General features: G+C 29.4%; 1 protein-coding gene, 46 non-coding genes and 1 pseudogene across 47 annotated transcripts; 1 reads left to right on the top strand and 47 right to left on the bottom strand.

The window, feature by feature from the left end:
* The first annotated feature begins 42124 nt into the window (after positions 1–42124).
* LOC107436930 (uncharacterized) lies at positions 42125–56914 on the top strand. The gene is made up of 2 exons (XM_016048762.4): positions 42125–42251; positions 54174–56914. Exon 2 carries the CDS (start codon positions 54185–54187, stop codon positions 54722–54724), a length of 540 nt encoding a protein of 179 aa, XP_015904248.1. The 5' UTR covers positions 42125–42251; positions 54174–54184; the 3' UTR covers positions 54725–56914.
* Positions 56915–64516: 7602 nt separating this feature from the next.
* On the bottom strand, positions 64517–64814 carry LOC147815231 (signal recognition particle RNA). The gene has a single exon (XR_015432202.1).
* Positions 64815–65305: 491 nt separating this feature from the next.
* On the bottom strand, positions 65306–65603 carry LOC147815230 (signal recognition particle RNA). Its single transcript, XR_015432203.1, has one exon.
* Positions 65604–66094: 491 nt separating this feature from the next.
* Positions 66095–66392, bottom strand: LOC147815229 (signal recognition particle RNA). Its single transcript, XR_015432186.1, has one exon.
* Positions 66393–66877: 485 nt separating this feature from the next.
* On the bottom strand, positions 66878–67175 carry LOC147815228 (signal recognition particle RNA). Its single transcript, XR_015432172.1, has one exon.
* A 491-nt stretch (positions 67176–67666) lies between these two features.
* Positions 67667–67964, bottom strand: LOC147815227 (signal recognition particle RNA). The gene has a single exon (XR_015432210.1).
* Positions 67965–68455: 491 nt separating this feature from the next.
* LOC147815226 (signal recognition particle RNA) lies at positions 68456–68747 on the bottom strand. The gene has a single exon (XR_015432213.1).
* Positions 68748–69232: 485 nt separating this feature from the next.
* On the bottom strand, positions 69233–69530 carry LOC147815225 (signal recognition particle RNA). Its single transcript, XR_015432184.1, has one exon.
* A 485-nt stretch (positions 69531–70015) lies between these two features.
* LOC147815224 (signal recognition particle RNA) lies at positions 70016–70313 on the bottom strand. Its single transcript, XR_015432188.1, has one exon.
* Positions 70314–70804: 491 nt separating this feature from the next.
* On the bottom strand, positions 70805–71102 carry LOC147815223 (signal recognition particle RNA). The gene has a single exon (XR_015432181.1).
* Positions 71103–71593: 491 nt separating this feature from the next.
* On the bottom strand, positions 71594–71885 carry LOC147815222 (signal recognition particle RNA). The gene has a single exon (XR_015432212.1).
* Positions 71886–72370: 485 nt separating this feature from the next.
* On the bottom strand, positions 72371–72668 carry LOC147815221 (signal recognition particle RNA). The gene has a single exon (XR_015432195.1).
* A 491-nt stretch (positions 72669–73159) lies between these two features.
* Positions 73160–73456, bottom strand: LOC147815220 (signal recognition particle RNA). The gene has a single exon (XR_015432208.1).
* Positions 73457–73947: 491 nt separating this feature from the next.
* On the bottom strand, positions 73948–74245 carry LOC147815219 (signal recognition particle RNA). Its single transcript, XR_015432182.1, has one exon.
* A 491-nt stretch (positions 74246–74736) lies between these two features.
* Positions 74737–75034, bottom strand: LOC147815218 (signal recognition particle RNA). Its single transcript, XR_015432197.1, has one exon.
* Positions 75035–75519: 485 nt separating this feature from the next.
* Positions 75520–75814, bottom strand: LOC147815217 (signal recognition particle RNA). The gene has a single exon (XR_015432211.1).
* A 493-nt stretch (positions 75815–76307) lies between these two features.
* On the bottom strand, positions 76308–76605 carry LOC147815216 (signal recognition particle RNA). Its single transcript, XR_015432179.1, has one exon.
* A 491-nt stretch (positions 76606–77096) lies between these two features.
* LOC147815215 (signal recognition particle RNA) lies at positions 77097–77394 on the bottom strand. Its single transcript, XR_015432194.1, has one exon.
* Positions 77395–77885: 491 nt separating this feature from the next.
* LOC147815214 (signal recognition particle RNA) lies at positions 77886–78183 on the bottom strand. Its single transcript, XR_015432178.1, has one exon.
* A 491-nt stretch (positions 78184–78674) lies between these two features.
* On the bottom strand, positions 78675–78972 carry LOC147815213 (signal recognition particle RNA). Its single transcript, XR_015432193.1, has one exon.
* A 485-nt stretch (positions 78973–79457) lies between these two features.
* LOC147815212 (signal recognition particle RNA) lies at positions 79458–79752 on the bottom strand. The gene has a single exon (XR_015432218.1).
* Positions 79753–80245: 493 nt separating this feature from the next.
* LOC147815211 (signal recognition particle RNA) lies at positions 80246–80541 on the bottom strand. The gene has a single exon (XR_015432207.1).
* Positions 80542–81034: 493 nt separating this feature from the next.
* Positions 81035–81332, bottom strand: LOC147815210 (signal recognition particle RNA). The gene has a single exon (XR_015432177.1).
* A 491-nt stretch (positions 81333–81823) lies between these two features.
* On the bottom strand, positions 81824–82121 carry LOC147815209 (signal recognition particle RNA). Its single transcript, XR_015432192.1, has one exon.
* A 485-nt stretch (positions 82122–82606) lies between these two features.
* Positions 82607–82901, bottom strand: LOC147815208 (signal recognition particle RNA). The gene has a single exon (XR_015432221.1).
* A 493-nt stretch (positions 82902–83394) lies between these two features.
* On the bottom strand, positions 83395–83689 carry LOC147815207 (signal recognition particle RNA). The gene has a single exon (XR_015432219.1).
* Positions 83690–84182: 493 nt separating this feature from the next.
* LOC147815206 (signal recognition particle RNA) lies at positions 84183–84478 on the bottom strand. The gene has a single exon (XR_015432206.1).
* A 493-nt stretch (positions 84479–84971) lies between these two features.
* On the bottom strand, positions 84972–85269 carry LOC147815205 (signal recognition particle RNA). Its single transcript, XR_015432175.1, has one exon.
* Positions 85270–85760: 491 nt separating this feature from the next.
* On the bottom strand, positions 85761–86058 carry LOC147815204 (signal recognition particle RNA). The gene has a single exon (XR_015432183.1).
* A 485-nt stretch (positions 86059–86543) lies between these two features.
* LOC147815203 (signal recognition particle RNA) lies at positions 86544–86838 on the bottom strand. Its single transcript, XR_015432217.1, has one exon.
* A 493-nt stretch (positions 86839–87331) lies between these two features.
* Positions 87332–87627, bottom strand: LOC147815202 (signal recognition particle RNA). The gene has a single exon (XR_015432205.1).
* Positions 87628–88120: 493 nt separating this feature from the next.
* LOC147815201 (signal recognition particle RNA) lies at positions 88121–88418 on the bottom strand. The gene has a single exon (XR_015432174.1).
* Positions 88419–88909: 491 nt separating this feature from the next.
* Positions 88910–89207, bottom strand: LOC147815200 (signal recognition particle RNA). Its single transcript, XR_015432191.1, has one exon.
* Positions 89208–89692: 485 nt separating this feature from the next.
* On the bottom strand, positions 89693–89987 carry LOC147815199 (signal recognition particle RNA). Its single transcript, XR_015432216.1, has one exon.
* Positions 89988–90480: 493 nt separating this feature from the next.
* Positions 90481–90776, bottom strand: LOC147815198 (signal recognition particle RNA). Its single transcript, XR_015432201.1, has one exon.
* A 493-nt stretch (positions 90777–91269) lies between these two features.
* Positions 91270–91567, bottom strand: LOC147815197 (signal recognition particle RNA). The gene has a single exon (XR_015432173.1).
* Positions 91568–92058: 491 nt separating this feature from the next.
* On the bottom strand, positions 92059–92356 carry LOC147815196 (signal recognition particle RNA). The gene has a single exon (XR_015432190.1).
* A 485-nt stretch (positions 92357–92841) lies between these two features.
* Positions 92842–93136, bottom strand: LOC147815195 (signal recognition particle RNA). Its single transcript, XR_015432215.1, has one exon.
* A 493-nt stretch (positions 93137–93629) lies between these two features.
* On the bottom strand, positions 93630–93925 carry LOC147815194 (signal recognition particle RNA). Its single transcript, XR_015432200.1, has one exon.
* Positions 93926–94418: 493 nt separating this feature from the next.
* Positions 94419–94716, bottom strand: LOC147815193 (signal recognition particle RNA). Its single transcript, XR_015432196.1, has one exon.
* Positions 94717–95207: 491 nt separating this feature from the next.
* On the bottom strand, positions 95208–95505 carry LOC147815192 (signal recognition particle RNA). Its single transcript, XR_015432189.1, has one exon.
* Positions 95506–95990: 485 nt separating this feature from the next.
* LOC147815191 (signal recognition particle RNA) lies at positions 95991–96285 on the bottom strand. Its single transcript, XR_015432214.1, has one exon.
* A 493-nt stretch (positions 96286–96778) lies between these two features.
* Positions 96779–97074, bottom strand: LOC147815190 (signal recognition particle RNA). The gene has a single exon (XR_015432199.1).
* Positions 97075–97567: 493 nt separating this feature from the next.
* Positions 97568–97865, bottom strand: LOC147815189 (signal recognition particle RNA). The gene has a single exon (XR_015432204.1).
* Positions 97866–98356: 491 nt separating this feature from the next.
* On the bottom strand, positions 98357–98654 carry LOC147815188 (signal recognition particle RNA). The gene has a single exon (XR_015432171.1).
* A 491-nt stretch (positions 98655–99145) lies between these two features.
* Positions 99146–99443, bottom strand: LOC147815187 (signal recognition particle RNA). Its single transcript, XR_015432180.1, has one exon.
* A 490-nt stretch (positions 99444–99933) lies between these two features.
* LOC147815186 (signal recognition particle RNA) lies at positions 99934–100231 on the bottom strand. Its single transcript, XR_015432185.1, has one exon.
* A 398-nt stretch (positions 100232–100629) lies between these two features.
* LOC147815185 (signal recognition particle RNA) lies at positions 100630–100910 on the bottom strand (annotated as a pseudogene).
* Between the last annotated feature and the right edge of the window lie 31894 nt (positions 100911–132804).

Raw genomic sequence — 132804 nt, 5'->3', positions numbered from 1 at the left:
TAACTTGAAATCTAGTTTTTATGTTAATTTCATACCTTTCTTACACCACTGTGATTGTTCCCCCCCCCCCCAAAAAAAGGACTGTTTAAGATATATAAATGAAATTCAGTGAATTAATTTTTCTAATTGACTTTGATAACATACAAATTACTTATTAAGTTTAAGTGAGTTTTCTTTTTATTTATTTATTTATTTCTTAATATTTTAAACAAATGTCGTATATATGTCGCATATATAAATGCCGTATATATAAATGTCGCAAATTACATATAAAGTTTGAGTTGATTAAATTTTTAAATATTTTTAACGTATGTTTGTCTAATTAATGAACATTAGCTTCTTTAGATGAATGCTATGAGAACTAACTTTGTTATTTTAAGTGAATCAAATGAAAATTAAAGAATTTGAGTACTCGCAGTCTTAAAAAAATAATTGAAAAAAAACTGCATCATTACCCTTAACTAATTTTTCTTTTCTTCCTTCTTGTTTTTTTATTTAGAGTTTGTTTTTCGAATCAAATATATGGCACCTTAATAAAAGAAAATCAGTATTTAACTCTGTAATATAAAAATACTCAAGATAACTCAGGTTTTTAATCACTGTGCGTCGAACAGATTCATTAAAACAGTTATATTATAAATAAGTTCTTCGCAAATATATTTAATCAGGGTTAACAGCGAAATTTTAAAAATTTCGGGTCAATTTTTAGGATATTCGACAATGATTTAGAACATTTATTAATTATTAATCTACACTAAATAAGACTACCAACATATTTCAACCAAAAAATTAAATAAAAAAAAAAGGAGAAATAGGCCCCTATTTGTAGAAAGAAAAAGAGACTTAATGAAGATAATTTATATGTATATATGGGTGATCAAATGAAAGGGTACGAAACGACACGGTGGGTACAAATGTAGACTTTATTCAAAATATACACCATATGCCAGAGCACAACGATCCCACTGACGAACAAGCCGCAGGATTCCTTGTTCCCAGAATTCCTGTGGCCGTGACGAGATCCAGTCCTTCACAGCGTCCTTGAGTACGTCGTCCGAGTTGAAGCGCTTCCCTTTCAGGTGTTTCTTCAGTGGACCAAACTCATGGAAATCGCAGGGCGACATGTCCGGACTGTAGGACGGATGGTCCAACGTTAATAACCCCAACTAATAATCTCCCACTTGAACTTGACCAGTTCCATGTGTGTGACTCTGGAGAAGTGTGGATGCGCGTTATCATGGAGCAGAACCACACCCTGCGTGAGCAGCCCCGATCTTTTGTTCTTGGTGGACCTGCGTAAGCGTTGGAGTGTCTCACAGTACGCATCGGAGTTAATGGTTTTTCTGTACTCGAGGAATTCCACAAGTAGCGGACCTTGAACGTCGAAAATACGGTGAGCAACACCTTGCACGGCTTTGAACTTTTTAGGGGGAGGTGACGACGCCTGCTTCCACTGCATGTTGTCCCGCTTTGTCTCTGGCTCGTAGTGATGGCACCAGGTCTCATCACCTGTGACGATCCGCTCCAAGAAAGCGGGGTCTTCCAGATACCGAAACAGATGTTGCAGTACGCAGTTCCTTTTGCTGGCCGGTGAGCTGCTTCTGGACCCAAGCGGCACACACCTTCCGATTTCGCAACCTGTCGTGAACAATTGTCCACACGGTTTCATAGCTGACATCCACCTTCACCGATAACATTCCCAATGTGACACGTCGATCACTTCTCACTAGGTCGTCTACCATGTCGATGAGATCGCTCGTGATGACAGTGTTCGCCTGGCCTGGTCTCGGGTCATCACCCACACTCTCACGGCCTGCACGAAAACGGGCACTCCATTTTCTGACAGACTTGTCAGAGACTCATTTCTCCCCGTAAACTGTCACCATCCGGCGATGAACAGCTGCCGGTTTCCCACCTTCCGCTGTCAGAAATCGGATAACACCTCGCTGCTCCTCAATCATCGAATTTTGCAACGCGAACATCATCCTGTCCTCATACGGACTGCCGCATCATTTGGACGCCACTTTTGATAAGAGCCTCTGCTCTCTTCTGCGCATGCTCCAATTCCAGTCAGACTTCAATCGCATCGCTCCCCGAGATGTCTCGCTACGTTCTCCCATGGCGGAATATGCAAATATTTAACTGTTATGTTTTCACGTCGTTTAAACGACGTGAATATGTTATATAATGTTATGTGCTACTTGGGTTCGTACCTTTTCATTTGATCACTCCTTGTATATTATATATATATATATATATATATATATATATATATATATATATATATATATATATATATATATATATATATATATATATATATATATATATATATATATATATATATATATATATATATATATATATATATATATATATATATATATATATATATATATATATATATATATATACTATATATGTATGGTACTTTTCCATTATACCGGCGAAGGTGATAAAGCCGCCAATAATGATGCAACCAAAGCCGGAACATCGCTTCTGGTAACCTTTTGCCTGCACATTTTCAAAGCAAGTCACTGCCATCTTTTCCTCATCAGTCACATCTTTTTCTTAATACGAAAAATTTAAGCAAAAAGAATGAAAATTTGGCATTTGCCCAAAACAGAAAAATAAGCTGTCAGATTCTTTCAAGAGAAAGGTGTTTTGGCTTAAATCGCAAATTCTGATAAGAGTCATGAAATAAAATTGTATATAGATCAATGGCGTTGTAACAAACGTTGTAACGTTGTATGATCATTGGCGATATAAATCAATGGCGTTGCAACCTTTCATCTTGTCCACTGTAAAAGAAGTATCCGTAAAGACACATGGTTTCAGTCATCGAAATTGAGCATTTTGAAGAGTTTATTTATTGTTGGAGGGAAGAATTAACCTCAGTTAAATGGTGTGAAAAGCAGTTGGAAATCAGACTCGGAACAGTTTCAGACTAGAAAAACTTCATGCATGTGAATTCTTTGCTTAAACGTGAACAACGGAAAATAAGAGGACCTGGCATGATCGTCGAAGTGAACGAAAGCTTGTTAACAAAAACGAAGGCGAAAGAACAATGCGGGTCGTATTCTACCACAACAATGAATATTCGGTGGAGTTTGCCTGGCAAACGAATTTTTCCTTGTGGAGGTGCCAAACTGATTCACGAACACTTAATTGACGGCAATTAAGGAAAATATCGAAAAAGAACTATAATATATTCCGATTCATGGAAATTATACTGACTAGTAAGCTGGAAGATGAAAGTTTCGAACATTTCAAAGTGAACCATAAGTACAACTTAGTCGATCTTGGAAACTGGAACACACAGGCAAAAAATAGAGTGACTGTGGGGCAGCGTGTCTTAAATGGCGAAAAAAGAAACTAAGAGGAACGGCACGCCATCATCTCGAAAGTTACCTTGCGAAATTTATGTGGAGAAGGCAAACGGAGGAATCTTTTGACAATTCTGAGACATAGGACAAAACTTAATTGACCTTAATCTTTTAAATAAGAGCATTCAAAACTGTTTTTAAGCTATTTAATGTAACCACAAATTCACAATGGATTTGTACTATTCATTGAAATGTAAAGTTCTTGCTGAAAGAAATTATAATCGATTAGTATTTGTCCTTAAAAATGAGTCAAACTAATATTGATGCCAATAATGCTTAATTAATTGATGCAACAGGTATTGCTAGTATTGTGGACGATGAATACTGGTACTGTAATAGGTAATCCAATATATTTTGGTACCGTTATAGGTGCCGCGATAATAGGCATCTAATTTTTCGATTTCGAGTATATAATAAAGAATTGTGCTAACTAAATTTTTGTTTAAAATAATATTCACTTTTGTTAAGAAATTACAAAAATGTTGCAAAATATTTTTTAATGTCAAGATTTTTCATCTCACTCTATTGATCTATTTATATATACTGAAAATAATACCTATTTACCATGTTTAAATGATCTAATATGGGTACAATTTTTTTCAGATAGGAATATACGACTTAAATAATTTGGACAAATAAAAAAATTTTCTTTCATAATATGGAGATAATTTTATCGTTAAACTTAACTTACCCGAGTCTTTTAAATGTGGGAACTCAAAAGTATTATTTAGGTACATTTAATCTAATCACAAATTCATAATAGATTTGTGCTATTCATTGTAATGTAAAGGTCTTGCTGAAAGAAATAAAATTCGATTGGCATTTATCTGTAAAAAACAATTAATTATTGTTGAAGCTTGTGTTGCTTAAATAATTGTGTTAATAGGTACTACTCATATTTTGGTAGATAAATACCGATACTGTAACAACTGTAGTGCTGTAACAGTAGTACTATGTACAGTGGTGTATTTTTAAGTACTGTAACATATATTGATATTGTAATAGGTACCACTGGCATCAAATGCTTTTTTTAAAATTAAAATTTGATTATTTTGATCACAAAAAACTCCAAAATTTGGCTTCAAAATTGGATTATTATGTTTCGTTATTTGTTTTGCGCAGTCTGTCTGAAGTAAAGTCAATAATTTTTCGATTTCCATCATGTAAATCAAAATAGTGTTAATTAGTTTCATTACTTTAAAAATGATTATTTTTGATCACATAGGAAACTTTTAGCGATTGGATACTCCTTCCTCTTTTTGAAACGTAGTTGAACTTCAAATGTCTCAAGATTTAAAATTGCATTTACCAAAATCCAGCCAATTTATAAATGCTGGTTATTCTGCAATCCGTGACAGTGGTTTAATTCTTACGTACACCATATTTGCCTTTACAGTTGTTAGGTGTTTAATGACAGTTTTTAATTAGATTTGGCAAAGATTCGTAGTGAATTCGTTAATAAATGGTTTAGTTGATCAGTACTACACAACCTAACACTTTCAAAGTTTCTAAATAGCTAAATGGAGCTTTTTAAGGATACCAATGAAGATTAGCAATTTTGATGAAGTCGAACTATTTAAATTAAAACTGCAGCTCTATTGCAGTTTAATTTGTTGCAAACCAACATTTGTTTTAACGATTTTTAATTTTATTTACACAAACTATATATTTTTGATAAGGTGGAAAAAAAATTTTACATGAATTTTTTAAGCCCAGAAGAATGCATTTATCTAAAAAAATATTATAATATATTTCAAATTATTACTAAAATATAAATAAATAAAAAATAATTTAGCTTAATTGTTTCCTTGAAAAAAACTTCCTTGAAAATTATACATCATAATCAAGCATTACACTACGTTTCAAGCATTTACGTTCAAAAAAGTTCTTTCTTTTTACTTGACGCGTTTAATTAGGTTTCAAATAGATTTCTGCTTGCAGATAATTTTTATATTATTTTTTAACACCAGATGGAAGGAATTTATTATCGCAAAAATTTCCTATGAAGTTTTTTATTTCAGATGAGTGACCTAAATCCGATTTGCACCGATTTCCTCGCTAATTAGCATGATTTTTTTAAAAACTTTACAATAGTTGTACCCAAGGATTTATAAATACTTTTAAAATCTCGTTATTTATAAAGCGTAACAATTACAATTCGCGATATGAATACACGGTGGTGCGAAGATAAGGAAAAATAATATTTCTATCATAAAGTATTAAAAATATCGGCGACACCAATGGCAACCATGAATATATATATGAATAAAATTTATTTTTGAAAATATGGCAAGAGTTTTTTTTTTCTTTTAGACTTATGAGTCAGGCAAACAAGAGATGAGTAGAAATGAAGCTTTATAAAAAATTTTGCACCAATTGGGCCTCAGACAAACTTTCAAAACTACACTCTATAACAAGAAAATCGACACACCAAGAAGGATTTGTCCGATTAAAACGAAAATTGGTGGATAGGAAGACAATGTTCAGAATAGTAAATGATTAAAATCTCAGAACAATTGAATAATTTATTGCAGAGTTACAGTAACAAGTTCAATAAGGTGTTGACCCGCCTCTAGCCTGGATACAAGCTGCCACACGACGTGGCATAAACCAATAAAGCTCCCGGATGGTCTCTTGCTGTATTTCCTGCCAAATTCGATCCAATGGGTCGAACGAGGTCATCAACATTCCGTGCCAGATGCCATCGCCTTCCCATCATATCCCAGACATGCTCGATGGGATAGAGATCTGGTGATCTGGCAGGCCAAGGAAGAGTTTGACAAGCTTGCAGACAGTTCATAGCAACACGTGTCGTATGTGGTCTGGCATTGTCCTGCTGAAAAACCAGCCCAGAGCTCTGCAAAAGGAACGGTAGCAAAACAGGTGCAAGGATGTCGTCGACGTACCGCTGTGCAGAAAGTGTACCTCTAATGACGACCAAAGGCGTCCGGCTGTCAAAGGAAATGGCACCCCAGACCATAATGCATTGTTGAGGGCCGGTGTGGCGTGCAATAGTGAAGGCAGGATCCCCCCTCTGCCCTGTGCGTCTCCAAACACGTCTTCGATATGATCGTCAGGACACAGTTGAAAGCGGGATTCGTCGCTAAAGACTACATCCCCAGTCGGCATCATTCCAGTCTGATCGAGCGTCGATTTTGCGCGTCTTAGTGCGTTCTTGGTGCGTCGATTTTTTTGTTATAGAGTGTACTTTGAAGAAATTAATGTAACTTGCGCAAGTGATTTATAAGAATAAAAATTTTCAGTGCTTTGTAGCTTAAAACTAAATAATTTTTAAACGACAAACTGTGTTAAATTTATTCGCTTTTTGAGCTAACTTCCTTTTCTAGGTCTCATCTGTCGAATCGGTATTTAAAAGAAAATATTTTGCAAATCAGTCTCGTCTTGAATGTTACACTTTCCACTAGAACATCCAAATAAATGGATTTCAATTTTTAAAGACTTTTTTAATTTATTTTTCACAAACCAATTTTTTTATTTCCCTTCAATCAGTAATAGAAATATTATGCAAACTTTAAAGAAAGCTGTATTTTGAAAAGTTATTTCAAATGTATCTTAATGAAATCTTAAGAAACGTAGAATTTTAAGAAAGTTTATTAAATGCTAAATTGTTGGATTCGATATCTAATGATAGGATGGAAATGTAGATTTAAAGTCATTTCCTATTAAATGCCTCTGAGGCAACATCGTCGAAATATATTATCGAAGAAGCTGGTGGTACCACCATTGATTAGCATTTTTTTTTCCAGCTATGGCATAGCCAGACAATCATTTTATACCAATATTTTGAGAAAAGTTATTTATTAACTTTATTCATTGATAATAATAAGAAATTTTGATAGAGGATTTTGATAAAAGGTTTCTGTAACTGTTGTTTATGGCTCGAATCAAAAGCAATTACTCCCAACTTGAAGAAAGTAGCACATTTATTGCGCGCTCTAGGCACTCTGATGACAAGCGTTCACAGTGTCGCGAATAATGAATTATTCAAAGGCCATCTTCAGCGACAATATGACGAGGAATGTAATCTTTTTGATTGATTCTAGAATATTTTCCTTCTTGGAAACTTCTGTAGAGTTTAAAAATAAAACTGTTTGAAACGGACGAATCGTGGGAATTTTTTTGTTCAATTAGAGAAGAAAATCTACACTTGAAAGGGAAAAAAATAAAAGTGACAGTTACTGCTCATTTATATTTATTTTTCCAAAAATAAAAATAAAAAGTTAATTGTCATCTTACCATTTCTGAGATTTTCATTGGACAGGAAATTTATTTAATGGTATTTACCAACAATATTTACGTATCACCCCTTCTTGATATGATTTTTTGTTAGTATAAATTTTTTGTTTAGATGATTATTCAAAATTTCTGGTTTAAAACTAAATGTGTACACTGGCAAAAATTCCGGATCAAATTCCAGTAAAAATTACCGGTACTCAGTGAGTTAGTGCTTTTTACTGTAAAATCCACTTTAACCGTAAATTCTTAAGGGACAAAAGTCTGATTACCAATGTAATTAATATTGGAACGTTTCCTTAACTGGAAATTGGGGTTACCCAATCCAATATTTGTCTACTCTTTTCTGTAAATTTTTATTTGTGAAAGTAATATTTTCATTTTTAAATAACAAAATAATATAAGAATACATAGTAATAAGAATTTGCTTCAGCTTAAAATTAAAATTATTTTTTATTTTGTCTTCTTTAAAACATTAGTGGTACTTACTCTATAGCAATAATTTTTAATTTTATTTGCTTCCATAATATGAAGATATTTTTATGTAGGGTGTGCCGTAGTAACTGCTCTTAATATATGTTTTTATAAAAGATGGTCATTGTGCAACTATTTGCAAAGAAATGCTTTAGAAAAAGTATACAAACAGATCCGCAAATTAATATTTAAGTGCAGAAAAGACTAAAATGCTATCGAAGTCAAGCGAATTATTCGTAATGAAGAGAGCTGAAAAACTTAAGAGCAGTTTGTTTGCCTGATGAGATGATTCTAATAATCACTTTTAAGAAATTCTTTTTGTTTCGCTTAGGTATCAAAAATATATTTATATTTGTTTCACTTTCCTCAATAATTATTTGATAGATTTCAATGGAGTTTTCGCTTTATTTTTTTCGTTTTACTTATTTATGACCTCTAATAAGTATACTTTTTTCACCTTTCCCAAGTATTCCAGACTTTAAAAAGTGTTTTATGAGCTACTTTAAGATCCTCTGCCCACTTATTTTTTCTCAATACGTTCTTTTTATATTTAGGCTATTTTTTTAGCATTTATTGGCGAACGAAGAGAGAGGAAATAATTTCGAAATGAAACTTAGAAACAGAGGTTTGATTATTTTTTAATCATTTATAGTTAATTTTTATTTCAGATCTATTTAGTGAAATGTTTGTAAAAGTATTTTTTTTTATACTTTAAGCAGCAGAATAAGCTAAAAGGTAATTGTTCCGTATCAGCTTAAAGACTTTTTTTACACAAGATGGTTAAATTTGTGTCAAGCACGTTTTCTAGCCATAGAATTAAGATAAAAGTTCAACAAAATATTGCCAGCCTCTAGACTCTAGAGACTGGCAATTGTGTGACTGGTAAAGAGTAATATTGGATTGTGATAAATTTGACATTTCTGAGATTGCTGCTCGGGATTTAGCAACAAAAACTGGCATTTGATTGTGAATCTTAACTAATCTTTGCATACTGTTAGCATAATAATCTTTGCATACTGTTAGTTTTACTATTAATCTCCTTATGATGCATATTTACAGCATTAGTATTGATTAGGTCAATTGATTAACTGAATTATAGTATAATCATATTCAAAAACCCAAAAATTATACCTTATTGTACTTATATATATTTTTCGGTTTGATCATTGATGGGGCAACAATTATGGATGCGAAAGCGAAAGCAAACTGATGAGGATAATATTTATTTTAACGTCACAATACCAGTGGAAGATTTTGAAATAATCGAAACAGCCAGAGCCGATGATTAAACCCCAGAAATAATAATAAGTGTTATGATGTTGCTCAGCATTTTATCAATCTGTAATCTAGAAAGATACTTAAAGATGTCTTAGAAAAAGGAGAGATTTGTTGATGCTGCATTATTACAAAGGAATTTAAAAAAATTATAAAATACGCTCTTCTAAACTAATTTTGTAATAACTTTTTCAATGCCGATTTTGATATTCTATTTTAAATTACATAATATTGCTAATAATAATAATTGAATTAATAAGAATAAAATGGGTTAAAATTAATATAATTACATATAGTTTTAGTATTAGAGTATTATTTAAATTTATATATATATATATTTTTTTTTTGCTCCTTGCTAGGAAAGTAAACGAAGCAGAAAATATTTTAGAAATTTTCTGAAATATTTTAAAAACTGAGCGTGCATACTCAATTAAAAGAAGGTTATCTATGAGTTAGAATAAAATTGCATACGATTTTAGAGGGAAATTATAGGTTGCACGAACACAGAGACACTCATACTTGGTGGTGACTTTGTATTACAAAAAACAATATTTTTAAAATTCATTTACCACTCAGAATGAAGTTTTACAAAAGAGTTGGGTAAATATTTCTGGAACTCCACGCAGTAATTTGAAAGGATTATTACAAATCGCGAAGTCATTACGTTTTCCGGTAAATTAAAATGTCAAAACATATCAAAATGTTTAACATTTTGTGATTAAGTTACCAACATTAAAAAAAAACACCATTTTTTAAAACTATAACTATGTGAAAAATCAAAAAAATTTTAAGAATCTAAAAAAATCATAAACAAAAAAAGAAAATGAAAAAAAAAATTTGTTTTTCAATCTCTCTCTCACAGACAAACAAACAAAAAATTTCACTCTTATATACATTTCTTGATATTCAATATTTTTTAACAGCAATTAATTTATTGATACGTCGTTTTTTCTTCGACACAATTTTTCTTTTTTTGAATATCAATACGCAAGATTAGTTAAAACAGAACAATTTATGAGAACAACTAGAGTGTTTTTACATTTATTTTAATTTTGACTTGAGCGAAATATTGTAAAATAATATAAGTTTTATTCATATTTCATCCTAATGGTTTTCTTTAGGTTCATGAACTTAAAAAAAAAACTCATTAGTTAAACCGTGTCAACCATTCTAATATTAATTTTTCATTCAATGCTGTGGATATTTTCCAACAATTTTCTATAGGCCAATCATATCAGCATAGTAGAAAATGTATTTTTCTTTTCAAATTATTCTTTTTGTATTACAATTTATTTGACTTTGTTATGATTGACCTAAACAAGATCATTTGAAAATTTTTACACTATCGATAACCAACGTGTTTTTAACGTACGCGTATCGTACGCAGCGTACACTCAACTTCATAAAACACAAAGATATGTTTCGTAAAAAAAATTTTAAAAAAAATCCCGTTTTGTAGTTCAAAAACGAATCACGTGGAATGATAATTGGCATAATCTGAGCAGTGGCGTCTCAGGGGATGGAGAGCTCTTTTCTCAATAAGGTGACTCGGGTTCGAATCCCAGTGATAGCTGTTCGATACGAAGTTCGTACCAGGCTAGCACCGACCGTAGTACTGATGTAAAATATCCTCAGTAGTAGATGGATCATGGGTTAGAGTCTCATTGCCCTCAGGCTAACCGGTGGAGATTTTTCTCTCCATGTAACGCAAATGTGGGTAACGCAAATCCAACAAAAAGTCCTCTACGAAGGTTAGTTTGTCCCGATGCTTGATCCAGGAGTTTCCTTGTCTTCCGGGTTGAGTTTGAAATTACAAATCTACGAAGTTGAAAATCGCCAGTCGTAAACTGAGAATTAGGTCGGTTATTCATTGCCGGTTTTAACATAAAATAAAATTTAACTAAACTAAATGAACTCCTTAATATGTTGATATGAATAGTTTTTAAAAAGTTTAAATCAGACCAATAATTGAAAAGTTATTCGAATTCATTTCTGTTGACTATACTATTGTTTTCTTTTATACGATTTAAGTAAACTATATAACAAAGTATTGCATTAAAAGCCAGGAAAAAACTGAAGAAAGAAAACAAAAAACAAAACGTACTTTCGACATAGCATTCGGTTTTAAAAGAAAATAGTTTTAATTTCGAGACTTAAGTATATTTTTATTACACTTGAAGCTAATTGTCCAAAAAGCTTTTAAAAACTCTTATGAACAAAAAAGTCACTAGAAAGACGAAAAAGTAAGACAATCCACCTTGTGAAAATTCGTTTTATTCATGTCACAACCCTAACTCGATTTTTGTTCAGCTTCATGAACTTTCACAGGCAGAAGAAAAAAAGCCTCACTAATGAGACATTGTCAACCATTCGAAAGCGGATATTTTCACCCCATGCTGCGAATATCTTTAACGAATCTTCTTTGGGCCTAACTGAGAAAGAACCATATCGTAAAAAAAGGTATTTTAATTCGTGCTAGTCAGAAAAGCACCCCATAATTGTGAGATTTTTTCCCTTTGCGGATCATAAAATTTTACGGTCCACTATGTTAACGCCGCCTGTTTTACTAGTTGCGAACAGCATTAACTGTAAATTGCGCTGAAGGTGTACTTAAAGGCCATACGAAAATAAAGACAATAAGCTGAGGAATGTTTAAATACCTAATCTGTTCAAGGTTTGTTTTCGTTTGCGAATGATATTGTTAATTCCCTTTTATTTTCTTCTTTCATTTAGGTTCTCTTAAAAAATTTTATTATGATCACTTATTATAGATAAGTATGTTTTCGTTTTGATTGCTTCTATTTAAAGTTCAAGATTAAATTTGTGTTAAAGTTTTAATTTCTTTTTCCTTAAATTGATGGAGGCCATTTAAATAATTTGCGAGAAGATTCCCTAGTTGATTACAAAGGTTACTTGTTGATTTTAAGGTTCATAGAAAAAATATTCATATTTATTAGCTGAAAAAGGGTCAAGCCAACAAAGAAAGAAAATTTTTAATAAACCTTTAAAAAAATTCCCTCATGCTATTCACTCAGAATCCCTTCTTATTCCATTTGTGGCACGCGTGAAGCATGGTGGCTACTCCTGCGGGTTCTAAAGGTTTCTTAAATTTAAGTTTGGAGATTTGGGAGGCCAAGCAGATAAAAAGCTTACAGCGTTTTGGTCACTATTGGAACTAAAAGTTTTTTGGTTCGATAAAATCCTTATCATCTATTTGTAACACTATCCAGTTTTCATGCTGTGTAGTTTTTGATGTAAACCGCTCAAAAGTGCTCCAAATTAAGTACTCTATATCATAAAGTCCTATGTTAAATTTTTCCATCTTATGACAATTTGCTTTTGCACAATAGTAATACGATATCCCCTTAACTAGCTTTCAGTTTATTGATCTTAAACATAATAATTTGCCGTGATTTAAAGATTTTTTCTAGCATATTTGTCAATGTGACATTTTGATTCCAACGTACGTTTTAGCTAGGCTAACAGTTCATGTTAAATAGTTTCATAAAATATTAGTCATAGAATGCGTTAAATATTTTAATGAAATGTTTGTCAGAACCATTTATGGTCAAACATTTACACTAGATGCTAGACATGATCATAAGTTACCTTTGAACAAAATAAAAAACAAAGTTGTACGTGGGCTAAGATTACATTATTTGTAACTACAGAAAATACTTGCCGTGTTGTCATGGAACTATATTTTATATCAGTCTCTGAACAGTCGGCTCAAATTTGAGTTTTCGACTATCAATGTTCAACTCAGTAGACTTGTAATTTTGAACCTGGTCCACAGGACAATGGAACTCCTAGATTAAGTTTTAGGAGAAATATGTCTTCGTAAAGGACCTTTTGATTGAGCTAACCCGCATTTGCGTTACATGGAAGGGAAAACTACGTCAAATCCTGGTTTAAATCCCAACTATCGCTGGGTTTTGAATCGGGATACTTCATTGGAAGGCGGGTGTTCTATCCTCTGAGCCACCACGGCTCAACATGAAGTTATTTATAACCATCCTTGAATAGCCGGCCCAATTTTGAGCTTACGACTGCCAATGTTCAACTCCGTCGCTTTGTAATTTTTGAACCTTATCCAGAAGAAAAGGGAACTCCTGAATCAAATAATAAGAGAAATTAGTATTCGTGGAAGACTTTTTGATGAAACTAACCCGCAATTTGCATTGAATGGAGAGGAAAACCACGAAACCCTTCTCATGGTTAGTCTGACGGTAAGGGGACTCTAACCAGTGATCCGTGCGGATATTTTACGTCAGCACTATGGTTGGTGCGAGCCGGATGCGGAACTCGTATCAACTAGCCATTGCTGGAATTTGAACCCGGTCACCTCATACCCTGAGGAGGTACGTGCTCTAAACCCTGAGCCACTACTGCTCTTCAGGGAGCTATCTTGATGATCATTTGTCCCTATCATCATTAATGTATATAATTGCATTTGTGGCATGAAGAACCATGCTGACTCAATGGTTAATGATGCTGAGTTGTCATTGTGAAGGACTGGGATTCGATCCTCAATGGCGGCTTGAATTTCGTCTAGTTACAAACTGAAAATATCCAGCCTGTTTAAGAGGCAGAGGTGACCAAATCGTGATGTCACATGTGAAAGATATAAAAACCGGATGAAAAATATCGAGGAAACAAAATGTTTTAACTAATTACTATCATCCAAAAATATGTGTAAATTAAATATGCTCGGCACAACTGGACAATAAAATTCTTAAAATTGACGTGTTGTTGTTAATTTACGTCGCACTAGAGCTGCACAATGGGCTATTGGCGACGGTCTGGGAAACATCCCGGAGGATGATCCGAAGACATGCCATCACAATTTTGATCCTCTACGGAGGGGATTGCACCCCCGCTTCGGTAGCCTGACGACCTGCGCGTGAAGTCGAGCACTTTACGGTAGCTGAGTTTAACGAAGACTAATACCGCACACCCTCGGTCCCTACGTAGACTGATCCAAGTGGTCACCCACCCGCACACTGACCGTAGCCAGTGATGCTTGACTTCGGTGATCTGCTGGGAACCGTGTCTTAACGATCAGTCCACTCTAAAATTGTCGTGAATTTCAAGTTAAATTTACAATCAAGTTAAAATTTACGACAACCTCACAAAATATTTGTCTTTTCTTTTTAAATTTTCCAGTTTGTGGCCACCCTGGAAACTGTCACAAATATGCTTTTGGTCAAGAATTTGTCGAACTTTAATGAGCCACCGTGCCCATTTTTGTCCACAAAGGGCTATTGCGGAAATGCTTTATGTCATCTAAGAAAATCAGCTCTTTATTGCCATAAATTTTAAAAAAATTCAGTTACAATTCATGTTAAACTATTTTCAGCGTGCTTTCAATAAAATTGTCATTATGAAATATTTAACGTCATTTTACGTTAAAGATACATTTCAATACCTATTTTTTTCTTGGAATCAATTTAATAGTTTAGAAATATTACCTTAGGAATGCTTACTAGAATCATGTAAAACACCCATTGAAAGAATATTAAATCAATCCATTGATTTTTATTACCTTTAAATTATAAGTATTTAGCATTATAAGTATTCTAGTAGTGTTAAGATGAGGCAAGTAATACCAACAAGAATGAAAATATCTGTCAGTTTACTTTGTTTAACAAAGCGTATCAGCGCTGGCGGAAACCACTTGTTGTAGCTCTTAATGCAGAACGATATCAATTTCCTTAAAATTCTACTATTTATGGAAATAAATTTGTATTCCGTTCTATATCTGAAAAATAATGTGCATTCAAATTTTTAAAATATGATAAAACTTTTTCCTTTTCAGGCTTGGTAAGGCTAAAGTTAAATGTTTTATCTATTTAAGTACTTTGTTATCTTAAATATGCTCTTATCGACAAGATATTTCTGCTGCATAGTTTGTTATTGCTGGATTGATCAGTAATTAACGGAATGTTACCCGAAAGCTTTAAGTACATTTGAATATGAAAAAAATGATTTTGTTACCAATTTAACTTTGTAAATGTTAAATGAATTCGGAAATATTATTTCATTAAGAAATGTAGAAAAAAAATCTACGAAGCAAAGAAGTTATCAAGGATTGAAATTATTAGAAATAATTACGTCGTTAAACAATTTAAAGTTACATTTTTCAAGTAGATTTAAACATTTTTTTACAAATGAATAACAAAAAACATATGGCGTATAACTCTTGAAAGAATCTTAAAAATGGTACACCTGTTGTATCTGATGTGTAGTCTAACCTCGTACACCTGGTATACCTGGTGGGATGTGAGCGCAATGAGAATTAACGGTGATAATTGAAGTTTATTAAGATTATTTGTTAATTTTAGGTTCACTTAATACTTTCTCTTTATGAATCTACTTAAAAAAAGCAGCTATTAAAATTTTTGTTTATTTAATTACTTTTATCTTTTTAGCTTTTGTTCGTTATTTTGTTAGGTCAGAATGTGGTAGAAATTAAGACTAGTGATAAATTCTGAGTTTGGCTGTCAGATGAAGACTGGAACTTTTAGTTTTAACTGTCACACAATTTCAGTGGATATTTCAGAATTCTTGTCATCAATTGCAAAGTGATCAAGAATTTTGCCGAATGAAATGTTAGCTGTCAGAGGAAGATTGGAACTTTTAGTTTTAAATGACGCAGAATTTCCGAGCTCTTATCACTAATGTTATCAAAAACTCCTCTTGCTATCAAAAACTATGTCGCTCAAAATGCACAAAAATAGTTTAAGTTTGTATTGCCATTAGAGATTAAGTTTCAGTTAGATCTGAGTTTCCTAACATGCCATAATTTCGATTTACGATAAATTCTATTTGGTGATAATTTCTGCTTATAGCTATCAGAAAGCGATTGGTACTTGCACTGACATCCTTCAGTACAGGTTTCAAAGCTCTAGTTATTTGGAGAGTTGTTGAAATATTCTTTGCAGGATTCCTCTCTCCTAGACACGAAACGAGTTTAATAAAAATTTATTAAACATTGAATCGGATATAATCAAAAAAAGTGAAATATTTCATATGACAATTTTTTATGTGATTGTGTATTTTATAAAAAAAAAAGGAAATCAACTGATGTTTAAGGAGAGAATAAAAAGAAACTCTCGTGTTTATTAGCAAATTCTGATGAAACTCTGTATCAAGTTTTGCTGTAAGTCCAATATGTATAACACAATCTTTTTCAATTTTTTTTAAAATTCCACATTATTTTAAAAACGAGACTCATTTTTGAATTAGATTGTCAAAACTGTACAAAAGTATTATTTCTATTTGACTTCAGAAATAATTTGGCCAAAATAATATTTATAATTAGTTATAATTCACAGTCAGGAAAAAATCGAAAGCTGGTTAGAACAACTTTCGATGAAATGTAGGAATTAAATGTTTTCTATAAAAATCTCTTAACACTCAAGTGTATTCGAGTATTGTGGCAAACTCTTCTCCGTAGAGAAGTTTTTAAGTAAAACTAACCTTTCCATAGTTTTCTAGAAAGGAAGATAAGTCTAACCCATCCGTTTACTATTGGAGCTATCTTTACATAAGAGCGAGAGCGGACCTCTAAGGGAATCTACATAACCGAGATTCGAACCATTCCTGGTTCCTGCATTTCTGAGCGTCCTACATCCGATCTGTATTTCTTGAGTTAACTGGGCTAAAGCAACAAATATTGAATTAAATAAGGTAAATTTAAATTAGTAAATTATGATAACTAGTAGTGTGGAAGTACCCTAAAAAAGATAAGATATTATATACAAACTTTTTCTCTTTTATGAAGCCTCTGAGACAAAGTTTTTAAATCATAAAGAAATGAGAGTATTCTCTTGCATTACAATTAATTTCAAAGTTATTTGCATTAATTTTTTTTTAAAACGAAAACACCATTTTAGTTATTCTCTGACAAAAAATTGCAATTAGTAGAAGGAAAATCAATATTAAATGGTAGAAATTACAGATTAAAAAAATGGAAAAACTATGGGTTATTTCATACAAAATAATAAGTTTTGAAGCAAATTTATTTGCAAACAAAGCGCATAGTAATCGTCATTAAAAAAGAGTGTTAGTGGAATTACCCCAGGTATTATGGGGAGAATTATTCTGCAGAATTCGAGAAAAATGATTTTGAACATCTAAGCACAAATTAGATACAAACTAGGCTTTTTTAGCACTTGCTAACCTCTAAGCGGCTTAGGTGTTTGTGTCCTTTATTGCCGTTTGTAGTTCCATTCTTGCAGACTGCCACTTATTAAAGAAACTACTTGTTAAAAATATTAATAACTTAAGTATGAACTAGGTAATCCCCCGGGGGGACACATGTCGAAAATGTTGTTGAATGTTGGCCGCTGAAATGTTGTTGAAGTTTCTTCTGGATTTCTTCGCAATTTTAGTTCACTTCGTTCTTTAATTGGATTCTTATGCATTTCAGTGTAAGCGTAATACGAAAGCTAGCACTCTTCTCAAAACGAAGTTCAAAAAACATGCTTCCCGTAAAAACTTTGATCTATAAACATTTCATTCAATTTATCTACATAAGAGCCGTGGTGGCTCAGGGGATAGAGCGTTCGCCTTCCAATGTGGTGAATCGGGTTCGAGTACCAGTAATGACTGATGGATACAAATTCCACATCCGGCTCGCACTGACCTTAATGCTGACTTAAAATTCACGGGTAAGAGTCTCCTTGCCGTCAGACACCATGGGAGGTTTTCTTCTCCATGTAACGCAAATGCGCGTTAGTTCCATCAAAAAGTCCACCACGAAGGCAAATTTCTTCCAATGGATGGTGTTTTCAATAGAAATGTAAACAATAACAATCTCGAGCTCGGCACCTACTCTAGTTCCGGTTAAAAAGTTTGCAGCTGCTTACTGCATGTTATTCTGATAGGCCATGTTTTCAAACGGATAATTTTGTTTTCAATATAAGAAATAAATTAGATAATTTCTGAGCTCAAATCTGCCATATTTCATAAGATATTAATGTTAATATTTAATTCTGGTGAGTTTGAAGTGAAAATTTGTTTTAGCTTTTTAGAGATATATTGTTAAAGAAGGTGACATGGTTGCTAGATTTTGAATAACTCGCTTTTTTGGCAGTCTTGATATGGTCCCTTTCCATAAGTTTATTACTGTTTGTTCTTGTTGCAAGCTGTGCACCATCTTACGTTAGTGTTAGCACTTTTTGCATTGTAAACACCAGTGTTGTTAGTATTGTAAACACAAGTAATAAGTAATCAAATACATTGTTTGCAAGAATCTCAAAACACAATGATGCCAAATGGCTTTAAAATACAACGGAAACAGTAACCCGGAAATTTAGGCGGTACCGAGCTTGTAGCGTTCCCTAGTGTAGAAAACACCATCCATACTTCATCTAAATGCTCCCTTGTCTTCTGGATTGGGTTTAAAATTAAAGGCTATGGTGTGGAACATTAGTAGTCGTAAATCCAAAATTTGGTCTGCTGTTCAACGACTGTTATTAAATAAATTGAAAAAAAAATCAACATAGCGATTTGACTTATTTTTATTTCACTCTTATTTGGAAATTGAACATTCGGAATGAATAATTCGTATAAATATATTGTTACAATTCTCAGTGTTTGGAGGCACAACAGTTTTAAGTTCTTTATTCTTATAAAGTTCCTAAAATGTACAACAAAACAAAGAAAATTGTAAATATAAGAACAGTAATAAAGTAATTTAAAATGGAAGGAACACACCAGAGTAAAACTTAGGTCCAGTCTTAAAGCTTCAACCCTTTCCTACGCAGTGTTATGTCCAGTCGGGCAACAATTATTTCAAAATTACTGCAATCCACTAAAAATGTGAAACTATTTGTTTATAAAAATCTAGAGTCTTTAAGAATAGTTTAACTTACTGAAAAGAATAGTGGTTACCACAATTCTTTAAACGACATAGAGCTCAAGTATATCTGTTTACTAACTTATGCTTTACGGTCACAGTTGTTATGACCTACGGTCACAGACGTGCTGATCGACTTAAGAACTCGAAAAAAGAAATTTAATTGGTTTTGTAACAATATACGCAGTGGTCTTCTGTGTATAATGTATAAATTTTTGTTTTATCAATTAATATATTTTAAATTGCTAAATACTACTGGTATCATTACAGTAATAATTAAACATTTCAAACATAAAACTTTAAGGTGAGTAATAAAAAAACGACAAAAAGAGTGCTTCTATTAATGAATTGGAATGTTTAGAACTATAGAATAGGATGGAAGATCTTCTTTTTTTTTTTTTTTTTTACTCGGATAAGACAAACCAGTGCACCCTATTATTTAAAGAGGTGAACACACTAAAGGTTTTAACTGATATAAGGTAAAAACTTATTCACAAAATTGTCGTCTTGGATTTAAATTTCCCACATCGTGTCCTCCCCTTGTTATATTTCCATTTTCAGAACGATGTGAAAAGTAATCCCGCATGCGGAACAGATTGACTCTTCATCGAAAAAACAAGTGCTAATGGATAAAACGTGTACGACCGATTCATAACAGACGTTTAATAACTTTATTTTTCCCAACGGCAGGGAACTAATTAAAACTAATTAGAACTTTTTTGAAAATTTAATTTATCAGATAAGAATATGTTTAAGTTTTTTTTAAAAGTTAATCTAACGAATGGCTTTGCATAGGAAATTAAACTCGTATATACTGATCCAAACAATTAAAGTATATTGTAAGCCTTGTATAAAATAACGGTATAAGCAAATTTTGTGTGTGCATAAAATGGAAGAAGAGCGCCAAAAATGCACATTTTTCTTATTTTCAAACATCGCAGTATGTAAATTTTGAGTTTGACGTCAAAGAAAACGCTTTAGCGGCAAGCAAATTTGATTTGGCTTACAATTTAATGTAAGACATAGCGAAAAAGAATGATCAACATTCAGTAATATCGCTGTTTCGACGAGTGTAATATCTCAACGAAGTCATTTGACTGAATCAAAAGCTAGGAGAGTTGTTGGTTGGTTTGAGGGGAGTCAAACACAAGCCGAAGTAGCCGAAGCCATTGGAGTTTCCCAAAGTGTGATTTCCAGGATCTGGAATCTTTTTTTGGAGACTGAAAATGCAGGCCGAAGGTCAGGGCAAGGGTGTAGACGTGTAACAACGTCTAATGAAGACCATTATTTAACGCTAATGACTCTGAGACACCGAAATATGAATGCCATTCTTCTTCAATGAAATATGAATGCCATTCCTTTGCTCGACTACTGGTACCACAGTTTCGACGCAAACTGTTCGAAACTGCCTTCTCGCTATAGGTCCGTATGCTCGTTGACCAATGGTGTGGGTTCCGTTAACAGCAAGGCACCGTCACGCCCGCAGGGAGTGGGCAACAGATAAAGTGACCACGCGTCCCGATTTCGGCGGGACAGTCCCGCCGATTTTTAAAAATGTCCCGCTTTTTAGAAAATATATGCATTTTTTATTTTAAATGTACTGTAAAAATATATTCCTATTATTTATTAAGTATTATGGTAAATATAAAGAAATAAAAAATACTACATAAAATGCGTGCAGAGTAAACTAAATTAGGCAATGTACCAAGTTAGATTTACTCGGTGGTGTGCGATCATTGTCTTTACGTCTCGGTTTAATTCAGATAAGTGCGGACTGCCGTTAGACAGTGCGGTTTGTTGTTTTCAATTTGACGTTCGGGTTGACTCATTATTTGATTGACAAAGATTGAGCAATAGTCGGCACAAAGTAACGGTCAATAAGGTAAAAGCCTTTGTAATAATTTTTTTTATTTATTTCTAGTATTTGCCCACAAAATAAAAGATGAGTAAAAAAAGAGGATGCAAATTTAATGAAGAGCTAAGCAAAGAATTTCCATTTATTAAAAGTACCAAAATAGACTATACGGTACGGTGTGATAAACGCAATGCTGAATTTTCGGTCTCACATGGTGGAAAAAACGATATTACTAAACATCTAGCGACAAAGAGGCACAAAAGATTTTTTAATAATGCCGCCTCCTCATCTAAAATGGAACAGTCTTTTCGCAGTGAGTAGCAACACGGAAAAACAGCTAGCATTAGCGGAAGGGCTATTTGCTTTCCGCACCATAAACCACAATCAAAGTTTCAGATCAATGGATTGTACGTCGCAAGTGATCAAAACATTATACGACAAAAAATATGCATGTGCAAGGACAAAAACCGAAGCAATTATTTGTAATGTTTTTTCACCATATTCGTTTTCACAATTGCAGAAAGAATTAGAAAAATGCGCATTTATATCCATATACTATTCTGAAGCTTCCAACCGCAAAGATTTAAAATTATTTCCCACAGGTGTTAGATTTTTTGATCCAGAAACAGGAATTAAAATTAGAATATTAGATTTTGCTTCATTGCCTGATGAAACTTCACAAATAATTTTTGATTTAATAAGTACTATTTTAAAAAAGAATAATTTAAACAATAAAATTATTGCCCATTGTGCTGATAACACTAACGTAAATTTTGGTGGAAAAGCTAGAAGAGGCATCAATAACGTTTTTACGAAACTTAACGAACATTTGAAGCAAAAAAATATTGGAGTAAGTTGTGCAGCGCACATTCTATACCTATACTATTCAAATAGCATCTGACTTACTTCCAGTTGATGTTGAAAATATTTTTGCAAACATTTATTCGTATTTTTATATATATATTGTGCGTGTTGAAAGTTTGACTAAATTGTAATTCTCATTTCATCCCATATTTGTCCCGCTTTGTCTCAAAAAAATGTGGTCACTTTAGCAACAGAGCATGTGAACTGGAGTAGAAATGAATGGCGCAATATTCTTTTCCCTGACGAATCTCGTTTTTCTGTTCACCCTGATAGTAGGCGTATTTCCATCCGGAGGGAACGTTGCACTGGAAATCATCTTGTGTTCGTGCACGAAAGTGTAAGATTTGGCTGTCGTGTAGTAATGGTCTACGCTGGCATCTCCATTGATGGTCTCATCGATCTCCATATCATTCGAAATAGAGCTCTGACCGGTCGCTGATAAAGGGATGATATTCTAAGATCATTATAGTCCCTTACGCTACATCAATTGGAGACGACAATTGCAGGCCATATCGTTCTAACTTGGTAAACGATTTCCTTTTGCAAGAAGGAATCATACGAATGCATTTGCCAGTGTGTTCTCCGGAGATGAACCCAATCGAGCATATTTGGGATATTCTAGGCAGACAAATGCTGGACTCCTACCATCCCTACAATATCTGCCAGAACTACAAACAGCTCATCTGGAGGAGTGGAGCATAATACCCCAGCCCCTCTTTAATAACCTCATTGACTCGATGCCACAAAAGTGTTTAACGTTGCTGGCCTTCCGGGGAAGCTATATCCATACTAAAAACGTCTTTTTTGAGGAAACCTTTTCTTTTGTTGTTCTCGTATGCGAAAATTGGGATTTTTTTCTTTTGTACCCAAATGCTCATTAAAATCCTTTATCTTCTGTCAAACAAATGTCATTTTTATCTCATATAGTCTACTATGTCTGTCGATAATTATCAGTCATCCAAACAATTCTCCAGAAAAAGGAGAATTGTTTCACACATATTCAAAAATTCCTTAGAAATTGATTTTGTGAACGAAAGAAATTTAAATGGTGAATAATTGTTTCTCTTAGATCTAAATAACTCCAAATAAGTGCAAATTCGAAGAAGTTATTGTTTGGAAGTGAAACGTGTCTGGAAGAATTTACCTTTAACGCAAAAAAGACACCTGTATTTCACACTGTATTTCATTACCACAAATCATTAAAATGCTAAATGCAATATGTTTCACTTATTTTGACCTAATGTAAAATGAAATTAAGAAAAAAGTATGGAAAATATGTTTAATAAAAAAAAAACTGCATGAAAGTTATAAATTAACTTTTCGATATCCTTTTATAGTAAATATGATTATAAGACTTTTCTTTATTTCAACACTATAAGATTAGCAACTACAATGGAGTTTTCACTTGTTAATTAACAACTAAGAACAAAATAAATTGAATAATTTTGGTGCGTAGCTTACTTAAAACAAAAGTTATTATTCTAGAGCTAAAAAAGAAAATTGACATAAAATAAAAACTTCTGATGTTATCGGATTTATTCATTGATTTTATTTTAACTATATAAAAAATAAACTTTTGTAATAAGAAGAGAAAATTTTTACTGATTAAAAAATATTAAAATATAATATTGTTTAAAATTGTTTTAACTAAACTTTTAGTTAACTAATAGTATTTAGGTCATTTCGGAAAGTTTACCCAGATGATCGATGCTGTAACTATCAGACTGTAAAAGAAAGAATGTGAGGTTTCCTCATTCTATTTAAAAAAATTTCCCTTGTTACTTAAGCGAATCCTTCTTCGTGCCATAATTCACATTAATAATTACATCTTTCATGCGAATTACAAAAAGCATTGCAAAATAATACCGAAGCTCAAAATTGTTGTGATAAAAATCTACAAATAATGTTTGTTTATAGAGTTAATGAAACTTTTTTGTGCGGAAATGGATTTTTTTTAAAAAACTCTTTTGTAATACATGCATTTGAGTATGTTGATATAATGATATAATTTTAAAGAATTATTGAAGACGTTTTTTAGAGGTTGTTTGAGAATATGATGTTAAAGGCATAAAAGTGTGAAACGTACATTATTGACTTTTACAGCTTAGTCGGAAAAAATGTAATATTAGTTAGTTGTTAACAAAAAAAATCAACAGGAATATAAAAATGAATAAAACAAAATATATCAAATAAATTTCAATAAATAAATAAATGAAGTTAAATACATAAATAAATAATTTTAATTGAATTTCAATAAATAAATAAATAATATTAAATAAATTTCAATAAATAAATAAATCATTTTAAATAAATTTCAATAAATAAATAAATAATTTTAAATAAATTTCAATAAATAAATAAATAATTTCAAATAAATTTCAATAAATAAATAAATAATTTTAAATAAATTTCAATAAATAAATAAATAATTTCAAATAAATTTCAATAAATAAATAAATAATTTTAAATAAATTTCAATAAATAAAGGAATTAATTTACATAATTAAATACATGAATCGATTTAAATGAATAATATAAGTAAATAAATAAATAATCTTTACACTTGCAGCTATATTAGCATTATAAATTGTCATGCTTTTAGCGGTAAAAAAGAAAAAAAAAGTCTTGCATTCTTACGCTTGTGGTTATATTGACCGTATCAAGATATTTTAGTGGTTAAAAAGAGTACGAATGAAGTTTTGTGTATCATTTAGCGATTTTTCAATCAGTAAGAAAAAAAACTTCCCTCTTTACCCTTCTAGCTGTAATAAAACCTTAACAAGGATTTTTTCTACACTTACTGTTGTAATAACCTTGCAATGATTTTTTTCCCGGTACTCTACCTAAAATGAAATAAATAAATAAAGGAATAAATAAAGAAATTAAAAAAAAGTAAACTGAAGAAATATGGTTTTATTTTAGAAAATCTATTTCATTTCTTACATAATAAATCAAGGGACATATTCAGAAAAATCTTAACTTAAAATTATGGACTGTAGAGGTTATATGAATCACTTAAGTGTGTGCTGTAAGTAACTCGGGTGAAAATACGAAACTTGCAATTAGTAAATGCTCTTAATAAAGAGTCTTATGTAATTGACTATACACGTGAAAAAATGTACCTATAAATTAATATGCATTATTTTTATTATTATAAGAAGCAAATTTATTTAATAGTTCGTCATTTAAAAAAAAATTGTGATATTTTTTCGAAATAAAAACTCTTAGTTTTTGGAAGAATATAATAACTTTTAATGACGTAATAGTTTTGTCATTTAAACAAACAATTTTGTTCATAAGGAGATATGAATATTGTTAGATAAACCATCAAAATTTCTTTGTAGGTTCATGCTTCTGAAACAATAAAAATGAGTCCATATATTATACTGTATATGAGGACATTGAACTAAAGGTCTATTAAAATGCATTGAGATATTTTTAAAAAAATGAAGCAAAGTATATAATTTTTAGTTTACGTATTGTAAAGCATAGTAAAGCAAAGTGCATCATGTACATATAAAGCGAAGTGTATCATGTAAGGTATTCAATATTTTGCCACAAGATGAATACGGGTTATCTTCAGTGTGTGCAATTGGAAGAAATGGTCCCACAGCCTGTTCAAGCAACCCATGCAGTCTGCTACTTTGTAAATATTGATCATGATTATGCAGTGTATTGAGAAAAATATTTTTCCCAGCCATATTTTTTTTGACACAATTGTTCTTAAATAAACAATTACGAATTTGATCAAAAAAAAGTTTGAGTTTTCTTAAATTAAATATTATGAATTTCTGAATTAATAGTTATAATTTTGTTACACGGAAAAAAAAATTCTGACAAAATTACCTTACTGTATTTTAAAGACGTTTCTGGTAATAAAAAAAATAACGTAATAAAACAAAAATATCCGTTAATTAAAACATTCATTTGGTAATTTTTCAATTCACATCTTAAAAGTTTACAGTAAATCCAGGTTCCCAAATTTTTTGTTACCACATATTTTGTAAAAAAATACCGAACCGAAAAGTAAATAAAACTGAATTAGTGTTTGTTACCATGTTCTAAGATATCATGATTAAATTACCAAATTTTCCACATTTACCAAATTTAAACACATATTATAAAAGCTTATATGAATGAAACAAGGTCGATGAAATGATCAATTACAGTTGAACAATTAACTGCAATTGTGAGAAATAAATGCTCATTTTCGTACCACTGCATTTAAATTTATCTCAAAAGACAAAGTAGTTCTTGTTCGAAATATCCAAGAATTCGAAATATTGCCTTGGCGGATAATTTTTCGATTTTAAGGGTTGAAAAAACTACGAAAACTCATCATTTTACGCTGTGGTAACGTAACTCAACCTCATGATCCTTGTTCCACTGAATTTAATTTATGCCATCGTATGGGCTGAGTAAAACGATGCGTAGATTTAAGTTGCTAGAGTCATAAGCGAACGTTTTATCTTTAAGTCGCTCTAAGAACTGATTAAAACTAAGTAATTAATGTTTTAAACTAAAAACTTATTTAAGTTACCAATTACTAAGCAGTTTATGATTGATGCGAAATAACTAAATTATACTTTCAAATAAAATTTATACGCTTCTTAATTCAGGTTTAAAAAATTTTCTAATGTTTTTCTTTTCCTCAAATCGTGACACAAATGACAAAAGTTTTCCCGAGATTGTTTAAACTTCAACTTTCAACAATAAGTTTCGAAAACCAAATATTAATAACTTAATTTTTTTTTCTTAAAATAAGCCATATTATAAAAATATTTTCCAGAAACTTTCAATACTAATGCCTGGCTATCAATCATAAAAAAAGCTATAAAAGTTTCCTCAATTTTCCACTTTTTCACACGGACTTATCTCTCTGATTTCACCAACATTTGCAAATGGAATAAAAACGTCGTTTTGAAATGTGGGGTAATCCTCTTGTTTAAAGAGAATTCGACGTTGGGCATCGGTGTTGGAAAGGGGCGTTTCCAAAAGATGACACTGATCCCTCATCTGCAGGAGTGGATCTGCAGCGAAACTTGACCTGAAGCCATAATCACACGATATTCATGTTTGGATGGTTTATTCTTCCCTCAAGGAATAATTAAGAGTGAGAGAGGATCCGTTTACTTTGGAAACCTTTCGTGCGTGGACATTTTATTTCAATATCTTTCTTCTATTTTAACGATTTCATTTGACGGCCGAGACCTATCTTTTTTTAATCAAGGAAGTAAATATGGACGCAAGTGAGTAAGCTTAGTGTAAACTGACTTTATTAGGTAAACAAGGTTTATTTTAACCCTTTGTCAACTTCATTAAAAGTCGAAATATTTCACATTGTTAGTTTTTCGCAAATAATAAAACGCAATAATAATGTAAACAAAGTAAATGTGGACGCCATTAGTGTAAACTCACTTTATTAGGTAAACAAGGTTTATTTTAACCAGGGTTTGAAAAAACCCGGGGATTTTAGAAAAAACCCAACCCGCCTGGGTTTTATTGAAAAAACCCGGGGAAAATTGGGTTTTATTTGAAAAAACCCGGGGAAAATTGGGTTTTTTCATTTAGTGCTCATAAATTTTACTGTGAAAATATTTTTATTTATTAAATAGTGTTTTTATAAGTAAACACTAAAATTTCATCTGACTTTTACCTGTAATAAAATTAAACTGGAATAATATTTAATGGTCTTCCATGTTTTTATAATACGATTAATAGAAAGTGAAATTAAAATTATGTATAATTATAAAGAGTATTAGTTACTTATCCCTTTTTTCAAATATTTAGATAAATATATGCATTTTTAGATACATTATAACTTTATAGTTTCAAAAAACAAATTGATCTTAAAATTATAAAAAAGCATTGATAAAAAGTTATAGCTTATTTTTTTAAAATCAGAAAATAAAACTTTCAATTTGTTTATTGTTGTTTAATGTATCACTTAATAAAAAAATTTTTTGTTTGCTTTCAATATTTTTAAGCATGATTAAAAGAAACAAAATAAATTGTATTCAAATGAAATCTTAAAAATAATATTGAAAAAATCTTAAAAGTAATATTTTAATTTTTAACTGTTTTTTAATTGTGATAAACTTTCTCCAAATAGTTAAAAATTGTCAGCAGATGTTAAGAGTTAACTTTTAAAAAAAAGGTCCATTTTTTCCTTTATTATTATTATCATACAACATATTCAAAGTGTCTACATTTCTCTCTTAGATGGTGATACACTTTTACGAGTTTTGTAGCTTTATCTATTCCTAATTTATTTCGAAGTTTACTCTGCACCAAACCGAAAGTTGAAAAGTGTCTTTTGATGGAGACAGAGGATGCTGGTGCTGAGTGCAAAGAAGAAAGAATTGACAGAAATTTTGTGGAAGCTAGGAATTTTATTTACTTATTTTTTTTTTGTTTTTTTTTTGCCATAATTTTCCACTATTTTTTGATGAAAACTGTTGAATAACAGTGTCAAGCATCATTGATTTTGGAAAGTATTCAGGATCGGAAATTTTGAATGCCATAACACCTGGCAGAAATTCTGGATGATGCTTAGAAAGGCAGTTTTCTGCTAATTGGTCTTGTTCATCATTTAAAAATTGTCCCCTTGTTTCGGGATCCAGGATGCATATTCTAATAAATGATGTGGCTGAACAGCCTGATTGAATTTTTTTAAAAAATGTTTATGGGGTTCTAATTCATCACACGACAGTAAGCTAATTCATATTTCAACAGCTTCTGAAATTGAAATGTTTTCTGATTGAAGCTTTTTGAAAGCTTCAGAAACAATTGATATCTTTTTTTTCCCAATTGATAGTTTATTGGTAAAGCCCAACATTATTTAATATTTTTGACATATTATTAGATTCATTTTGATGTTCAAGAACAATCTCTTCATATTTATGGTAATTATTGGCATAAGTTTTTACCTGCTCACAATATGAATTCCACCTAGTATCATTTAGTCATTGGGTCATCAAGCAGTTTTTATCATTTGCCCATCCATGTGCTTGATGCACATTTCTAAAATATTTGTTAACTTCAACCATGTGTCCAATGATAGTATTAGGAGATACTTCTTTTTGAACCAAATTAAAAAAAAAACCAATTTGTGAAAAAAACCATCAAGTGGGTTTTTTCAAAGTGAGGTACTTGGGTAACCCTGGTTATATATATTTTATATTAAGTTTTAATAACGCTTTATCACTAATACATATTTGAATCTTCTTTATTGTTAAGTACATTACATTTCATAATTTTTTAACTCAAGAATTATAAAATATGAATGCAGTAATGTAAAAAGAACAAGTTTATTAATCTTTTTGTTTTCACTCACATTTATTTACTATATTTATTAAACGTATGGATATTACCTATTATAAAATTATAATCTGTAAATATTTATAATCAGAAAAAATTAAAATTTCATCTGACTTAAGTTAAATAAAAAACTGAAATAAATATTTAATGGTCTTACATGTTTTTTTAATAAGATTAATAGAAAGTGAAATTAAAACTACATATAATTTTAAAGAGTATCAGTTACTTGTCCCATTTGTTTTCAAATAATTAACTCTAGGAAAATGATTTCATTTTTAGATAAATAGTTTCAAAAAGTTCTCTTATAAAAAGTTTTAGCTTTTTTTTTAAAGCCAGAAAATAAAACTGTTTAAATTTGTTAATGTATCACTTGGTAAAAAAAAAATTGTTTTTTTTAAAAAATTTTTTAAGCACATGAATTAATAATAATAACCTGTTTATTAATATATAAAGCATGCAACTATATTTGAAAAATTGATCTTTTGAGACCATATTATTTAAATTTTTATTTGATTTAATATTATTAAAATACTTTTTGATTTTTACTTTTGTTACTTTTTGAAAAAACCCACTTGAAGTTTTCAATAGTACCTACTATAAAATTGTATGAAGATTCGAGTTTCTTTTACTTTACTAATATTAAAAACTTAATCATATAAATCATGTAACTCTATTTGACAAATTTATGCTGCACAATAAATTATATAAAAGTAAATGCAAAACAATAAATACTAGTAAAAAAAAAAAATATTTTTTTTTTGAAAAAACCCATTTATTGTTCCAAGTGGGTTTTTTCAAGGTGGGCCCACCCAATAAAACCCGGGCGGGTTTTTTCAAAGTGGGCCCACTTGGCGAACCCTGATTTTAACCCTTTTTCAACTTCATTAAAAGTCGAAATATTTTGCATTGTTAGTTTTTCGCAAATAATAAAACGCAGTAATAATGTTAACGAAGTAAATATGGACGCAATTGAGTAAGCTTAGTGTAAACTTACTTTATTTGGTAAACAAGGTTTATTTTAACCCTTTTTCAACTTCATTAAAAGTCGAAATATTTTGCATTATCAGTTTTTTGCAAATAATAAAACGCAATAATAATGAGAACGAAGTAAATATGGACGCAATTGAGTAAGCTTAGGGTAAACTCACTTTGTTAGGTAAACAAGGTTTATTTTAACCCTTTATCAACTTCATTGAAAGTCAAAATATTTTGCATTGTTAGTTTTTCGCAAATATCTTTTAAACATTAGACACTTTTTTTTTACTGTGCCACCATCTAAAAGAACATATATATGGTTAACGTAATGAAGGAGACTTTGTGAATTTTTTATTTTTTGCAACGAGTAATTCATTTCATATTTCAAAGTGAGCATTATTTTTTTTCCAAAAATACCAATGTGTTTCAAGAAATAAATAAGAAAAAAAATTTCGAAGGATTTCTAGGACACTTAGCCAATTATTTTTTATTAACTTTTGGCAATGAGATATTCATTTTAAACTTGTTTCAGATAAAAAGTCAGTGTCAAATTTTTCAAAAATACACATGGTTGTAAAGAAATAAGTACTCAAGATTATTTAGAAGCATTTGTTTACTTCAAACAATACTGCGTTAACAGCTTATTTATAATTAACAAATTGGAGGACATTTTGCTACTTTTTTAATTAATTTTTGGAAATGAGGAATTCATTTGAAACTTGTTTCAGATTACAATGAAAGCTTCAAATTTTTCGAAGATATCTATAGATGTGAAGAAATAAATAATAATAAAATTTTTAAGAAGCATTTGTATAGTCTAAATCATGTGACGTTAAAAGCATTGATATGCTTAACATAATGGAGGACACTATGCGCATTTTTTATAATTATTTGTAACGAGGAATTCATTTGATGCTTCACAGATTTAAAAGTAGACTTCAAATCATTCCAATGTACCCACAGTTGAGAAGAAATAAATAACCGAAATTTTTAAGAAGCATTTATTTAGTCCAAACCATACTACATAACGAGCTATGCTACGTCATATCTACTTAGAGTTTATCAGCGGGGTTGAACTCTCATCCGTACTGATACACCAAATCATCCTTACAAGATAACACCAAAGTGATGTGCAGTGCTCATCCTATAGACAAGAGGTATTCGATCCAAAGTGGTGTGAAGTGCTCATCCCATAGCTCTATAATAATAAAGTTCATCAACTCTAAAAGTGGGGTGTAGAGCTCATTTCTCCCCTACTAACAACTATAACAAACTATATATTTTAGCAATTAATATTCACGTTAGTTATCCAGGTACTTATGTATTATCCTGCAGACTCCTTACGCCAAATCTAAAAATATTTTTGGAAATAGTTAAAATTTAAATATTATTTAATATTTATACAGTAAGTTATATCTGTAATTTATCAATATCTTTATAATCAATTACTACACTGAAATAACCGCAATTACTTTATTAAAATAACTAAAGTTATCAAATGACTTGAGCGCGTTGTTGGCGAAAATGGTGGACGAGATAATACTTACGTTATTCCTTTATAGGCTTTATCAACAAGAAATTCCACATCTGAACTTAAAACAGAGGTTTAGGCAAGATTTTGCTTTGTGGTACACTAATTTGCTTTTGGTAGTGTTATGAGTTGAACAAAATCCAGATAATTCAATTGGATGTTATTCATGTAAATGTCACGTGTTAACGAAAAGAATTTTTACAAAAAAAACAGTGCCGGTGGAAGAAATTTTTTTCCTCCGGCGAATTTAACTCAGTTTTGGAAAAGAAATCTGATTTTTTACTAAAACCTTCCCTGAATTAGGTATCTGCAAGTGACGTCAGCGCGTGTATCAATCCTGATGAGCTGTTGAAACTTGGCATAATAAACAACTGTTTCCATTCTACTTCGAGTAAGCCTAGCCCATCAAATATAAATTATCTTTAGAGGCACTTTCTATTACAATGTTGAACATAAAATAACTAATTATGCAGCTAAGTTGTCAGATACACAAAGCAAAAATAATCACGGTTACAGTAAAATACATAAAATATTAATAAATATAGGTCAAGTAAAAGTTTATATTTTAACAGAAAGTATACCAGAAATAATTATATTATAACAAATTCATGTATAATATAAAAATATATGATATATAATATATAAATATATGATACGGCGTTGTGATTAATTAGCTTCACGTTAATTTACCTTCCCATTTAAGTGTAGATGCTTAACTTGACCTTTAGTAGAACATTAAAACTCCTTCTATTCGATAAACTTTTTGCTGTCACTACCTGATCTACTCAGGGGTCTGTGTATCAATGATCTTCTTCTTGAGTTGCAAGCAAGAATCCAATTGTCTGGCTGATGTAATCATAACCAGGAAGAAAATGGCTTTTCATATTTTAGATATTATATTTTCAAAAGAAAAATATAAAATCCATATCACCACTATATGGCGATTTAAGAATCTTATGAGTAAGATAACATTCAAGGTTAAAAAATGAAGAGATTAAGATGAGATGAACAGATTAATATACACTTTTCTAAGTTTTAGTCCTCTTTCTTGCCATAAATTAAAAATAGAAAAATAGAAAGAAAAACATCAGAAATTGCTGTTTTTGTGTAATCGATTTTTACTTTTTCAAGAAAATGAAGCACGTCAATGAGCTATTGTTTTAAATTCCAAACTCATAGTTTAAAACGGAACAGGTCAATGAAAATTTTCACCCTCCCCACCTGAAATAATACTAGATCATTTGAAAAGTTTAAGCTGGGAATGGTTTGAAAAACTAATAAATTTCTCTTTAAAATTTTTATTTTAGAAGATAAATATGTGTTTTAATGGTTGTATGGAATAATTTATTTATAGAATTCTTTTTAAAGATTTTCTAAAACATAACAAGCTAAATCTTGCATTTTATTCACGTATCATCTCGTTAAAATTTGTCTTGGTATACCAGATTTAAAGTCCTGAACTCAAAAGTGTAAACTTAAACACGAAACTCAAACCTCTCAACCTAAAACCGTCACTCGAATGTCACATTCGTCAAATTATTGTCAAATTTTCTCATTTTTTAAAACCATACTTAAGTCTAAAAATTGGTAAAACGCATCATAATACTCTAATTTAAAGAGTAATTTTATCTCCGCAAATAATATCTAGTCAAGAAATTAGTGTCTAAAACATGTCAAAATGACACGTAAGCATTAATTCCACATAATAAGACAATTACTTCTGTTATGCGCTGAAGTGAAGGATAAATTTAAAGAAAACATACTCATCTGTTATACTAAAATGTTATGACTACTCATGCACTATTCCAAAAACTTATTATATAGTGTTTTAAATGACTTTTTTAATGCTTGGATAAATTTAAACAAGGCAAAATTATAGACTCATTTTCCACCTTTGGAGACCAGCTTGGTTACCTTTCAAAATTATTTAGTACAGCAAACAAACTTTAATGATAACCCTGCCTAATTCACAGTACAACTATATTCAAATATAGTAATTCCTAAGCCCCTTCTACAATCCTAACACCTCATTTTCTTAACCCTTTAATGGGCCATTTATTTCTAGTAAGGGTAAATTAAAGTATTTTTTGAATTGAAATTGTTTTAAGAATAGTAATTGATATAAGAAAAAAAACTCATTTAGTTTATAAAAATGCCACTTTTTTGGTGGTAAATATGTTTAACACGACCTATTAGGAACATATTGACTTTTATTTTTCTTCATTTATGAAATAAATTTTATAAATGCTTCAAATTTCGAAAGAAATTATGTATTATTTATACGCTTTTCTAAACTAACAAATGGCTACCAATTTTATTCAAACGTACTTCAAGAAAGCTGATGTTATTAACAAATGGAAACCTAAATTAAAAGTGGTATAAAAGTGGTGGTAAGTATACTTCCCACTGCCTTCGAAAGGGTTAAAAATAACTTATTAACCAAATTTTTTCACCGTTTAGCTTTAACCTGCGACTTTGCACTCACGGAAGTGTATTTCAAATTCAATTTTAACTATTTTCAAGAGTTGTTCGTGGCGTTGACAAAGTTAAGTATTGAATTTTATAAATAATCTTAAATCTGTCCGAAAGCCTTTTTATTACACTAACTACCGTAAGTATGAGTTCTGGACATTTCACCAAATTAGGCAGTCGAAGTATTAAAATTATTTCCATCTCTGTTGTGAGATAACCTATCCCAATACTCCATAACGTGACTACAATGCGAAAAAAAAAATTGGACCATCCAGAATAACTTTTGATCTAATGATTGAATCCTCACGTTCTAGAACTCTATCTTAAGGCTTCGGGGGAGAGGATGACATCAAATATACTAGTACAGACAGCACCGTTATAGTGTACTAGTACAATTAGTGCAGACGATATTTTAAGTTATGAAATCAGACACAACAACGTATTTTCCTTGAATTAACAAACCTTTCTTACGACAGACGAAAAATGTAGGGGTATCCGCAGTCTGGGAAATATGGTTCCCTATAGTTTGATCAGGAGAGTCAAATAGTTTCTGAGTCAAATAGTTTAAGTCAAATAGTTGAGTTAATAGTTGAGTTAATAGTTGAGTTAATATAAACTGAGTTAATAGTTTCCAAAGTCAAATAGTTTCTGAGAAAAAAATGTTACATATTTAAAATTCTATTTCTCAGGAACTATTCGACCGATTTTGCTTAAATTTTGTATTTTGCAATGTAAAATTACATTCGTTAAAATGATGCGATAATGATGCCTTGGTGGGATAAAAATAAATAATTCCTGGAGAAGACGATATAATACTGAACTGTATAAAATCTACAGAGAGCCAGATATTATGAAATTCTTAAAAATAAATCGAATGAACTGGGCAGCTCACATTTTCAGAAGAAATGATGACTCAGATTTAAAGAAAATCCTATTACACAAACCCCTAACGAACAGGAAAAGAGGTAGACCCAGGCTGAGATGGCTGGATTTAGTTGAGACTGATTTCCTTACTCTAAAGGAGAAAAAGTCTAAAGGAGAAAAACTGGCGAACAAGTGTCAAAAGTAGACAGAAGTGGATTCAAATTCAAAGGAAGGCACTGGCCCACCCTGGGCTGTCTAGCCAGATATGATGATGAAAATGATGCTAAAAATCGTATACTCTTTTCTAAAGTTTTGCAACCATTCCTAAATAAAATAATAAATACTTACTGAAAGTTTTTTTTCTTCATGGAATTATCTTTGGATAAACTAATTTTATAATTGCTTTGTAAAAGTTTTTATAATTAGCTTAAAACGTTCTCGAGATGTAGCGAAAAACGCAACTAAAATAAACATTATGAGGTTCAAAATTTAAAACTCCTGACCAAGCTATTGGGTTCATATTTCACAGATTGCTGTTACCCCTATATTTTCAGGGTCAGATATCTGAATCCGTCAAAAAAAATGGTATGTTTATTTAGAGAACCTTTAATGATAAATCAGGATAAAAAATAAATATAAATAATTACTCCGTAAAGTTCTTATTTCTATAAAAATACAAAATTATTCCAAATAAATACTTAACGTATCACTAACTCTTTAGCACTACTTAAATCATAACTTCAGATAACCAAACAAAATGAACACAATGTCTACATTACTGTCAATAAATAGAGAAATAACAGAGTTTATGGTGCCACCTAAGAGCAATGCATAAAGAATATCAATCAAGATATACATCTAATTAAAAGGATATTGATTTGCATTCACAAATGTTTCCAAGTATAGATAAAGATGTTAACATATTATAAAAAGAAAAGAACTAACTAATCTTTAAAATAATCCTGAATTTGTTTTCCTCCTTCGACTAATAACCATAAGATTAGTCTCAGTGAACAGATAGCGTTTATTACATAGTATCATTTACTTAGAGTTAAAAATAAAGGTTTATAAGATATGAAAGACGAAATTGAAGAGTCTCAAATTATATGATTATTATTGTCAAATTATATGCTATAGCTAATGCTCTGCTATAAATAATTAATAAATATATGCGAAAAACACATAGTAGTTTATTAATAACTACGCTGAAACTACGGTAAAGATCATAACAAATCAGGTTAAACAAAAACGAAAGAAAAGCTTTTATATCAAAAGATATTTTTCTTCTAAAAAAAGAAAAAGACTGTGTTATTAAAAAAATGTTGTGTGATTTCATAAGAGCATCTGAAGAAAATTACACTCAAATAAGAAAATTTTATTTGTAACTGTCGTTAAACAGCTGAGCTAATTTAGAATTTACGACTATCACTTAGTAACCTTGTAATTTTATACCCAATTCAGAAGAAGAGGGAACACCTGGATCAATTATTGAAAGAAAGTTTGCTATCAGTGAGAACTTTTTGATGGATCTAACCTGCATTTGCGTTACATGAAGAGGAAAATCTGGAAAACCTCTTATAGTTAGTCCAATGGAAAAGGGACTCCAACCCATGATTCGTCTAAAACTGAGGATACTTTACGTCAGAACTGTGGTTGGTGTGAGCTGGGTGTGGAATTTGTATTGATCAGCTATTGCTGGGACTCGAACCCGGGTCACCTCATTGGGAGACAAGCCATAGTGGCTCAGTGTCGTAGTCAGTGGCTCAGTGCCGGTATAAGCCTGAAGTTGTATGCAAAATTAAAGAAGAAACAACCTTTTTCGGTTAACGCAAGACAGTGACCCAAATTAAGTGAAATGTTACATAAAATTTACAGTTAATACATTTAATTATAGCAAAAACGATGATAACTTAAATCAATGACACGGGCATGTTAACATGAATCAATGATCGTGAATCAATAGATTATAACAGCAAAATAGTTAAGTATAAATAAAGCACTACAGTTACCGTTTTGCTTCCTTATTACTTAACTTTTTTGCTGTGATAACCTATTGATTCACGATCACTTAGATGAATCAGTGATCATGAATCAATAAGTTATACAACTGAATTAATTTACGCTAATGATATACTTGGCAGCACTCCAACAGAAACAATATGGAGTTGCAGTTTCCACTGCAACATAAATGGGCATGCTACAATCTTGTACTTTGAATATATAGACAGTGTAAATCCTGCATTGCTGTCCGGGAGGATTATTTCAGCTATTGAAAATTGCAATTCTTCTAGCCATTCACTCTTCGTGGGAGCATTTCTGTCTTCTGTCTAATAGTTCTCGAAGTTATGATTTCAATTTTTTATCTTTTAAATTTTTGTTGTATTTGATTAATTTGTTGTATTTGATTAAATTTTTGTTGTTGTTTAAATTTTTGTTGTATTTTCGTACACTTCTCCCATTTTGTGTCTCGAGAGTATTATAGTCGATATGTATCACTTTGATTATGGTTTTTGATCTTGATTTGGATCACGACGCTGAAATATTATTATTATTATTATTGAGCAGCGATGGCTCAGGGGATGGAGCGTTCGCCTTTCAATGAGGCGATCCGGGTTCGTATCCCACTCGATACGAATTCCACATCTTTCTTGCACCGATTACAGTGATGACGAGAAATATCCTCAGTTGTAAACGTTTCATAGGTTAAAGCCCCCTTGCCGCCAGGCTAACCGTGGGAGGTTTTCGTGGTTTTCCTTAACAAGTAACGCAAATGCGGGTTAGTTCCATCAAAAAGTCCTCCACGAAAACAAATTTCTCCCAATGCATTATCTAGGAGCTCCCTTGTCTTCTGCATTGGATTCAAAATTACAAGTCTACATTGTTGAACATTAGTAGTCTTAAACCCAAAATTTGAGTCGGCTGTTCAACGTTGGTTATAAAATACTATTATTGTTATTGTAATTAATAGTAATAATAATAATAATCCTTACCGTAATTCATCCCTAATTACTAAAAACCTGTAATAGGCCTACAGGTTTGAATAGAAATCTGGACTGAGTTTAAGAAGATAAAAAAAATAATAATAGAGAGAATGAAAAAAAAAACATTTTTAACTTTAATAATTCCTCAAAATTGTTAAAAATTATAAATAAAAACCTTTAAAGGATTTGACGAGATCTCTGCTTACCATTCGGATAATATTATATGTATTTATATTTTTAAAAAATCTCTGTAGAAAAAAGTTTATAAGATTATTGATAAGATTATTTATTTTACAAAAGCATTCTCGTATTTTCTGCAGCGAAATCAATAATTAATTTTTAATCTTTTCATTTGGTTGATAATCAAGGCAAGTAAATGCATGGAGAGATTTAAAGCTTTAAAGAGTTTTTCTCTTTAATGATTAAAACTTCTCGCCTCACTGAGTAATTACTTTCTAATAATAGAAAATTTTTATTCTATAATTATCAATCAAAAGATTTATCTGATAAATGTTGATGCTATTTTTATATACTTATCAACGTTTTTTACATCAATAAGACAAAGTTAATAACGTTTAATTGGTGAAATTCTTATTTAAATTTAATCACAGGATGTAAGACGCAATTCTTCAATAAACAAATTTTTTAGCTTTATATTTAATAAATTAGTGATTAAGTTAATAAACAAATTAAAATAAGAACTAAAATTTATGTATTGATATAAAAGGCTTATTTTACTAGACAAATCTAATTTGAAAAAAAAATATGGTCAAAATTACCAGAATATGGTAAAATTTACCGTGTTTCAAGTTCAATGGGGACACCAAAAGGCTCGATAATTCTTACTGAAGGGATTTGTTTTTGATTTTGGTAAAATTTACATTAAAATATGGTTTTATAATGTGTGATAAAATTTGGTAATTTCGTCCTGCATGGCATGAAAATCATTTATTCGGTTAAATTAACTTTTGAGTTTTGCATTTCTTAACTATATGTATGGTAATAAAGAACTATAACTTTGAAAATCAGAATTTTATTGTAAACCATTACCATATAAATGGAAAAATTAGCAAATGAATGGTTTAAATACTGTATGTTTTGATTTTATTAACCAGAATTATTCCCCCCCCCCATATATGCTTTTTTCATAAAGTACGGTAATTTTATCAGTGAAGGGAATGTGATGTTACGAATGTCACATTCGTGGGAAAGGCCGAAGATTTCCCTGTGTAGTAAATGATGTCTGGCGCGCTCTAAATTTGTCAGGTCGCGAAGTCCTCCATGTTTCCATTACAAATTATACTTCTGGATACTGAATTGGAGAGTGATAGTTCTCTGGTTCAGGTCAAAATTAAGATCTGTGCATAAATGGATGGATGTATAAATGGATCTACCCTATAAACCGGTACGACATATGGATGTGGCAGAAGTCGAACTCTCGGACATAGATAGCGCCACTGGAAAACAATAACAATCGCACCCATTGATTTAATGGTCAACGACAACAGCGACAGTTGAAAAAATTAATAAATAGTTATACTTTGCTTGAGGTAGTTTTAAAAAATAGATACGATTATGTTTTGCTTATTTTGTAATTATGATAATTTAGAAATATGGCGGAACATAAAACACTAAAGCCTTGACCGTTCCTTTTATAAAACAATTAGAAGCATATTTTCTAGATTTTGGTAACATTACAAAATTATGCCAAACTTAGTAAAAAACCTGACAAAAAAAAAGATATGTTTATTTGTGAAAAATATCTGCTTCTGATTACTTGAATTATTATCAGCTCTACTTATCAGAAAACTCGGGTCATCATTGACCATAACTTCAATACTTTTAACCATAATACGAAGTAAATTTTCTGGAAACTTAATAAGAAGTGCAATTAAACGGTGCTTATACATGCGTGTCATCAAGTGTAAATCGTTGTAGTAGGAAATGAAGGCAGGAAAAATGATTGCTCTTGTTTACCAGTGGAACCCATTTATGGCCCAGAATTCGACTTGTGCCAGACCCATACGTCGCACCCGTTTATAGGGCGGACCTCCATAGTTCGTAATTTTGTCCTGAGTAGAGAACGATCAATTGCCAATTCAGTACCCCCGGAGGTATAATTTGTTATTACATGGAGGACTTTGTGGCCCGACAGATTTAACGTACAGCAGTCACCATATGTTACACGGCGAGACTTCGACCGGCTGGACTCGAACTCTCGTTTTCAGGAACGTGAGCAAAGCACTCCGCCAACTAGGCTATCCCGGCCAATCAAGTTTAGGTAGTACTATAATATGATTCAAAATAGCACAATTCCAAGATTGTTGACTAAATTTGTTGACTGCCCAGGCACATCCCGATTTCAATATTTCTTCAAATTTCAAAATATTGCACATTTTTAATAGCATCATAGCTGTTATGCTTTAATAATTCATTTTTGTAAAAAAATTAGTAAGATGCTAAAAAATATGTATCAAAGGAAGCAATGAATAATCGTTAAAATGTGTATCAGGCTCTTCAAAGCAGACATATGGCACATTTGAAACTCCTCTACTTCTAAGAAAAATTCAAGTAGAAATTATTGAGTTTTGAGTAAATAAAAAAGAAGTTTCGGAAAATATTTTAAAATCTTAAGACATATCATGCAATAGAAATATTTCTTGTAATTAAAAAATATATCTAAAGGGAATATGTGGGGAGTTTTAATCTTTCACTCGCAGGATTTTTTAAACACTATATTTGATGTAATTAGAATAAAAAATTTGAAAAGAATTATACTCTTTTAACCCCATTTCTAGATAAGTATTTAAATAAAACTTGTTTTAAATATTTCTTATAAAATCTTTAAATAATTTTTCTTTAAACAAATTTAATTCTTTCAGTTTTATTAATTTTAAATTCTGCCAATTTTCAACATAAATCTAAAATTAATGTATAAAGTATAAGTTGTTACATTTACGCATAATTTGAGACTTACATTATTAAAATTTCATATATATAATTGACTTGTCAATAAACACAATACATTCTGTATCTTTTTGATATTTAAAACTTCTCCACGCGCATATTTCTAAATTGTGAGAAATATATTTACCATATGGTAATTTCTAAAGTGTGAAAATATTTGCTTGTAAAATATTTTTATAAGGTGAAAACTCAGAACTCTATTTGCTTTTGCTAAAAAGTTGTAGCAATTATAAATGTTTCATGTTTTTGCGTGTTTTCCGTCAATTCGGAAACTAGGAAATATTCGGAAACTAGGGATCCATATCTTATAAATAATAGCTATCTTCAGCTGTTATAATTTAAGAAACTTAAAATTACTATAACATAAATAATATAAAGAGAAATCATGTAAGGAAACAATAAAAAAAATAATTTTGTAAAATTATTTGCTTGTAATATCTTTTTTTATCAGGCATGTAAGGTCAAAACTCAGAACTTTATTTGCTTTTGCTTAAAAATTTTTTAAAACGTTTTATGTTTCGAGTTCCTTCGTCAGCTTTTAAGGTGCTGAAACTTCTAAATTAATTTCTTCCACTATCCTTATGAAAAGATAAACATATGTTTACATATTAGATTTGCAAGCTTCATGTAATTTAAAGTGCATTAACGTAAAAATATTCGGAAACAAGGAATCCATATCTCATTAAATAATGCCTATCTTTAGCTGTTATGATTTAGGAAACTTAATATTACAACAACATCAATAATCTAACGAGAAATCACGTAAGGAAACTGCAAATTGTATAATCATCAAAATAGATTTCCTCCGTACTTTAAAATTCTTTTTCACCTACTATCCTTTGCAAATGAAAAGGTGGCAATTGAGAACGATTAAGCTCTATTTCCAATTAATGTTATCAGTTGAGCGTTGAAGTGTGCGAAGGAAATAAAAATTTCACACTTTTGACACCCCACAAGACCCTGATTCCGGGATTGAGGGAAAAAAGGCGAGAATGTATGAAAGTAAGAAAAAAATTTAGCGATTAACTGATAATCGAAGGTGTGGAAACGCATGGGTGATTTGAAAGAGGGAAAAAAGTAGTCAAGAAACTGTTGGGTTAAGTAGTGATCTATATAGACTGTGAGCTCTATCTTTAGTTCTTTCATTTTCATCAGGATTTTCAAACAAGTGAGTATCTAAAATTGCTTCACATCTATTGATTTTATTGGATAATTTAGTTTGGACATTGGATACTTCTATCGGGTGCTGAGAGATTTCATGGACACTTATTACTGGGTGATATTTGGTTCGATTTGCTAAAAAATAATATATTTTATTAGTTATTTAAGTTGAGGTATTCACCATATGGTAAGAAATTATTTGGCTATGACTCTAATACTATTTTGGCGTTTTGTGTTATTAAATGTTATTGAGTTCTAATCAGCTGAAAAAATTATTTCATTCAACTGAAACATTTCTTTGAAAATATTTCTTGTATGATTATTTTTTAAGCAACCAGAAAAATCATACAAGATATATTTTAATTATCATAGTTGAAATAATTTAATATACATTTTATTTGTAGTTATAATGATACATTTTTTATGTAATTATGTTATGTATTGATTATTATATTTATATTATTTCATATGATTTTAATGTAACTAAGAAAATTAAAATATCTGAAACAAAAGTAGATTTTTAATAAAATAGTATTTAAAGATAAATTCGCATAGAGAATTAAAAATATCTAAAATACGATAAAGGTTTAAAGCAAAAATATTTAATGCATTTTGTTTAGTATATAGCTCATTGCCTGTTACTAACCATCAAAAATTATGGTTTTCATAATACTTACAATACTTTACTTTATAAGTTGCTTATGAACATACAAAATAAAGTAAAAGAATTAATAAAAATATTGTGAATTTTAAAGTCTCCAAACAATCAAGAAGTTCTTTTATTTATTTATTTTCATTTTTTCGATTTATAACACAAGCAACAAATATATTTCAATACATTTATATGTTTGAAAGAATTTATTTTTTTAAGTAATTTTAATTATTTGCTTATAATGACGCACCTATGTTAGTATAAACACTTGTTTAGTATTTACATACTGTTAAATATTTCTTTGACTATACGTTGCAGCATTGTAAATATTTTAATTATTTGCTGAAAATTTGATCAATGCTTACAAATTATTAATATTTCAGCATATGTAACATAGCTTAATTCTTTTGGTAGGAAAAATTTATTGATGTATATAAAAGCATATACTATGCGAATGCATAATTTTAATGCAATGTACAGTGGGCCAAGAAAATAAGTAAATAAATGACCAGCCTAAAAATCTCTTGAACTAATGATCAGATCTTCACGTTCTAGGACTCAATCTTAATGATTCGAGGGAGTGATCTCAAATATATTAATTAATTAGTGCAGACGATGTTTCAAGTTACAAAACCAGACACAAAAATGTACTTTTTCTGAATGAACATAATTTTTTTGATGGATTCGGATTTCTGACCCCCTAAGATATAGGGGGAAGCCGCAATCTGGGAAATAATGCTCCTTGTTAGGAGAGTAATCCAAAGTTTGGATCCCTTATTTTAAATTTTACTTTTTGCCTATTTCGCCATATTTCAAGAACTTTTTAAACGAATTAAAAAAACATTTTGCACAAAATTATAAATTTCGTTTATCGAAAGATAATTCAATGATAAAAATGAATGTTAGTAAATATTTATTATTTTTTATTATTTTATTTAATTACAGTAAAAAAAACTTCAATTGTAAAATATGCACTTTTTTGCATCATTTCAAAGTATCTAATTTTAAATTGCAAACTAAGAAATTTGAGTATATCCGGCTGAATAGTTCCTGAGAAATCAAGTTTTAAATATATTACTTTCTTAAAATTCAATTTCTCATGAGCTATTCAACCAATTTCGCTCAAATTTTGTATTTTATCATGTAAAATTAAATACTTTAAAATGACCTTAAAAATTGCATACCTTACAATACAAATTTTTTCTAACATTATTAAATAAAATAATAAAAAATAATAAATATTTACCAAAATTTATTTTTTGCATAGAATTATCTTCGGATCAATGAATTTTATAATTGTGGTCAATTTTTTTAAAAATTCGTTTAACAAATTGCCGAGATATGGCGAAATACGCAAAAAGTAAAATTAACATTAAGGGGTCGAACTTAAGGGACCGCTCTCCTGACTTAATTATTAAGACCATATTTCACAGATTGCGGTTTTATTTTGGGGGTCAGAAATCCGAATCCGTCAAAAAAATTCGTTTATTTTTGAAAAAGTATTTATATATATTATATCATTTGCTCTAATTAATTAGCATATTTGAAATCACTCCCTAGAACCATTAAGATTGAGTTTTAGAATGTGACGATCCGATCATTACATCAAAAGTTATTTTGAGTGGTCCAATTTTTTTTTAGTGCCCTGTACAACTGTCGAAAAATAAATGAAATCGATATGCCCTAAAAACGTTTTAATGAAATGATCCGAATTTGACGCCTAAGATACAATCTCAATGATTTGAAATTTGCAACTAAAATATGCAAAATTAATCAGCAAAGACGAAAATTTCGGTTATGAAATCAGATTTAAAAATGTATATTTTTTTTTAAATCTAACATACATGTTTTCCCGGAAAATCACCTTTCTGATCCTCAAGATGTCTATGGTAATATATTGTGAAATTGTGTTATAAGTTTTCGTTTTTCTTAAGTATTTTACAATTTCGTTAGTACTTAAGTTCACGAGATCGGAACCTCGTCTGGAATAATTTGAACTGTTCATAAAGAAATGAAAATTAAAACAAAAATGTAATATTGAAAATTTTATTTCTTAAAAGCTATTCAACCAGATACACAAAAAAAAAATTAAATTTGTAACATAAAACTTCAACGTTTAAAAAAATATAAATATTTTTATATATCTTACAATACCAAAGATTACCGATACATAAAAAATAATAAATATTTATTAAAAAGAAACTTTTTTGTTTGATCGTGAGACTATCTCTGAATTACAAGTTCGATCTATGTATTCAAAAATCTCTTCATTCATAGAAGAAATCGAGAAATAAAACAACATAAACTAAAGTCTATGTTTTAAATAATGTATAAAATAATTTTAATAATGTTACGTTAATATAATATGAAATTTAAAGAAGCTTGAGCCCTTGTTATGAATTTTTGACGAGGATTCTAAAAGTTTATATTAAGGATGTTTTTTACAGAACACCCTGTGTATTAAGGGCCTTTAAGAAAAAATAGCCAGTATAGTAAAAATTAAATGAAATATTTTAAGAAATAGAAAAATATGATTAAAATCAATGAATCTTAAGCCCACTCTACTCTTAATTTTTGTTACATTATTTATGAGCCAGTACAGTGATTAAGCAATTTTCAACTTAACAAGAAATTAAAATACAAATGATTTCTTTAATAAATTCGGCCTTTTATATTTTGAAATTTTTGTTAATATCTCTATCAATCTTTTTATACATAACAATTATGAAAACAGAACATTATTCACTGAAAGGTGTTATTTCATAAATTTTTAGTGAAATATCGAAAAGCAAGCGCTGCCTGAAACTTAAAGTAAAGCATTTAATTTTGTAGATAAACGTTTGTTAAAAGTAATTCATTGGATTTAAAACAGACAAATACTTAATCCATGAACATTTCTTATTTAGAAACAAATTTCTTTAAATAAAAATAATCAATTAAGGGACGTTTTTATACTTAACATGAAAATCCTTAAATTAATGAATAATTCCTAATTTTTATCTATTTTTGGAAGTCCAAAATAATTTATTATTCTTAAAATGAACTAATAATGTAAGCATTAAATTTTTTTACTTAAATGAAAAATGCTGAAATCACTAATAATTTTTAATTGTTATTAATATTTTAAGGCTCAAACGATGCTGATGTAATTTAAAAAACATTAAAGTTGGAACACAAAAGCTTCTTTTATATTAAAGTTTTATATCATTTATGCTTACAACATAAGAATTAACAGTTATGAATAGCTGTTATAAACTCGCAACAATTATAAAAAATTAAAAAATTGCATATTAAACACCAAAAGGCTTTATTTCGTGATATAAAAGAGCAATCGAAAAGTGGTATCTACATTTTCGATCCCTTTAGTTGCGACATTTAATAAGTTTTCTGTTCTTTATCCCGTTAACCCTTTCGAAATTTAGGGGACATATATCCCACGTAGACTGTAGTAGACTGTTGGGTAGTTTACTATAAGTAGACCCAAGTAAACTGTTGGACTAAATAGATTCCATTAGATTTACACATTACAATCTTTTGAACTTCCTTTCTTCTGTACCAATCGATGGCAGCCCTTGCAAAACTGTCATGGTGGCATAGCTTTGAAGAAATCACATGTTTGTGAATATTTACGTACCGTTTTGTGAGTAATAAAACTCAAATAGAGCTAAAAAATCTGAATGTCATAATATTAGGACATAATATATACTTTTACATCATTTTTTAGCATCTATTTTAAAGTTTATCACACGAAAGCAATAAAAATAACCTCATTACTGCGACTATGGATATATATCTACCAGCTGTCTTTTTTCATGAGTAATTTTACATCATTGTCCAATGAACTAACTGCTAAAAGTGAGTTCAGATTTTATTCAAAAAAACTTATTTGTACTATCATCAAACGTTAAAGGAACAATATGCTGCAAAAAATAGTTTTTCTATAAAGAATTTGAAATCTGCCTTGAAAGGCTTAAAGTTTCTTTCTTCATTCGAGATGTTCAGCATAATTTCCTTATCAGATAAGTATAAGCTTTACGGCAAGATGGTTATAATCTATGAAGTTATAGTCTTATAATATTCATATAATTTATGGTCTTATAAATATAGTTTATAAATTTAAAATTATAGTTTTGCATCAAGTTCAAGGCATATAAACTATGGCTTTTTTATTTTCTTTGGTAAGAGAGCTTCGTAAAACATTCCTGATATCATTTATTATTGCTTATTATTACTCTATTACTGAGAAAAAAATAGCGTCAAAACTACTTAGATATGATAAAATTTACTGTGTTTCCGGCCCTATGAGAGCACCAATAATCGGGGTAATTTTGTCCGAAGTGCATGATTTCATGCGAAGTGTAATGATTTTGGTAAAATTATTTATAAAGTATGGCTTTATAATATTTTATAAAATTTGCTTATAAAATATTTGGTATTTTTATCATGATACCTTAGAATTGCATAAAAACTATTAATTCGGCTAAATTTACGTTTCAGTTTTATATTTTTTACTAAATGCGTAGTAATAAGAACTACAATTTTGAAAACCAAAATTTCTGGTAAACTGTTGCCATATGCAATAACCATTTGAATGGTTTAGATTTATTAACCATAATAATAATTATTTTTTATTAGAAAGGTTTTATTTATTCAGTACGGTGACTTTACCGGAATTTTTGTTCTCAGTGAGTTATCAAAATCTTTATTATCTTCATGCGTTTGAATCACAATCTCAGCGCTCTGAACCTACTTCTTGTACAAATTCTGCTTAAAATGTATATAGGTTGATTCCTGCTGGACATGTGTTAATACAAAGGTTTCCATGCGTCGATACGTAGGTTTCCAACGCAACTTAGTACTGTATGATGAGGAACCTTCGTAAGTTAAAATGTATTAATTTGCATACGGTTTAATTTAACTTGCAAATTTGCTTATTTGGAGTATTCTATTGCCTAAATAATTAAACCATGTAAAGTATTCCATGGTGTTAATCTTTAGGGACAAATTAATATCCTTAATTTCTTGTTCGAATTTCGAGATTTATACACAGTTTTGCTCAGAAACTGTGAAAGAATATCTAGAAAAAATATCTTAACATTAGACAGATTAGATGAACAGACTAGAAAAAATATCTTAACATTAAGTTTTTTATAGCCATGTTTGGAAAATAGCAAACATTTAAGCGTGTTTTACAATAGCTGATGAAATGAAGGAAGATGAGAATTGTATATAATTAGCTGCATATTTCTCGTGCATTTTATCATACCGAGACTAATTATGGTTTGTTTTGACGGCAGCTCTCTTGTTTTTACCAATTTCCTTGACTTATTTTCCAACTATGGAAAGTTTTCGTGCAAATAAATAAAACAGTTCTGCTTATCCACCCAGAAAACCGCAAAAACTAGTGTAAGTCAAAATCTTTAAATATTCTTCTGTGAAAATTAAGTAATGTTCATTGAACTAAAAACGTTTATCTCAGATTTAGAAGAAGAAAAAAAAACGTGTAAAAATAGAAGACCATATTTTCTTAACTTTTTTTTATAAATCTTTGTCAGACTTTAGCAAAAAAAACTACACATTTGACTTCAACGTTTATTTTTAATTGGAAGCAGTTTTATAGAAAATTTATTATAAGCATAACTTATTTACCATTAATAAGCATTATTTATCTTTTAATAATTGCAAAATAGTAACTAAATATGTTTATCATAAAGTATTGTGCAGAAAAGTTGTATCAGTGGATTATACTGTCAAAAGTACCATTAAATTAAGGCAAAATGTACTCATACCCTGGGTTTATCATCCGTAAAATTCTATTTACTGTAAAATCCATTTTTTTAGTAAAATTTTATACCGTAATTTTTAAAGATGTTTATTTAATTATAGTGAATTAGCGAATATACAGTAACTGATTTTTCGTTCCGTAAGGCTTTACGGTAAAAATGAATCTTCTGGTAAAACTGTACTTTTACTGTACTTTTTACCGTACCGGTACTTTTACCGTAATTTCATCCGGAATTTTTCGCAGTTTACTTTATACTAAGAGAATGAATGCTACTTTTATTGAGTTTTGAACATTAATCGAAATCAAAAACTTAAAAAGAACATCCGAGAATTATATTAAAAAGGGATGATAAATAAGTCTTGTAGGTAGATATCGTTAAATATTAATAAATGGTTAAATTAATAGCGAATAAATTACAAATTGACACAGTGTTTTATTTTATACGAGACATAAATGTTCAGTTTGTTTTCTTCCATTTGCTGCATGGCAAACATGCATCTCGTATTACGCGTATAGGAGCATGTTTGTTGATGAATGCACAGTAGCAAGCAACACGTTTCTGAGTTGGTGGTACACAGTAAAAAATTCCTGATCAAATTTCGGTAAAAAGTACTAGCTTGCATGGTGCCGGTACTGTAAAATCCATTTTTACCGGAACACGTTACGGAAATAAAAATCTGATGGACCGTAATTTTTGCAATATCAATTACCATAAAATCAGTGAATCACTCGTCTGATATAAATATTACTCTAAAATTAAGGTGTAATATTTAATGGTAAAAATTGATTTTACTGTAATATAGATTTTACGGATGAAGTACGCAAAGTGTCGATACTTTATACCGTAAATTGAAACGGAGTTTTTTACAGTGTAGAACTGAAATGTAACTTAAAAACTGACGATGAAAAGAACTTACTGCCTTTTGACATCCCCAACCACGCTTTCCCCACCATTGTGATGGAAAAAAACTTTGAACCCTCCTATTTCTATAAACTAAATTAGATCTATCCTTTTTTTAAGAACTCTGAATACCAGCTGATTCGAATGTATTGAGAGTGAAAGATAGGCTGGCTTTTTTGCGATTAGAAGAAATTGTATGTAAAAAAAGTAAGGCAAGTTATGTAAATAAGAAGATTATGTCTATTTTTTGTGAGAATAGTATTAGTTGAATCGAACATTGGAGTTATGATGCCAGTAGAATGAAACAGTGACATTTTCATACTTTTCCATTCTTGTAATGGAGGCACTGATTAAATTTCCAAAAATTATCAGAGAAATCAAAACAAGTCATCAAAAATGAGTTCTGTTTTTAAACTTGACTCGAGAGTTAGTTACATTTAAAATTATGCTTGTGTTGCTAGACTATGATTAATATTTAGAATATTTCAGGAAGGGTTCTAGAATGTGAATAGTATTACTTCATAGCAGCGAGTTCGCCTGAAGAATTCGATAAGAATTAACCATAAGTTTTCTTGTTAAGACCTCAAAGTTGACAGAAAAATTTCAGAGGATAATTAGACCAAAAATTAGATAATCTGTGTCGTGGGACAAACTTCAGAGGTTGCATTCCTTTTTGTTGCTCTTCATTCTAAATATATAACTTAGAGACTTATTAATTTCCCTTCAAAAGTACTCGTCAGTAATCAAGATGAGTTCAAAATCACAATAAATGAGATAAACGTTAATGCGCTTAAAGGAACAAAAGAACGAAATGTTTAAAAATGAAAGAAATTTTGCTTTTCAATAAAATTTAAGCTTTACAATTGAGAAACTAAGATTACTGCGAAGCAAATTTGGGGGTTAGGGAGCAGCACGAGCATGGACGAGAAATTTCCAGTTACACTAAAAAAAATTTAAAAAAAATCATGCAAATTGGACCCCTTCTATATCAACAGGATCAGTTGCCGTAAAAATTGGTTGTCATATAACAAACACGAAAGGAGAAACAAAAGTTCCTTTTACAATTTAAATATTACTACAATTTTCTTCAATATATTACTTCAACCCAAATTATTGTTCTTAGTTTTCATTTTTAAAGCTTTGCATGTTTTATACTAATTTATTTTCCTAAAATTCAAAAGTTCTAAGCTGGACATCACCAGATTGTCCTTAATAACTTTTGATCTAATGATTGGATCCTCACGTTCTGTCACTCATTCTTATTGATTTAAAAGGGCAATCTCAAATATACTAATTAATTAGTGCAGATGATATTTTAAGTTAAGAAATCAAACACAAAAGCGTACTTTCTTTGAATAAACACAACTTTTTTTTGCGACCGTCTCGGATTTCTGAAACCGAAAATATAGGAGGTAGCCGATAATTTTGCTCTCTTGCGTATTTCACCACATCTCAAGAAAGGATTAAGCGAATTAAAAAATTCATTTACACAATTATAAGATTCATTTATTCAAAGATAATTCCATGCAAAAAATAACTTTTAGTAGTTTAACTTTTATCATTTTTTAATATTTTAATTAATAATAATCAAAAGAATTTTGAATTTTTTGGTATACAATTTTTGAATCATTTTAAATAATACGAGTTTGCATTGCAAAATGCTAAATGTGGATTAAATTGGTTGAATAGTTCCTGAGAAATCGAAATTTTAAAAAGAAATCGTACTTTAAAAATTCGATTTCTTAATAACTGTTTGACCAATTTCACCTACATTTAGCATTTTTCCATGTAAAATCATCTCATTTAAAATGGTGTAAAAAATAGTATACTTTGCAATTCAAAATTCTTTTGATAATAATTACTTAAAATAATAAAAAATGGCATTTACTAAAAGTAATTGTTTGAATGGAATTATTTTTCAAGGAAAAGATTTTATAATTGCGTGAATGAATTTCAGAATGTGAATTGTATAAACGATTTTGGCGGAATAAAAATCATTCCAAACTAAATTAATAACTGTTAACAGTTATATTCCTTAACTGTATACTATAGCTATAAAAATTTAACATCAAAAAGTAGTTTTTGTTATTTATAAATTCTTTTAATGCTTAATTCTTTAATAACCGTTATTGCTTCAAATAAACATTAAAACGTATAAAGATTAAGAGCTTAGGTTGATTAATGATTCTTTTATTTCCTTGATCATACCATTTAAGTTCATTTATATATGATTCATCTGAAAAAATTTTCCTCATTCAAAACGATTCGATCTAAATCTATTTCTGTAATTAAGTTTTCCTAACTCATAAAAAATAATGTTTAGATTATTCTACCAACTCTTTATTCATTTAAGCAAAAATTAATATTTCGTATAAGGATATTCTTTGCTCAAATTGACTCGTTGATAATAAAATCTTTTTAAAAATTAACTAATTTTGTGTTATTATTTTACTTCGCCATTAAAATACATTTAAGAAGAATACATTTAAGAAAACAACTTATCAAAATCTTATTTCTGTATTTAAGTTTTTTAGAAACATAAAATATTTCGTTCCATTATTACTCTTTATTTTGTTCCATTCTTACTCTTATTAAAGTCAGATAAATTTTAATTTAGATATGAGAAATATTTATATTAGATTATTTAGATATAAGAAACATTTAAATATTATTATTAGGCATAAAAAATAAATTCTTTTTAAAAGCTTTTAATATTCGTGTTTAAATTCTTTTTGTTAGAAACATTTGTAAAGTTTTAGGTAATTAATTTGTGACACATATCTTTGTTAGTTTTCGAGAGTTATTTGAAAAGAACTTTTTTTAAACTTCAATATTTCCTTTTAATGTTGAGATAAAATGTGAAAAAAATGGAATTATAATGAATTTGGATTTTCTTAGAAATTTTAAATGAAATAGTCAGGAAAAAAAAGATTACATTTAGACTTCTATAAATTCATACAATTACAAAAAACTCCAGTCAAACAATAAAATAAATAGTTCTACTTTAATCTTTTCGTTGGGGAGAGTCGGGTAGACCCACCCACTTAAGGAGTATTGCTTATATTTCTGTATAATATTGAGTAATAATCAATATTTTTGCATGTTTCTATTGTTTTATCATCTAATTAAATAATGCAAAACGAATAAACCAGAAAAAGAATAGTTCAACTCAAAAAAATAGATATATATAAAAACATGTTTTCCAGCTCTTTTCAAAATGTGTCGGGTAGCCCCGCCCAGTTACAATTTTTTTTTTTGAAATGTTTTTACAGGTGTAAATGAAAATGACCAATGTATTGACAATAGATAAACCTCATTTATCATTTTTATCACAAAATTCAACCGATTTTTCTCAATTTCTTGATTACTGTATTTAACATATTTTCAAAACTATTGTTTACCATGTTACCAGTTGCATAAATACTTGAAACTTTGAAAATAATCTTTTTTTAACATAACAATTAATGTCCGATGGCCCATTGACTTGAAAAAATATTCTATACACTTGAAATTGACAGTGGGCGGGGGAGTCCGACACTCCCCTAAGTTTTCTTTTAGGCTTTTATTTTCCTTCTTTATTTATTTCTGTATGTATTTTTTTCTTTCATGGCTTTAATTCGAAATAATACCACTTATGATATGCACTTTTGGAAACTTTGATATTAATTGCGTATATATCGGATTTCAATTATCCACCTAAATGTACTAACATTTGTTTTAAACTAATGTTTTTAAGAATTTTTATCTTCACTTCTTAAGGCAGACTTTACAGTATAAAACAACAACTATGTTTCTCGGAAAGAACGGGCTTCCCTTCTTCAGGTTGTTAAAAATGGCAATTCGTGAAAAATGGCTGATAGAAGAAAAATTAGGAGTAAAATTTTAATGGGGAAGAATCAAACCTTCTCCCCACTCATTCTTGTTTTCAACTACACTCCCAGAAACAAAACTCTCACTTTTGACGATTCAGCAATCCTTGAGCATTATTTCGTTCATTTAGATTATCAATTTGTCACGAAATCTCAAACCTCATCGCAGTGCATTGTGGGAGATTATTAAATAGAATGACGAAACATTTAGGCTGTATAATTAAAAATAAACTGACAATTTAAGCCGGTCGGAATGCATGGCGTTCAAGAAGTAGACCTTGTACCATAAGGATCCGGGTTCGAAACCCGGTTCGGCCTTGATTGAAATTTATCTCTTTGTCCTTATTGTGTTGTGAAACCTATATGGTATCCATGTTAAAAAGGTAAGTCGAAAAGTTTAATGCATTAGGCACTAAGTTCTTTTTTTTGGGGGGGGGGGAATAGAATTAGGAAATATTTCTTTAATTTTGTCGAAATTCGTTTTTTCAAAGAAGGGATACGAAATTTTTGTTCGGAGCATATATCAGGAAACTGACTATATTGGAGTAGCCATTTTTACACCGTACGTGATGAATGTATAAAATAAAATAAAGGAATTTAAGAAATCCGAAGCTGTTGTAGATTTACTTTTTTTTAATCAAAATTTACTTTTTACATATTTTATTTAAATTTTATTCTTCAAGTTTCCTACTAATTTATGTCTAATTAAATTTTTTTTCTAGTAATTTGGAAAATGAAGTCTCGTTGGGTAATATTTTTTTTCTTTTTACTGTTGCAAAACTTCAACTTGGACACTTTCGTTGCCAGCTATAAACAGCATCATGACTCAAACATAGCTCACATACTGGCAGCAGGTCTTATAATTCAAATGCTCAGTCACCAACAACACCACAAGCATCATCATCACGGCCATCATCACGGTCATCATCATGGACATGAATCCAGGCACAATGCAGAGATACCTCATCATTCTCCACCGCATCATCACCAAGAATCCAGAATGCCTCAACCTCAATACCCTATGCCAGCCTACCCAGTACAACCTCTACCATGGAATGCCTATGGTTATGCTCAACAAGCACAAGACGCTTACGGTTATGCTCAATATGCCCCCGCGCAGAACCCTTATAATTATGCTCAACAATCACAAGTACCTGATCCTGGTATACAGCACGCACAAACTGCTCACCATCAGCATCAATTGCCTATTTTGCCACAATCATCTCCATATGTTAATTCGCATGGAGAGCTGAAACAGCACGTAATACAGTGAGCAATGCCATTGAATTGTAGTGTAAACTATTAATTGGTGTATAGTAACTGTTTAACCTTTTAAATGGTTAAGATATATTAAAATATGTCGTTTTTTCATTTGTAATATATGAAATCATTTTCTCTATAAGAAAATATCATTTGAAGTTGCCAACTGCGAATCAAAGCTATATGAAAACATGGAATCTTACAATATGAACAAATCTCATGTAATATAATGTTGATGTAAATAATTTTTGGAATAAAATTAAATTCATCGAATAAATGCTTAAGGGGTTTAATACTCAACTGTAATAATTTATAGGTATTTAGGATAAAACTTTACAATTGAATGAAGTAATGAATTTAAAAATTTGATATATAGTTACAACAATCGTTTCGATAAAAATCACTTAAAAATCAAAAGAGCTTATTTGTTTAGTTTTGGACTATTAAACTTCATATTTTATATTTTCTTTTATTTAAAGAACTAAATTTTTTTTTTAATGAAACAAAAATTCTACTTTCAGTTACGTTAACTAATAATAATAATCAATTTGCAGCATTTATATATTTTTCTGTGCTTTGGCACTTAATATCTCTAGTTATTCAGATATTTTAGGAATCCACCATTTTTATGAAAAAAATAATCCTACCTTTAACTAATACTGACCTGTAATATTGTCCTTTTTTTCTTTTTAAATCTTCTAAGAACTAAATATTTCCCTTTCCTAATTGTATCAAAAAAGTCTTCTTAACTTTTAAAGAAATAAATGTATTTTTTTTATAATGACAAATAATTTTATGCTTTTTTTAAACTTATATTGTCTTACTTAAATTATTTTTTTCATCTATATAAATCAAATATTTCATTTTTTCTACAAAAAAAAATTCAAAAAATTACTTCGTTTGCAATAACAAATCATATTATGCTTTTGTTTCAAATTGTATCAACTTTAAATTTTAATATTAACTATTTTAGTTATTTTACAAAACTTTGGAAGTTTTTTAAACAATAAATTCTATTTTTTTTCATTCATGATGATTTTAAAACTTACATTATCTATCCTTTAAAGTCTTTTCATATCATGGTACTAAACCTTTTAATATTTTTATATAACTTCAAAACTTACCAAATTAATATTTTTTTCTCACTTTTATTACCAAATGTACTCCTTTTTTAAGCCAGATATCATCTAACAGTTAATCATTTTTACATTACTGTACTAAATTTTTCGGTTATTTAAAAATTTACAAACTCTTAAAAGCAATATATCCTTTCTTTTTTTTTCTTTCTTTTTTTTTTGTTATAATAAAAAAAATAGCGTCCTTTGAAATATATCACTCTACTAAATCCGTCAATTATTTTAAGAAGTTCAGAAGTTTTGAAAAGAAGTGTGTCTTTGTTTTACCTTCTTTTGTTGAACGTTTTAACAAGATATTTTTAAAATAAGTTTTAATTTTAATTTGGAATGTAATTGGAAATCCTTTCATATTTTAGCAATTATTTTTCCAGATTAGAAATACGCCATTTGGATCAAGTTCACAAACGCCAATCAGACTGCTCAAATAAATTCGTTCATAATATCGATGCTCAATCATATCATAATAAATTCTGTATAAATTCCACAAATAAATTCATAGGTTTCATTGAAAAAGCAAATTTTATAATTTTGTTCATTTTTTGTGTAGAATATATCTTTGATTCAAAACTGAATAATTAGTGTTGCACATTGTACTCGTTGTAGTCAAAGAAAGTATGATGATCTTCGAGCTAGAGTAAAATAAAGTAGAAAACAACGTATAATGCACAAATAAAAAAAAATAAACAAACGTTGTCTTATACTTTATTTTACTGCTAATATATTCATTCATTTTAAGATAAACATTCCAGAACTCAGGGATTGAATTTATTCAATTCAAAATTCGCATTTCTTTTATATGTACATTATTAAATATTCAATTGTATATTATTAATATTCAAAAAATTTTATTTGAATCATTCAAAATTAGGAAATTTACGTTAAATTTTCTGTTATACTTATCTGTCATTGTACACTTTTATGTATATAACTTAATTATGTATAACATTGGATCTGCTGAAAAATATTCATTAAACTGATTACTTTTATTTTATCAAATTACATAGTTCATTTTTGGAAAATTCAAATATTGAAGAGACCATTTATTATGTTTAATTTTATCGACAGAATTATTTCAAAATTATAACAATAACTGTAATAATTATTCAACAATGTGTTTTGTGTCTTATTGTCTATTACTAAACCTCATACATCTTATTATTTTGATTGTGTAATAAATATATTTGTTAAATAAAGACTTTTGTAAGAAAAAACTTTTTGAAATAAGAGTGTTATTTTCGAAAACAAGCACTTTGAAAACTTCTAAAACATTTGAAGTTAATATTGTGTCATTTGAAACTAATATGTTTAGATATTTTTGAATGTATTGGTAAAATATTTAATAGCTCATTCTTTTTGCCCGAGTTCATAGGTTCATTGAATAACTGTTAAATTTTAGAAACAATAACATCTACAGTATTGTTCCAAAACTACTTGCACTGCCGTTAACGAAACTTCAAACATACTCAATTTTTTTCGTTTCCTTTCATTTTGAATTTTTTTTTCATTTTAGGAATCATAAATAAGAGAGAAATCTTTCGGGAGCTCTTTATAACACTGCTAGAAATTTCAGACATTTGACCATAATATAGTTGTATACAATCATACAACTGTATAACTTGCTTACACGATTTTACTATTCAGCCGAAACGAAAAATCGGTTTCATTTCACACTTTTATAAAATTCTATCAAATTTGTATAGTTTGCATGGTTAAAAGTTATAAAGTTAGAGTTCAACATTTTAAATTATCTTAGAACTGGCGTTGAACTGTCGTTCTACTTCAGGGTTTGCGACTATCAGTGCTCAACTGCGTAGCCCTGCGATTTTGAATCCTTCCCAGAAGACATCAAGCATTGGAACAAACTAGCCTTCAAATCAAAACAAACTATCCTTCGGACAGAAATTTTTATGCAAACTGACAGCATTTGCGTTACATAGAAAGCTAAACCAAGAAACCCTCTCCACGGTTAGCCCGACGGTAAGAGGATTCTAACGCATGATCCATCTGTAATTCTAACCTGCTTCACCTCTTTGGGAGACAAATGTTCCAGCAATTGAGCCACCGCTGCACAGGGTACAGCAACATATATATATATATATATATATATATATATATATATATATATATATATATATATATATATATATATATATATATATATATATATATATATATATATATATATATATATATATATATATATATATATATATATATATATATATATATATATATATATATATATATATATATATATATATATATATATATATATATATATATATATATATATATATATATATATATATATATATATATATATATATATATATATATATATATATATATATATATATATATATATATATATATATATTGAATGTTACATCAAATTTTGAAGAAATATACTATAAAAATATTTGACAATTTGTAAAAATGTCAAAATTGAAAGAAAATTGTATCTTTCCTTTGTAAAGTTTAATTAATTTCATTAAAAAATATTTTATCTCATTTATGAGGCTACGGCTACTTTAGAATAAATATCTATATATATACACTACCGGTCAAAAGTTTGCGAAAATTTTGAAATCTACAAAGAAAAGGTCTAAATTCAAATGTTCATAGAACTGCGAAAAATCCCTCAAATTGCATGAAAATTTGATATGCTCTAAAGTGAACCCTCTACTGGTAGTTACATATAATCAATTTGCAATACTTTGTTTTTTGCGAACTGAATCCAGTTTTTCATCACGGTATGTTTTTATGGTGAAAAAATTTTTTAAGTTTGAACACTTGCCAAATTTGCAAAAAAAATTTCCTGTACTTTCTGTTAAAGAAAAATAATTGTCTGAACCGTTCTATGTAAGCCCTCAAAATTTCAGATCAATTCGATTTTTTTTGACGAAGTTATAGAATTTTGAAAAACATGTGTAGTTTTCTCTATTTTTGAGCATTTCACATATGCAGTCTTTTGGTCTATACATCTTCTACCAAAGAACTTTTTAATTTTAATGTTTTCTATATTTTCAAATAATTAATATTTATTATAAAACAAATACTCTTATTCATCATTGTAATTATTATTGTTTATATTTATTGCTTATATGTATTAGTTTTGTTGTGATATTTTTACTTTACATTAAATTAAAATAAAAAGTTATAACAATAGTTATATAAATAATTCTAAAAAAATTTTAACAATAGTATAAAAAATTTGCATTTTTACCAAACTATTTTATTTACAACAGGTCAAATATTTGACATATTCTTATTCGTATTTTGTAATTAAATGAATTAACATTTAAATCTTAAATTCCTCGAACAATCCACATTTTGCTTTTATTATAGCCTTACATATGCGTTGCATTCGTTCTAACAAACCATTAATCACTTCAAGTGATATAGAGTTCCATTCCTGTTGTAAAATGTCCCATAACTGATTTCGATTCGAAATATCAGAGCATCGTTTGCAAGAGCAAACAAATTTTCGATGAAATGTGACATCTATGAGATATTGTTTTAATTATATTCATAATAAATTCTTTGTAATAACAAAAATTAAAACAATGAATAAGAATATTTGTTTTATAATCAATATTAATTATTTGAAAATATAGAAAGCATTAAAATTAAAAAGTTCTCTGGTGGAAGATGTATAGACCAAAAGACCGCATATGTGGAATGCTCAAAATCGAGAAAAGTACACAAGTTTTTCAAAATTCTATAACTTCGTCAAAAAAAATCAAATCGATCTGAAATTTTGAAGGCTTACATAGAACGGTTCAGACAACTATTTTCTATCCACAGAAAGTACCAAAATTTTTTTTGCAAGTTTGGCAAGTGTTCAAACGTAACAACTTTTTTCACCATAGAAACAACCCATGATGAAAAGCTGGATTCAGTTCGTAAAAAACGAAGTATTGCAATTTGATCATATGTAACTAAATGTAGAGGGTTCACTTTAGAGCATATCAAATTTTCGTGCAATTTGAATGATTTTTCGCAGTTCTATGAACATTTGAATTTAGACCATTTTTTTGTAGATTTCAAAATTTTCGCAAACTTTTGACCGGTAGTGTATATATAATTTTAATGCGGTTTTTTAATTAATTAGGTGCTACATCAACTAGTGTTTCCGTTCAAGCTGAACCACAAATATCTTGTTCTTATGGTTATGATATCTCATTAATGTTGAGCAAGTTAGTACGATATTATGGTTCTATCGGCTCAAAATTTCAAACTATGTTGATATGTACGAAATTATAAAATATTTCTAGGTTTGGATTGGTCGAAATCCCATATGCGTCAAATCTTTTAAATTATTTTAAGCTTTTTTTTTCTATTGTCATGACTAGATTAAAAATTTTAAAATTTAATTTATAAGAAGTTTTGTGGTTAAATGAAACTAAATTTAGTTTCATTGTTATAACTCAAACTCAATATTTAGTGAGCGAAATAGAATTTATTAAACAAACATAAAATCCTTGGACATTCGATATTTAATGGGAACCTGAACTCTAATACATATTTCTCTTGAATCTTCTTAAATATAAAAATCATCTAGATAATAAATAAAATAATAATATGTTTTCAAAACTTTCGAACTAATATTCATCTTCGATTTAATAAAACCGTGTAAATTGCTATTTTATTTCGGAATGCTTAAATTTGTAGTCATGGTAATGCCAGACATCATCTTAGGCAATCAAATTACTCTCAGATATTTCACAATATACATACTTTTTTATTTCCTTGGTAAAACGCATGTGATTAAAGTTAATGCTTCTTAACGGAATGTTTTTTAACTTACTCTCTCAGGAATATTTTTGAAATCCTAGTAAAACATGAAGAAGTGCAAATTAATATTGTAAAGAGGACGAAACAGATGTACTATTCACATTTGTCGAATCACTAGGGAGGAAGGCAGATGAAAAAAAACTAAAACTAGCATGGTTACTTGATAAAACTAAGAGGTGTTTCTAATATTCACACTTAAACTCCTCTTCATCTCTTTCAGAAAATTAAAAAAAAAATATTCCTCCTGCCTTCATTAATTGTGGTTTGTTAGATTTTGGAATCACACTGCTAATGTACTCATTAAATATGAATTTGCGATTCCTATCTTTTTCTGCCATTATATTTGAGAAGGGTTTTAAAATTATACATTAAAGGTGGTCATAACAGAACATCCTATGTATGAAGGTAAATCAGTGAGCTTTCACATTTCGTTCACAACCTTGATAAATATGGTTGCTATTTAAACTTTTATTTTTATAATTAAATATTTAAATCTAAGTCTTCTCAAACCTTAATAAACTAAATTCAACTTCTTTATGAGGGAGAGATACTTTGTTTGAACTATTATTTTTGCCTGCCATTAAGAAAAAATCGACGCTCAATAAAATTATTTTTCATTAATGTGTAGGTTCGTTGTTAACCCTTTCAAGACTGGCAGAATGAGAAAGAAGCGCTTCCCCAATCTCGTATACTCTGAGAGTATACATACTGAAATTGCGAGAGGTAATACGAATCACGGCCGTGTGATTTGTTTGAGAAAGAAGGGCTTCCCCAATCTCGCATACTTTGAGAGTATACATACTAAAATTGCGAGATGTAATACGAATCACGACCATGTGATTTCAGGCCTTTGGAGTCAGACTGGATATTGTTTTATATGAGGGAGAATCACGCGATCACTCGTGTGATCACGGTCCTAACGGGATTAAAGATCAACCATCACACCACCATTTCCATAAATCACATGTTTAATTTTTTTATAAGTATACACAGATTTCAATTTAACTATTTCTTGCTTCGTCTTCAAGTTTTTGAACAAATTATTTTTGGAAATGTACAAGTTTGATTTCTTTTAAAGGGAAAATTTGTACTTAAATATAAAAGAAAAGTTAAACAATAAACAAATATTCTATTAAGGATTTTTGTTTCCAATATTATTTTTCAGATTAGTTTTTGCAAACATTTTGAGCATTGCGAAATATTAAAGAAAGAATAAAATAAATTACTAAACTCTTTCAAAAATAGACAAGTTATTTACAGAAGTTTTAAAAAATTGCTAATGAGAGCTCTGGTGCTGCCATCTCTATGAGTGATATTTAAACAGTAACATTACTTTCTAAAAATAATTTCTTAAGAGAATATGAAAAATTGAAAAAACATAATTATGAGTTATTTTAAATTAATTATGTAGTCCGATGATAAGTGAGTTGATATGAAAAGCAAGAGGAAATAAATAATAAAAATTCTAGAAATTGGTTTGACAGTAAGGTTTTTATTATATTATTCCAATGCATGCCATAGGAAAATGTTAGCTTAAAACACAAAAAGTATTAATTCTTGACATAGATTTAATCATACACTTGGTGCCATATGGGGTTCAAACAACGTGAAAGCGCTGAATTTTTCTCAAAAGATTTGATTTGTTTATTTATATATTCATTATTATTATTTTTTACCGGGAGGTAATTTTTGTTCTTTTATTGAAACGCGTAATAGAATGTCATGAAATATTTCTGAAAGCGTTCATTCAAATTGATAAAAAAGTAACTCGTTAATAACATGATGGATTACTATTACTATTTATTGAGTCGATAAACCGCGGTTCAGAATTTATATTATTAATAGTTACTTACAAAGCAAATAATTTTTATAATTATGATTAAATTACATATTTATTTTATATTTTTATTTATTTAATATTTTTATTGATTTTATATTTTTATTTATTTAATATTTTTATTGATTTTACATTTTTATTTATTTAATATTTTTATTTAATATATTTTATATTATTATTTTTAAGTATTTATAATTTTATATCAATAAAAGCTAATGAGATCGCAGGCTCTGAAAAATCTTTGACCTGGCTATTGCATTTTAATATAGCTAAACAGAAACAGATGGTGGAGGTTAAAAAATTCCGAGTGGAAGCAAAAAATTTTTTTAGCCTATTTAAACGTGACATTTATAGTTAGGGTATTTATATGGTTTCGGAACGATATTTACTTTTCAAAATCATGAGTTATTTCTGAAGATTTTATGTACAGTGAGCAAAAAAATAAACGGACCACCCTATATAACTTTTCATCTACTGATCGGATTTTTATGTTCAAGGTTCGAAAGGGGTCACAAATATGCTAATTAATCAGTGTAGACGATATTTTAAGTTATGAAATCACATACAAAATGTACTTTCTTTAAATAAAAATAACTTTTTTTTACAGATTTGGATTTCTGACCTTCAAAATATAGGGGATAGCCGCAATTCAGGAAATATTATCATGAGAGTGATCCATACTTCGGACCCCTTAATGTTAATGTTACTTTTTGCGAATTTCAAAATATCTCGAGAACTATTTAAGAGTACAGAAAAAGTTTTGTCCACAATTATAAGATTCGATTATCCAAAGATTATTTCATGCAAAAAACAACTTTCAGAGAGAAAATTTATAACTTTTTTTATGGTTTAATTTCATAAAGGTCAAAAAAGTTATGAATTTTAGTGTATACAAAGTTTTATTTCACTTTAAAGAACACAGTTTTCAAAGGCAAACTACGAAATTTGTGCGAAATCGGGGGAAAAGTTCCTGAGAAATCAAATTTTAAAAATAAAACTTTTTCAAGATTCAATTTTTCAGAAATTATTGAGCCAATTTTCTATGATAAAATCATAGAGAATAATACTCTCCAACATCTGAGAATGTAGAAAACATCTGAGGTTTATAAAGTGGTGATTTCTATTACCCTTTATTAAAGCATGGTCATCTATTATCATTTTATATGACAGAATTTTATTGAAGTTAAAAAAAAATAATAATAAATAAATAAATAAATAATATATATTTATAATTCAAAAAATATCTTAGTACATATTGCCATGTAATGCAGGTTAGTAAAAATAATTAACAAAAATCAGTGATAATTTTCATTGTATTTTATTAATTGATATTAATGTTACTAATAATTATATTAATGTTAATAAGTTTTAAAATAAAATTAACTTCAAAAATACGCAGAAAAAGATAATTATAAGAAACAATCATTAAAAAGGCTGAGTCTGACTGTATTCTGGTTCGCTCCTCCTTAGACGACCTGGTAACTCCGGACTCCTCCGGTTCCACCATATCGACATCGTGCTTAATGCGGACGCCTGCTCAACATAGACGAACAGAGGACAGAACTCCCAACCTCAAGACATCCAACAGCCTGGACCTCCAAGTAGCTGGATTACAAGACCACGCCACTGATCCCGGTCGACAGGTAGAAAACATCTGAGGATTATAAAGTGGTGATTTCTATTATCCTTTATTAAAACATGGTCATCTATTATCATTTTATATGATAGATATTTCATTTTCCTAATTTTGTTCATAGGAAAAATATGATTGATAATTTTATTGAAGCTAAAAAAATAATAATAATAATAAATACATAAATGAATAATATATAATTATAATTCAAAAAATATCATAGTACATATTGCCATGTATTGCTAGATAGTAAAAATAATTAACAAAAATCAGTAATAATTTTCATTGTATTTTATTAATTGATATTAATGTTACTAATAATTATATTAATGTTAATAAGTTTTAAAATAAAATTAACTTCAAAAAAACGCAGAAAAAGATAATTATAAGAAACAATCATTAAAAAGGCTGTGTCTGACTGTATTGATTGGACTGCCAACTGTTCTCTATTCACAAGCGATGTCCCATTACTACACAATGCGGGAACTTTCGCCTGGTCCGTTTCCGGCCTGGGCTGGTTCGCACCTCCTTAGACGACCTGGTAACTCCGGACTCCTCCGGATCCACTATATCGACATCGTGCTTAATGCGGACGCCTGCTCAACATAGACGAACAGAGGACAGAACTCCCAACCTCAAGACATCCAACAGCCTGGACCTCCAAGTAGCTGGATTACAAGACCACGCCACTGATCCCGGTCGACAGGTAGAAAACATCTGAGGATTATAAAGTGGTGATTTCTATTATCCTTTATTAAAACATGGTCATCTATTATCATTTTATATGATAGATATTTCATTTTCCTAATTTTGTTCATAGGAAAAATATGCTTGATAATTTTATTGAAGCTAAAAAAATAATGATAATAATAAATACATAAATAAATAATATATATTTATGATTCAAAAATATCTTAGTACATATTGTCAGATAATGCTAGATAGTAAAAATAATAATAATAATAAATACATAAATAAATAATATATATTTATAATTCAAAAAATATCTTAGTACATATTGCCATGTAATGATAGATAGTAAAAATAATTAACAAAAATCAGTAATAATTTTCATTGTATTTTATTAATTGATATTAATGTTACTAATAATTATATTAATGTTAATAAGTTTTAAAATAAAATTAACTTCAAAAATACGCAGAAAAAGATAATTATAAGAAACAATCATTAAAAAGGCTGTATCTGACTGTATTGATTTGGCTGCCAACTGTTCTCTATTCTCAAGCGCTGTCCCATTACTGCACAATGCGGGAACTTTCGCCTGCTCCGTTTCTGGCCTGGGCTGGTTCGCTTCTCCTTAGATGACCTGGTAACTCCGGACTCCTCCGGTTCCACCATATCGACATCGTGCTTAATGCGGACGCCTGCTCAACATAGACGAACAGAGGACAGAACTCCCAACCTCAAGACATCCAACAGCCTGGACCTCCAAGTAGCTGGATTACAAGACCACGCCACTGATCCCGGTCGACAGGTAGAAAACATCTGAGGATTATAAAGTGGTGATTTCTATTATCCTTTATTAAAACATGGTCATCTATTATCATTTTATATGATAGATATTTCATTTTCCTAATTTTGTTCATAGGAAAAATATGCTTGATAATTTTATTGCAGCTAAAAAAATAATGATAATAATAAATACATAAATAAATAATATATATTTATGATTCAAAAATATCTTAATACATATTGTCAGATAATGCTAGATAGTAAAAATAATAATAATAATAAATACATAAATGAATAATATATAATTATAATTCAAAAAATATCATAGTACATATTGCCATGTATTGCTAGATAGTAAAAATAATTAACAAAAATTAGTAATAATTTTCATTGTATTTTATTAATTGATATTAATGTTACTAATAATTATATTAATGTTAATAAGTTTTAAAATAAAATTAACTTCAAAAATACGCAGAAAAAGATAATTACAAGAAACAATCATTAAAAAGGCTGTTTCTGACTGTATTGATTAGGCTGCCAACTGTTCTCTATTCACAAGCGATGTCCCATTACTACACAATGCGGGAACTTTCGCCTGCTCCGTTTCCGGCCTGGGCTGGTTCGCTCCTCCTTAGACGACCTGGTAACTCCGGACTCCTCCGGTTCCACCATATCGACATCGTGCTTAATGCGGACGCCTGCTCAACATAGACAAACAGAGGACAGAACTCCCAACCTCAAGACTTCCAACAGCCTGGACCTCCAAGTAGCTGGATTACAAGACCACGCCACTGATCCCGGTCGACAGGTCGAAAACATCTGAGGTTTATAAAGTGGTGATCTCTATTATCCTTTATTAAAACATGGTCATCTATTATCATTTTATATGATAGATATTTCATTTTCCTAATTTTGTTCATAGAAAAAATATGCTTGATAATTTTATTGAAGCTAAAAAAATAATGATAATAATAAATACATAAATAAATAATTTATATTTATGATTCAAAAATATCTTAGTACATATTTCCAGATAATGCTAGATAGTAAAAATAATAATAAATACATAAATGAATAATATATATTTATAATTCAAAAAATATCTTAGTACATATTGCCATGTAATGCTAGATAGTAAAAATAATTAACAAAAATCATTAATAATTTTCATTGTATTTTATTAATTGATATTAATGTTAATAATAATTATATTAATGTTAATAAGTTTTAAAATAAAATTAACTTCAAAAATACGCAGAAAAAGATAATTATAAGAAACAATCATTAAAAAGGCTGTGTCTGACTGTATTGATTGGGCTGCCAACTGTTCTCTATTCACAAGCGATGTCCCATTACTGCACAATGCGGGAACTTTCGCCTGCTCCGTTTCCGGCCTGGGCTGGTTCGCTCCTCCTTAGACGACCTGGTAACTCCGGACTCCTCCGGTTCCACCATATCGACATCGTGCTTAATGCGGACGCCTGCTCAACATAGACGAACAGAGGACAGAACTCCCAACCTCAAGACATCCAACAGCCTGGACCACCAAGTAGCTGGATTACAAGACCACGCCACTGATCCCGGTCGACAGGTAGAAAACATCTGAGGTTTATAAAGTGGTGATTTCTATTATCCTTTATTAAAACATGGTCATCTATTATCATTTTATATGATAGATATTTCATTTTCCTAATTTTGTTCATAGAAAAAATATGCTTGATAATTTTATTGAAGCTAAAAAAATAATGATAATAATAAATACATAAATAAATAATATATATTTATGATTCAAAAATATCTTAGTACATATTGTCAGATAATGCTAGATAGTGAAAATAATAATAATAATAAATACATAAATGAATAATATATATTTATAATTCAAAAAATATCTTAGTACATATTGCCATGTAATGCTAGATAGTAAAAATAATTAACAAAAATCAGTAATAATTTTCATTGTATTTTATTAATTGATATTAATGTTACTAATAATTATATTAATGTTAATAAGTTTTAAAATAAAATTAACTTCAAAAATACGTAGAAAAAGATAATTATAAGAAACAATCATTAAAAAGGCTGTGTCTGACTGTATTGATTGGGCTGACAACTGTTCTCTATTCACAAGCGATGTCCCATTACTGCACAATGCGGGAACTTTCGCCTGCTTCGTTTCCGGCCTGGGCTAGTTCGCTCCTCCTTAGACGACCTGGAAACTCCGGACTCCTCCGGTTCCAGCATATCGACATCGTGCTTAATGCGGATGCCTGCTCAACATAGACGAACAGAGGACAGAACTCCCAACCTCAAGACTTCCAACAGCCTGGACCTCCAAGTAGCTGGATTACAAGACCACGCCACTGATCCCGGTCGACAGGTCGAAAACATCTGAGGTTTATAAAGTGGTGATTTCTATTATCCTTTATTAAAACATGGTCATCTATTATCATTTTATATGATAAATATTTCATTTTCCTAGTTTTGTTCATAGAAAAAATATGCTTGATAATTTTATTGAAGCTAAAAAAATAATGATAATAATAAATACATAAATAAATAATATATATTTATGATTCAAAAATATCTTAGTACATATTGTCAGATAATGCTAGATAGTAAAAATAATAATAATAATAAATACATAAATAAATAATATATATTTATAATTCAAAAAATATCTTAGTACATATTGCCATGTAATGCTAGATAGTAAAAATAATTAACAAAAATCAGTAATAATTTTCATTGTATTTTATTAATTGATATTAATGTTACTAATAATTATATTAATGTTAATAAGTGTTAAAATAAAATTAACTTCAAAAATACGCAGAAAAAGATAATTATAAGAAACAATCATTAAAAAGGCTGTGTCTGACTGTATTGATTTGGCTGCCAACTGTTCTCTATTCACAAGCGCTGTCCCATTACTGCACAATGCGGGAACTTTCGCCTGATCCGTTTCTGGCCTGGGCTGGTTCGCTTCTCCTTAGACGACCTGGTAACTCCGGACTCCTCCGGTTCCACCATATCGACATCGTGCTTAATGCGGACGCCTGCTCAACATAGACGAACAGAGGACAGAACTCCCAACCTCAAGACATCCAACAGCCTGGACCTCCAAGTAGCCAAGTACCACGCCACTGATCCCGGTCAACAGGTAGAAAACATCTGAGGATTATAAAGTGGTGATTTCTATTATCCTTTATTAAAACATTGTCATCTATTATCATTTTATATGATAGATATTTCATTTTCCTAATTTTGTTCATAGAAAAAATATGCTTGATAATTTTATTGAAGCTAAAAAAATAATGATAATAATAAATACATAAATAAATAATATATATTTATGATTCAAAAATATCTTAGTACATATTTCCAGATAATGCTAGATAGTAAAAATAATAATAAATACATAAATGAATAATATATATTTATAATTCATAAAATATCTTAGTACATATTGCCATGTAATGCTAGATAGTAAAAATAATTAACAAAAATCAGTAATAATTTTCATTGTATTTTATTAATTGATATTAATGTTAATAATAATTATATTAATGTTAATAAGTTTTAAAATAAAATTAACTTCAAAAATACGCAGAAAAAGATAATTATAAAAAACAATCATTAAAAAGGCTGTGTCTGACTGTATTGATTGGGCTGCCAACTGTTCTCTATTTACATGCGATGTCCCATTACTGCACAATGCGGGAACTTTCGCCTGCTCCGTTTCCGGCCTGGGCTGGTTCGCTCCTCCTTAGACGACCTGGTAACTCCGGACTCCTCCGGTTCCACCATATCGACATCGTGCTTAATGCGGACGCCTGCTCAACATAGACGAACAGAGGACAGAACTCCCAACCTCAAGACATCCAACAGCCTGGACCTCCAAGTAGCTGGATTACAAGACCACGCCACTGATCCCGTTCGACAGGTAGAAAACATCTGAGGTTTATAAAGTGGTGATTTCTATTATCCTTTATTAAAACATGGTCATCTATTATCATTTTATATGATAGATATTTCATTTTCCTAATTTTGTTCATAGAAAAAATATGCTTGATAATTTTATTGAAGCTAAAAAAATAATGATAATAATAAATACATAAATAAATAATTTATATTTATGATTCAAAAATATCTTAGTACATATTTCCAGATAATGCTAGATAGTAAAAATAATAATAAATACATAAATGAATAATATATATTTATAATTCAAAAAATATCTTAGTACATATTGACATGTAATGCTAGATAGTAAAAATAATTAACAAAAATCATTAATAATTTTCATTGTATTTTATTAATTGATATTAATGTTAATAATAATTATATTAATGTTAATAAGTTTTAAAATAAAATTAACTTCAAAAATACGCAGAAAAAGATAATTATAAAAAACAATCATTAAAAAGGCTGTGTCTGACTGTCTTGATTGGGCTGCCAACTGTTCTCTATTCACAAGCGATGTCCCATTACTGCACAATGCGGGAACTTTCGCCTGCTCCGTTTCCGGCCTGGGCTGGTTCGCTCCTCCTTAGACGACCTGGTAACTCCGGACTCCTCCGGTTCCACCATATCGACATCGTGCTTAATGCGGACGCCTGCTCAACATAGACGAACAGAGGACAGAACTCCCAACCTCAAGACATCAGACAGCCTGGACCTCCAAGTAGCTGGATTACAAGACCACGCCACTGATCCCGTTCGACAGGTAGAAAACATCTGAGGTTTATAAAGTGGTGATTTCTATTATCCTTTATTAAAACATGGTCATCTATTATCATTTTATATGATAGATATTTCATTTTCCTAATTTTGTTCATAGAAAAAATATGCTTGATAATTTTATTGAAGCTAAAAAAATAATGATAATAATAAATACATAAATAAATAATATATATTTATGATTCAAAAATATCTTAGTGCATATTTCCAGATAATGCTAGATAGTGAAAATAATAATAATAATAAATACATAAATGAATAATATATATTTATAATTCAAAAAATATCTTAGTACATATTGCCATGTAATGCTAGATAGTAAAAATAATTAACAAAAATCAGTAATAATTTTCATTGTATTTTATTAATTGATATTAATGATACTAATAATTATATTAATGTTAATAAGTTTTAAAATAAAATTAACTTCAAAAATACGCAGAAAAAGATAATTATAAGAAACAATCATTAAAAAGGCTGTGTCTGACTGTATTGATTGGGCTGACAACTGTTCTCTATTCACAAGCGATGTCCCATTACTGCACAATGCGGGAACTTTCGCCTGCTCCGTTTCCGGCCTGGGCTGGTTCGCTCCTCCTTAGACGACCTGGTAACTCCGGACTCCTCCGGTTCCACCATATCGACATCGTGCTTAATGCGGACGCCTGCTCAACATAGACGAACAGAGGACAGAACTCCCAACCTCAAGACTTCCAACAGCCTGGACCTCCAAGTAGCTGGATTACAAGACCACGCCACTGATCCCGGTCGACAGGTCGAAAACATCTGAGGTTTATAAAGTGGTGATTTCTATTATCCTTTATTAAAACATGGTCATCTATTATCATTTTATATGATAAATATTTCATTTTCCTAGTTTTGTTCATAGAAAAAATATGCTTGATAATTTTATTGAAGCTAAAAAAATAATGATAATAATAAATACATAAATAAATAATATATATTTATGATTCAAAAATATCTTAGTACATATTGTCAGATAATGCTAGATAGTAAAAATAATAATAATAATAAATACATAAATAAATAATATATATTTATAATTCAAAAAATATCTTAGTACATATTGCCATGTAATGCTAGATAGTAAAAATAATTAACAAAAATCAGTAATAATTTTCATTGTATTTTATTAATTGATATTAATGTTACTAATAATTATATTAATGTTAATAAGTGTTAAAATAAAATTAACTTCAAAAATACGCAGAAAAAGATAATTATAAGAAACAATCATTAAAAAGGCTGTGTCTGACTGTATTGATTTGGCTGCCAACTGTTCTCTATTCACAAGCGCTGTCCCATTACTGCACAATGCGGGAACTTTCGCCTGATCCGTTTCTGGCCTGGGCTGGTTCGCTTCTCCTTAGACGACCTGGTAACTCCGGACTCCTCCGGTTCCACCATATCGACATCGTGCTTAATGCGGACGCCTGCTCAACATAGACGAACAGAGGACAGAACTCCCAACCTCAAGACATCCAACAGCCTGGACCTCCAAGTAGCCAAGTACCACGCCACTGATCCCGGTCGACAGGTAGAAAACATCTGAGGATTATAAAGTGGTGATTTCTATTATCCTTTATTAAAACATTGTCATCTATTATCATTTTATATGATAGATATTTCATTTTCCTAATTTTGTTCATAGAAAAAATATGCTTGATAATTTTATTGAAGCTAAAAAAATAATGATAATAATAAATACATAAATAAATAATATATATTTATGATTCAAAAATATCTTAGTACATATTTCCAGATAATGCTAGATAGTAAAAATAATAATAAATACATAAATGAATAATATATATTTATAATTCATAAAATATCTTTGTACATATTGCCATGTAATGCTAGATAGTAAAAATAATTAACAAAAATCAGTAATAATTTTCATTGTATTTTATTAATTGATATTAATGTTACTAATAATTATATTAATGTTAATAAGTTTTAAAATAAAATTAACTTCAAAAATACGCAGAAAAAGATAATTATAAAAAACAATCATTAAAAAGGCTGTGTCTGACTGTATTGATTGGGCTGCCAACTGTTCTCTATTTACATGCGATGTCCCATTACTGCACAATGCGGGAACTTTCGCCTGCTCCGTTTCCGGCTTGGGCTGGTTCGCTCCTCCTTAGACGACCTGGTAACTCCGGACTCCTCCGGTTCCACCATATCGACATCGTGCTTAATGCGGACGCCTGCTCAACATAGACGAACAGAGGACAGAACTCCCAACCTCAAGACATCCAACAGCCTGGACCTCCAAGTAGCTGGATTACAAGACCACGCCACTGATCCCGTTCGACAGGTAGAAAACATCTGAGGTTTATAAAGTGGTGATTTCTATTATCCTTTATTAAAACATGGTCATCTATTATCATTTTATATGATAGATATTTCATTTTCCTAATTTTGTTCATAGAAAAAATATGCTTGATAATTTTATTGAAGCTAAAAAAATAATGATAATAATAAATACATAAATAAATAATATATATTTATGATTCAAAAATATCTTAGTACATATTTCCAGATAATGCTAGATAGTGAAAATAATAATAATAATAAATACATAAATGAATAATATATATTTATAATTCAAAAAATATCTTAGTACATATTGCCATGTAATGCTAGATAGTAAAAATAATTAACAAAAATCAGTAATAATTTTCATTGTATTTTATTAATTGATATTAATGATACTAATAATTATATTAAAGTTAATAAGTTTTAAAATAAAATTAACTTCAAAAATACGCAGAAAAAGATAATTATAAGAAACAATCATTAAAAAGGCTGTGTCTGACGGTATCGATTGGGCTGACAACTGTTCTCTATTCACAAGCGATGTCCCATTACTGCACAATGCGGGAACTTTCGCCTGCTCCGTTTCCGGCCTGGGCTGGTTCGCTCCTCCTTAGACGACCTGGTACTCCGGACTCCTCCGGTTCCACCATATCGACATCGTGCTTAATGCGGACGCCTGCTCAACATAGACGAACCGAGGACAGAACTCCCAACCTCAAGACTTCCAACAGCCTGGACCTCCAAGTAGCTGGATTACAAGACCACGCCACTGATCCCGGTCGACAGGTCGAAAACATCTGAGGTTTATAAAGTGGTGATTTCTATTATCCTTTATTAAAACATGGTCATCTATTATCATTTTATATGATAAATATTTCATTTTCCTAATTTTGTTCATAGAAAAAATATGCTTGATAATTTTATTGAAGCTAAAAAAATATTGATAATAATAAATACATAAATAAATAATATATATTTATGATTCAAAAATATCTTAGTACATATTGTCAGATAATGCTAGATAGTAAAAATAATAATAATAATAAATACATAAATAAATAATATATATTTATAATTCAAAAAATATCTTAGTACATATTGCCATGTAATGCTAGATAGTAAAAATAATTAACAAAAATCAGTAATAATTTTCATTGTATTTTATTAATTGATATTAATGTTACTAATAATTATATTAATGTTAATAAGTTTTAAAATAAAATTAACTTCAAAAATACGCAGAAAAAGATAATTATAAGAAACAATCATTAAAAAGACTGTGTCTGACTGTATTGATTGGGCTGCCAACTGTTCTCTATTCACAAGCGATGTCCCATTACTGCACAATGCGGGAACTTTCGCCTGCTCCGTTTCCGGCCTGGGCTGGTTCGCTCCTCCTTAGACGACCTGGTAACTCCGGACTCCTCCGGTTCCACCATATCGACATCGTGCTTAATGCGGACGCCTGCTCAACATAGACGAACAGAGGACAGAACTCCCAACCTCAAGACTTCCAACAGCCTGGACCTCCAAGTAGCTGGATTACAAGACCACGCCACTGATCCCGGTCGACAGGTCGAAAACATCTTAGGTTTATAAAGTGGTGATTTCTATTATCCTTTATTAAAACAAGGTCATCTATTATCATTTTATATGATAAATATTTCATTTTCCTAATGTTGTTCATAGAAAAAATATGCTTGATAATTTTATTGAAGCTAAAAATATAATGATAATAATAAATACATAAATAAATAATATATATTTATGATTCAAAAATATCTTAGTACATATTGTCAGATAATGCTAGATAGTAAAAATAATAATAATAATAAATACATAAATAAATAATATATATTTATAATTCAAAAAATATCTTAGTACATATTGCCATGTAATGCTAGATAGTAAAAATAATTAACAAAAATCAGTAATAATTTTCATTGTATTTTATTAATTGATATTAATGTTACTAATAATTATATTAATGTTAATAAGTTTTAAAATAAAATTAACTTCAAAAATACGCAGAAAAAGATAATTATAAGAAACAATCATTAAAAAGGCTGTGTCTGACTGTATTGATTGGGCTGACAACTGTTCTCTATTCACAAGCGCTGTCCCATTACTGCACAATGCGGGAACTTTCGCCTGCTCCGTTTCTGGCCTGGGCTGGTTCGCTTCTCCTTAGACGACCTGGTAACTCCGGACTTCTCCGGTTCCACCATATCGACATCGTGCTTAATGCGGACGCCTGCTCAACATAGACGAACAGAGGACAGAACTCCCAACCTCAAGACTTCCAACAGCCTGGACCTCCAAGTAGCTGGATTACAAGACCACGCCACTGATCCCGGTCGACGGGTCGAAAACATCTGAGGTTTATAAAGTGGTGATTTCTATTATCCTTTATTAAAACATGGTCATCTATTATCATTTTATATGATAAATATTTCATTTTCCTAATTTTGTTCATAGAAAAAATATGCTTGATAATTTTATTGAAGCTAAAAAAATATTGATAATAATAAATACATAAATAAATAATATATATTTATGATTCAAAAATATCTTAGTACATATTTCCAGATAATGCTAGATAGTAAAAATAATAATAAATACATAAATGAATAATATATATTTATAATTCAAAAAATATCTTAGTACATATTGCCATGTAATGCTAGATAGTAAAAATAATTAACAAAAATCAGTAATAATTTTCATTGTATTTTATTAATTGATATTAATGTTACTAATAATTATATTAATGTTAATAAGTTTTAAAATAAAATTAACTTCAAAAATACGCAGAAAAAGATAATTATAAGAAACAATCATTAAAAAGGCTGGTCTGACTGTATTGATTGGGCTGACAACTGTTCTCTATTCACAAGCGCTGTCCCATTACTGCACAATGCGGGAACTTTCGCCTGCTCCGTTTCTGGCCTGGGCTGGTTCGCTTCTCCTTAGACGACCTGGTAACTCCGGACTCCTCCGGTTCCACCATATCGACATCGTGCTTAATGCGGACGCCTGCTCAGCATAGACGAACAGAGGACAGAACTCCCAACCTCAAGACTTCCAAGAGCCTTGTTCTCCAAGTAGCTGGATTACAAGACCACGCCACTGATCCCGGTCGACGGGTCGAAAACATCTGAGGTTTATAAAGTGGTGATTTCTATTATCCTTTATTAAAACATGGTCATCTATTATCATTTTATATGATAAATATTTCATTTTCCTAATTTTGTTCATAGAAAAAATATGCTTGATAATTTTATTGAAGCTAAAAAAATATTGATAATAATAAATACATAAATAAATAATATATATTTATGATTCAAAAATATCTTAGTACATATTGTCAGATAATGCTAGATAGTAAAAATAATAATAATAATAAATACATAAATAAATAATATATATTTATAATTCAAAAAATATCTTAGTACATATTGCCATGTAATGCTAGATAGTAAAAATAATTAACAAAAATCAGTAATAATTTTCATTGTATTTTATTAATTGATATTAATGTTACTAATAATTATATTAATGGTAATAAGTTTTAAAATAAAATTAACTTCAAAAATACGCAGAAAAAGATAATTATAAGAAACAATCATTAAAAAGGCTGTGTCTGACTGTATTGATTGGGCTGCCAACTGTTCTCTATTCACAAGCGATGTCCCATTACTGCACAATGCGGGAACTTTCGCCTGCTCCGTTTCCGGCCTGGGCTGGTTCGCTCCTCCTTAGACGACCTGGTAACTCCGGACTCCTCCGGTTCCACCATATCGACATCGTGCTTAATGCGGACGCCTGCTCAACATAGACGAACAGAGGACAGAACTCCCAACCTCAAGACTTCCAACAGCCTGGACCTCCAAGTAGCTGGATTACAAGACCACGCCACTGATCCCGGTCGACAGGTCGAAAACATCTTAGGTTTATAAAGTGGTGATTTCTATTATCCTTTATTAAAACAAGGTCATCTATTATCATTTTATATGATAAATATTTCATTTTCCTAATTTTGTTCATAGAAAAAATATGCTTGATAATTTTATTGAAGCTAAAAATATAATGATAATAATAAATACATAAATAAATAATATATATTTATGATTCAAAAATATCTTAGTACATATTGTCAGATAATGCTAGATAGTAAAAATAATAATAATAATAAATACATAAATAAATAATATATATTTATAATTCAAAAAATATCTTAGTACATATTGCCATGTAATGCTAGATAGTAAAAATAATTAACAAAAATCAGTAATAATTTTCATTGTATTTTATTAATTGATATTAATGTTACTAATAATTATATTAATGTTAATAAGTTTTAAAATAAAATTAACTTCAAAAATACGCAGAAAAAGATAATTATAAGAAACAATCATTAAAAAGGCTGTGTCTGACTGTATTGATTGGGCTGACAACTGTTCTCTATTCACAAGCGCTGTCCCATTACTGCACAATGCGGGAACTTTCGCCTGCTCCGTTTCTGGCCTGGGCTGGTTCGCTTCTCCTTAGACGACCTGGTAACTCCGGACTCCTCCGGTTCCACCATATCGACATCGTGCTTAATGCGGACGCCTGCTCAACATAGACGAACAGAGGACAGAACTCCCAACCTCAAGACTTCCAACAGCCTGGACCTCCAAGTAGCTGGATTACAAGACCACGCCACTGATCCCGGTCGACGGGTCGAAAACATCTGAGGTTTATAAAGTGGTGATTTCTATTATCCTTTATTAAAACATGGTCATCTATTATCATTTTATATGATAAATATTTCATTTTCCTAATTTTGTTCATAGAAAAAATATGCTTGATAATTTTATTGAAGCTAAAAAAATATTGATAATAATAAATACATAAATAAATAATATATATTTATGATTCAAAAATATCTTAGTACATATTGTCAGATAATGCTAAATAGTAAAAATAATAATAATAATAAATACATAAATAAATAATATATATTTATAATTCAAAAAATATCTTAGTACATATTGCCATGTAATGCTAGATAGTAAAAATAATTAACAAAAATCAGTAATAATTTTCATTGTATTTTATTAATTGATATTAATGTTACTAATAATTATATTAATGTTAATAAGTTTTAAAATAAAATTAACTTCAAAAATACGCAGAAAAAGATAATTATAAGAAACAATCATTAAAAAGGCTGTGTCTGACTGTATTGATTGGGCTGCCAACTGTTCTCTATTCACAAGCGATGTCCCATTACTGCACAATGCGGGAACTTTCGCCTGCTCCGTTTCCGGCCTGGGCTGGTTCGCTCCTCCTTAGACGACCTGGTAACTCCGGACTCCTCCGGTTCCACCATATCGACATCGTGCTTAATGCGGACGCCTGCTCAACATAGACGAACAGAGGACAGAACTCCCAACCTCAAGACTTCCAACAGCCTGGACCTCCAAGTAGCTGGATTACAAGACCACGCCACTGATCCCGGTCGACAGGTCGAAAACATCTTAGGTTTATAAAGTGGTGATTTCTATTATCCTTTATTAAAACAAGGTCATCTATTATCATTTTATATGATAAATATTTCATTTTCCTAATTTTGTTCATAGAAAAAATATGCTTGATAATTTTATTGAAGCTAAAAATATAATGATAATAATAAATACATAAATAAATAATATATATTTATGATTCAAAAATATCTTAGTACATATTGTCAGATAATGCTAGATAGTAAAAATAATAATAATAATAAATACATAAATAAATAATATATATTTATAATTCAAAAAATATCTTAGTACATATTGCCATGTAATGCTAGATAGTAAAAATAATTAACAAAAATCAGTAATAATTTTCATTGTATTTTATTAATTGATATTAATGTTACTAATAATTATATTAATGTTAATAAGTTTTAAAATAAAATTAACTTCAAAAATACGCAGAAAAAGATAATTATAAGAAACAATCATTAAAAAGGCTGTGTCTGACTGTATTGATTGGGCTGACAACTGTTCTCTATTCACAAGCGCTGTCCCATTACTGCACAATGCGGGAACTTTCGCCTGCTCCGTTTCTGGCCTGGGCTGGTTCGCTTCTCCTTAGACGACCTGGTAACTCCGGACTCCTCCGGTTCCACCATATCGACATCGTGCTTAATGCGGACGCCTGCTCAACATAGACGAACAGAGGACAGAACTCCCAACCTCAAGACTTCCAACAGCCTGGACCTCCAAGTAGCTGGATTACAAGACCACGCCACTGATCCCGGTCGACGGGTCGAAAACATCTGAGGTTTATAAAGTGGTGATTTCTATTATCCTTTATTAAAACATGGTCATCTATTATCATTTTATATGATAAATATTTCATTTTCCTAATTTTGTTCATAGAAAAAATATGCTTGATAATTTTATTGAAGCTAAAAAAATATTGATAATAATAAATACATAAATAAATAATATATATTTATGATTCAAAAATATCTTAGTACATATTTCCAGATAATGCTAGATAGTAAAAATAATAATAAATACATAAATGAATAATATATATTTATAATTCAAAAAATATCTTAGTACATATTGCCATGTAGTGCTAGATAGTAAAAATAATTAACAAAAATCAGTAATAATTTTCATTGTATTTTATTAATTGATATTAATGTTACTAATAATTATATTAATGTTAATAAGTTTTAAAATAAAATTAACTTCAAAAATACGCAGAAAAAGATAATTATAAGAAACAATCATTAAAAAGGCTGGTCTGACTGTATTGATTGGGCTGACAACTGTTCTCTATTCACAAGCGCTGTCCCATTACTGCACAATGCGGGAACTTTCGCCTGCTCCGTTTCTGGCCTGGGCTGGTTCGCTCCTCCTTAGAGGACCTGGTAACTCCGGACTCCTCCGGTTCCACCATATCGTGATCGTGCTTAATGCGGACGCCTGCTCAACATAGACGAACAGAGGACAGAACTCCCAACCTCAAGACTTCCAAGAGCCTTGTTCTCCAAGTAGCTGGATTACAAGACCACGCCACTGATCCCGGTCGACGGGTCGAAAACATCTGAGGTTTATAAAGTGGTGATTTCTATTATCCTTTATTAAAACATGGTCATCTATTATCATTTTATATGATAAATATTTCATTTTCCTAATTTTGTTCATAGAAAAAATATGCTTGATAATTTTATTGAAGCTAAAAAAATATTGATAATAATAAATACATAAATAAATAATATATATTTATGATTCAAAAATATCTTAGTACATATTGTCAGATAATGCTAGATAGTAAAAATAATAATAATAATAAATACATAAATAAATAATATATATTTATAATTCAAAAAATATCTTAGTACATATTGCCATGTAATGCTAGATAGTAAAAATAATTAACAAAAATCAGTAATAATTTTCATTGTATTTTATTAATTGATATTAATGTTACTAATAATTATATTAATGGTAATAAGTTTTAAAATAAAATTAACTTCAAAAATACGCAGAAAAAGATAATTATAAGAAACAATCATTAAAAAGGCTGTGTCTGACTGTATTGATTGGGCTGCCAACTGTTCTCTATTCACAAGCGATGTCCCATTACTGCACAATGCGGGAACTTTCGCCTGCTCCGTTTCCGGCCTGGGCTGGTTCGCTCCTCCTTAGAGGACCTGGTAACTCCGGACTCCTCCGGTTCCACCATATCGACATCGTGCTTAATGCGGACGCCTGCTCAACATAGACGAACAGAGGACAGAACTCCCAACCTCAAGACTTCCAAGAGCCTTGTTCTCCAAGTAGCTGGATTACAAGACCACGCCACTGATCCCGGTCGACGGGTCGAAATTATCTGAGGTTTATAAAGTGGTGATTTCTATTATCCTTTATTAAAACATGGTCATCTATTATCATTTTATATGATAAATATTTCATTTTCCTAATTTTGTTCATAGAAAGAATATGCTTGATAATTTTATTGAAGCTAAAAAAATATTGATAATAATAAATACATAAATAAATAATATATATTTATGATTCAAAAATATCTTAGTACATATTGTCAGATAATGCTAGATAGTAAAAATAATAATATTAATAAATACATAAATAAATAATATATATTTATAATTCAAAAAATATCTTAGTACATATTGCCATGTAATGCTAGATAGTAAAAATAATTAACAAAAATCAGTAATAATTTTCATTGTATTTTATTAATTGATATTAATGTTACTAATAATTATATTAATGGTAATAAGTTTTAAAATAAAATTAACTTCAAAAATACGCAGAAAAAGATAATTATAAGAAACAATCATTAAAAAGGCTGTGTCTGACTGTATTGATTGGGCTGCCAACTGTTCTCTATTCACAAGCGATGTCCCATTACTGCACAATGCGGGAACTTTCGCCTGCTCCGTTTCCGGCCTGGGCTGGTTCGCTCCTCCTTAGACGACCTGGTAACTCCGGACTCCTCCGGTTCCACCATATCGACATCGTGCTTAATGCGGACGCCTGCTCAACATAGACGAACAGAGGACAGAACTCCCAACCTCAAGACTTCCAACAGCCTGGACCTCCAAGTAGCTGGATTACAAGACCACGCCACTGATCCCGGTCGACAGGTCGAAAACATCTTAGGTTTATAAAGTGGTGATTTCTATTATCCTTTATTAAAACAAGGTCATCTATTATCATTTTATATGATAAATATTTCATTTTCCTAATTTTGTTCATAGAAAAAATATGCTTGATAATTTTATTGAAGCTAAAAATATAATGATAATAATAAATACATAAATAAATAATATATATTTATGATTCAAAAATATCTTAGTACATATTGTCAGATAATGCTAGATAGTAAAAATAATAATAATAATAAATACATAAATAAATAATATATATTTATAATTCAAAAAATATCTTAGTACATATTGCCATGTAATGCTAGATAGTAAAAATAATTAACAAAAATCAGTAATAATTTTCATTGTATTTTATTAATTGATATTAATGTTACTAATAATTATATTAATGTTAATAAGTTTTAAAATAAAATTAACTTCAAAAATACGCAGAAAAAGATAATTATAAGAAACAATCATTAAAAAGGCTGTGTCTGACTGTATTGATTGGGCTGACAACTGTTCTCTATTCACAAGCGCTGTCCCATTACTGCACAATGCGGGAACTTTCGCCTGCTCCGTTTCTGGCCTGGGCTGGTTCGCTTCTCCTTAGACGACCTGGTAACTCCGGACTCCTCCGGTTCCACCATATCGACATCGTGCTTAATGCGGACGCCTGCTCAACATAGACGAACAGAGGACAGAACTCCCAACCTCAAGACTTCCAACAGCCTGGACCTCCAAGTAGCTGGATTACAAGACCACGCCACTGATCCCGGTCGACGGGTCGAAAACATCTGAGGTTTATAAAGTGGTGATTTCTATTATCCTTTATTAAAACATGGTCATCTATTATCATTTTATATGATAAATATTTCATTTTCCTAATTTTGTTCATAGAAAAAATATGCTTGATAATTTTATTGAAGCTAAAAAAATATTGATAATAATAAATACATAAATAAATAATATATATTTATGATTCAAAAATATCTTAGTACATATTTCCAGATAATGCTAGATAGTAAAAATAATAATAAATACATAAATGAATAATATATATTTATAATTCAAAAAATATCTTAGTACATATTGCCATGTAGTGCTAGATAGTAAAAATAATTAACAAAAATCAGTAATAATTTTCATTGTATTTTATTAATTGATATTAATGTTACTAATAATTATATTAATGTTAATAAGTTTTAAAATAAAATTAACTTCAAAAATACGCAGAAAAAGATAATTATAAGAAACAATCATTAAAAAGGCTGGTCTGACTGTATTGATTGGGCTGACAACTGTTCTCTATTCACAAGCGCTGTCCCATTACTGCACAATGCGGGAACTTTCGCCTGCTCCGTTTCTGGCCTGGGCTGGTTCGCTTCTCCTTAGACGACCTGGTAACTCCGGACTCCTCCGGTTCCACCATATCGTGATCGTGCTTAATGCGGACGCCTGCTCAACATAGACGAACAGAGGACAGAACTCCCAACCTCAAGACTTCCAAGAGCCTTGTTCTCCAAGGAGCTGGATTACAAGACCACGCCACTGATCCCGGTCGACGGGTCGAAAACATCTGAGGTTTATAAAGTGGTGATTTCTATTATCCTTTATTAAAACATGGTCATCTATTATCATTTTATATGATAAATATTTCATTTTCCTAATTTTGTTCATAGAAAAAATATGCTTGATAATTTTATTGAAGCTAAAAAAATATTGATAATAATAAATACATAAATAAATAATCTATATTTATGATTCAAAAATATCTTAGTACATATTGTCAGATAATGCTAGATAGTAAAAATAATAATAATAATAAATACATAAATAAATAATATATATTTATAATTCAAAAAATATCTTAGTACATATTGCCATGTAGTGCTAGATAGTAAAAATAATTAACAAAAATCAGTAATAATTTTCATTGTATTTTATTAATTGATATTAATGTTACTAATAATTATATTAATGTTAATAAGTTTTAAAATAAAATTAACTTCAAAAATACGCAGAAAAAGATAATTATAAGAAACAATCATTAAAAAGGCTGGTCTGACTGTATTGATTGGGCTGACAACTGTTCTCTATTCACAAGCGCTGTCCCATTACTGCACAATGCGGGAACTTTCGCCTGCTCCGTTTCTGGCCTGGGCTGGTTCGCTTCTCCTTAGACGACCTGGTAACTCCGGACTCCTCCGGTTCCACCATATCGTGATCGTGCTTAATGCGGACGCCTGCTCAACATAGACGAACAGAGGACAGAACTCCCAACCTCAAGACTTCCAAGAGCCTTGTTCTCCAAGGAGCTGGATTACAAGACCACGCCACTGATCCCGGTCGACGGGTCGAAAACATCTGAGGTTTATAAAGTGGTGATTTCTATTATCCTTTATTAAAACATGGTCATCTATTATCATTTTATATGATAAATATTTCATTTTCCTAATTTTGTTCATAGAAAAAATATGCTTGATAATTTTATTGAAGCTAAAAAAATATTGATAATAATAAATACATAAATAAATAATCTATATTTATGATTCAAAAATATCTTAGTACATATTGTCAGATAATGCTAGATAGTAAAAATAATAATAATAATAAATACATAAATAAATAATATATATTTATAATTCAAAAAATATCTTAGTACATATTGCCATGTAATGCTAGATAGTAAAAATAATTAACAAAAATCAGTAATAATTTTCATTGTATTTTATTAATTGATATTAATGTTACTAATAATTATATTAATGGTAATAAGTTTTAAAATAAAATTAACTTCAAAAATACGCAGAAAAAGATAATTATAAGAAACAATCATTAAAAAGGCTGTGTCTGACTGTATTGATTGGGCTGCCAACTGTTCTCTATTCACAAGCGATGTCCCATTACTGCACAATGCGGGAACTTTCGCCTGCTCCGTTTCCGGCCTGGGCTGGTTCGCTCCTCCTTAGAGGACCTGGTAACTCCGGACTCCTCCGGTTCCACCATATCGACATCGTGCTTAATGCGGACGCCTGCTCAACATAGACGAACAGAGGACAGAACTCCCAACCTCAAGACTTCCAAGAGCCTTGTTCTCCAAGTAGCTGGATTACAAGACCACGCCACTGATCCCGGTCGACGGGTCGAAATTATCTGAGGTTTATAAAGTGGTGATTTCTATTATCCTTTATTAAAACATGGTCATCTATTATCATTTTATATGATAAATATTTCATTTTCCTAATTTTGTTCATAGAAAGAATATGCTTGATAATTTTATTGAAGCTAAAAAAATATTGATAATAATAAATACATAAATAAATAATATATATTTATGATTCAAAAATATCTTAGTACATATTGTCAGATAATGCTAGATAGTAAAAATAATAATATTAATAAATACATAAATAAATAATATATATTTATAATTCAAAAAATATCTTAGTACATATTGCCATGTAATGCTAGATAGTAAAAATAATTAACAAAAATCAGTAATAATTTTCATTGTATTTTATTAATTGATATTAATGTTACTAATAATTATATTAATGGTAATAAGTTTTAAAATAAAATTAACTTCAAAAATACGCAGAAAAAGATAATTATAAGAAACAATCATTAAAAAGGCTGTGTCTGACTGTATTGATTGGGCTGCCAACTGTTCTCTATTCACAAGCGATGTCCCATTACTGCACAATGCGGGAACTTTCGCCTGCTCCGTTTCCGGCCTGGGCTGGTTCGCTCCTCCTTAGACGACCTGGTAACTCCGGACTCCTCCGGTTCCACCATATCGACATCGTGCTTAATGCGGACGCCTGCTCAACATAGACGAACAGAGGACAGAACTCCCAACCTCAAGACTTCCAACAGCCTGGACCTCCAAGTAGCTGGATTACAAGACCACGCCACTGATCCCGGTCGACAGGTCGAAAACATCTTAGGTTTATAAAGTGGTGATTTCTATTATCCTTTATTAAAACAAGGTCATCTATTATCATTTTATATGATAAATATTTCATTTTCCTAATTTTGTTCATAGAAAAAATATGCTTGATAATTTTATTGAAGCTAAAAATATAATGATAATAATAAATACATAAATAAATAATATATATTTATGATTCAAAAATATCTTAGTACATATTGTCAGATAATGCTAGATAGTAAAAATAATAATAATAATAAATACATAAATAAATAATATATATTTATAATTCAAAAAATATCTTAGTACATATTGCCATGTAATGCTAGATAGTAAAAATAATTAACAAAAATCAGTAATAATTTTCATTGTATTTTATTAATTGATATTAATGTTACTAATAATTATATTAATGTTAATAAGTTTTAAAATAAAATTAACTTCAAAAATACGCAGAAAAAGATAATTATAAGAAACAATCATTAAAAAGGCTGTGTCTGACTGTATTGATTGGGCTGACAACTGTTCTCTATTCACAAGCGCTGTCCCATTACTGCACAATGCGGGAACTTTCGCCTGCTCCGTTTCCGGCCTGGGCTGGTTCGCTTCTCCTTAGACGACCTGGTAACTCCGGACTCCTCCGGTTCCACCATATCGACATCGTGCTTAATGCGGACGCCTGCTCAACATAGACGAACAGAGGACAGAACTCCCAACCTCAAGACTTCCAACAGCCTGGACCTCCAAGTAGCTGGATTACAAGACCACGCCACTGATCCCGGTCGACGGGTCGAAAACATCTGAGGTTTATAAAGTGGTGATTTCTATTATCCTTTATTAAAACATGGTCATCTATTATCATTTTATATGATAAATATTTCATTTTCCTAATTTTGTTCATAGAAAAAATATGCTTGATAATTTTATTGAAGCTAAAAAAATATTGATAATAATAAATACATAAATAAATAATATATATTTATGATTCAAAAATATCTTAGTACATATTTCCAGATAATGCTAGATAGTAAAAATAATAATAAATACATAAATGAATAATATATATTTATAATTCAAAAAATATCTTAGTACATATTGCCATGTAGTGCTAGATAGTAAAAATAATTAACAAAAATCAGTAATAATTTTCATTGTATTTTATTAATTGATATTAATGTTACTAATAATTATATTAATGTTAATAAGTTTTAAAATAAAATTAACTTCAAAAATACGCAGAAAAAGATAATTATAAGAAACAATCATTAAAAAGGCTGGTCTGACTGTATTGATTGGGCTGACAACTGTTCTCTATTCACAAGCGCTGTCCCATTACTGCACAATGCGGGAACTTTCGCCTGCTCCGTTTCTGGCCTGGGCTGGTTCGCTTCTCCTTAGACGACCTGGTAACTCCGGACTCCTCCGGTTCCACCATATCGTGATCGTGCTTAATGCGGACGCCTGCTCAACATAGACGAACAGAGGACAGAACTCCCAACCTCAAGACTTCCAAGAGCCTTGTTCTCCAAGTAGCTGGATTACAAGACCACGCCACTGATCCCGGTCGACGGGTCGAAAACATCTGAGGTTTATAAAGTGGTGATTTCTATTATCCTTTATTAAAACATGGTCATCTATTATCATTTTATATGATAAATATTTCATTTTCCTAATTTTGTTCATAGAAAAAATATGCTTGATAATTTTATTGAAGCTAAAAAAATATTGATAATAATAAATACATAAATAAATAATATATATTTATGATTCAAAAATATCTTAGTACATATTGTCAGATAATGCTAGATAGTAAAAATAATAATAATAATAAATACATAAATAAATAATATATATTTATAATTCAAAAAATATCTTAGTACATATTGCCATGTAATGCTAGATAGTAAAAATAATTAACAAAAATCAGTAATAATTTTCATTGTATTTTATTAATTGATATTAATGTTACTAATAATTATATTAATGGTAATAAGTTTTAAAATAAAATTAACTTCAAAAATACGCAGAAAAAGATAATTATAAGAAACAATCATTAAAAAGGCTGTGTCTGACTGTATTGATTGGGCTGCCAACTGTTCTCTATTCACAAGCGATGTCCCATTACTGCACAATGCGGGAACTTTCGCCTGCTCCGTTTCCGGCCTGGGCTGGTTCGCTCCTCCTTAGAGGACCTGGTAACTCCGGACTCCTCCGGTTCCACCATATCGACATCGTGCTTAATGCGGACGCCTGCTCAACATAGACGAACAGAGGACAGAACTCCCAACCTCAAGACTTCCAAGAGCCTTGTTCTCCAAGTAGCTGGATTACAAGACCACGCCACTGATCCCGGTCGACGGGTCGAAATTATCTGAGGTTTATAAAGTGGTGATTTCTATTATCCTTTATTAAAACATGGTCATCTATTATCATTTTATATGATAAATATTTCATTTTCCTAATTTTGTTCATAGAAAGAATATGCTTGATAATTTTATTGAAGCTAAAAAAATATTGATAATAATAAATACATAAATAAATAATATATATTTATGATTCAAAAATATCTTAGTACATATTGTCAGATAATGCTAGATAGTAAAAATAATAATATTAATAAATACATAAATAAATAATATATATTTATAATTCAAAAAATATCTTAGTACATATTGCCATGTAATGCTAGATAGTAAAAATAATTAACAAAAATCAGTAAAAATTTTCATTGTATTTTATTAATTGATATTAATGTTACTAATAATTATATTAATGGTAATAAGTTTTAAAATAAAATTAACTTCAAAAATACGCAGAAAAAGATAATTATAAGAAACAATCATTAAAAAGGCTGTGTCTGACTGTATTGATTGGGCTGCCAACTGTTCTCTATTCACAAGCGATGTCCCATTACTGCACAATGCGGGAACTTTCGCCTGCTCCGTTTCCGGCCTGGGCTGGTTCGCTCCTCCTTAGACGACCTGGTAACTCCGGACTCCTCCGGTTCCACCATATCGACATCGTGCTTAATGCGGACGCCTGCTCAACATAGACGAACAGAGGACAGAACTCCCAACCTCAAGACTTCCAACAGCCTGGACCTCCAAGTAGCTGGATTACAAGACCACGCCACTGATCCCGGTCGACAGGTCGAAAACATCTTAGGTTTATAAAGTGGTGATTTCTATTATCCTTTATTAAAACAAGGTCATCTATTATCATTTTATATGATAAATATTTCATTTTCCTAATTTTGTTCATAGAAAAAATATGCTTGATAATTTTATTGAAGCTAAAAATATAATGATAATAATAAATACATAAATAAATAATATATATTTATGATTCAAAAATATCTTAGTACATATTGTCAGATAATGCTAGATAGTAAAAATAATAATAATAATAAATACATAAATAAATAATATATATTTATAATTCAAAAAATATCTTAGTACATATTGCCATGTAATGCTAGATAGTAAAAATAATTAACAAAAATCAGTAATAATTTTCATTGTATTTTATTAATTGATATTAATGTTACTAATAATTATATAAATGTTAATAAGTTTTAAAATAAAATTAACTTCAAAAATACGCAGAAAAAGATAATTATAAGAAACAATCATTAAAAAGGCTGTGTCTGACTGTATTGATTGGGCTGACAACTGTTCTCTATTCACAAGCGCTGTCCCATTACTGCACAATGCGGGAACTTTCGCCTGCTCCGTTTCTGGCCTGGGCTGGTTCGCTTCTCCTTAGACGACCTGGTAACTCCGGACTCCTCCGGTTCCACCATATCGACATCGTGCTTAATGCGGACGCCTGCTCAACATAGACGAACAGAGGACAGAACTCCCAACCTCAAGACTTCCAACAGCCTGGACCTCCAAGTAGCTGGATTACAAGACCACGCCACTGATCCCGGTCGACGGGTCGAAAACATCTGAGGTTTATAAAGTGGTGATTTCTATTATCCTTTATTAAAACATGGTCATCTATTATCATTTTATATGATAAATATTTCATTTTCCTAATTTTGTTCATAGAAAAAATATGCTTGATAATTTTATTGAAGCTAAAAAAATATTGATAATAATAAATACATAAATAAATAATATATATTTATGATTCAAAAATATCTTAGTACATATTTCCAGATAATGCTAGATAGTAAAAATAATAATAAATACATAAATGAATAATATATATTTATAATTCAAAAAATATCTTAGTACATATTGCCATGTAATGCTAGATAGTAAAAATAATTAACAAAAATCAGTAATAATTTTCATTGTATTTTATTAATTGATATTAATGTTACTAATAATTATATTAATGTTAATAAGTTTTAAAATAAAATTAACTTCAAAAATACGCAGAAAAAGATAATTATAAGAAACAATCATTAAAAAGGCTGGTCTGACTGTATTGATTGGGCTGACAACTGTTCTCTATTCACAAGCGCTGTCCCATTACTGCACAATGCGGGAACTTTCGCCTGCTCCGTTTCTGGCCTGGGCTGGTTCGCTTCTCCTTAGACGACCTGGTAACTCCGGACTCCTCCGGTTCCACCATATCGTGATCGTGCTTAATGCGGACGCCTGCTCAACATAGACGAACAGAGGACAGAACTCCCAACCTCAAGACTTCCAAGAGCCTTGTTCTCCAAGTAGCTGGATTACAAGACCACGCCACTGATCCCGGTCGACGGGTCGAAAACATCTGAGGTTTATAAAGTGGTGATTTCTATTATCCTTTATTAAAACATGGTCATCTATTATCATTTTATATGATAAATATTTCATTTTCCTAATTTTGTTCATAGAAAAAATATGCTTGATAATTTTATTGAAGCTAAAAAAATATTGATAATAATAAATACATAAATAAATAATATATATTTATGATTCAAAAATATCTTAGTACATATTGTCAGATAATGCTAGATAGTAAAAATAATAATAATAATAAATACATAAATAAATAATATATATTTATAATTCAAAAAATATCTTAGTACATATTGCCATGTAATGCTAGATAGTAAAAATAATTAACAAAAATCAGTAATAATTTTCATTGTATTTTATTAATTGATATTAATGTTACTAATAATTATATTAATGGTAATAAGTTTTAAAATAAAATTAACTTCAAAAATACGCAGAAAAAGATAATTATAAGAAACAATCATTAAAAAGGCTGTGTCTGACTGTATTGATTGGGCTGCCAACTGTTCTCTATTCACAAGCGATGTCCCATTACTGCACAATGCGGGAACTTTCGCCTGCTCCGTTTCCGGCCTGGGCTGGTTCGCTCCTCCTTAGACGACCTGGTAACTCCGGACTCCTCCGGTTCCACCATATCGACATCGTGCTTAATGCGGACGCCTGCTCAACATAGACGAACAGAGGACAGAACTCCCAACCTCAAGACTTCCAAGAGCCTTGTTCTCCAAGTAGCTGGATTACAAGACCACGCCACTGATCCCGGTCGACGGGTCGAAATTATCTGAGGTTTATAAAGTGGTGATTTCTATTATCCTTTATTAAAACATGGTCATCTATTATCATTTTATATGATAAATATTTCATTTTCCTAATTTTGTTCATAGAAAGAATATGCTTGATAATTTTATTGAAGCTAAAAAAATATTGATAATAATAAATACATAAATAAATAATATATATTTATGATTCAAAAATATCTTAGTACATATTGTCAGATAATGCTAGATAGTAAAAATAATAATATTAATAAATACATAAATAAATAATATATATTTATAATTCAAAAAATATCTTAGTACATATTGCCATGTAATGCTAGATAGTAAAAATAATTAACAAAAATCAGTAATAATTTTCAATGTATTTTATTAATTGATATTAATGTTACTAATAATTATATTAATGGTAATAAGTTTTAAAATAAAATTAACTTCAAAAATACGCAGAAAAAGATAATTATAAGAAACAATCATTAAAAAGGCTGTGTCTGACTGTATTGATTGGGCTGCCAACTGTTCTCTATTCACAAGCGATGTCCCATTACTGCACAATGCGGGAACTTTCGCCTGCTCCGTTTCCGGCCTGGGCTGGTTCGCTCCTCCTTAGACGACCTGGTAACTCCGGACTCCTCCGGTTCCACCATATCGACATCGTGCTTAATGCGGACGCCTGCTCAACATAGACGAACAGAGGACAGAACTCCCAACCTCAAGACTTCCAACAGCCTGGACCTCCAAGTAGCTGGATTACAAGACCACGCCACTGATCCCGGTCGACAGGTCGAAAACATCTTAGGTTTATAAAGTGGTGATTTCTATTATCCTTTATTAAAACAAGGTCATCTATTATCATTTTATATGATAAATATTTCATTTTCCTAATTTTGTTCATAGAAAAAATATGCTTGATAATTTTATTGAAGCTAAAAATATAATGATAATAATAAATACATAAATAAATAATATATATTTATGATTCAAAAATATCTTAGTACATATTGTCAGATAATGCTAGATAGTAAAAATAATAATAATAATAAATACATAAATAAATAATATATATTTATAATTCAAAAAATATCTTAGTACATATTGCCATGTAATGCTAGATAGTAAAAATAATTAACAAAAATCAGTAATAATTTTCATTGTATTTTATTAATTGATATTAATGTTACTAATAATTATATTAATGTTAATAAGTTTTAAAATAAAATTAACTTCAAAAATACGCAGAAAAAGATAATTATAAGAAACAATCATTAAAAAGGCTGTGTCTGACTGTATTGATTGGGCTGACAACTGTTCTCTATTCACAAGCGCTGTCCCATTACTGCACAATGCGGGAACTTTCGCCTGCTCCGTTTCTGGCCTGGGCTGGTTCGCTTCTCCTTAGACGACCTGGTAACTCCGGACTCCTCCGGTTCCACCATATCGACATCGTGCTTAATGCGGACGCCTGCTCAACATAGACGAACAGAGGACAGAACTCCCAACCTCAAGACTTCCAACAGCCTGGACCTCCAAGTAGCTGGATTACAAGACCACGCCACTGATCCCGGTCGACGGGTCGAAAACATCTGAGGTTTATAAAGTGGTGATTTCTATTATCCTTTATTAAAACATGGTCATCTATTATCATTTTATATGATAAATATTTCATTTTCCTAATTTTGTTCATAGAAAAAATATGCTTGATAATTTTATTGAAGCTAAAAAAATATTGATAATAATAAATACATAAATAAATAATATATATTTATGATTCAAAAATATCTTAGTACATATTTCCAGATAATGCTAGATAGTAAAAATAATAATAAATACATAAATGAATAATATATATTTATAATTCAAAAAATATCTTAGTACATATTGCCATGTAATGCTAGATAGTAAAAATAATTAACAAAAATCAGTAATAATTTTCATTGTATTTTATTAATTGATATTAATGTTACTAATAATTATATTAATGTTAATAAGTTTTAAAATAAAATTAACTTCAAAAATACGCAGAAAAAGATAATTATAAGAAACAATCATTAAAAAGGCTGGTCTGACTGTATTGATTGGGCTGACAACTGTTCTCTATTCACAAGCGCTGTCCCATTACTGCACAATGCGGGAACTTTCGCCTGCTCCGTTTCTGGCCTGGGCTGGTTCGCTTCTCCTTAGACGACCTGGTAACTCCGGACTCCTCCGGTTCCACCATATCGTGATCGTGCTTAATGCGGACGCCTGCTCAACATAGACGAACAGAGGACAGAACTCCCAACCTCAAGACTTCCAAGAGCCTTGTTCTCCAAGTAGCTGGATTACAAGACCACGCCACTGATCCCGGTCGACGGGTCGAAAACATCTGAGGTTTATAAAGTGGTGATTTCTATTATCCTTTATTAAAACATGGTCATCTATTATCATTTTATATGATAAATATTTCATTTTCCTAATTTTGTTCATAGAAAAAATATGCTTGATAATTTTATTGAAGCTAAAAAAATATTGATAATAATAAATACATAAATAAATAATATATATTTATGATTCAAAAATATCTTAGTACATATTGTCAGATAATGCTAGATAGTAAAAATAATAATAATAATAAATACATAAATAAATAATATATATTTATAATTCAAAAAATATCTTAGTACATATTGCCATGTAATGCTAGATAGTAAAAATAATTAACAAAAATCAGTAATAATTTTCATTGTATTTTATTAATTGATATTAATGTTACTAATAATTATATTAATGGTAATAAGTTTTAAAATAAAATTAACTTCAAAAATACGCAGAAAAAGATAATTATAAGAAACAATCATTAAAAAGGCTGTGTCTGACTGTATTGATTGGGCTGCCAACTGTTCTCTATTCACAAGCGATGTCCCATTACTGCACAATGCGGGAACTTTCGCCTGCTCCGTTTCCGGCCTGGGCTGGTTCGCTCCTCCTTAGACGACCTGGTAACTCCGGACTCCTCCGGTTCCACCATATCGACATCGTGCTTAATGCGGACGCCTGCTCAACATAGACGAACAGAGGACAGAACTCCCAACCTCAAGACTTCCAAGAGCCTTGTTCTCCAAGTAGCTGGATTACAAGACCACGCCACTGATCCCGGTCGACGGGTCGAAATTATCTGAGGTTTATAAAGTGGTGATTTCTATTATCCTTTATTAAAACATGGTCATCTATTATCATTTTATATGATAAATATTTCATTTTCCTAATTTTGTTCATAGAAAAAATATGCTTGATAATTTTATTGAAGCTAAAAAAATATTGATAATAATAAATACATAAATAAATAATATATATTTATGATTCAAAAATATCTTAGTACATATTGTCAGATAATGCTAGATAGTAAAAATAATAATAATAATAAATACATAAATAAATAATATATATTTATAATTCAAAAAATATCTTAGTACATATTGCCATGTAATGCTAGATAGTAAAAATAATTAACAAAAATCAGTAATAATTTTCATTGTATTTTATTAATTGATATTAATGTTACTAATAATTATATTAATGTTAATAAGTTTTAAAATAAAATTAACTTCAAAAATACGCAGAAAAAGATAATTATAAGAAACAATCATTAAAAAGGCTGTGTCTGACTGTATTGATTGGGCTGACAACTGTTCTCTATTCACAAGCGATGTCCCATTACTGCACAATGCGGAAACTTTCGCCTGCTCCGTTTCCGGCCTGGGCTGGTTCCCTCCTCCTTAGACGACCTGGTAACTCCGGACTCCTCCGGTTCCACCATATCGACATCGTGCTTAATGCGGACGCCTGCTCAACATAGACGAACAGAGGACAGAACTCCCAACCTCAAGACTTCCAACAGCCTGGACCTCCAAGTAGCTGGATTACAAGACCACGCCACTGATCCCGGTCGACAGGTCGAAAACATCTGAGGTTTATAAAGTGGTGATCTCTATTATCCTTTATTAAAACATGGTCATCTATTATCATTTTATATGATAAATATTTCATTTTCCTCATTTTGTTCATAGAAAAAATATGCTTGATAATTTTATTGAAGCTAAAAAAATAATGATAATCATAAATGCATAAATAAATAATATATATTTATGATTCAAAAATATCTTAGTACATATTGTCAGATAATGCTAGATAGTAAAAATAATAATAATAATAAATACATAAATAAATAATATATATTTATAATTCAAAAAATATCTTAGTACATATTGCCATGTAATGCTAGATAGTAAAAATAATTAACAAAAATCAGTAATAATTTTCATTGTATTTTATTAATTGATATTAATGTTACTAATAATTATATTAATGTTAATAAGTTTTAAAATAAAATTAACTTCAAAAATACGCAGAAAAAGATAATTATAAGAAACAATCATTAAAAAGGCTGTGTCTGACTGTATTGATTGGGCTGACAACTGTTCTCTATTCACAAGCGCTGTCCCATTACTGCACAATGCGGGAACTTTCGCCTGCTCCGTTTCTGGCCTGGGCTGGTTCGCTTCTCCTTAGACGACCTGGTAACTCCGGACTCCTCCGGTTCCACCATATCGACATCGTGCTTAATGCGGACGCCTGCTCAACATAGACGAACAGAGGACAGAACTCCCAACCTCAAGACTTCCAACAGCCTGGACCTCCAAGTAGCTGGATTACAAGACCACGCCACTGATCCCGGTCGACGGGTCGAAAACATCTGAGGTTTATAAAGTGGTGATTTCTATTATCCTTTATTAAAACATGGTCATCTATTATCATTTTATATGATAAATATTTCATTTTCCTAATTTTGTTCATAGAAAAAATATGCTTGATAATTTTATTGAAGCTAAAAAAATATTGATAATAATAAATACATAAATAAATAATATATATTTATGATTCAAAAATATCTTAGTACATATTTCCAGATAATGCTAGATAGTAAAAATAATAATAAATACATAAATGAATAATATATATTTATAATTCAAAAAATATCTTAGTACATATTGCCATGTAATGCTAGATAGTAAAAATAATTAACAAAAATCAGTAATAATTTTCATTGTATTTTATTAATTGATATTAATGTTACTAATAATTATATTAATGTTAATAAGTTTTAAAATAAAATTAACTTCAAAAATACGCAGAAAAAGATAATTATAAGAAACAATCATTAAAAAGGCTGGTCTGACTGTATTGATTGGGCTGACAACTGTTCTCTATTCACAAGCGCTGTCCCATTACTGCACAATGCGGGAACTTTCGCCTGCTCCGTTTCTGGCCTGGGCTGGTTCGCTTCTCCTTAGACGACCTGGTAACTCCGGACTCCTCCGGTTCCACCATATCGTGATCGTGCTTAATGCGGACGCCTGCTCAACATAGACGAACAGAGGACAGAACTCCCAACCTCAAGACTTCCAAGAGCCTTGTTCTCCAAGTAGCTGGATTACAAGACCACGCCACTGATCCCGGTCGACGGGTCGAAAACATCTGAGGTTTATAAAGTGGTGATTTCTATTATCCTTTATTAAAACATGGTCATCTATTATCATTTTATATGATAAATATTTCATTTTCCTAATTTTGTTCATAGAAAAAATATGCTTGATAATTTTATTGAAGCTAAAAAAATATTGATAATAATAAATACATAAATAAATAATATATATTTATGATTCAAAAATATCTTAGTACATATTGTCAGATAATGCTAGATAGTAAAAATAATAATAATAATAAATACATAAATAAATAATATATATTTATAATTCAAAAAATATCTTAGTACATATTGCCATGTAATGCTAGATAGTAAAAATAATTAACAAAAATCAGTAATAATTTTCATTGTATTTTATTAATTGATATTAATGTTACTAATAATTATATTAATGGTAATAAGTTTTAAAATAAAATTAACTTCAAAAATACGCAGAAAAAGATAATTATAAGAAACAATCATTAAAAAGGCTGTGTCTGACTGTATTGATTGGGCTGCCAACTGTTCTCTATTCACAAGCGATGTCCCATTACTGCACAATGCGGGAACTTTCGCCTGCTCCGTTTCCGGCCTGGGCTGGTTCGCTCCTCCTTAGACGACCTGGTAACTCCGGACTCCTCCGGTTCCACCATATCGACATCGTGCTTAATGCGGACGCCTGCTCAACATAGACGAACAGAGGACAGAACTCCCAACCTCAAGACTTCCAAGAGCCTTGTTCTCCAAGTAGCTGGATTACAAGACCACGCCACTGATCCCGGTCGACGGGTCGAAATTATCTGAGGTTTATAAAGTGGTGATTTCTATTATCCTTTATTAAAACATGGTCATCTATTATCATTTTATATGATAAATATTTCATTTTCCTAATTTTGTTCATAGAAAAAATATGCTTGATAATTTTATTGAAGCTAAAAAAATATTGATAATAATAAATACATAAATAAATAATATATATTTATGATTCAAAAATATCTTAGTACATATTGTCAGATAATGCTAGATAGTAAAAATAATAATAATAATAAATACATAAATAAATAATATATATTTATAATTCAAAAAATATCTTAGTACATATTGCCATGTAATGCTAGATAGTAAAAATAATTAACAAAAATCAGTAATAATTTTCATTGTATTTTATTAATTGATATTAATGTTACTAATAATTATATTAATGTTAATAAGTTTTAAAATAAAATTAACTTCAAAAATACGCAGAAAAAGATAATTATAAGAAACAATCATTAAAAAGGCTGTGTCTGACTGTATTGATTGGGCTGACAACTGTTCTCTATTCACAAGCGATGTCCCATTACTGCACAATGCGGAAACTTTCGCCTGCTCCGTTTCCGGCCTGGGCTGGTTCCCTCCTCCTTAGACGACCTGGTAACTCCGGACTCCTCCGGTTCCACCATATCGACATCGTGCTTAATGCGGACGCCTGCTCAACATAGACGAACAGAGGACAGAACTCCCAACCTCAAGACTTCCAACAGCCTGGACCTCCAAGTAGCTGGATTACAAGACCACGCCACTGATCCCGGGTGACAGGTCGAAAACATCTGAGGTTTATAAAGTGGTGATCTCTATTATCCTTTATTAAAACATGGTCATCTATTATCATTTTATATGATAAATATTTCATTTTCCTAATTTTGTTCATAGAAAAAATATGCTTGATAATTTTATTGAAGCTAAAAAAATAATGATAATCATAAATGCATAAATAAATAATATATATTTATGATTCAAAAATATCTTAGTACATATTGTCAGATAATGCTAGATAGTAAAAATAATAATAATAATAAATACATAAATAAATAATATATATTTATAATTCAAAAAATATCTTAGTACATATTGCCATGTAATGCTAGATAGTAAAAATAATTAACAAAAATCAGTAATAATTTTCATTGTATTTTATTAATAGATATTAATGTTACTAATAATTATATTAATGTTAATAAGTTTTAATATAAAATTAACTTCAAAAATACGCAGAAAAAGATAATTATAAGAAACAATCATTAAAAAGGCTGTGTCTGACTGTATTGATTGGGCTGCCAACTGTTCTCTATTCACAAGCGATGTCCCATTACTGCACAATGCGGGAACTTTCGCCTGCTCCGTTTCCGGCCTGGGCTGGTTCGCTCCTCCTTAGACGACCTGGTAACTCCGGACTCCTCCGGTTCCACCATATCGACATCGTGCTTAATGCGGACGCCTGCTCAACATAGACGAACAGAGGACAGAACTCCCAACCTCAAGATATCCAACAGCCTGGACCTCCAAGTAGCTGGATTACAAGACCACGCCACTGATCCCGGTCGACTGGTAGAAAACATCTGAGGTTTATAAAGTGGTGATTTCTATTATCCTTTATTAAAACATGGTCATCTATTATCATTTTATATGATAAATATTTCATTTTCCTAATTTTGTTCATAGAAAAAATATGCTTGATAATTTTATTGAAGCTAAAAAAATAATGATAATAATAAATACATAAATAAATAATATATATTTATGATTCAAAAATATCTTAGTACATATTGCCAGATAATGCTAGGTAGTAAAAATAATAATAATAATAAATACATAAATAAATAATATATATTTATAATTCAAAAAATATCTTAGTACATATTGCCATGTAATGCTAGATATTAAAAATAGTTAACAAAAATCAGTAATAATTTTCATTGTATTTTATTAATTGATATTAATGTTACTAATAATTATATTAATGTTAATAAGTTTTAAAATAAAATTAACTTCAAAAATACGCAGAAAAAGATAATTATAAGAAACAATCATTAAAAAGGCTGTGTCTGCCTGTATTAATTTGGCTGCCAACTGTTCTCTATTCACAAGCGCTGTCCCATTACTGCACAATGCGGGAACTTTCGCCTGCTCCGTTTCCGGCCTGGGCTGGTTCGCTCCTCCTTAGACGACTTGGTAACTCCGGACTCCTCCGGTTCCACCATATCGACATCGTGCTTAATGCGGACGCCTGCTCAACATAGACGAACAGAGGACAGAACTCCCAACCTCAAGACATCCAACAGCCTTGACCTCCAAGTAGCTGGATTACAAGACCACGCCACTGATCCCGGTCGACTGGTAGAAAACATCTGAGGTTTATAAAGTGGTGATTTCTATTATCCTTTATTAAAACATGGTCATCTATTATCATTTTATATGATAAATATTTCATTTTCCTAATTTTGTTCATAGAAAAAATATGCTTGATAATTTTATTGAAGCTAAAAAAATAATGATAATAATAAATACATAAATAAATAATATATATTTATGATTCAAAAATATCTTAGTACATATTGCCAGATAATGCTAGGTAGTAAAAATAATAATAATAATAAATACATAAATAAATAATATATATTTATAATTCAAAAAATATCTTAGTACATATTGCCATGTAATGCTAGTTAAAAAAATAATTAACAAAAATTAGTAATAATTTTCATTGTATTTTATTAATTGATATTAATGTTACTAATAATTATATTAATGTTAATAAGTTTTAAAATAAAATTAACTTCAAAAATACGCAGAAAAAGATAATTATAAGAAACAATCATTAAAAAGGCTGTGTCTGCCTGTATTAATTTGGCTGCCAACTGTTCTCTATTCACAAGCGCTGTCCCATTACTGCACAATGCGGGAATTTTCGCCTGCTCCGTTTCCGGCCTGGGCTGGTTCGCTCCTCCTTAGACGACTTGGTAACTCCGGACTCCTCCGGTTCCACCATATCGACATCGTGCTTAATGCGGACGCCTGCTCAACATAGACGAACAGAGGACAGAACTCCCAACCTCAAGACATCCAACAGCCTTGACCTCCAAGTAGCTGGATTACAAGACCACGCCACTGATCCCGGTCGACAGGTAGAAAACATCTGAGGTTTATAAAGAGGTGATTTGTATTATTCTTTATTAAAACATGGTCATCTATTATCATTTCATATGATAGATATTTTATTTTCTTAATTTTGATCGAAGAAAAAATATGTTTGATAATTTTATTAAAGTTAAAAAAAATAATAATAATACAAAAAACATAAATAAATAATATATATTTATGATTCAAAAATATCTTACTACATATTGACAGATAATGCTAGATAGTAAAGATAATTAACAAAAATCAGTGATAATTTTCATTGTATTTTATTAATTGATATTAATGTTACTAATAATTATTTTAATGTTAATAAGTTTTAAAATAAACTTAACTTCAAAAATACGCTGAAAAAGATAATTATAAGAAACAATCATTAAAAAGGCTTTGTCTGACTGTATTGATTTGGCTGCCAACTGTTCTCTATTCACAAGCCCTGTCCCAATACTGCACAATGCGGGAACTTTCGCCTGCTCCGTTTCCGGCCTGGGCTGGTTCGCTCCTCCTTAGAAGACCTGGTAAATCCGGACTCCTCCGGTTCCTCATTATCGACATCGTGCTAAATGCGGATGCATGCTCAACATAAACGAACAGAGAACTGAACCCCAGGACATCCAACAACCTTGACTAAGGTTGGGCAACGTATTGAAACGGAAGAGTCAAAGATGATACCATTTGCATAATTTGCAGCCTTTAAAGAGCCACTTAAAATTTTCGATTGAATATTATAGTATTTGCTTATATATATTTGATTTTGAATTTAAAATAAACGGCTTTGAATATGGACTAACATTTATTCATATAAAAACTCAAATATAGATGGTTACTTTAATGGGATCATACACTTGCATGACTTTTAAATGTGTAATTAAATCATTCTTACAACTTTTTTCTTAGTTTCAAGCACGGCTCTTGATTTTTATTTGATAGTTAACTTCTAACTTTGCTTTTTATTATATTCATGCAAAAGAACGCTTGCTCACACGAATTTGTCGACCAAAAGTTCGTCATCACTCTATATGCCAACTTCTCATGCCGATTTCTGACTTTGTTTTAATAATAATTATAAATTTTTTCGTATGGAACTTTAGAGCTGAAACCTTACATCAAAAGAGATGCACGTTGCTGACCCTTGACCTAGAACTCTAAGCAGCTGCATCACATGATAACGTCACTGATCTCGGTCGACAGATAGAAAGCATTTGCTCTTTATGAAGTTGCGTTTTCCATTCTCTCCTCTAAAAACAACGCCATATATTATCGTTTGTTATAATGAACATTTCGTATTTTTAATTAAATTCGTAGAAAAAATGCCTTATTTTTTTATTGCAGTCAAAACAAATATTTATAATAAAAATTTTTTTTAAATCTGAGCAAGATTATGTTATAGAATAAAAATACCATTATTAACAAATCACGATGATAATTTTTAAAATATTTTATTAACTCAAATTTCTTACAAGATTAGAAGCTTTTATAAGAAGATTACTTGAATTAGTGAAACGAACTTGTACTTGAAAATAATCTCAGGGAATGGATGAATATCTTACTTGACTTTTAAAGTGAATTTAAAAGTCAAGTAAGATTCATCCATTTCCACGTTCACCAATATAATCATTTGAAATATGTTGCATTGTCTGAAAGCGGAACATTTAATAACTTTCAATTAAATAATTGTATGTCCATAGACATAATTTTATTTTTTTTAATTATAGTTTAAATTTAATTTACTCAATCCAAAATTTGATTGAACTCAACCCAATTGTCTCTAAATATAAAAATGAAATTTTTTTTTTAAAAATTAAAAATATTTTTTGCATCTTTTGATATATGATTTACTCGAGAACTATTTAATCGATTTATTTTAAATTTGTTATTCTGCCTTTTTAAACTTCACAGATCATTATAAATTGATTAAAAAAATGTGTATATACTTTTCTATTTAATATTTTTTGATGGTTATCAAATTAAATAAAAAAAGACATATTGAATTGCTTTAAAAATATTTTTGCATCTTTTGATACGTGAGTTATAAATCTGTAAAAAAATATATCTTTAAAAAATGCTTTTATATTTCTTACAGAATTATTTATTACGAATACTTCAAAAAATATCCCATATTACTTTCAAAAATGCACTCACATTGACCAGTTGTCGGTATCTACAGATGGTGTGACAATGATGAGAAGAAATGAAACTTAAAATTTCAAAATTATTAAGAAATGTCTGCAAAAAAATATATAGATGATTTAATAATAAAATAACAGCTCAAAAACACCCACAATTTTTTTAAAAGAAAATCTAGAAATAAATGGACTATTTGAAAAAAAAAATCTTAAAATTTTTTTTTATGGGGAACTTTTTTTCTTTTTTTTGAATATATTTTAGAGAAAATAATGCAAATACATTTTACTGAGAGAATTTGATATTTTATTCCTTATTTCCTACTCGAAATATAATAATCTAAGACAATTATCAATAATTCTTGCTTGATTTGGAAAGATTGTTTTAAAGTTGATAATAAAAAACCATAATCAATTATAAAGAAAAAAACTTTAAAAAATCTATTTCGTTTTTGAATAATTGAGTTTTAATTTTATGGGATGAGTATAGATAATTCAACATGAATATTTTCTCATTTATAGAGATTGTAAGTCTTAATGCTTTGATTTCAAACCAAATAAGACGTATTTCATCAATAAGTTTTTTAAATCATTTCCTGTAGCTGTCTGAAAACATTTTAAAATTATTTCTTGTTCATAGAAATTATGTGAATTTTCTTCAAGGAAAACTATAAGGTTGATTTTGATTTACTTAACGGAATAATTATCTTTTTCCGTCGAAATAATTTTGTTATTTTACTTTTCACTTTTTCTACGTTTTCAAAATAAAGGTATAATAATGTTTTGGTCTTATTTGCCTGCAAACTGACCTAAAACTCATAACAGCAGAATACTACAGCAGGACAGAATATATGAAAATATAATTTGGAAAGACAATAGAATACGATTGATTTTTTCTTTTAACGTTTGAAGAGTTTTTGCAGTTAAGATGTTACACATAATGAAAAGCAGTAAAGAAGATGCATTATTTGTTGATCCACTGTCAGCAGTTGCTCTTAGTACTTCTCAACAATTATTTATTGGTCTTACTCCCATGCGCCACCTAAAATGTATAATAAACAACTATTATTTACAGCAAGTCGGATTTGACATTAACTTTTTTCAGATAACATTAACTTTTGTAAAGATTCAGATGATTTTAATCTGAATCGTTAAAGAGAAAAATCTTATTGTTTTTAAGTCTAACAATCTTATAAAGATGTCTGAGATGACGGCGCTTCACTTACCTGTACACTGGATATCCATCAATGATCAATCAGGTGCAGATAACAACCAATAGGATTACGTTTTTGTTGTGGGAATGTGAATCGTCAAATAGGAATGGTGCTAACGACAATTGATTGATTTATTCCACTCAACTGATGTAGTTCACCTCTGTCTTGGACGTCTCTGTATTCACCCAATGTCCTAAAAAAATCAAACTGGAAGTCTTGAATGAACACCCTTTATTGTACTGCCTTCTGCTGATATTATAGGACAGGAATAAAAGGAATTATTAAACTGTCTAAACCTGTACAGTATCTGAATGCTGTCAAGGCTTGCTCATTGGACTGAAAAACCACCGGTCAAGACTATTAATAAACAAATAAAATTTGGCTGCCATAAGCATAAATTTTAAAAAAAGGTTATAACGGTATTCACTGGTAAACTATTAATATTCCTAATTTAATGATACTTTTCTGTAATATTTAGTAATAAACTTTTCATCATGCTATTTTATAATAATATTGCCCTTTTTTCCATTTTTTTTCTCGTTTAGAAATTAAAGGCATGAAACTTAAAGTGCTGCAACTGTATTATTAAATAGTTTTATGGTATTAAATTACAATGCAGATATCATAATAATACATAGCTATTGAAAGTCGCGAAATGGGAACTATTTATGATAATCATATATAGTTACCATTTCACAATTATCAATGGATAAATAAATTATATGTTTTTTTTTTAAATAAATCATATTAACTTATTATGTTAAATAAATCATATTAACTTTTTAAAAGAAATATTTGAAAAATAGAATCTATCTTTCAAAAAAATTGAAGTGCCACAAAAATTATAGATTTTAAAATTATGAGTATTTTGACAAATAATTATGTCTCTAGAAGAAAAAGTAAAATAAATTTTACTCTTTCATGAAATTCTTTTTTATTTAAAATGATATTTAAAAATGCACAGTAGTTATTGACTTATAAAATATTTTCCATTCATTAAAAAGCAAAATGAATGTTATATTTAACATTTGTTAGCAAACAATATCTTACATATTTTAATTTTTCTATAAAATGTTTGGAATAACAATTTTAGAAAATACGATAAATACGCTTTTAATAATATTTAATACATATTCAATGCATATTTCCCAGAAGCAATTTTCAAAATAAGTTACCAATTTGAAGCAATTTTTTTATCCCAAGTTTATCGCAAATTTCGATCAGCATATTTCCTGAATATTATAAGATTAACATATAAATAATATAATATTTATAAAATTATCGTGACAAATCAGCAGTCATTGAAATTATGCAATGTTTAATGAAATCGAACACTTCCGGACAAACATAAATTTAGCGTAAGGCGTATTATTAACAGATTTCCGCCTGTTACGAACAAATTAAACACTTAGATTTATTCCTTTAACATCTTAAGCCTTCAAAATCCACATGAACAAGATGAATTAATTTTCCTCTATCGCTAAATACATGTTTAACAAAACTATTACAAGAAATCTGTTTTCTTTTTAGCTTTGTTAGTTAAATTCAATATTTCATACAGGTTTAAAGATGAAAACATTTAGAGAACTAGAGAAGTCTGAGGAAGTAAAATAGTGACCATCAATATGAGCTGTAAGTAAATAAGTTACTTCGTATTTTTATTTGTAAGTACATTAGGCAAAAGAGAAAATGCTTATTAAATGATTTTATTATTTTTCGTTACGTTTTTGTTCTCATAGCATCTATAGTTAAAATGAAATAACTCGTAAATTGCTTAAGACTTCAGCTTGTCAGAATTTTTTCATCAATAATCAAGGGCACAATTTTTTTCGTTGCCCTTCAGATTAAACTCGACATAACTGTCGGATTTTTATAATTAAAGATGCTCTTTTCTACAAATTTTTATTATCATATCATAGAAAAAGCTAAGTGTGATTATTTAAATTAACAATGGCCGAAAACTTATAAAATACATGTTGAATTTAAATTTAAGCAAATGGTTCGTTAATGGTCGAAAAACGCACAATAGTGAAATTTGTTTAAGAAATTAAAAATAAAAAAATTCTAAATAAAAATAATTATTTTTGAGTTCTTATGTCTTAGAAAATATTCGATTTATTTCTCTCTTATTTATTATTAAAATTCAACAAGTTAAAGATGCAGCAAAAGTTTTTATACTTTGCAAAATTAAATCTTTTTCTTTGGTTGTTGCTTCTTCAAATTATAAAAAAAATTATTATTGAAATATTTTGCTATTAAATCATTTTTGGGTAATGTGAAAAGGAATGTTGACTTTTTTTTTTCAAATAGTTCCAAAAATATTTCGAATTCGACCGATTTTCGCTGCTATCCTGACATCAGTATTTTTCAAATTGAAGGTGTGTCCCAAACATGGAAGGAAAAAAAAAACTTTTTACGTATAAAAGGTTTTGTGTGGATTTATAATTTACCTAATCATGCGCATTAGCTTATTAGCATATTTCTAACGTGTTCAATTAATGAAGATAGCTATTCTGTGCATAAATCCGATCATTGCATTATAAGTTCTTCTTATTAAAATTTTTTATTTCGCGCAAGATACCCATGGACACTCATGGATGTTCGGACATGTTCCTTAAGTTCGTAGGTAAAGTGCAGTTAAATTATATTATATTAATGACATAGTTTTTCTTACGTAACCATAACGCTAATCTAATTTGCTATTATTCAGCAATACAATGATTTGAAATTACGGTTAAAAGTGAATGGAAAAATAGTTTAATATTACATCCCAAGTAACAATATTATGCTATTATGCTGAGCCTAATTTTTTGGCAGTGTGTTTAAAATGACAAAGTATTGAATAGATATAAATAGATTTAAAAAATTGAGTATGTTTGATTAATTTTAAGTAATGACAACATTTTTAATTAAGCACTTTGTATTTTCATGGGTAAGTAATTTATTTTTTAATTTTACGACATATGATTTAATTTTAAAAATATTTTACATAGTTATCAAATGAAATCGGATCAACATTTATCTATACAACTGATTTAAACAAAAGTTAATATTCTTTTTTATAACTGAAAATGCAATAATTTTTTTGAATAATATATTTATTTTTTCTAGAATAATACAATTATTTTCCTGTTCTCTCAATAACATCTTTTTAAAAAAATTTTTTAAACGAAATTTTAATAACAAGAAATAAATTATTTTAATTAAATGAATATTATTAAATTATTTATTTAATAATATGTAAAAATTTTAAATTTTAAAGAATTTCAGCTAATTTTTAACTAATTACTGCTAAACTAATGAAATTATAACAATTATAATTGCATAAGAAAAAGAAATATGAGTAATTTTCTACTCAGAACGTAATAAGTTTTAAGTTCAAATAAAATAATATCTTGTAATTGCTATACGCCATTTTTTTCTCAGTAAACTTTCAATTCCTTGTATTGTAATTCCAAAAAGACTTCCGGACCAGCTTAAATCACAAGGAACATTTTACTACCGGAATTCCGCCTATTAAGAACAGTTTATTTACATTGATTTATTCGGATAGCACCTTAAGCTTTCATAAGCCTCATAAACAAAGATTGATTGATTTTTCTTTTCATGAAAACAACAACAGATATATTAATGCGTTGGTCAATGTTGACAGCTATTAGAAAGAATTAGCATTCTCTTTAGTTCTGCTTGAAAATACGACATTTCCTTTTTCAAAATATAACACTTTCTATTATTTTAACACAGCAAGAGAGTTAGAGTGTGACCTGAATTTTAATTAATGAATTAAGTAGAATTAAACGCTATGCTTGGGTCTTCTTAAGGATGACTGGGTTCGTATGAATAATTATTGTGTTGTTAACACCGCAATTTATCCTTTGTTCATCCTTGTTTATCCTTTGTACAAGTAGAAATTTAATTTTAAATGGTATTATGAGAATAATTTATAGGTCATCTTAAAGATGACTGGGTTCATGTTCATAACTACTGTGTTGTTAACACAGCAACATTTATTGTTTTTTGAACATAAAAATAGAAATTAAATTTTATTTTTTATTATGGGAGTAATTGAATCATCTTAGGGAAAATAGGTTCATGTATAGATAATTTAATCAGTAGTTAAAACCACAATTTAAGTCATTTTTTGTACATGTAAGTATAAATTTAAATTTAAATGATAATTTGAGATCAATTGAGTCATCTCAGGAAAAACTGGGTTCATGTAGATAATTAATCTGTAGTTGATACCTCAATTTAAGTTATTCTTTGTACATGTAAATAAAAATTTAAGTATGAATGATATCTTAAGGATGGCTGCGTCCGCGGTAATAATTATTGTGTTAATATTGCAATTTAAGTTATTCTTTGCACTTGTAAGATACAAGTAGAAATTTAATTTTAAACTGTATTATTTGAATAATTGGATCCTGTTAAGGATGGCTGTGTTCAAATAAATAGTTATTGTGTTAACACCTAAGTTCAAATTATTTTTTTTAATGTTTAAGCAAACATTTTATTTTAAAGTGTATTCTGAAAATTAAGCCAAGTAATGAAATAAAATAAAAAATAATTCGGTAGTCAAATATTATATTGTAAAATTCAAATGATTAAACTGTTTTATTAACAAAGATTTTAATAAAATATACTCAGTTTTTATTTTTAAATACTGATAATAAAACTGTAAAATAAGAACAGTTGATACATATTTTTTAAAAATCAATATATAAAATAATTTAACAGATTCATTAATAGTTTTTTGTTTTATGTTTTGAAATCTCATACTTTAAAAAATAACTTTATTATTAAAATATTTCGAATGCAATTGTCAGTATTATGAAACTGATAAAAATTAAAATGTGAAAAGTGTTACGATTTAGGCAACTCTCCTTTAAAATTGGAGCTATATTAAACTTAAAAAAAGTTTTCTCATTGATTGCTCAAAGTATTGCTTATTACTAGCCATAAATATATCTAACAGCATTTAATTTTCGTGTTGAAATAAGAACTTGTTTTTAAAAACAATCCAAGAATCAAGCTATTTTTTTCTTTCTTGCAAAAAAAAAAAAGAAACGTTGTTTAAAGAGACCACGCGTCTATGCCCTTACCAAGTGAATGTCTGAGCGAGCAATGTCGGGATAATACGTCTGGTGAAATAGGACTTCCCATTTGAGTTTTTTAAAGTTTTAAAGTACAAGTATCTTTTCCATGGATAAATCTAACATTGACTACTTTAAATTGACGGGCATTCAATTTCTTTCCTTAAGATAATTACGTCTTACTTTTAACTCTTTGTAAGTTTTTTTTTTCAGAATTAATTTTACAAATAAGGAACAAGTTATCAAAAATTTTCTTTTTCTGATTGCATATTCAGTAAAAGTTATTAAATTCACTTTTTTACATAGTTTATGTGAAACCATATCATAAAAATACAATTTAATGATAGAATAATTCGACAATTTGGAGGATATTCCGTAAAAAAGAATGGAATAGAATTTTGTAAAAAAAATGTACCTGAAAATTATAAATATAGCTCTCTCTATAGCTTATATAGCTCTGGCGGTTATGGTAACAGTGACAAAATTTATAAATTTTTAATTAGAAACTTTACTTTTTTTCACCGGAACATGAAGTTCACAGAAAAAGAAATAGATATAGAGTTGGAACGGTGTTTTTGGCGTGAAAAACAAGGAAACTAAGCAGAGATAAAGAAAAGTGAATTATATGTAGCTTTGTAGTTTTAGTGATATATCTCTACTAAAATGTTAATGTGCTCTGATCCTGGCGAAATAAAAAGAACATACATGCTGTGTCTTGCTCTCCTTCCAACTTCGCCATTATTTATGCCAAAAATATCATAGCAGCTTTCATTTCGTGCTTTTTGCTGTGCTGATCGCCAATCAATGAGAAAAAGTAAGTGTTGCTGTTTAAAAAGTTTGCAATTTTGTCATTTTAACCTAGATCGCGAGTGCAGCATAATCGTTTTGAATACTAATTTTTAAGTGCATGCTGTCTCATAAATTTACACAAAATTTTATTCTGTTTTTTTCCCTCACAAAGGGTCATATGTAGACAAATTTATTTTATAACCACCCTATATATCTACGGACTTTTACATTAATCATAAAAAAATTCTAAAACTACTTTTTTACCATAAAAGACAAATAATTTATTTTTAAATACTCCTATTGAACCATAAAGAGAATCTGCAGGGCATTGATTTCACGATGAAATAAAAAAAAAAGACTTAATGTGAGTTTCAAATCAACTACCTTTGGAAGTTTTTAAATTTTAAATCTGATTGAAAACAATAAGCCAGCAGAAAAGTACTAAGCCAATTTTACATTAAAAAAATTGCAGGAAAGTCATTAAACTGCAGAAAAACGAAAGGGTTTAAGAAATAACCAAACAAACGCTCAGTAAATCGAGCATAAATGGGAACCGGTAATGATCGCAGAACAATACCTGAATAGAACAAATCTCTGGAAAAACTATTCTCCTCCAAATAGAATAGATTTCCTTTTGTAACAAGCGAACCAGTTAGAACTATTCTCTTATTGAATCGTATGAAGTTAATAGAAGAGTTCATTCTACGCTTCAATGGTTAAAATACTATCATCAAAAGAAGAAAAAAAAATAATTGCGCGCCAACATCTGAAGGTTACGGTCATAAAATAATAGAAACTGAATGATCTGTTATTTTCTATGGGTTTGGAATTAGATATAAATTCCATTCATTTTTGTTTTAATTAAAGATTTTTAGCAGACAAAAAGTGAAACTAAAGATACTTATTAATTTTTAAAAAGTGAAATAAAAATGTTTATTAATTTTTTAATGTCTAAATCCGAACAAAATATGAAAAATTATCCTGTATGGAAATGATATTTCTGGTAAAAAAATATATATACAATATTGTTAATAAAAACCAAAATATACGGTATTTAAACCAATTATTTGGTTCGCTTATATGGTAACAGTTTAAGGAAAATTCAGGTTATAAAAATTAAAGTTCTTCAAATAGTAAAAAATATAAAACTGAAAAATAAATTTGATAGAACAAATGTGTCTTATGTCATACTCGAAGGTATCGTGACGGAATTTCTAAATTTCACCACAATTACCGAAATTTAACACTTATTACAAATTATATTTTAATGTTAATTTTATCAAAATTACTACCCAAATGCTTGGGTAAAAATTATCGAGCTTTTTAGTATTCCCATAGAGTCAGAAACATGATAAATTGAATGTTACAATTTACTGGTAATTTTGACAAAACTTTTCTCTCAGTGAAGTAATTTTTACTAAGTTGGAAACTTTCAATTTGAGTAAAGCGCAATTGGCAGTAAAACAAATGAAAGTTGATTTAACTGTACGTAGAATTTATAAAACTAAAATTGTTTTTAGTTTTTGAAGAGTTTTGTAAGAAACTGTTTGCTAATTTTTATTAAATTCAAGTATCTAAGTAAAAAAAGAAAAGTATTCACACAACAGCCGCTCTAGGCCAGGGAAGTTATTTAGGTTTATTCTCCACAATTTTGCGACCAACAACATGATAGCGGCAATGTAACCAGCTTTGCGTACACACCGCCTTTAATTCTCGGCGAAGCTAATACCCATCAATATGTTGCTGGGTGGCCATCAAGCTGCCACTTGGGATCAAACCCACTTCTAGTAAATGGCACTACAGTACCTTAATTGAGTCATCATGGTGCAAAATTAACTTGGTTATATTATGTTATGGTTATGTCAGAAGCAAAATGTGCTACACTCGCCTAAAGATTTTTGGAAATTCCGTTGTATTTTAAAGACTAATTTTTACTAACTCGCCTTTGTGTATTCGATAGAGAAATATTTTATTCCTGGTTCCGACCACTTTTCAACTAGCTAGAGCACTGAAATTACAAATGGTGCCCTCTGCATGATCTCAATATAAGTCACAATAGGTTTATGACTGATAGGAAGAAATTTATCGTCAATTAAAAGTTTGATGAATCTATGACGCGTATGTATTAGATAGAAAATTATGAAGTAAGAAATAATAAAATTGAAATAAATCTTTAAGATTTATATTTTTTATGAAGATTAAAAAGAATATAATAATTTTTTTTCTCATATTTAAAATGAAAAACATATTTTAAGCAACTTTAAAGGTGAATATCTGTTACCACAGAAAATTATTTCACGTCTTTCAAAAATATGCACCCATGTTAATCTTTATGCTCATACCAAAATATTATTTTTTTATTTTTTAGTTTACTCGATAAATGCATTTTGTATATTTTGTTTTTACATTTTATAATTATTAAATTTTATAAATTTTGAAAAATAAATGAATATGTTTTAATGCAAGTTTCTAATTATTTTACATGATTTGAAATCCAGAAATTATTTCTTTTGAAGTAAAATTCTGATATTTTAAGTTATTTAAAAACTCTAAGAGTTCATATGAAAAATTTAAAAAGTAACTAAAAAATAGACATAGGTTAATGAATTTTAAAATTACATGAATATTTTTACAAATAAGCTTAACGAGTAGTTATAATAATAATAGTAATTAAAAAATGAACATTTACAATTCAGTTTTTAGAAAGACAGAAAATGTTAAATGTCTTAAACTTTCTTGTTTTTCGGAAAAAGGTATAGCATTAATCCACCCATCCAAAATTACTAACCACATAATGTCAGTATCACCTGTGTTTTTGAGAAGAAATTCATAAAAGTTAAAAAATATATTAGGCTTTATTTATTCCAGCTAAAAGAAATTTTTTTTAATGTATTGTAGAGTTGAATAAAACTTTATCATTAAAAATTTGTGCTGAGAACAAAAATTTAAGAGAAAACAAAAATCTGAAATTAACAATAATTCTAAGATGGAAAGGAAAAGATTGTAATCTTTGACGGAACTGCAATATAAAAAAGTTTTCAAGCACTATCCATTCTACATCATTTAGAATCGCATACACACTGTTTCCAACTTTCAAGAAAATTAAAAACAGTGACTTATACAGACTAAATGAAATTTTAAAAAGTCTTACTCCATTATCAAAACTAGAAGATATTGAGATAGAGAGAATCAAAATTAATCTTAAAATGTAAGAAGGATGACAAAACAGATAAATCATCGACCCTAAGGAAATCAAATCATCGATTGCCAGACATAAGTTTAATTTCGCTAATCCCAAAATAATTTTTTATCCAACATGTCAGCATACCTTGAAGCCATTTGACTACAAACTATTAAAGTTAAATTCTCTGCTATTGGTTAATTATCTCAGTTCTGAAAAGAAACTTCCTAACGCATGAAATAATACTCCGTTATAAGTTTTCATATTCATGACCATCGTCAAATCAGTCACCTGGCATCATTTTCCTATATTTCATCTCTGTCCGTTGGAAATATTGCCTCTTTGTTTTATCTTCAAATGTTTTATCCAATTTCGAACACGAAGAAAAATTTTTGTAACAGATACAAAGTAATTTTTCATATTCTCTTTTTGTAAGCTTTATAATGTATATATATATATTAGGTCGTCAATATAGAATGATTATGGCAAGTTTGTGATATCAGTATTGAATCATCTTTACATGATTCAATATTTGCTTTTTTAAGTTTAGTTAAAAATTAGTTACAAATTAGAAACAAGTGCAATTATGAATCGGGTAGGCAAAACTTCCCATTCACTGAACTGTTTATCCCCCATTTTTCATTTTCACTGTTTGAAACCAAATAATAAAAAAAACGTACTACAGTATTAAAAGCAAAGTAACATGTAAAAATAGTATTACATTACACACTGAAATAAATTTTAAGTCAAGAATATGACCTAAGCAATTAATTGACATCAAAGTAAGTAACTAAACGTACATACCTTATTAAGTTCATTGGTCAAAACCAATTTGCGACAAGGTTTAAATTTCAACAATGGACTAAACAAAAACTAGGTTTAATGTTTCCTTAATCGTTGAATAAAAGTGAAAGTTCAGATGTTAGTCTCATATTTGTTTTAATTTAAACTAAACAGTAATTATTTACACTAAACCATGCGTTTAATCCAGTTTTTTTTTAAAAAATAGGTCAGTTACTATTTTATTCAAATTATTTCATTTAAAAAGATTGATTAAAATTTTTCCTATCTGAAATATAACAACAAAAGATATCCACATACTTAAAAACCCAATATATGATAATATTTATCTTTCAATTATAAATTTCCCCTTTTTTTAAGATCTTGATTTTATAGCAGGAGAAACATATACTGCCTCTTATAATTCTATATTTAAAAAAATATTTTTGAAGAAACCAAGCGAGGAAAAAAAATACCGTTTTATGTTTCGAAAATAATCATAATTTAAAGTCAGTGACCTCTTTTTTATAGCGCTTCGATAAAAAACCTATATTGAGAAAAAAAAACTCATAATAAACACCATAAAAAGCTTGCTTGACCATAACTTTTTCTTGTCTATTCACTTTCCTGACTTTCAAACCTCATTAAGTAGTGTTCGAATCAAACTGTAAATCTGAAAAATAAAATCCATATAAGACAGATTAAACAGATTTTTAACGGAAAAATTGCTCAAGTTTAAAAAAAAAAATCATTAAACAAATTTCCGTAATCGAACCTATATTTTAGGAAAATAAGCAGTTTTCACTCGAATCACTTTTTAAAATAGTGTTGTATACTTTTCATACGAGTTGTAGCATTTTTGAAAAATGTCAGTCAACAAATGTTTTTATTTTAGTGAAACAGCTCAATAGTTTTGGTTTTAAGTTACTTGGATAGAGAGGTATGAACAATTTTTGTAAAAGACACAAAATCCTCCTATTTTCAACTTTTATGAGCAAAAAGTAAAAGAAAAAAAATGGAATAATTTTAAAATTCATTACATAACGAAAATGTTTCAATTATTATTAAATTAAATAGACGCGCAGATCTGATCGTAAAGACACGGTTCCCAGTAGAACACCGGCATCACTGACTGTGGTCACTGAGCGGGTGGGTGACCAATTTGTTCAGTCTGCGGAATTGGTCTTTGTTAAATTGTTCTATTGTAAATTGCTCGACTTCGAGTGCAGATCATCGAGCAACCGAAGCAGGGGAGCCATCCACTCTGCAGAGGATCAAATTTAACATGGCATACCTTCTGATCATCTTCAGGGATGTTTCCCAGACCGTTGCGCTTAGCCCATTGTGTAGCTCTAGTGCGACGTAAATAAACTACTTACCAACCTACCTTAAATTAAGTAATTGTTAAAAGTTACTTTTAAATAAAAGTTTTTCCTTTCTTTTACTTCTGCACTAATATTTTCTCATTCGCTAAAATAGTTCTAGATATGAAAAAATAAGCAAAAAAATAAAATTAAAAGTAAGAGACTCGAATGCTTTTTTACTTAAAATTTTCCACCAGACTTCCCAGATTGGACTACTCCTTATAATAACTTTTGCACCAGACTTTCTAGATTGTGGCTACTCCTTACGATTTGAATACGAAATCTGATACCGTAGTAAGAAAACAGATGTGTTTCTCTAGTTGTCCCTATCATGTAGAGCAGTGTTTCTTAACCTTTTTGATATAATGGACCCCTTTTAAAAATTTTTTAGAAGTCACGGACCACCCCCCTGTGAAAAAAAATAATTGCAAAAAACATCAATTATTAGAAAACATTTAATTTTATTATTTTAATAGTATACCAAATTTTTAAAGTTAAAATTTTTAATGTGAAGGTTGCTGCAGCTTTTCCTTAATTAATAAATTTAATTTGGGGATGGTTTTCGACAAAGTAACGTGTATATCATGTTCAACATTCAATCGACTTCGATGTTATATTTTTATTGTCACAAGTGTGGAAAATTCCGCTTCGCAAAGATACACTGTAGCAAACGGAATTATAGCTGCCATAGTTCGATTTACAAGCAATGGAAAGGCTTCCAAACGTTTTAAAAATTAGGAGTAGTCAGCGGACCCCGAAAATATAACTCATGGACCCCTTAGGGGTTCATGAACCACAGGTTAAGAAACCCTGATGTAGAGGGAAGAGGGGCCGTAAAACTCTTTTACCACAGTGAGACCGGGATAGCTTGGTTAGTAGGGCGTTGGGCTAGTGTTCGTGAGAACGTGAGTTCGAGTGACGAACGCTGAAGAATCCCAGTGTACTAAATGGTGACTGCTGCACGTTAAAACTGTCTGGGTCACAAGGTCCTCCAAGTTCTGAAAACAGATCAATACTTATGAGGATATTGAATTGGTGATTGATCGTTCTCTGGTTCAGATCGAAACTACCACCTGCGGATAAATGGAGTATGATTGGATCCTTCCTGAGAAACGGGCTGTGACGTGTGTGTGGCAGAAGTCGTATTCTTGGCCATGGACGTGCCGTCCATGGCACTGAAAAAACTAGAAACGCACCTTCTGCCTTGAAAATTTGCTTGATTTCAAGCAGGCTAGATGGTTGTCAAATAGCATAAGTAACAGCAGCGAATAAGAAAAATTAACCTTAAGCACAATTTTTCCTATGAATTGACTTTTTGCGAGCTATTTCGATTTTATTCATTTAATTTTGATTCTTGTTGACATAAAATTATTTAATTTGTTAGAAACATGTTTAAATAAATAAAAAAATACATGATTTTCTTGATCTTTTTAAATCCTAATTGGATACCTGCTAGCGACAGCATCATGGATATCGATTCTGGTTGACTGGAGTGCTAAGGTGTTTATAGGGCAAGTTGCTGTGAATCAGTGGTCTTCTTCTCGAATTGAGAGTATCCCATTTGCCGATGTCACACAGAATTATCATTCTTGATCCTGCTTGTGCTAATTTACACAAGAAACCAAACAGGAATAATTAGTAAAATCTGGTATTATTAAATAAAAATACAAGGTCAAATCTCTCATATTATAAAATACTTATGAAATCCTAAGGAAAACTCTCTAAGGAACCGGTCGTGAACAGCTAGGTCCGCCGCATCTTCGAACGCATGTACACCAAATTTAGTGCGTTTATGTTCAGAATAGCCGATTTGTGTAAGGTGCATATACATACAAATATACATATAAACATTCTGCTTTACTTAAAAAATATTTCACATCCGAGCTGTTAAATTTCCTAAAATGGCAATCAAAAAAATTTTTATTTCAGTGAAAATTTAAATAAATTCTAATGGTTCAATGGACACTTTTTCAAAATTTATTTTATAACCAACGATGAACAGCTGATCCAATTCTAATTTTACGACTATCAATGTTCAACCCATAAACTTTTAATTTTGAATCTAATCCAGAAGACAAGAGAATTCCTGGATAAAACATAGCCTTTGTGGATTTTCCTTGTAAAGAGAGGAAAACCACGAAAATCTGCCATGGTTATCTTGAAGGCAAGGAGATTCTCACTCATGATCCGTCTATCACTGAGGATCCTATCTTCCGCCTATCATCTTCCTTAATTCGTTCTTTGAGACTGTCAGCCATTTTTGATGTACCTTTTGACAAAATTATTTGTATGTTCAAAGTAAAGGAAATGTTTTGAGTACCCTAGTCATTTTTATACTACGAAAGTACAAAACTACGTAAATATTTTTGAATTCATAATGTTCCACAATTTAAAGAAACCCCTTAAAAAGTTAATCAAAAGTGTATTTAATAAAGAAAGGAACGAGAAATTAATAATTTATAATGATCAGCAATTAATTTTATTTTAATAAAAGACAGCTTTTTAAAAGGAAAATTTAACAAAGTTTCAATGGATAAGATTTTGAAAAATTTCCTTGCATAAAAGCATTAAACATTTTGCTAGAATTATGAATTTAGGGAAAATTTTTGCTTTAAAGCATTTAGATGGAAAGATTTTCGGAATGAAACGTATAATTTAAATTTTTTTAAGTGTCATCTTATTTATTCAGTGATTTCAACATAATTAATATGGATAAAGTGATTTAACTATAAGATAAATTTTATGGAAGATCGCCCAAAACTATACCAGATCAAACACAACTTAAGATAACCAACACAAATTTAATCCTTAAAAATAAAACATTGTTTTAAAATTAGAGCGCCCATCCCGAAAATGCTGAACTTATTGATCCAAATATTAAGAAAACTGTATCAACTGGATTAGTGATATCAGTTAATTCTCATTACTGCATACCGAACTAAATATACGTTTTCAGGCAAGAAAGAACCACTGTTCTCAAGATTTAATACTCAACTATCAGCACTCAAAAAACAAACAGAGAAGTATTTAATCAGTCGAGCGGTAATCCTTTCTTAAAGTAAGAAAAAAGGAGGAAGACACTTTTTGTTCAACAAAAAGAGCAAAGAAATCAACCCTGAAACATCAGTCAAGCATAAAGACAGAGATAACTAAAACTACAATAGGTTGATATTGGTTGAAAGAGTAAAGAAAGAGGAAAGTTCATTTAGAAAACCTTTTTTTTCTTCAATTTAATGATCTTAAACATGTTCAAAGTGAATGGCATTTGTAGCTTTTAAACCAGAAATAAGTTTTGAAAATATGGACATTTGTAACAATAACTGTAATTTTAGACTGAAAGGTTTTTAGTTTGAGTGTTTTCCCGTATCTTAATCTAGGTTTCATATTTCGCCGTAAAAAAGATATTAGAGACAAGAAATGTTTATTAATAAAAGGAATTGTAACACTTTGAGAAATGTTTTCTACTTTTGCATATTATTAACAAGTTTTAAATTGCTTTTTTCTTTCGGCAATTTTAGAAAGAACTTTTTTCTTTAAAATATAAAAAGACTAGAGTTTAAAGCTAATGGACTGTCATTGTTACGAATGTTAAAGAAAATGTTGAAAAAAAGGAACATATCTTTCTAACCTACATTTTATCTCTTTTAGTTTCTACTGCTTATGTATTCAAAATAGCTAACTATTAACTTCTACCTCAATACAAAAGAATTTTTCTTTTATTTAGTTTTCTTACTTCAAACATGTTATGTTCGCAATTTGATTTCATTTAAATGTGCTTATAATATGGATAAAAAATGAATTTAATTTTGAATAATGAAATGGAATGATGAAAAATGATCTAACGCAATGAATTGAATAAAAAATGAACTTTTAATGAAGTTTTAATATTAGTATTTCCTAAAATAGAAACATAAATTTTTGTCAGTTAAAACTAGAATTTATATTATGTAGTTTCATACAGCAATATATTATTAGGTAATGCGTAACAGCAATTAGTTAAATTATAACGACAACAAATCTCGCATAATATTACACTGAGAAAAAAGTACTGTCAAAACTATTAGAATATGGCCAAATTCACCATATTTGTAGGGAAAGTTTCATGCTTATGCTGAGCAGCGTTTGCGGAAACAGTAATGGTATGCAAAATCTCTCTAATATCTTTGCGTTTTAACCGACTAAAGTTATACCACGTTTTAACCGTTTAAAAGTGAAATTGTTTTAAATTATTTGGGCTTTGATCGACTACGACTAAAAGTTGTTAACTTTTACCAAAAATTACCATTGACTCTAGTTTAAGTTCATTTTTTACTTTTCGTAACAAATACGTTGTTTGGAAATCTTGAAATTTAAAATTTAACCATGTTCACATTTAAGATATTTTTTGAATTTTCATATTTATTAACGTTGAATATTGGTGCAAACATAAGAAAAACTCACATTTTCCTAAATCCAAATATTTTACTATGAATAATATTTGCTACTTATTGTCCTGTTTAGGGATCTAAGAAAAATATGTCACAAAGTTATGTTACTTTGCTATAAAATGGAGAGGATTGGGCTAGATCACTTGATTCTGAATGTTTTTTGTGGTTTAATCTGAGCAAGTGTAAAGTGACATTTTTAATTTTTATTTAAAAAACTCAAATTTTAATTACTTAGCACTAAGAACTGTATCTAATAGTACATAATATCAAATATAAAAGTATACTTAATGACAATTTTTAAAGTACTATTGGAAGAACATATGAAATTATAGCAATCTTTTATTGGTTAATGATGATTTTTCATGCATAAAAAACTATAATAATTTTTTATTTGTTCCAATTTTTATAATTATTTTTAAAGAAAATCTCACAAAAAGATAAGAATTTTATTCTTCATTAAATTAATTTTTCCTATTAAAAATTCAAAGAAAAAGATCTTAGTCCTGTAAAAAGATTTCTTAAACACTCAAAGGATTTAATGAAAACGTTGTTAGGCTGGAAAAGACTAAAAAGGAGCCTCTGTGGGTTGTTCTGAAACCCAAAAAATCCACGAAAAACTTCTATGGGTAAAAGCTAAGAATTAGAATGGTTTAGATAAACATATAATGGTTTAGATAAACTACGATACAATGCGAGAAATAAATATTCGCTAAGAGGAAAAAAATATTAACATATCAAGAATACGCTTTAAGAATTTCAAAAAAGCTATTCATATATAAACCGGCCAGTTTTTATCACCGAAAATCAAATCGGAAACGTTAATCCTTTGTATCCGGATTATTTTTACTAGGTTCATAAATCTTCCTTAATAATGCGAAATTTCTTTTCTTCCCCAATTGAAGTATATTAAATCACATTTACGAACACTTTTCATTATTCGCGCTTCAACAATTCTTTAAATTAGATAGCTTTTTAGTGACAGCGTTTGCATTTCATTGTATGCGAAAATCAACAGTAACCTGCATTGTAGAAACAAAAAAATTTGGGATTAAGCTTAGATCCAATTTTTATGGGATCTATTATAAAAGTTTCTGCTGCTTTTTAAATATAGTCTAGAATTTCTCAATAAGGAAGAAAAGTTTTAAGGGTAATTTCTAAATTATTGAATTAAATTTACTCTACTTTTTTGCATTTTAGTAATTTTTTACAGAACTGTTAATGCATTGTTCCATAGTACAAACCTTTAGTTTTGATTATTGCATATAAAATGCAGATAAATTAACATAGTGCCTTACAGCATTTAAATTAGAGTAAATGGTGACTGTGCAGAGTTGAAACTTGAAACTTGAATTTGTAAACTAAACACAACTTTTTTTTCTTAATTCCATTTTGTCCAAAAGTTAATGAAACTTTAAGTGATTTTCCGAAACGTTTCCTCTCACTTTTGCTTTAAAATATAACAGTATGTTATTTGTTACAAAAATAAGTAAGAAAAATTATTTATTTCGTGAAATTTTTATTTTATGTATGCTTGCTTTGAAATAAAAAAGGATTGTGTTGCCCAAAAGTCATCAGTATTTAACACAATTGTTTTTTTAACTTATTCAAATTAAATAAAATTTTGTTTGCATAGTAACTATTACACAATTTCGTTAACAAACGAAAATAATAGAGATATTTGTTTTAAACAACTCAACACGGAGAAAAAAGTATGTTTAAAAGTACCAGAATCTGGTAAAATTTACCGTGTTTCTGACTCTATACCGAAAAGCTCTGTGATTATCACCGATTTGATAATGATTTTTGTAAAAATTAACAATAAAGTATGGTTTTATAAAATGTTATGTAATTTGATAATTTTATCATGATACCTAAGAGCATGGCATAAAAAACCATTTATTCGGTTAAATTTACTTTCAGTTTAATATTTTTTACTAATTGTGGAGTAATAAGAACTATAGTTTTGAAAACCAGAATTTACTGTAAACCGTTGTCATACGAACGGAAAAATTAAAAATTGAATGGTTTTAATACTATATATTTTAGTTTTTATTAATTAGAATTAAGGTTTTGTTCCTTTAATAAAATGGTCGTTACCATACAGTACGGTAATTTTAACAGAATTTTTTCTCAGTGCATCGAGAATTAAAATTTAAGAAATTGTTTAAGATTTAAAAATATGATCAAAGCCACACTTTAAGTACGAAAAGAATTTCTTTCATAAATATTCCTTCAGAAATCAATCTATGCCAATATGGAAACTTTCGAAAAAATATTGTGATGGCTAATCCAGCTGAGAAAAATACATTATTTATCACATGCCGTCGTAAATTTTATTCCGATTTACTCAAATGTCTTGGGCGTGTTGCAAAGACGCCCAAGATGAATGCTTGAAGGTTTAATAGTAAAAATAAAGTGCATAATTAGGCGCTCTAAATGTGACTATAGTTAATTATTGCATCCGAATTTGTACGTTTTTCAAAAAATGATAACAGAAATTTTTAATAAGAAAAGATTTGCTTGCTTTAAACACTGCTGATAAGAGCTATCTTTGGTGTAACTATTTAATTTCAAAATCAGAGTCTTGTTGTCGTTTAGATAGGAAATTTTCAAGGTGCGCCACTATTTGTGAAAGGAAGAAGCTACTTAACTTACCAAATATTGTCAACGACAAATCAATAGAGATGAATGCTTGTCTTTATGGTTAGATTCAAAATTACTTAAATCATAAGCCATATAAAATCTGAACTATATTAAACTACGGTTATTAATATTTTTATTAAATATTTTTTTATTAAATATTTTTTTATTAATAATTACTTTTAAATACAAAATGTATTTGTCTTTCGTAAAAAAGTATTGGCATTTTAGGGAGATGCGAAGTAAGTTCAAGTTGGTGAAAAAAGCAAACAGGGAGTGAAATCTTCTATTGTGCTCTAAAAAATAATAATGTATGTTTTCGACCTTAAAAATGCTGAAACCTGGAGTATTTTTTCTATTTGACTTCTATGATAAATATTTGACCTCATTGAAAAGTTCCACCCCAATATTCACTTTGCTACGAAAAGTAGACATTGGCTACCTGAGTTGACCAACGGTGACCACTTATGTATTTTCAAAATCCACTTTAGATTGAAATATACGTAGTGACGACCTCAAATAATTAGCTTTCTGTTCGTAATCATTGGTAATGATTCCAAATATTCTCAAAATTAATTTTTTTTTTAAATAAATAGGGGTATGTCTCAAGTTAAGTAAAGAAAATTACGTGCAGAGATTTATATTTCAAAAAAATAAAAACAAATATTCCTTGACGAAGGTTGATCATAAAATATGGACAAAAGGAAAGAAAATATAAATTAAAATGCTAAGAAATTGTAATTATTCCAAAGAATATAAAATAACAACAAATAATCTCCCTTTAGTTAAGTATCGTTAAATTTTTGCCGTGAGACATTTTTTCTTTAATATAAAAATTTATTGCAAATGTAATTTTCTTAAAGAGATTTAAAGCAAAACTCAATCATTCAAAAATTGACATTTCATAAAACTTCGCACTTCATAATAAAAAGAGAAGCCCAAAAATATCACGTAAATATTAAAAAAAATATTAGAGGGACCAGAAAGTAAGGTCGTTTTGGTGCATTTGATATCTGTTATCAAGATTTTATTTTTGATCAAAATTGTATTCAACCTCGTTAGAAACAATCTTTCAATTCCGGATCGCAAATGAATCGAAATGGATAGAAAAAAATATTAATTGGTTTTTAGGACTAACAAATATTTAATGCGTCGAAGCGACATTACTTTTCGTTCCCCCAAATAGTTGCTGTTCGAGTACGTCATAATGTTTACATTCAAATGTGCAAAGCAAAATTTGCGTATAGCCATACTCTTCTATAATAAAAACAAAAATTTCAAAAAGTATGAGAAAATCTAAAATAATTACAGAAACAATGATCATTTATAAGCGGTCGATATTGTAATGATAATTTGGAATCATGCGAGTCAATAAAATAAAACTCAAATCAAATGTGCGATTCGAATCTTGGATCTCATAACAATATCGTATTCTCGATTTTAAAAATAATATGGTAACGGTTATAGAGCAATTGTCAAGGAGAGTACGACAAAAATAATTTAGTTTATTATAGAAACAGCGTGAAATCACATACTCAATAAGTGATTACTCAAAATTCAGGCATCACAATGTCATTTTAAAATTCGTAGTTGCAATTATTGAAATTGCGATTTGCAAGATTATGTGAATTTACCATGGAATAATCGCGAATAAAGTTTATCAAAAAATTATAACTCGGAATTATGTGTTCTGACAAAGTATTAAGAACATTAGTGTTATTACATTATGGTTATGAAAATCAAAGAAATCCGTTACAGTAACGTCAGAAAATGGCCATTGACAAATTTACGATGGGATTGTTGGGAATCAAGTTCATCAAAAAGGGATTACTCGAAGTTGTATTTCGAATTCGCGTATTATAAATACCGGGACTGACTACGTGGAAATTACTGCCCAAAAAAGTATCAAATTGATTTTCAATAGAATCTGTTCGAATTGATTTTCTCTATTTTCATACCATTCTCGCAAGATAGTCATTACTTATGCTCATACTGTCATTACTCATACTGTTAGTGTTGGAAGTTGGCGACTGACGAGAGCTGATTTAGAGCTTCAACTCAGTAAAAACACTTAATAGACTTGAAAAAAATGTATTTTTAAAGAATTTTACTTGATACACCTTTTTGCACATGAATTAACTTGGAATAACTAAAATGACATTTAGAATAAATTACCTTATTCGTTTATTGAAATTCTTATAAATTCTTTAACAAATTCATTGAAGACATTGGACTTGATTTGCAATCGGCTCATGACAAAGCTTTTTTCTAGGTCCCCGAGTAACGGTTACTCAAAAAAAAAAAAATTCTTTCTAATAAATATAGAAATTTTTATTTTTAAAAAATTTATTCAGTTGTTCCGAAAGTTTGCTTTTTTATGAAAATTAAAAACGATTGTTTAAAGGTGAACTCATATTTTATTGAATTAGGGGAGAGTCGGGCAGTCCCGCCCAGCGGGTACCCCCACCCACAGTCAATTTCATATGTATAGAATACTTTTTCAAATCAATGGGCCATCGGACATTAATTGTTATATTAAAAAAAGATTATTTTCAAAGTTTCAAGTATTTATGCAGCTGTTAACATGGTAAACAATAGTTTTGAAAATATGTTGAAAACAGTAGTCATGAAATTAAGAAAAATTGGTTGAATGTTTCGATTAAACTTCATTTTAATACTACAAAAATAATTTTTTCAATACATACAGAATTAAAGTATGTAGTCTTAAGTTTAATTTGCACGAAGAAAGAAGTTTATATGTGAAAAATTGTTCGAGTAATTACAAATTTACAAAAAAATTGGATTTCGGGTAGCCCCACTCACATGAATGTCGGGTATCCCGGCCCAATTTTATTTCGTCGATAAATGTACGGTTGCAAAGATTATTATTTTATTGCTTCAAATTTGAATGTTATATGCATTTTTAACAACAAATATTGTTGTTATTATTAAATGATAGAATTCACTAAAAGTATATAAATATGTAATAAATAAAATAATTTTGTGATAAAAATGATAAATGAGATTTATCTATTGTCAATACAATGGTCTCTTTCATTTACACCTGAAAAAAACAGTCAAAAAACATAATTTTTGTAACTGGGCGGGGCTACCCGACACATTTTGAAAAGAGCTGAAAAACATGTTTTTTTAAATTTCTATTTTTTTAAGTTAAACTATTCTTTTCTTGGTTTTTCTTTTTGCATTATTTAATTAGATGGTAAAACAATAGAAACATACAGAAATATTGATTATTACTCAATATTATACAGAAATATAAGCAATATTCCTTAAGTGGGCGGGGCTATCCGACTCTCCCCTATATATTGTTCATTTTGGTTCAATACCTTTTACCATTATTCTGGCATTTGCATGATTCCTTGTTCATAAAACAAATGCTATTGTTGATAAAAAAAACTGATACTGGTGATTTTTGATCTCCTTATTTGGAGCAAAGGTTTCTCCATCTAAGCATTTGTAGAGATTGAAATATTGCTGAGGACAATCCATATCACGTCCGCAATGATGATGTGCTTTAAAAATAGGTAATTTCCTTGATGTTTGAAAAGCAAATCGCAGAAGTCAACGTGGTGCCACAAATTTCTTTTCGTAAGAACATTAGGAACACATTTGTTGAGATTTGGGATTAAACCTAGGCACTTGAAACGACCATGGACAATAGAATTCAATAAATTTAATGTCTCAGCAGTCTCATGAGTTCTTGCTTTTCGATTGGCATCAATTAATAATTTTATTATATCTTCATAAAACCTTAATTTGACTTCAAGAACGTAGTGCATCTTCAACATCAAAACTGCCTGATGTGGCATAGATGTAAAGTTGATTGAGAGAAAGTGGGCTGAAAGACCAATTTTGGGAAAGAAACGAAATTATTTTCCAAATAACCTAGGACTTTGAATAATCAAAATTTGAAAACTTTCTTTTCATTTTATTTCATATTCTATAAAAACTTATGCATGGACAATAAAACAGTTGTCACTGCTTTTCTATTGACCTTACACAAGAAAATATAAATAGAAATTGGAGTCCTGAAATTAGAGAATACGATACTTTCAGATGTTTATAGAGAAAACTTTTGGAAAAGAGAAAGATGGTACAAACATGTTAGCATAATTTAGGCTACAAATCCAACAGAATTCTAAATGGTTCATTTTTCTACTTAGCCTCCCTCCCCTCCCCCGTAGAAAAATAAGGTCTCCGATAAATTTTTTATCCTGGGCCCCACAAAGCTGCATGAGGGCTCTGATTCACAACTGTTCTCTTACCTTATACATGTATGCTTAGTCGCAAAAATGCAATAAACTCTTTTAAAAAAATGCATACCTAACAATTCAAAAACTTTTCGAATATTATTAGCTAAAATAATAAAAAATAATAAATAATTAATATAAATCATTTTTGCATGGAATCATGTTTGAATGAACGAATTTTACAATTGTGTACAGAAAGTTTTCTATTTACTCATAAAGTTCTCATTATATGGCTAAATACACAAAAAGTAAACTTAACATTAAAACGTCTGAACTTTTGCCCCCTCTCCCGAAGAAACTCTTAATGCTACCCATAATCAATTATTTTCAAGTCCAATGAAAGTAACCGGGTTCAAATCCTAGTGATGGTTGGTCAATACGAATTCCGAATCCGGCTTGCACCAACCACAGTGCTGACTTAAAATTACCCTCATTGGTAGAAGGTTCATGGGTTAGAGTCCCCTTGCCGTCAGGCTAACCGTGGGAGGATTTCCTCATGTAACGCAAATGTAGGTTAGTAATGCACGAAAGTAAATTTCCTCCAATAACTGATCCAGGAATTCCATTGTCTTCTGGATTGAGCTTAAAATTACAAGGCTAAGAGACTGAATATTGGTAGTTGTAAAACCTAAAATTTGGGTTGGCTTTTCAAAAACGGTTAGAAAATAAGATAAAAAAAATCTTATAAAGAAAAATCTCAATGCTTTTAAATTAACGCTTTGTTGGTCTCTGAAAGAAGTTTGTTACGACATTTTACTATGTTGTGTACGAACTTATATGCACTTACTATACTCTTATTGCACGAAAGTGTGCCCTTTTAAATTTGAAACAGTTTTTCCCAGTTGTTAAGAAAAATATTTTTAATGTTTCCATGCTATTTTTAAACGAATTGCATTAAGACATAATTATTTCCAAAAATTTGTTCTTTTTGAAATTTAAATATAAGGTAATGTGATTGCTTTCAAAATAGCTTTAAGAGTAGAAATAATAATTTTATATAATTGTTCTTTCGATAAGAAACTTCCTGATATCATTTTGGTAAGAAAAAGGCGTTAAACTTTATCTCGATAGTAAAAAATTGTAAACAAACAGGCCACAGCAATGCAACTACAGAATTGAAATTCGACGTCCGGAAAGGGATATTTATTTTTATGAACTTGACGCTGTTTCTCTTAAAATTACGACTTTTCAAAAGTTGTTACAATTTTCATTTATTTTTCGCAATTATTTGGTTACGTATTTTTTTTGCTTTAAAAAATGATTATTTATCCACTGTTCTAGAAAGAAAACTATATTTAACTTTCTTGAGATCTTTACATGATAAGCTCGTGCTTGACTTGCTGTCAAAAGTGACAAAAATGAATAAATAAAATTTTAAAAAAAATGAGAAAGTGATTAAATTTTACCAATTATAAATCCTATCTTATATATCAGAGTTTTAAAAATACCAAAATCTTAGAAGAGGCAAAAACGATTTTCAAATTGCCTTGAAATGTAAAGTAAGGTTATTGTCACAGATTGATAGCAAATCAAATTTCTTCTCAATTATTATTTCTTATTGTGTTACATATTCTGTATTTCAAAGTTTAAATATTTTTTTAAAGTATAGTTGACTGTTTTTTTAAATGCAATTAATCGTGCATTTTGTAACGATTAACATAGTCTTCTTCTTCTTATATGTCATATGTTTTATAAACAAAGTGATATTTTTCTGTCAAAAATATCGACTTTAAAATAAAATAAAAGTGAATACCAGACAACCATCACGGGAGCAGGTGAGCGGCGCGAGCAGGAGACTGAGCCTAATCAAATTAAAAAATGATAACCACGAGTAATGTTTTTAATTATTTTATTACGATGATATTTTTTTCAAAACAGGCAATAAAGGTATAAAATTGTAGTAAGTATTGAATCGTTTTGAAGATTTTACATATTTTTATATTTTTTTAGAAGAACTATTAGGTTTGAGCATGCGTATTCGGCCTAAAAAATTTATTACCGAACAATATAGATTCTATACAAAACATGCTAAGAACATGTGTATGTGAAAGTAAAAACACTTCTTAAAAGTGCAAAATCTCTTTACTCTTTATTACACGATTAAATTAAATTATTATTCTTAATTTTATTATTATGAAATTTGAATTTTCAATTATCGAAGGAAGTTAAACTTTGGTTATTGATAAATTTTTAGTAGGCTTACATAAATAATGACTTATTAAATGTTTTTAAAAATATTCCTGATGAATAAAAATTAAAACGTAATTTTATTGTGTATTTCATCAGAAGAATAATATATTACATGAAACTTCGGGATTTCAAGAATACTGAACAAAAAAGTCTATTGGAATGGAAAATTCAATTCCAATCAGTTTTCTTATTCTTTTATAGTTTAGAAAAAAGTAATTCAAATATTTAATTTTAGTGACTTTATTTTAATTTTTATTTAATTCATTAATTTCATTTGCTTATCATATTTTTTTTTAAATTTGATTTAAATTAATTTTATTTTTGTTGCTTTGTTTTATGTTTCTATTAAAAAATTATTAAAAAACGCAGTTTCGCCAAAACTTTCTTCTCGATCGATTATTAAAAAAATTCTCGAGTTTTTCTTCGAAAAAAAGTTTAAAATTAAAGGAAAAAAAACACGCGAAAAAATATCCTACGGCTAGAAACGTTGAAATTAAGTCTAAATTGTTTTTATGGGTAATGGATTTTTTTTGTTGTCTTCTTTTGTTTAACTTTTTAATATTTTTTTTTACTGTTTTTTGGAAATATTAGAAAGATACAATATTTATAACACAACATTTTTTAATTAAAGAAATTTTCTGAAGCTTATTATTTCAAATTTCGAATGAAAAACGTAATGGGCTTAATTCAGATAGAAAAAATAGAAAAAAAGTATGTTAAATTTTTTGTAAGCAAAAGTCAATCAGACTCTGTCTTTTATCTACGACATAATAGTACCTTCAATAAATAAATGGAAAAAAATACCGACTACACAATCAAAAATCCAATACGCAAACATTTCAAAAGCAACAGTCAACAAATGGTACCAAACTTTAATAAGTTGTAACAAGATATATAATCCCTCCTATTAATTTCGAAAATTCAATTACAGATACATATCTTCTTCATAGCCGAAGGGCACACCCAACATGAATGTCACCCTCACCTAAAATGAAGTCCATCCCATCAATAGAATTACTTCAGAATCGAACAAAAAGGGTGGTCCGAAACTTTCTAATGGACAAGAGTTTTTTCTTTATTTTCTGCTTGAATTGAAGCGAGATCACTGAGTGGGTTTTTACTTTTTTCTTTCCTTCTGCCTGGAGGGGGGAAGAGGAAAAGTAACGGAACGTTCTCCATCACCCAAGTATATAAAGTTTTTTCCTAAAACTTCATTAGAATCATTCAATATTCTCTCTCTTCCAGGAATCGAACGTTTTTAGAGAGCTTTGGTTTTGAGCATCTTTCCTTCGCTTCTTTTATAGCAGGTAGAATATTTTACAAAAACTTTTTCTTACTTCAGCTTCATTTAACTTCTATTAGTATGTAGCACTAATTAAAGATTAACTTGTATGAAATTTTATTTTATAATTCTGGCATTTTATTTTGTACTTCAGAAAATTCAGTCTTAGTTAGTATATTTGAATAATATTAATATTTAAGTATTTATGAAATATTTAATAGAAACTTTAAGTGACGATACAATTTTTTTTGTAAAATTTAATTTTGCTTAATTTCTTAATATTATTTTCTTTCTTAATATTATTTTCTTTTCTGTATTTGAAAAAAAATGTTATTCCAAACATTAATAGTATTTAATAAAAACTTAGAGCAATGAGAATAATTCAACATTTTGCTCTTTTGGAGCAGGATATATCTTAGTTTTTTTTAAATAAATTTGCTCTATGTTCATAAAGATAATTAATTGAAAGATTTTTTTAAAACTCATTTTACATAAATCACTTTGTGCTTAAAATTATTATTGTTTGTTTATTTAAGAAAAATTTTCTTTTTCTGGATCATTTGAATCAAATAAATCTTTAACTATTAATACAGTATTTTCTAATATTTAACTGAAAAATAAAATTTTAATAACTATTCATGATTACTATTTCTTTACATCAATCCTTATTGTTTAAACTTTTTAAAATAAATCTTATATTTATTCATACATTTAATAATATTTCAAAACACAAAATTAATGTTAAATATGTCTTTAAACTTTCATTAATGTTAAAGCAAATCCAAAATCTTAAGGATTTTAATTAATCAGAATTCTTGTAATAATTTATATTGAAAATATTTTGTTTATTTATATCACATATGTTTAAAACCATTAAATTATTAAAAGTTGAAACTGAACACAATAAGTTGAAATTCTTCAGTAATCAAAACTAATGCAACAGATATCATTTTAAAAATTTCATTTAATATTCTTTCAAAATTATGAATCAATTATAAAATATTGCTTAGAACTGCATTTATTTTAAATTTCTGGAATTTCTTTTTACTATTTTGGTCCTTAAATTATTATTGAAAATTATTATTTTAAATCACTGCTATTTTTTCAGCAGTTTTATTATTTGTTGCAATATTTCATTACCATTTATACAATAATCATATTTTTAATATTTTAGGAATAACTTTTGCAGTACACTGGCAAAAGTATTTAGCAATTTTTTAATTGATTTAATTAGGAATTGGAACTGAAAATTATGATTAACGGAAAATTATTGTTAAAAACTGAAAATTATAATTATACAAAAATATAATTAGAAACTAATCAAGATAATCATATGTATGTGAAATTACAATGAAGTTCATTTCTCAATAAATTCTAATTTAGAATTTATGAAGCAATTCATCCTTAACACTGGAGCAGCTTTTTCATACATCAATATGTAATAAAAATTTGAATGAAATCTAACTTTTTACTCATTTCAGTGAACTCCAAAAAATTTTTCATTAAAAAAAATCATTACAATTTTAGATAATTTTGTCTTTAATCGCACATTTTTTTTAAATTTATGAGAAATCTGCATGAACACCACTGATCGTAAAGAATATTAAACAAACATGTATTAAGATGAAACGGTGAATTTTCAATTAGAATAATTTTATCCTAATTTTTGGTACAAAACTCCAATTTTAAGCGAAAAAAAATAAGTTAAGAACTGTGTATTCTTTTTTATCGAAATAAATTGGTTTAACGTAAAATCATTAAAATTATTGAAATTTTTCTTCCTTTTTATTTTGTTGTTTTTGACGATGTGAAGATCAATTCATAAGCATTTCAATAAAGCTTGAAAATGTTTTAAGTATTACTAAAAGCTTGAGGGTATTACTAAGGAGAAATAATAAGTGTGAGGAGGAATTCCTATTTTCTCCCCAAATAATCATATTTTTTCAGGAAATTTTTTTTCCTATATTGCATTAACTACTTTAGCATGCATAAAGTAGCAAACAAAAAAATAATTCAAAATTGCTGTATCTTTTCCAAAAATCAAAATAATACAATGAACACTATACGAGAATTGACACATTAAACTAGAATTTTTAAAAATGAATTAAATGAAGAAGAAAATTAATGTCTAAGTACGTGATTTTAACATAAATTTTAAATCTTAGCCTTAAAATCTTTTATGAAAAATTCTGCTTGCATTGTTATTTTTATATATTTATATTATAAAATAACAAGTAAAAAAACTCAAAACCTACAAGCAAAATGTTCATTAAAAAAGGAAATAATGAATTAAAAATCGTGACTTAAGCGAGGTTCCGCCTCTAAAACAAACTGATGGCTTCTGAAAAAAATGTTTTTTGTATCGAAAGATATGTATGAACTCTTTTGCTTCAGAAAATATACGAAGTAATTCATAGACCTCGGAGAAAAGCTTATTATACACACTTTTTAATGCTTACACTATTTTGTGTTCAGATAATTCAAATTCTGTGAGCAACAAATTTTAAGATTTTCTAGCGTATTACATTCTTTAAAATGATGTAAAAATTTATATATCTTACAATTAAAAAATTCTTCCGACCATTATTAATTTTTTCGACCAAAATAATAAATATTTACTTAAAGTTATAATTTTCATGGAATTATATTTGCATAAATGAATTTTATAATTGTGTGCAAAATTTTTCAATTCCATTAAAAAGTTCTGGAAATATGGCGAAATACGCAAAAAGTAAAATTAACATTAAGGGGTCCAAACTTTAGACCGCTTTCCTGGTCAAACTATGGGGATCATATTTACCAAATTGCGACTACCCCCTATATTTTCCGAATCTATCGAAAAAAGAGTATATTTAGGATTTCGTATATGAAATGGTATATGTGTCTGATTTCGTAACTTAAAATATCATCTTCACCAAAAACAATTAAGTTTGAGTCTTAGAACATGAAGACCGCATGATTAGATCAAAAATTATTCAGGGTACTCCGTTTTTTTTCCGTTTTTTCTTCTTTTTGGCGCACTGTACATTTTTAAGCAGAAACTTGTTAATTTAGATAGTGGTTGAAAGATCGTACTTAGGTAAAGAGTTAAATATGCTCTGCTTTTATTTTTTCTTAAAGTAAATTCGACTTAAAATAATTCAGTTTTAACTAATGTAAAAAAATATCTTTATACTCACACTTTTATTGTGGGCCAAAAT

This window comes from Parasteatoda tepidariorum, chromosome 2, assembly GCF_982258835.1.
Source record: "Parasteatoda tepidariorum strain Cologne lab strain chromosome 2, Ptep-v5.0, whole genome shotgun sequence".
Taxonomy (NCBI): domain Eukaryota; kingdom Metazoa; phylum Arthropoda; class Arachnida; order Araneae; family Theridiidae; genus Parasteatoda; species Parasteatoda tepidariorum.
The sequence above is the reverse complement of the archived record's forward strand: the minus strand, read 5'-3'. Positions and strand labels throughout refer to the sequence as shown.

Coding starts and splice junctions, on each gene's coding strand:
- LOC107436930 (XM_016048762.4), top strand. CDS start 54,185: ATGAAGTCTCGTTGGGTAATATTTTTTTTCTTTTTACTGTTGCAAAAC.